At 42.2% G+C, this 144,179-nt stretch overlaps 1 protein-coding gene across 29 annotated transcripts; it reads right to left on the bottom strand.

Moving 5' to 3' along the window:
* Positions 1-32,911: 32,911 nt before the first annotated feature.
* Positions 32,912-143,330, bottom strand: TCF7L2 (transcription factor 7 like 2). 29 transcript variants are annotated; one of them, XM_053450880.1, is made up of 16 exons: positions 143,127-143,330; positions 141,927-141,993; positions 141,583-141,707; positions 109,125-109,181; positions 90,567-90,668; positions 54,026-54,158; positions 52,867-52,969; positions 51,711-51,797; positions 47,185-47,325; positions 46,801-46,960; positions 46,159-46,278; positions 41,641-41,689; positions 40,985-41,035; positions 38,010-38,082; positions 36,416-36,440; positions 35,100-35,214 (listed from the first exon to the last, which is right to left on the bottom strand). In XM_053450880.1, the coding sequence occupies exons 1-15, from the start codon at positions 143,313-143,315 to the stop codon at positions 36,434-36,436; spliced, it is 1,464 nt and encodes a 487-aa protein (XP_053306855.1). In that variant the 5' UTR covers positions 143,316-143,330; the 3' UTR covers positions 35,100-35,214; positions 36,416-36,433. The 29 variants fall into 29 exon arrangements, with proteins under 29 accessions (XP_053306834.1, XP_053306835.1, XP_053306836.1 ...); XM_053450859.1 differs by lacking the exon at positions 36,416-36,440 and having other exon boundaries at positions 32,912-35,214; XM_053450860.1 differs by lacking the exons at positions 36,416-36,440; positions 38,010-38,082 and adding an exon at positions 37,494-37,566 and having other exon boundaries at positions 32,912-35,214.
* Positions 143,331-144,179: the final 849 nt, after the last annotated feature.

Genomic DNA, 144,179 nt, shown 5'->3' with positions numbered 1-144,179 from the left:
CCGAGCAGGAAGTTGGAAGCCGCTTCCTGTTCTCTCCCCGCGTTGGTTTAGAGGACGGCGCATGAGTCTCTAGCGCTAGAGATTGTTTCCAGCCACGCAGGTCCCTCCGTAACGCTATTATCACAGATATCTCAGGGCGACGGGCGATTTATACCCCGCGACGGGGCAGCAAGGTGGGTGAAGAGAAGTTAAGTAGCTGCACGTGGCTCTGCTGCAGTAGATGGATCACAACCTGAACACGTGTCAGCATATAACTTGTAATGTTACACGGTTATCTGTTATACATGTGTTTAGGATCAGGTTGTGAACAGATGGCCTGCGTTACTTTGTTGTTTTTGTATCATTACGACCAGTAATTCTTTGCAACAAAGTTCCTTAAAACCTAGAAACTCCTCCAGGTGGAATATAACAGGAACGTTACGCTTAATAAAATAAGTTTTAGTTTTTTTGGTTTCAGTCATATTAAATATTATAGGAATTTTGTAGGAAGTCACTTTTAGTTTCCAATAATTAAGCTTTTTTTGTCCTTAACATTTCAGTAACAGAAAATCCATAGTGTTATAATTATTTTTTAAAAAAATAAGTTTTTATTTCATTCTGCCATATGCAAAAACTGAAAGGTTAGTCAGTGAGCCGGCCCTGTATAATGTATAGATAAATCAGCGACCCGGCCCCCTGTATAATGTATAGATAAATCAGTGACCGGCCCCCTGTATAATGTATAGATAAATCAGTGACCGGCCCCCTGTATAATGTATAGATAAATCAGTGACCGGCCCCCTGTATAATGTATAGATAAATCAGTGACCGGCCCCCTGTATAATGTATAGATAAATCAGCGAGCCGGCCCCCTGTATAATGTATAGATAAATCAGTGACCGGCTCCCTGTATAATGTATAGATAAATCAGTGAGCCAGCCCTGTATAATGTATAGATAAATCAGTGACCGGCCCCCTGTATAATGTATAGATAAATCAGCGAGCCGGCCCCCTGTATAATGTATAGATAAATCAGTGAGCCGGCCCTGTATAATGTATAGATAAATCAGTGACCGGCCCCTGTGTAATGTATAGATAAATCAGTGACCGGCCCCCTGTATAATGTATAGATAAATCAGTGACCGGCCCCTGTATAATGTATAGATAATTCAGCGAGCCGGCCCTGTATAATGTATAGATAAATCAGTGACCGGCCCCCTGTGTAATGTATAGATAAATCAGTGACCGGCCCCCTGTATAATGTATAGATAAATCAGTGACCGGCCCCTGTATAATGTATAGATAATTCAGCGAGCCGGCCCTGTATAATGTATAGTTAAATCAGTGAGCCGGCTCCTGTGTAATGTATAGATAAATCAGTGCCCCGGCCCCCTGTATAATGTATAGTTATATCAGTGACCGGCCCCCTGTATAATGTATAGATAAATCAGTGACCGGCCCCTGTATAATGTATAGATAAATCAGTGAGCCGGCCCCCTGTATAATATATAGATAAATCAGCGAGCCGGCCCCCTGTATAATGTATAGATAAATCAGCGAGCCGGCCCCCTGTATAATGTATAGCTAATTCGGCGAGATGCCCTGTTTAACGTACCCAATGGTGCAGGAGGCGCAGCAAATGAGCTCCAGTGCTACGGAGTTTAATAAAAGTTAAAAAGCAGTAATCCGGTTATTTTTTGTTCCCATTTTACTTGCTCATGACATCACACGACTACTTCACCCCTCGAAATTGGCAGCAGACTTCCTAGGCGAGGTCTGAACCTCCTGGCCTTAGTAGATCGGACCCCACTGGGTGTAGATCGCCTGCAGACCTCCGCTTGGATATTGCAGCACGTTGGAAGAAACGACCATGAATGAATGTTTTTTATGTTATTTTGCAAGCGATGATGTCATTGAATCATTCAGCGACTTTTTTTCAGCAAGAATACGAAGAATTCCTAGCAGGACTGAAATGTTTTCTTTTTTACCTTCTTTGGGATCAACAGAAGGGTTAAACTTGATAGACTTGTGTCTTGTTTGGGGTTTTATTTACCCCGTTTAATTTATAAATCCGTCTCCTGCTGTTTCTATACACATTATCGGGGCTTTTAAGGCTGTAGAACCCTGCGATCCCCTCATACCCAGCAAACATTCTGACCTCCTAGAAAAGAGGAAAGAAGGGCAAAGAGGAAGAAAGAGGGTCACAAGGATCTGGGGACTAAAGGGAAGCAAGATGTCACAGCCCTAGAACATCCAGAGACATCCTTGGATAAAGGTCTAAGCTCAAAATATTCACCGCAGCAACGTCATTGGAATGTTCCAGAGATTTTATGACAAAACAGGGCTGTCTCGGCCCCGCATTATATTAGATGTTTCCTTGGATCGTTGCAACCAACGTCAGTTGGATCCGATATTTTCAAAGGCAAAGAATCGTCTTAAGAGTTCCTTCCGTTCTCTTCCCCGAACATCAGCCCCCCCCCCCGCCATCCCTCCGCTAATCCGGTTTTAAGGACATTTCTTAACATCTGCTTGGAAGTCACTTTTTATAAGTTTGCGGCTCCTCTTCCCCGCTGATTCTTTGCTTCTACCGCGCCAGCCTCCAGCAGTAAAAGAAAGCAACTTCTTTCATCCCGCCGCTCCTTCCATTCAATATTTCAACTAAGAGGGTGGTATATACATGGAACAGCCTCCCGGCAGAAGTGGTAGAGGGTAATACAGCGAGGGGATTAAACATGAATGGGATAGACATACGGCTCCTGAATCTAAGACGAGACCAACGACTGATTAAGGTTTGAGTTGTTACAGCAGGAGAAACGGGAGACTAGACTGGGGCCGGATGGGGGCCGATCTGCCGGCAGGTTCTACATTTCTTCTAAAAACAAAGCAAGCCACAAGACACTCAAGATAACCTTTAATCGGGTTTCTGTGACTTGGGGTTAAATAAACACGAGGTAAACAAACCCAGTAAAGCGTTGGGGTCTGCGCTGCGGCTCCGTTCCGGGGTCTCGGGGTCAGGGGTTCTGCAGGTAACCTCGGCTGCGTTGTTTATTTATTCGAGGCGCGGTTTCCATGCCAATAATTGGGTAATTAGAATAGCGCCGTCCCTGCTCCTCGCGCGGCTTTGAAGGCTGTCACAGCGAGGAGAGATTGAAGCTGACGTGGAGCGCTGGAGGAGCGGCTGAGCGCGGCCCAGACAGTCTCTGCCTTCCTTGAAGCCCTTGAAGTGTTTCTGTGGATGTTGCAGACAGTCGGCCCCCTGGGACGACCTCTTCAGCATCAGCAACAATTCTTACCGTAGGAAGAGGGATGAGAATATTTATCGAAGCACCAAAAAAATTAAAAAAACATCAGAAATTGGAAGTTTGACACGACTGACGCAAGATCTACGTCGCCTGTCGTTAGACGTAGAAAGTAATTAACTTCATGAGCCTCGAACGTTCTAATTAACTTCAACGAGGGATCCGGATTCTCTGTAACAACTACTTCTGCTACATAATGCAACACACGGTATTCGTTCTCAGCATCTTTCCTTTCTTTTTTTTGTTTATTTTATAAATCTGCCCCAAGTTCATACATTATGTGAGGGGGGGGTGCAGATTACAGTAATATAACCCCCCAGCGCTGTATACAGTAATATAACCCCCAGCGCTGTATACAGTAATATAACCCCCCAGCGCTGTATACAGTAATATAACCCCCAGCGCTGTATACAGTAATATAACCCCCCAGCGCTGTATACAGTAATATAACCCCCCAGCGCTGTATACAGTAATATAACCCCCCAGCGCTGTATACAGTAATATAACCCCCCAGCGCTGTATACAGTAATATAACCCCCCAGCGCTGTATACAGTAATATAACCCCAGCGCTGTATACAGTAATATAACCCCCAGCGCTGTATACAGTAATATAACCCCCAACGCTGTATACAGTAATATAACCCCCCAGCGCTGTATACAGTAATATAACCCCCAGCACTGTATACAGTAATAACCCCCCAGCGCTGTATACAGTAATATAACCCCCCAGCGCTGTATACAGTAATATAACCCCCCAGCGCTGTATACAGTAATATAACCCCCCAGCGCTGTATACAGTAATATAACCCCCCAGCGCTGTATACAGTAATATAACCCCCAGCGCTGTATACAGTAATATAACCCCCAGCGCTGTATACAGTAATATAACCCCCAGCGCTGTATACAGTAATATAACCCCCAGCGCTGTATACAGTAATATAACCCCCAGCGCTGTATACAGTATATAACCCCCAGCGCTGTATACAGTAATATAACCCCCCAGCGCTGTATACAGTAATATAACCCCCAGCGCTGTATACATTAATATAACCCCCCAGCGCTGTATACAGTAATATAACCCCCAGCGCTGTATACAGTAATATAACCCCCAGCGCTGTATGCAGTAACATAACCCCCAGCGCTGTATACAGTAATATAACCCCCAGCGCTGTATACAGTAACATAACCCCCAGCGCTGTATACAGTAATATAACCCCCAGTGCTGTATACAGTAATATAACCCCCAGCACTGTATACAGTAATATAACCCCCAGCGCTGTATACAGTAATATAACCCCCAGCGCTGTATACAGTAATAACCCCCAGCGCTGTATACAGTAATATAACCCCCCAGCGCTGTATACAGTAATATAACCCCAGCACTGTATACAGTAATATAACCCCCCAGCGCTGTATACAGTAATATAACCCCCAGCGCTGTATACAGTAATATAACCCCCCAGCGCTGTATACAGTAATATAACCCCCAGCGCTGTATACAGTAATATAACCCCCAGCGCTGTATACAGTAATATAACCCCAGCGCTGTATACAGTAATATAACCCCCAGCGCTGTATACAGTAATATAACCCCCAATGCTGTATACAGTAATATAACCCCCCAGCGCTGTATACAGTAATATAACCCCCAGCGCTGTATACAGTAATATAACCCCCCAGCGCTGTATACAGTAATATAACCCCAGCGCTGTATACAGTAATATAACCCCCTGCACTGTATACAGTAATATAACCCCCAACGCTGTATACAGTAATATAACCCCCCAGCGCTGTATACAGTAATATAACCCCCAGCGCTGTATACAGTAATATAACCCCCCAGCGCTGTATACAGTAATAACCTGTTTTTATCTCATTTTTTTCCAATAAGCTCTCTTTATCTGCAGACCTGGAGCCGCCTGTGCTGTCAGTCATGTGATATTTTGGGTGACTTTCCCGACTTAATCACCACACTGAGCTGATGCTTTATGGCGATGCTAATCAAGTCCGTTCCTCCATAGACTTTCATTAGTCATGGAGTCTAGCTGTGTGATTAAGACTGAGCCATTCTATTGTTCCCCACAGGCAGTATGATAAGGAGTCGGGGTGTTTAGTAGATCGGGGGGTCAGATAATAGAGCGAGAATCATACAAACGGCTGATATGCAGCTGCCTGAAAACTTTATATTATGGGGCAAAAAAACTACAACTGGGGTAAAAAAGAAAACAGCTCAATATTTTTTAAAATTTATTTTTAATCTGATAAATAAATTGGTGGGAGATCCGTTTTAAGTCCTGTTGTGTAATTTTGATATTGTTGTGTGTTGTGTAGATAGACCCAGAATGTAGCTATTGATTGCACGATAATTATAAAGTTAATACAGGGTTAATACAGGTTCTTTCGGAGTTTGCCAGCTTTATCATACTCAGGCCTGGAACGTTCCAATGATATCTGCAATGAACAGAAGCCTTAAAACGAGTCTAGTTTCATATTTTCATTGTATTATAGGGAAGAAAACACAAAATTCAGCTCTATGACGGACGCCGCGGGAACTTCTTCTCCAGCGACTTCCAGAACCGGAGCTTAGAATGAAGCATGGACGTAGGAACCCCTAAAAATCTGGGGGGGATAGCATTTTTACTGGTAGGGTATACCTGACCATTTCACCAACAGGGACTTTTATGACATTGCATTATAAATACATAGAGATTAATATGAAGTCGGTCCCCCCTTTGGCGCTATAACGGCTTCCGCTCTTCTGGGAACGATTTCCACAAGACTTTGGAGAGTTTCTGTGGGGAATTTTTGCAACCATGCCTTTATGGACCTTGTTTTGTACACTGGGGCACAGACCTTCCCCAAAACCGTTCCCACAAAGTTAGAAGCATAGTGCTGTCCAAAAAGGTATATCACCTTCAGCTCATAAAACGTTCTACTAGATGAATGGGAGAAAATTCCCACAGAAACAGAAAAATCTTACAACCACAGATGGACCCCGCTGGACACGGCCACAGAGACTACTATGATGTATTGAAGGAACCATCTAAGACTCCTAACACGTCATGCACACAGGAACATATCCATACACTTAAACACTTGAATAACATTCACACACATGCACACACTAACATACACACACAATAATACACCCAAAAAGATTCCCACCCTAATATACCTAGACACATGCCCACCATAACACACCTGAAAACAGACTAACATACCCACAAAAACAGATGTGCACAATAACATACCCACAAACATACGCTATCACACCCAGACACGCATTCAAACACATTCACTTACTCTGCCTACCCGTAGATTTAACACGTGGCGCTTTGTATTAGTGATGCCCTAGATCAAGTAGCACCCCGCAATATTCTCTTGTGTCCAAATGCTACATACAGTGACACACACTCATTTTAACCAGAAATAGGCCTGGATTTAACCCTAGGCGCCCCTGAGTTAAACATGTGTTACAGGGAATCATTCTCTTCCCTTTAAGTACAACATGCCTGCTCATACACACACATATGCACTGCTCTTACGCATGCCTGCCCACAAAAACACATATATACGCTGCAGTTGCCTGCACATACACACTTGCCAGTACTCACACATATGCACTACCCTTTTACACGCCTGCCCAAGCATACATAAACTGCTCACACACACATGCCTCCCCATAAATATACACTGCCCTTGCACATACTTACACAGACGTATACACTATAAGACAAATACACTCCTAATATACACACATATACACTGCCCATACAGACGTACACATACACACTGCCCATACACACATACACACTGCCCATACACACGTACACACTGCCCATACAGACGTACACATACACACTGCCCATACACACATACACACTGCCCATACACACGTACACACTGCCCATACAGACGTACACATATACACTGCCCATACACACATACACATATACACTGCCCATACAGACGTACCCATATACACTGCCCATACACATATACACTGCCCATACACACGTACACATATACACTGCCCATACACACGTACACATATACACTGCCCATACACACGTACACATATACACTGCCCATACACACGTATGCACATACACTGCCCTTATATGCGCGTGCCCATACACACACATATACACACCTGCCCTATACACACACACACATATGCCTGCCCAAGTGCCCATACACATTCATAGACATTGCCCGTATACATGCCTCACCATATATATATGCACACACGCATATCTACCACCAGACCCCCCCTCGTTTTGCACATCAGCCCCCCCTCGTTTTGCACATCAGCCCCCCCTCGTTTTGCACATCAGACCCCCCCTCGTTTTGCACATCAAAACCCCCCTCGTTTTGCACATCAGACCCCCCCTGGTTTTGCACATCAGACCCCCCCTCGTTTTGCACATCAGACCCCCCCTCGTTTTGCACATCAGACCCCCCCTCGTTTTGCACATCAGACCCCCCCCCTCGTTTTGCACATCAGACCCCCCCCCTCGTTTTGCACATCAGACCCCCCCCCTCGTTTTGCACATCAGACCCCCCCCCTCGTTTTGCACATCTCTTACCTTTCTCTTCTTCCTTTCTGCTTGCTCTTCCTCCTCCCCTTCTGGTGGTTTGCAGCTCTAGTGCAGTGCTGCTGCGCACAGCTGTTTATGCTGAGCGCCGGGGCTGGGATATAAACGTCATATCCCATCGCCCGGTGCTCAGTGACAGAGATCACACCGGTAAGTGTGCCCTTAATGTTGGACTGGTTAGGGAAATCCGTGATCTCCCCAACCAGTCCTGCACGCTGCAGCAGCTGATCGGGCAGCTGTGCACCGAGGGCACTTACCTCACACAGCCCTGGGGGGGATTTCTCTATTATCGGTCCCCCCGCATGATTTCCTGGGGGGGATCTGTCCCCCCCGTCCCCCCCGGTTCCTACGCCCCTGGAATGAAGAGCTGGATTGTAATAAATTAAAAGCGAATGGCTGAGAATAAAACATTTCGGAGGAGACCCCGCGGCTTGCGTTTTATTTATCCCGCGTTAGTGTCGCCGTTACACGCTCTCGCACACTCGTGGGATTAATCCGTGGCACCAGCCGTGATCCCACCACACGTTACCTTTCCTTATTTCCCCGCATCCCACCGGCTTCCGGGCCGCATCGCTTTGTTCTGCGCGTAGTTAGGCTGCCAAATTCATACAAATTTAATGCAACAGAGAAAATATTTCTACTGATTTTTTACACAAACAAGAAAATAATAATAATAATAATAAAAATAGTAATAATAGTAAAAAATAGTAATAATTCTAATAGTAATAATAATAATAATAATAGTAATAATAATAATAGTGATAATAATAATAATAGTAATAATAATAATAATAATAGTGAGAATAATAATAATAGTAATAATAAGAATAATAATAGTAATTGTAATAATAATAGTAATAATAATAATAGTAATAATAAGAATAATAATAGTAATAGTAATAATGATAGTAATAATAATAATAGTGCATTACTGTCGGATTGGGAAATGATTGGCAACATAAAGATTTTAATATGCTTTTTGATTATTTTCTGGGTTTTTTCTATATTATTTGCATTGGCTGATTCCATTCTACACTTCTGGCACGGCAACAGTTAAATTACGCTTTAACATTAAGTTGTATTAGTATTATTAATTATTATTATCTATTGTTTTATATAGCACCATATTCTGTATCATATTCCGTAGCGCTGTACAATGGGTAGGCAGGACATAACATAACTATTGGACTTACAGAAAGTACAGGGGAGAAGGGCACGGCTCAAAGAGCTTACAATCTAGAGATAGCCCAGAGCAAACGTACAAAATAATTGCAGGGGTAAAAAATAAAGAAACCGCTTCCATCACATTTGTAAAGATTTCCATACCCCCCATACCTACCATATATATGATGGTACTACGTGTGGCCAATGATTGGACGGCTCCCTCTATGCTCTGTAGGGGATCCCTTGTAACAAAGTTGCACCAATCTCCCACCTGACCTTGACAACTCCTGGTGATCTATTACTTTATTACTATGTTACTATATTACTATGTATGTTACTACGTATGTTACTATATTACTACGTATGTTACTATGTATCTTACTATATTACTATGTAAGGTACTACATATGTTACTATGCATGTTACTACGTATGTTACTATGTATGTTACTATGCATGTTACTATGTTACTATTTTACTATATTAATTTATTACTATGTTATATTACTATGTTACAATATTACTATGTATGTTACTATATGACTATGTATGTTACAGTGTTACTATGTATGTTACTCTATTACTATGTATGTTACTATGCATGTTACTATGTTACTATTTTACTATGTTACTATATTTTACTCTATTAATTTATTACTATGTTATATTACTATGTTACCATATGACTATGTATGTTACTATGTATGTTACTATGTTACTATGTATGTTACTATACTGCTATGCATGTTACTTTGTATGTTACTATGTTAGTATGTAACTATGTAATAAATAGAATCTCATTTTCTGAAGCTCACTCGTGGTTCTCACGTTCTCTTTTTTTTCAAAACCTTGACTTGGCCGCGAGATGAGAGAAAACGTTTTTTTTCTGACTCCCGATGAATTCCGATTACTCAGCGGGTCGATATCAGGAATAGTTTTTGTTAATATTACGCTGCCGATAAATGCAGCTATTTGTTAGGTGAAAGCGTTAACCGTCCGCTCCAACACACTGTCTGCTGCGCCTTCTGCAACGAGATGAAATATGGTTCACTTGAAACAGCAGTTCCAACAATTTTATATCTTTCTAGTTATTTAGGTTGTTGAAAATGTTTTAAAAAACCATGTGCTGGATGGAGCCGTGATCTGTTTAACTAACGGTGAGAATTCTGTAACAAATTAGAACGATAAAAGCCAACAGCAAAGCCAATTATAATATCTGCAATTTAATAGCCCAACACACGGATCCCATCGCACCGGCTTGCTAACGGCAGCGGCAAAACGGCTCCAAGAGTGATCCTTATGGACTTGTCAGAGATAAAGACATGAATGAAGTCACCTGTATTCAAGCAGGGATTCCAGATGTGACAGAGCAGCAAGAAAAGCAGCAATCTGGATGCAAATACATCATTAAATCAGAGGAGAATGTGAAGACTGTGCTACCCTGGGATGTACAAGCAGGTGAAGTAGAACCATGTGTTTGCCCCATGATATGTGACTTTGGGGGAGGGGAGGGGGGGGTGTATATATTCCGGTGCTAGTTTGTGCCATAACGGGCAAAAATGTTGAACTTTCAAAAAATTTCATTAGAAACTTTTTTTCAGCCAAGAAAAAGATATTTTAATTACCTTTTCCATCTCAAAAAAACTTATGTCACTGTAAGAGAATGAAGCAGGGGATTATGAATGGAGCGTCTCGATGAGACTCGTATACGGGTTACGGAGGAACGATTTTAGTGATATTTTCCTTTTTATGTATAATTGATAAGATAACTCACTGAAGTAGATTAAAAGTGGAGTGAGATTTAACTGTCACGGGTATTCGCCATAAAATACACCTAGAAAGCTAGAATTTCGCGTAGAATTTAATAAACGTTCATAAAGATGACCCAAAACACATTTATATTATGTTATATTTATAAATATATGTGTGAATGGATATCACGGGAGCTGTCACGAGCTGCAGGCCGCTTAAATGAATGAACTTCGTGATGCCGCCATAACGTCCCTTTAAATGTTGCTCGTTTGCCTGTTCTGACGACATAATAGTGTAATAAATTTAATCAACATTTTTCATTAGAATCATTTTTTTCACATTTTTTTCCCTATTCATTTTTTCCCCGGCAGAGTATTTTTCAAAAAAAGGAAGAAATTCCCTATAAAAAAGGCTGTGTTTTCCGACATCTCCGCAGTTTCACGTTCCAGACTCCCGACTGCTACGTTCCAGGGCCGTTCCCGGACTCCATATAGTCCCCCTCTGGGGGGTGCAGACCCCAAAACCATTCAGCGTGTTTAAAAAAGTGATTCTGGTAAAAAGTTTTACAAATAGTCTCATTACCATAACAGCCAAAAAAAACTTCCATTTGGCAAGAACCATCGTTTGCTGTAATGGAACCACTTTTGAATCTATCGGCAGATCGGCCCCATCCGGCCCCCGTCCAGTCGCCCGTTTCTCCTGCTGTAAAGACTCAAACCTTAATCAGTCGTTGGTCTCGTCTTAGATTCAGGAGCCGTATGTCTATCCCACGCATGTGATTAGCATAACATACAGAGACTTTTTAAGGGGATTTAGGCCAGTCGTCATGCTTCGTTTCCCGGTGTAATTTGTAGTTTTCCGGGTGAAACCCTCTCTGGTGTAACGGCCGTCCTCTGGCCGACTCGTCTGACTGTCTCCTCCACGAAGTCTTTGCTTTTCTGCCACAAAAAGGGATTCTTCTGTTCTTCATTGACTTGGAGATAAATCTTCACCCGTTTTTGTGTCCTCGGGATGACATCGGCCTTCACTTTTTGTAAGTTTTTGGTCCCATTCTTTCTGAATAACGACCTCCACCCAGCTGAAGCCCCCCGACCCGCTCACGCGATCTGCAGGTGGTTTGCTGGAAACAATGGATCCAGGCTTGGGTTCAAAGTTCATGGCGGCTCTTTGCCAAAAAAAACCCCACCTTCAACAAACTGGGAAACATCTGGAGACAGCAAAGCCACGGAGTCCTCGCTAGGAGTCTCCAAGACAACTACGGGAAGACTTCACCCTCTGATAATTATGTTACTTTTAGATACTATCCTGAATCCAAAAATTCTGAGCCTTGTGATGTCGTTGACTAATGGACTGGTGTAATTAATAATTCACTGATTGTCTTAATAGGTACTAGACTGGTAGATAAGTGGGACAGCCTCCCGGCAGAGGTGGTAGAGGGTAATACAGTGAGGGTATTGAACATGCATGGGATAGACATACGGATCCCGAATCTAAGACGAGACCAACGATTAATGTTTGAGTCTTTACAGCCGGAGAAACGGGCGACTAGCCGGGGGCCGCCGGGGGCCGATCTGCCGGCGGGTTCTGAGTTTCTATTAGACGTGTGCATTCAATTTTTTATGAATTGCAAATATTTGGTAAATTCTGTGATTTATACAAAGCCCTGAAAATGAGGCCAGACACCCCCACGAATTGGATGAAAATGAAGCAAGAAGCTCAGAATTTTCACCCACATTCACTCTCACTCACTCTTATTCTCGTTCACTCATTCTCACACTCTCTGCCATCTAATTCCACATCTTCTTCATCTTTGATCTTCTCCCTTCTCTTCTCTCGTCTATCTTCAATTTTCCATCTTCGTCCTCTTCTCTGCAGACGTAACCCGGCTGGGAATCTCCTCCAGATCTTTCAATGAGAGTGAGTGAGAGTGAATGTGGGCACTGGGCCAAAATACTGCGTTCCCGAATTAAAAATGCCCCAGAATACTCGGCCAAACCAAATGGGCAGGGAAAGTTATTCTTTCCCAAAAAACAATGGCCAAAAACGAACCGAAAAAATTCTCCCAATAATCTTTGGCCCATTTGTCTGGTTTCCACGCCGTTTGTTAAGGTGAGTAACTCTCTCTCGGGAAGATCTCACAACTCAAGCGACCTCCTTAACGAAACCCAAAATAAAGTGATTTTGATGAATTACCGCTTCTTTTAAGGTCCGTTTTCACCGTGGAATTTGCCCCAGGCGTCTGCCCTACCTTTATAAAATGGAGGGTTGGTGCTGTCACTGAGGTTTGGCTGTTGTAATATTTTTTGCAGGAGCTTAAAAGTCTGACAAATCTACAAAAGCTCCTTTTTCTGCTTATTTCTGGTCTTATTATACATTGTTAAATTCCTTGAAATGAAGCGTTTCTGACTGCCGAGCCTGCGCTCTCCTCTGCTTTATAGAAGGAGATTCCTTGGATTTAGGAATTAAAGAGCTGCGTGACGGGACAAGGAACGGTATATCCCCCCCCCTTCCTGTGCGCCCCCCTTCCTGTGCGCCCCCCCCCCGTTAATGGTCTTTTTGGGGATCTGCCAACCACCCAAGTCTAATATCATCCAACCTGCGTATAAATCAGAAACCCCGGAATAAGACCACGGCTACCTCTCTAAACGGGTCTTAAAATTCAACGTCTGGACGTCAACTTCTTAACCGCGAAGTCAAAATCCTAAACATCGCGTTTAATTCAAACCCTCAAAGCGTAGAGTGGAGGGAAATAATGGAACTAAACGGTAATAATAATCCTATTATCCTAAAAATATATATCCCATAAGGGTCTGAGAAGCTTAATCCGCCTCTGGGTCCAAGAGCCAACAATCCGATTTTAAGCTGTTGATATATTGGAGGATGTGGTGAGAAACAAAGTAACTGCTTTCTAATTGTTCGCGTCAGCGCATTCCAGGAGATTAAATGCCCCGGCAAGTGCAATTATACTTGGCCAGAAGAGCCACTGACAACGCTGCCACCCTGCTCGTTATTAGGGTGAAATCCCTGGATTTTGGGATGGCTTTTATGAATTTATAGGCTTTAAATAGCTACATATTTTCTAACAATCTATTCTTCATTTGTCTTGTAAATAAAACGCTCCCTAAAAATATATTTATAGCCATAAAATAATCAGCATTTGCACATTCAGGAATATTGCACTTATTTGAAAAAAATGACCATGATGACTCTTTTAAAGAAATAAATCATCAATAAGGTTCTAAATCAAATGTATTTTAAAAAAAAACAATTAACAGAGCTGAAACAATGCAAAATGAAGGCATGGGCACAAATAAATTGCCTTTTTATTAAAAAGAACACAAATCAAATATGTAGATATAATAATAATTATAATTATTGCCCTTTCTTCAAAGTATGGACTGCTGAAACCTGATTTTATTGGAAACCATTTATTTATTGATAATAATAATAATAATAATAATAATTCCGGTGTAACGAACGTTGAGCTCGTCTCATTTATTCTATGGTTTCCTCCATTCTAATGGAAAACGAGGGCTTGGAATGACATTTTATCCACGAGTATTTCTAATAATCTCTCCAGCTATCAAAAATAAATATTGATCCAGTTATTGCTCTAAAGAATTTATTATTTCATTTGCTTCATGTCTCATTCTCCATATTTGCTAAATATCCCATTTCTTAAATACAATAAATGTTCTCAGCTCTCTTTTTTTTTTATAAATCAGAATTCAGCCCATTTCATGGATTTCGTGACGGGAGAAACTCTTCTCTTAAAGGAGGCAAAATAATCCAACCTCTGATAATTGGAGGGTTTGAGAGATGAGGTAATGTCTGACGTTATCAACGGCCCATCACATAAACGTCTCGGGGGGGGGGGTTATGTCTACTAATGACACCGATTCCGGTCTTCCATCTGTATTTGATTGGACCTCATTATGAACGCATTTAATGCAGCAACGTCCAGTAACTCGACCGCGGGGCTCGCCGCCTCCTTTCTTGCAGCATTCTATGTTTTTCTATATATATCGAACGTAATCAGGTGGATATACAGGCACAGGGGGCTTCGGAACAGGGGCTTTTACCCTTTTGTGCAGTTAAATTGTCGTAAAACAATCCCTTATTTGTAAAATGAAATATTTCAAAAACTAAAACACTAAAATAAGAATTTTTTATGAAACATAGAAACAATGTTACAACACAAGCCAACTTTAAGCTCACTTTAAGATGTCTCCTTTCTCCCTGCTTGGGTTGTCGTCGTTCGGCGTCGTTCCTCATCGATCACCTGCAAAAACCCAACAGATTGTTCCAAAAACGCTTTAATTTATTAATTGTTACACTTTATTTAACTTGTTTGTCATGAAATCCTTCTCTCCCGAGTTAATTAGTCTAGAACCGCAAGATGAAGAACTTGCATGAAGACCACGCTTTAGGGGAACTTATAGAGATCACACTCAACCCCACCAGAGCCATGTATAAATAATAAATTATATTATTATTATTAATGATTACGGGGTATTAAAAACTAAAACTAGCACTTATTTTTGTGGACGCGCAGGACAGACGTCACTCCATCAATTCTCTCACGAGAGAAAATAAAGTTTCTGTTTCCGAGTGTGAAGGAGAAAGTCTGAAACCTTTAGCAATTGCTTCTAGCCTGCAGGATAAACGCAGTTAGTCAACCTCCCCGTGGGTATGCCCGCGGCCGGCCCCGACAGTGACGTTCCAGAGCCGGGGCTTTGCTAACCTGCCAAGCACCTTTTGTTTAAGCGTTCCGGCTGGCGTTGATGGGGAATCTATCAAACGAATGAGTTTCTTTTTTTTTTACTTTATCAAATCTTTTTTTTAATTTGTTTTATTTGGAATCAAAGGAGGTTCCTTTTTTTTAGGTGGCGATTAACAAAATGTCCTAACCTGCCGAGAATGGCTTTTGGGTCGTTAGTAGAAAGTAGAATGGAAAGAGTTTCTCTTCTCCTTTTGTTTTTTTTTTTTTTTATTTTTTTTTTTGTATCCTTAAAGGTTATTTATGCCTTTGTTCCACCAAATAGTTTTGTAAAGTCTGGGTAAATCATTTTTTTTTTAATAATATTGTCAATAAGAGGTCTATTCGTGTCAACCAAAAAGACCGCTTTTAGTCCAAATACTTCACCTTTGGGGATGTCTAATGAACATCTCACATTGACCATTTAGAGACATTATGACCTCTATCCAGGGGTCAGAAATATTTTGGGCTCAATTCCAGACCTCTGCTTAAAATCATCTTCTCAGATATGAAATTCAGTTCCCGCAGAAAATAAATCCCAACCATGACAGCCAACCGCTTAAATCTCATAACCCCAGCGCGACGCACGCCGGTCCACTTCTGAGCCACCCCGAGTCTAACGGAATTAAAAGAAAGACTGATTGGTATTAACAGAGACAGAACCACATTGCCACAGCAGAAGCTCATTTCAACCAATGTGGTACAGACAGCAGTGTGAAGGCTTCTACGCTTGCTGAGGTCTCTTTACCCCTTTGTTACATGAATGTATTTGCCTTGCAGGCAATAATGTATCAACCAATATAGTTAATTACATTTAAGAGTTAACCACTGGGGTGGAAATATATGATTGGATATGAAACAATCCCCACGGAAGTGACCTTGAATAAATAATTATAGCATTATTGCAATATAACCAAACCACCCAGCATTCTCCCCGGGTATCCCAGCCTTTTAACCAATTTTCTTCAATTGAAAACCAAAAAATTGCCAATTCTTAACACTGCCTAGCACACAATTATTAAAGAATTATAATAAATCCAGATTTATCAGGCTGTGCAGAATATTCACTCGATTATGCAATTAATTTTATTTCCCGGCAAAAAGGGGAAATTTCTAAACGTAATTTATTTTTTTTAATTTGAAAGGTTTTTCCCCCCTTTATTGTGTTTTCAGTAAATCTATGATTGTCTAATGATCCCAACAACCAATATCTACCAAGCGTTCAAAGAGAGCGGAGCTGCAGGAAAATCAGAGCACAAAGAACTATTTGAACCCATTTTTAAGCAAATTGCAACTCCTTTTAGCGCCCAGAGTGTATATTATATGTATATATATTATATATGAATGAATAATAGAGCAATATTGAGTTCTATTTAAAATTCCCATAATAATTCCAAATATTCACAAAATAGTGACATGTGCTAATGGCTAAAATTACAAAAAAAAAGCATAAAACAAGCATTAAATATGGACTTTTTTGGTGTTTTTTTTTTTTAAGTTTTATAGGCATCAGAATGAAGCAAAGAGAATCTGAGAGAATGTTCCTTCCGAGTGCAGCGTGACCTGATTTAAACTTCTTCCTTTATTAATTTCTCTATTGAACTTTTTCTTAGTACCAAAACCAGGCAGATAAAACATTAAATTATGTTCATGGCCAGTATGACCCAACCAGTCACCATGAGATGCGCTGCTTTTATTCCAGGAGTTTTTTTTTTCTCTAATTCTTGTAGATTTTTGATACATTATTTCATTATTTAGAACTTTATAAAAATAAATGAGAAATATTACATTTCTTACAATAGGCTGGTAATAAAAACCAACACTGTAAACTTAATAAAGCTACATAAATACAAAATAAATACAAATATAAGGAAAAAAACCCTAATTCAAAACGACATAGTGACATAAGGAATGCGGGTGAATTAAATTAAAGCTTGAAGTGCTCTTGAGATGAGTAACTATTGAATAGCGAGAGATAAATTAATGTTCTAAATTCATTATTGTACTAAATAATAAAACGAGATGATGAATCTTTTTACTGAGATCAACCAAATTGCGTCCCTGGCATAAAAACGCAGAATAATAATACAGCGGGGAGAACATTCGGGGGGAAAGATCATTCCAGTCATGATTAGTACAATGCGCAAAATCATACTGCCTTGTGGGAAACAATAGAATGGCTTGGTCTAAATCACCCAGTCGGACAGTCTGACTACTGAAAGTCTATGGAGGAACAGACTTCATTAGCATCGCCATAAAGCATCGGCTCAGTGTGGTGTTTGAGCCTGTGATTGACAACAATGGCGCCTCCAGGTCTGCAGAAGGGGTTTTATTGGAACAAAATGAGATAAAACCAGGTTTTTGTCACTGACCGACATTACTATATACAGCGCTGGAGTTTATATTACTGTATACAGTGCAGGGGTTATATTACTGTATACAGCGCTGGGGGGTTGTATTACTGTATACAGCGCTGGGGTTATATTACTGTATACAGTGCTGGGGGGGTTATATTACTGTATACAGTGCTGGGGGTTATATTACTGTATACAGCGCTGGGGGTTATATTACCGTATACAGCGCTGGGGGGTTATATTACTGTATACAGCGCTGGGGGTTATATTACTGTATACAGTGCTGGGGGGTTATATTACTGTATACAGCGCTGGGGGGTTATATTACTGTATACAGCGCTGGGGGTTATTACTGTATACAGCGCTGGGTGGTTATATTACTGTATACAGTGCTGGGGGTTATATTACTGTATACAGCGCTGGGGGGTTATTACTGTATACAGCACTGGGTGGTTATTACTTTATACAGATCTGGGGGTTATATTACTGTATACAGTGCTGGGGGGTTATATTACTGTATACAGCGCTGGGGGTTATTACTGTATACAGCGCTGGGGGTTATATTACTGTATACAGCGCTGGGTGGTTATATTACTGTATACAGTGCTGGGGGTTATATTACTGTATACAGCGCTGGGGGGTTATTACTGTATACAGCACTGGGTGGTTATTACTTTATACAGATCTGGGGGTTATGCTCAGTGATTTTTTTTTGTGGGACTACCCCTTTAAATAATTTGCTGCAGACGTTCATTTCACTTAATCTCAAACATCCAAAATATTCTATCCTGCTCTCTTTTTTTTTTTTTTTTTATAACCTCAGCAAAACGACCTTTTCCTGCTCTTTCCTTGGAAAAACGAATGTTCTACGAATAAGAAACCAACGTTCTGAGAAGAATTACCGCGTTACCAATTTTTTTCTGGGATTGGAAGCATTATTCAAAAAATTATGTAAAAAAAATACATAGTTTAGAACATGAAAAAATTTGCGGAAAAGAAATAGATATTAAATATAAAATATTAAATAATAATAATTGTATCGGTTTGTCTTAGTCTGTCGGTTCTAGTTCTGTCGGACCCTTTGAACGCAGGGACTGTAAAAAAGGACATTTGCTGCAACATAAATAGTGAATAAATAAAATAAAAAAATGAATAAATAATGAATAAATAAAAAAATAATGAATAAATAAAAAATTATTAAAAAATAAAAAAATAATGAATAAATAAAAAAATAATGAATAAATAAAAAATTATAAATAAATAAAAAAATAATGAATAAATAAAAATAGATTTTAAAGAATAAAATAATAACGTTAATGTAACGGTAATTCTTCTTATTATGACTACTACTCGAAGTTCTTTCAGACCCTGTCTTCATCTCCTACCTGTCATCCTCTACTTCATCTCCAGTATTTATTATAATCAGTCTGTGGCAGCTGTCACTGCCCCGATCTCTCCTGCCTGTAAATATGACTTCCCATCGTTAGACGTTCCTTGCAGTCACCTTGGGATTTTTTACCTTGTCTTTCTCGCTCCAAAACAACTTTTGTTCAGAAGTATTAGGCTCCCACAGAGCTGTGTCAGCTCGGGGCCATTACTTGCGGAAGTGGCAGAAAACACCGGCCTGTCACTCATTAGAATCCTGCTTTTTCGGAAAATTGATGTAAGTCTGACTATGCCCCAAAACGAATCATGATTTATTTAATATATTTGCGTCTACAAGTGTCAGCTCATCAGCTTAAAATGTTTTTCTCCTTTTTTTTCGCTCTATCGAGGCCTGCACAGAAAAGCGTCCTTTGAAGGCGTTTTTTTTTTCGCTCTAAGGCTTAATAATTAAATCAGAAGCGAGTGGAGGTGCGGAGACACTGCGCCGCGGCCTTTGGATTACATCGGGAAGTACAAAGTAGTCGTATTAAAATACAAAGAGGTATCCAGCTTTCTTGGCTCATTTATCGGGAGAAATTATGTAACGGGAGGCCTTATAGGTGACTGTTGTGAGGCACGACGGCTAAGACAAAACACGAGATTTAATAAGACCGCGCTGTGATCAAAGACGCAGAGTAAAGGAACGCAGCTTCTTTCAAGAGTTGGGTTTTTTCTCTTTTCTTTTCTTTTTTTTTTTTCAAAGTGGAAGCAACCTACTTTCCAAATGACAATCTGGAGTCTTTTAGACAATGGGGAATTCGTCAGCCGCCATTTTCCGATCGAGATCGGCTGAAGGTTGAATTGCAAGCTCTTCGGGACAGCTCTGAAACAACCCGCAGACTGTTCGCTCTTTAAGAAACGGTTTATGTTACCGTTCTGTCACCATTGGCAGCGCTTCTCGACGTAACAAAGGATTGATATAATGTATCATCTTTCATTTCCTCATAGAATATTGAAGCGCGGTAATGGTGGCAGCCAAATGTCCCTAATAATGTACTTTACGGCAACCGTGCCATGTTGGGAGGTAAAGATATTCAGAACGAAGTCACCTGTATTCAAGCAGGGATTCCAGCTGTGATATAGCAGGGAGAAAAGCACCCATCTGGATGCTCAGATATCATTAAATCAGAGGAGAATATGAAGGAGTCGGCGGCAGACTGTGCGACCCTGAGAATCGGCCTATTTACTCTGAGACCCTGAGATTGGGGCAAAAATCCTGAGAATCTGCCTGGATTGGGGTTAAGAATTCTGGACTCCTGGGTTAGACATTGACCATAGAGGTCATCATCAATCACTGGCGGAAGATATTAATGTAAAACAATAATGGCGGAGGAATGAGTAGAAAGGCGATGGGATGGAGGTCCGAGAATCCACTTCCGTGTTTCTTGAGGAGCAGAAGATGACCTTCTGCCGTGGCAGCCGCCAGAGACAATATCTTTGTTTCCATCGGCTGCAACAGAGCTTCCTCTGTGAACGCAACCGGTGATGGTGGCTGCATAATATTATTTTAAGGTTATTAAAGCTCGCCTAACATTCCCAGGATAAAATGACCCGTTAATACCGGGTGTTTCCCAAGCCGTGGACCGAGACTTTCTATTTTTTTTGGGTAGTCCTCAGCCATCTGTCCAACCTAACGCTGCCTCCGAGACTCACCCACTCAGGGATAGAGTGCATGCAAAATAAAAGCCCACTCGTACTGGCGTTATTGTCAGGCGGCTGCCATAAACGCATCCGTAGGACCAACAAAGGAATTCAAAGCTTCTACAGGTAGAAACGGAGACGAACCTACGTGAAGCCCCAAGGTTAAGTGAGCAATAGGACACGGCACAAAGCCGAGGGAAAATAGAAGCCTTTCAACGCCCGGTGAAAGGAATGGGTGTTTTGCAGGTGTGCGATAAGTAGGCTTCTGTATTATTCCAAACCATGCGCTAACACTCAGCCGCCTTTGTCAGGAAGGTCTTTGATTGAGAACGCAGTTGCTTTTCGTGAAAGAGAAAAGACAGAGAGGGGTGAAATGGCGTGTAAATGGCTCTATTGGTGAATGAACGCGACGGCCTCTTAGAGGCACAGGGGGGGAAAAAGCTAAAAGGCAACGGAATTGATGTACAAACTAAGTAACACGGGAAACAATTGTAGACAATACCGTGAAAGCGCAAGGAGAGGCATCGGCGGAGAGCCAGTCCCACTTGGCAAAAGAGCATTTCAGTTCCAAAGCGATGAAAACGCGGTGAAAACCCTTTATTTAAACTTGTTGAGTTCTGAGCGCGTTTCCAAACGACGGGTTTCAAAGGTCAACAAGTGAAAGGTTAAAAAAAAAAATCTTATATATATTTTTCTTATATTTCCAGATCATGTTATTGACACAAAATCTCAAAGTGTAAGAGGGAAAAAAACGGAGGTCATCTGAGACGTTGTCTTCTGTCTTTCCGACTCTAGGCTTGGCCAGGTTGGATCGGCCCAACAGATTCAGATCGTTGCAGGCGTCCGTTCAGACGCAAGACTTTTATCATAAATAAATCATAGATTCAAACGTAGCCGCGGCAGCAGCTATGAAAAAACGAGCAAAGCGGAGATAAGTGATGCAGCGCCACTCTTTCCTACAACTTTAGTTAAAGGGATACTCCAGCCATCATGTGCTCTTTAATGCACATGATAGCAGGGGAGGCATAATCATGGGGGTACAAAGGGGCTTATGTCGCCCCAAAGTTATTTAAGCCCACTAAGCACTAAGTAATTTTGCAGTTACAGGAAAGGTCATGCGAGTTCACGTCAAACTCACATGCCCTCACCTATTACCCACAAAGTTTAAAATGGCAGGCACTCACAGGTTTGTGAATCTAAGCCAGGTCTGGTTAGTCCAGTTGACACAGACTTTTTAGTGAGTACACCCAATAATTGGGGCTTTTAGGGTTGTAGAATCCTGTGAAACCCTCATACCCAGGTCCTCCATCAGTGGAGGAGAAAGGGGAACAGTGATTTGGGGTCCAAAGAAAGATTTTCCTTCCTACCCAGACCGATACAACAATGACCTTGATTCACCCAATGGATCTGCACACGGAGCTGCTCATTTTTTTTAATCTGGTGGATTACACCGTAGCGGCAGAATTGGCCACTCTGGACACGTTCTTTTCATGGGTGATCTGGAAGAGGGATTTTTGAAACTTAATCCTGCCAGACCAAGAGAGGAAACACATTTTGGGTTCGGATTACACAGATTTATGAGAGGTGTAAAAACAGAACATATGACGGCCAAAAAGCATTTGTGCCGTAACTTTTTTTTTTTAGTTAAAAATATCTCGCGTGCCTCTGGGTACAGGGCGCCCATTGTCCAGCGAGCGCGAACAGACGCCGACATCTGGATATTTATTCCCTTTCTCTCAGGCACAGACCATTGCGCAAAGTATGAAATTTCTATCTTATCTGCAGACCACCAACAGCTGCTCGGCAAAAAGAGCGCGCATGGAAAGGAGTGAGAGAGCGGAGGGGATAGAAACATTTAAACGCATAAAGGATTTGTTTGTATTTTGTTTCACAATCTGTCACTATGTTTCACGTGGATCGAAAACTATAATAAATACAAAGGATGGGGGGGGGGTTAGTTGGTCTTGTTTTAGATTCAGGAGCCGTATGTCTATCCCGTGCATGTTTAATCCCCTCACTGTATTACCCTCTACCACCTCTGCTGGGAGGTTGTTCCACTGATCTACCACCCTCTTTTTCATTAGTCAGAGAGTCCGGCTGGGTGATTAAGACTGAGCCATTCTATTGCTCCCCACAGGCAGTATGATAAGGAGTCGGGGTGTTTAGTAGATCGGGGGTCAGATAACACAGCGAGAATCATACAAACGGCTGATATGCAGCTGCCTGAAAACTTTATATTATGGGGCAAAAACTACAACTGGGGTAGAAAAGAAAAACAGAGCGATATACACAAAAACATATTTTTCACATCCTTCAAAGTCAGCTTTTTGGTGAGAATGGCCTAAAAGAAATAGAATCCCTAAATAAACACGATATTTGCTCTGTATCTAGCTATCCTGAGATCTAATACTCTAGATTGGACCAAAATATCGGTAAGTCTTCTTTTTTTTTTCTCGTAGATGCAAAGATTCAGATGTTTTGGGGGTAAAACATGTTTTTTTTCCCCCTCAATCTCTTTCTACTAAATGATAAGTTAAATATTTGTAAGGGGAAATGACTTCTGTTCTTTTCGATGTATTATATGACGTGACGAAGTTGTATGAGTTTTACATTCAGATTTTGTAATGATAATAAAAAAATAATAATAAATACAAAAAAAATAATAAATTGGTGGGCGATCCGCTAAAGGCTTCTGTATTCGGTGATTCCCCCTCCTTGAAGACCAGAAGGAAACCCTCCTCAAACCTAATAATTCAACGGGTTTTTAACTCTTTTTAAGTAATTCTGACCCCGGCGTGATCGCTCCAGCACATTATTATTATTATTATCTTTTATTTATATAGCGCCAACAGTTTACGCAGCGCTGGTAACAATAAAAATACTCCTCGCACAGGCAGGTGCTTTGATCGCAGCCCATGGACATTTTGTCCTACCCTGGCATTAAAGACCCCCCGTCCTGCGCGCCGTTCAGATAAAAAGTTCTTATTAACACCGAGTTTGCTTATAAAAATTAAACCAGAGACGGCGGCTCGGCGAGATTTGTTTTAATCGTTTGTTCGGAGAAGAGTCCGTTTTTCCGCTCGCACGTAGCGTGGTCCTAACTTGGCGTCTCCGTGTGTTTCCGTCACAATGGCCGCTTTGTGCGCGTCTCGCTGACACGCTGGCTTCCGCGACACCTCTGGGTCTGTCTCTTTAATGTGTATTACCGTCTCGAGCCGATCCCCGCTGGCAAATTCTCCTTAAACGCGGAAATGAGGTTCTAACCTTCCCTTCGGTTTCTTTCTACTCTCTGTTACCTATAATCTTGATTTTTTACTCGCACAAAAGTGACACAGTGGGAAACCCACTCAAGAAGACTTTCACAGGGAACAATCGACAAAAAGCTACCTACGTGAGCACTAAAAGAGTGTAAAGAGAAATAAAACATTCTATTAAATTTTAAAGATGCCGCTGATGTTACCAGATAAGGTGCAGGGTTTTTATGCGGCTTGACAATGATGATCCGCCGCCGAGTCGCCGTAGAAAAGGTAAAATAAATTCTTTTATCGGCTCACCGGCGGCAAGAAATAAAAAGGACTTGTTTCTCTTGTGTTTGGAAATACTAAGGGGGGGGGGCTTCTAGAATTCTGCTATAACTCCATAAATCCTTTGTCCGGAACAATAAGTGGAAGGAGTAAAGCGGACAGGGAAGAAGAAATGGTTACAAAACCTTCCTGGGGGGGACATTAATAACCCTTTCCTTTCCGTAAGGGGTTAACACAGTAATACAATGTAACAAAGAAAGAACTGAAAGCCTCGAAGCCGTACGAGACGACGGGAAATGTGAGGTTTTCAAAGCATGAAGTAATGTTACTTTGTGAATTATCCGCTCCTCGATGCCATACGATCCGCAGGTGGAGCCTGAAGGCCCCGGGCACGGACTCTCGCTTTCTAACCAGGGGTGAGGAGGAGGAAATGTTCCTCAAGGGCCTCATCTGTCCCCGACTCTTACATTGCTGATTATTGCTAATTGATTCCGGCAGACTTTCTAAGCATGAGGGGGGCAGAAGAGAGAGAACGTCAGGGCATCGATGAAGGGAAATTACATTTCTCCAAATGGGAATATCAATAAGGTCCTTTCAATAGATTTGATTGGTGATCCTAGTTGCTCTAACACACACGCTATACACTAACGCACATTCTAACACTATACACTCCCACACACTCTAACACTATACACTAACACGCACTCTAACACCATACACTAACACACACTCTTACACTATACACTAACACACACTCTAACACTATACATTAACACACACTCTTACACTATACACTAACACACACTCTAACACCATACTCTAACACACACTCTAACACTATACACTAACACACATTCTAACACCATACACTAACACACGCTCTAACACTATACACTAACACACACTCTAACACTATACACTCCCACACACTCTTACACTACACACTAACACACACTCTAACACCATACTCTAACACACACTCTAACACTATACACTAACACACACTCTAACACTATACACTCCCACACACTCTTACACTACACACTAACACACACACTCTAACACTATACACTAACACACACTCTAACACTATACACTAACACACATTCTAACACCATACACTAACACACACTCTAACACTATACACTAACACACATTCTAACACCATACACTAACACACACTCTAACACCATACACTAACACACATTCTAACACCATACACTAACACACGCTCTAACACTATACACTAACACACACTCTAACACTATACACTCCCACACACTCTAACACTATACACTCCCACACACTCTAACACTATACACTAACACACATTCTAACACCATACACTAACACACACTCTAACACTATACACTAACACACATTCTAACACCATACACTAACACACACTCTAACACCATACACTAACACACATTCTAACACCATACACTAACACACGCTCTAACACTATACACTAACACACACTCTAACACTATACACTAACACACATTCTAACACCATACACTAACACACACTCTAACACTATACACTAACACACATTCTAACACTATACACTAACACACGCTCTAACACTATACACTAACACACACTCTAACACTATACACTAACACACACTCTAACACTATACACTCCCACACACTCTAACACTATACACTAACACACATTCTAACACTATACACTAACACACATTCTAACACCATACACTAACACACACTCTAACACCATACACTAACACACATTCTAACACCATACACTAACACACGCTCTAACACTATACACTAACACACACTCTAACACCATACACTAACGCACACTCTAACACTATACACTAACACACATTCTAACACCATACACTAACGCACACTCTAACACTATACACTTACACACACTCTAACACTATACACTAACACACACTCTAACACTATACACTAACACACACTCTAACACCATACACTAACACACACTCTAACACTATACACTAACACATATTCTAACACCATACACTAACACACACTCTAACACTATACACTCCCACACACTCTAACACCATACACTAACACACACTCTAACACTATACACTACCACACACTCTAACACCATACACTAACACACACTCTAACACTATACACTAACATACACTCTAACACTATACACTACCACACACTCTAACACCATACACTAACGCACACTCTAACACTATACACTTACACACACTCTAACACTATACACTAACACACACTCTAACACTATACACTACCACACACTCTAACACTATACACTCCCACACACTCTAACACTATACACTAACACACACTCTAACACCATACACTAACACACACTCTAACACCATACACTAACACACACTCTAACACTATACACTACCACACACTCTAACACCATACACTAACACACACTCTAACACTATACACTAACATACACTCTAACACTATACACTACCACACACTCTAACACCATACACTAACGCACACTCTAACACTATACACTAACACACACTCTAACACCATACACTAACACACACTCTAACACTATACACTAACACACACTCTAACACCATACACTAACACACACTCTAACACTATACACTAACACACATTCTAACATTATACACTAACACACACTCTAACACCATACACTAACACACGCTCTAACACTATACACTAACACACACTCTAACACCATACACTAACGCACACTCTAACACTATACACTTACACACACTCTAACACTATACACTAACACACACTCTAACACTATACACTAACACACACTCTAACACCATACACTAACACACGCTCTAACACTATACACTAACACACATTCTAACACCATACACTAACGCACACTCTAACACTATACACTTACACACACTCTAACACTATACACTAACACACACTCTAACACTATACACTAACACACACTCTAACACCATACACTAACACACACTCTAACACTATACACTAACACATATTCTAACACCATACACTAACACACACTCTAACACTATACACTCCCACACACTCTAACACCATACACTAACACACACTCTAACACCATACACTAACACACACTCTAACACTATACACTAACACACACTCTAACACTATACACTAACACACACTCTAACACCATACACTAACACACACTCTAACACTATACACTAACACATATTCTAACACCATACACTAACACACACTCTAACACTATACACTACCACACACTCTAACACCATACACTAACACACACTCTAACACTATACACTAACACACACTCTAACACTATACACTACCACACACTCTAACACCATACACTAACGCACACTCTAACACTATACACTAACACACACTCTAACACCATACACTAACACACACTCTAACACTATACACTAACACACACTCTAACACCATACACTAACACACACTCTAACACCATACACTAACACACACTCTAACACTATACACTAACACACATTCTAACATTATACACTAACACACACTCTAACACCATACACTAACACACGCTCTAACACTATACACTAACACACACTCTAACACTATACACTAACACACACTCTAACACTATACACTAACACACATTCCAACACTATACACTAACACACACTCTAACACTATACACTAACACACACTCTAACACTATACACTAACACACATTCTAACACCATACACTAACACACGCTCTAACACTATACACTAACACACACTCTAACACTATACACTCCCACACACTCTAACAATATACACTAACACACCCGTGAATCTCGGTGGCTGACAGTGCCTCTCACATGCCTTTCACACACGTGTCATCACAAAGGATGTATTTGTCAAGTGCTGTAAATGTGTATCCAGCATGCGACGAGCGCCTGGGAAACGCGGCGCCTTCAGGGGTTCCGCCACTTCATGGCGTCCATTGAGCAGCGCGAGGGATCAAAACGGTTAGAATAACGTCACAAAGTGCCCAGAAATGAACCAACATTTTACGAGAATCTTTCTCATAATTCCAACGTATTTAGAAAAATATTCACAGGTGATCCATGAAGACAAAGGGGTTAAATTGCAAAAAGAGGGGGGGTCCTAGCATCTAATTTTACCCTTATACCCTTCCTGATACCCTACGAGAAAACATACAGAATGACAACTGTAGAGTTTATGTGATCGATCCAGACTCCGAATCAGAATCAGACCCCGTGTGTCAGAGAGGGAGAGGTGGAACCAGCTTCTCCGGGGAGAAAGAAAACATTACATCACAGTACATTTATGTGTATAGCGCCAGCAGATTCTGTAGCGCTGTATAACTATTGGCAAGCCCATTGGGCACAGGAATAAAGCCCTTTCTCCACACTTACCGGGGCAGCAGCCCAGCCATTGATAATTAATTACCCCCTCCGACATCAAGCATTCTTGGTTAAAAAAAACACATAAATAAATGTAGTAGATAAGTGGAACAGCCTCCCAGCAGAAGCAGTAGAGGGTAATACAGTGAGGGTATTAAACATGCGCAGGATAGACATACGGCTCCTGAATCTAAGACAAGACCAACGACTGATTAAGGTTTGAGTCTTTACAGCAGGAGACTAGAGGGGGGCCGGATGGGGCCAATCTGCTGGCAGATTCTGGGTTTCTATGAATGTCTTCAGAAGGTTCTAGACCTGATCATACCGTGCGTATAAACACCAGTGAGCCTGCCCATAAGAAGTGCTTCTAATCCTAATCTGCACTGAAGTCGCGGCATTTTGTGAATAGTTAGTAAATGTAACAACATTCTGAATAATTAACAATCCGTTAACAAAGCAAGATCCGTTATCACAGATCTCCAGTAACCTTAATCTGCTGAATATATGTGTTATTAACGCACTAATAATGTATAATATCGTATAACGCACTAATAATGTATATTATCGTATAACGCACTAATAATGTATATCATCGTATAACGCATTAATAATGTATATTATCGTATAACGCACTAATAATGTATATTATCGTATAACGCACTAATAATGTATATTATCGTATAACGCACTAATAATGTATATCATCGTATAACGCACTAATAATGTATATTATCGTATAACGCACTAATAATGTATATTATCGTATAACGCACTAATAATGTATATCATCGTATAACGCATTAATAATGTATATCATCGTATAACGCATTAATAATGTTTATTATCGTATAACGCACTAATAATGTATATTATCGTATAACGCACTAATAATGTATATTATTGTATAACGCACTAATAATGTATATTATCGTATAACGCACTAATAATGTATATTATCATATAACGCACTAATAATGTATATTATCGTATAACGCACTAATAATGTATATTATCGTATAACGCACTAATAATGTATATCATCGTATAACGCACTAATAATGTATATTATCGTATAACACACTAATAATGTATATCATCGTATAACGCACTAATAATGTATATTATCGTATAACGCACTAATAATGTATATTATCGTATAACGCACTAATAATGTATATCATCGTATAACGCATTAATAATGTATATTATCGTATAACGCACTAATGTATATTATCGTATAACGCACTAATAATGTATATTATCGTGTAACGCACTAATAATGTATATTATCGTATAACGCACTAATAATGTATATTATCGTATAACGCATTAATAATGTATATTATCGTATAACGCACTAATAATGTATATCATCGTATAACGCATTAATAATGTATATTATCGTATAACGCATTAATAATGTATATTATCGTATAACGCACTAATAATGTATATTATCGTATAACGCACTAATAATGTATATTATCGTATAACGCACTAATAATGTATATCATCGTATAACGCACTAATAATGTATATTATCGTATAACGCACTAATAATGTATATCATCGTATAACGCATTAATAATGTATATCATCGTATAACGCATTAATAATGTTTATTATCGTATAACGCACTAATAATGTATATTATCGTATAACGCACTAATAATGTATATTATTGTATAACGCACTAATAATGTATATTATCGTATAACGCACTAATAATGTATATTATCATATAACGCACTAATAATGTATATTATCGTATAACGCACTAATAATGTATATTATCGTATAACGCACTAATAATGTATATCATCGTATAACGCACTAATAATGTATATTATCGTATAACGCACTAATAATGTATATCATCGTATAACGCACTAATAATGTATATTATCGTATAACGCACTAATAATGTATATTATCGTATAACGCACTAATAATGTATATCATCGTATAACGCATTAATAATGTATATTATCGTATAACGCACTAATGTATATTATCGTATAACGCACTAATAATGTATATTATCGTATAACGCACTAATAATGTATATTATCGTATAACGCACTAATAATGTATATTATCGTATAACGCATTAATAATGTATATCATCGTATAACGCACTAATGTATATTATCGTATAACGCACTAATAATGTATATTATCGTATAACGCACTAATAATGTATATTATCATATAACGCACTAATAATGTATATTATCGTATAACGCACTAATAATGTATATTATCGTATAACGCACTAATAATGTATATCATCGTATAACGCATTAATAATGTATATTATCGTATAACGCACTAATGTATATTATCGTATAACGCACTAATAATGTATATTATCGTATAACGCACTAATAAAGTATATTATCATATAACGCACTAATAATGTATATTATCGTATAACGCACTAATAATGTATATTATCGTATAACGCACTAATAATGTATATTATCGTATAACGCACTAATAATGTATATTATCGTATAACGCACTAATAATGTATATTATCATATAACGCACTATTAATGTATATTATCGTATAACGCACTAATAATGTATATTATCGTATAACGCACTAATAATGTATATTATCGTGTAACGCACTAATAATGTATATCATCGTATAACGCACTAATAATGTATATTACGGTATAACGCGCTAATAATGTATATTATCGTATAACGCACTAATAATGTATATTATCGTATAACGCACTAATAATGTATATCATCGTATAACGCACTAATAATGTATATTATCGTATAACGCGCTAATAATGTATATTATCGTATGTTATTAGATGTATATATTTATATTTATTGTAATATTGGCTGGAGGGGAATGCCGAGCATCAAACATTTTATAAAAAATTCCAGCCGAAGAAGGTTGTTAATAAGAAGCGGGATTATTAGTGAATTACCCCTTTCTCTGATGATCTAATGATGTGGAGCTTCGAGGTGCAGGACACAGAGGGCGAGTATTTGGCAAAACGCGGCGGATCTGGTTGGGTCGACAAACCTAAACGTAGCCGGTAATAGATGCCGGGGTCCTTGGAGAGCCGGCGTTGAAATGGGAAGAAGGACGAGGTATGGAGGGTCAGAGGAAAAGCAGATCTTCCACGATTTGGCATAAAATAATTAATTAAATCCATACAACGAGCGCAATTATCACTAAAGCACCTGAGGAGAAACCTAAGCCAAAAAATATGCGCTATTTTACCAAATTTCCACACTGACTCGGCAGCGCGTGGCCGGCGATCTCCCTGCGTTATTAGCCGCTGTGCTATCGTATTGGTTGCTACGCGGTCGTCGGCCGGAGCAGTCGCCGCTTTAGATGACGCCTCACAATGAAGCTGTTCCAGAGCTCGAAAAATCTTTCTTTTTTTGTTCTTTGATTTTGTAAATTTTGTTTTTTTTTTGTGTGTTTTTTCTGTCAATCTAACTCAATGGTTAAAATGTTTCTTCTTCATCTTGGATACATTCTAAGTAAGATATTTTTTATAAACTTAGTGAAAATGTTGCATTTGAGATGATATGCTGGGCTAGTCATCTAAGCAGTGTGCTGTCTTGGACAGTTCCCAGAGGGTCACCCTAAGATAGGGTATATGGTATACTTAACCCTTTAAAAGGCTACTTCCGGCAAATAGCTTCATGTTAGAACAAGAGGTCATAAACTCAAGTTAGAAGGTCAGAGGCTTAGAGATAATGTAAGGAAGTTTTACTTTACTGAAAGGGTGGTAGATAAGCAGATCAGCCTCCCAGCAGAAGTGGTAGAGGGTAATACAGTGAGGGGATTAAACATGCATGGGATAGGCATACGGCTCCTGAATCTAAGACGAGACCAACGACTGATTAAGGTTTGAGTCGTTACAGCAGGAGAGAGACTGGAAGTAGGACGGCATCCAGCGGTAAAGCGAATGAGCGGTCAGGGAGCACAAGAAAAAATAAATAAAAAATAATGTATATTTTCCAACCGTTAAGGGAACAGAGACACCATTCACATACTAAGTTGCTTTTATTAATTCAGAACTGCATGCTACAGATACTGTACAGCATGGACATTTAATTCATTACAAAAAAAAAATTCTATGGTTTTAAAAACCATCTTGAAATTAAATTGGAATAAGAGCATTAAACCGAACGGTAACATCACAGCTGTTAGGAAACATTCAAAGTATTCACAAAAAAATGTAATATTTTTTTTTAGTTTTTTTTTCTTTCTTTGTTTTTTTTTTATTATTATTTTTTTTTTTTAAGCATCTTAATAAACCGGAGTCAAACCAGAGACAGTTTTACGATTGCTTCATGTCAAATACAATGGCACTCAATGAACAGATGAAATGTTTTAAGTTTTTTTTTTTTTTTTTTGCAACATCAACATGCCTATTTTTATGTTTTTTTTATTAAGTTTGCTACCTACCTATATGTAGCAAATGTACATAAAAGTGGCCATTTTTTTTTCTTTAAAGTTATCTAATGTACAGAAGTCTGGCCCATGGGGGGGGTATTAAATTATTATTATTTTTTTCTTTGCATCTCAGTGTCTTTAAACGCTACCCAGTCAACCTCTTATCAAATACACCTGTTTACGGATGACAATAAAAATACACACGTACCTACCTATGTAACATCACAACATGAGGAACTTAAAATAACAGCGTCAAAAAACATGGCGGGGGAGGGGCATAGGAGTCAGCGGGTGTTTGGCACATCAGCGGGAAGAGCGTGCGCTCCTATTGGTGGAGACGGTTCCTTTTTTTTTTTTTTAAGTAAATTTACAAGGCGCTGTCCGTCCGACAGCAAGAGTTCTGTTTCCCTTGTTAATTTCAAGTCTTCTTAAAATGGCTTTTAAAGCAATTGTGGTTTTTTTTGTACAATATTGATCCTTAAATGCAGCTACAAACGTCCGTTTTGGTGGCAATCGGGTTTTTCGTACGGCAAAATAAAATAAAAAAAAAAATATATAGAATTTTTTTTATATAAACTTAAAAACCTTGTACAAATGATATATATATATATACGATGCATACGCTAACAAAAAAAACATAAAAAAAAAATTTACAAATGTTCACAAAATGGGAAACAGACTTATTTTGAACAAAAAAAGGGGGTACAGAAGACATAAGCAATTTCTAAGCAATAAATACTACTGGTCCAAAGGCTGAGATAGTAAAACCCCCCCAAACCCCCCTTCTACCCCCCCTCCCAAATTTTCCACCTAGCACCCCCTTTTACCCTTAAATGACCACCACCATGGAACAAGGGACATTAACACATTTGTTCATTTTTAACCTTGTTTTCTGTACGTTTTCGACAAGATCGACGAGAATTACAATTAAATAGGGTTTTTTTTTTTTGAGCACGGCTTTCGTTGTGCCCCAAATTTGGAAAACCGGGCGTAAAATTATTGGTTCGCAAGCTCGTATGTAATACAAATAAAAAAGAACCAACACTTTCTGCAAGGGCTGCTTCAAAATTGCTTGTTTTGTTTACATTTTTTCTTAAATAATTTTCTTATTCCTTAAAAAGTCTTTTCAGAAGTTACGTAGTAATGTTTTTTTTTTTTTTCCATAGACAGACATAATTTTGCTCCTTTTCTTCCGATGCTCGCAGCCGACGATAATTTAAAGAGATTGAGGGGGGCCGCGAGGCCTGCGGTGGTCCGAGCGCTTCGGTCGGTAAAAGCGGAGGAGAAAAAAAAAAAAAAAAAAAGGTCAAATATTGACCAATGAATTTCATAAAAATCTACTAACGTAGCCATTTGGCACAAATAATAATAATAATAAAAAAAAAAAAATTAAGAGAGAAAAAAAAAACAAAAATGTGAACCAATATTAAAAAGGAGAAAGCGCCAAGTGTTCGGCTCATACTATTCTAACGACTTGGTGACGAGCGAGAGAGGCTGAAGTTGTTGCGTCGCGGCCAAGGACCGGTGAGACGCTAGGAAGGACGTCGACGGCTGGGTTAGCGAAAGGGAACAGAGCGGCGGAGAGTGCAGCGGGCTGGGTCGGTGATTGTGGTCGGAGCCGTTCTGACAGATGGCAGCCGGCGGGGCGCTGGGTTTTCGAGACGGGCTCTCGGTCAGAGGCGACGGCGGCACGCAGAGCCGCGCCAGAGGGTCGGGTTTCAGGGTTAAGGAGAGAGGTTGCGTTTGTTCAGTCTGTAGTTTGGAGTCTCTTGTGGGGGAGTCCAACATGGCGGGAGAGGAAGGGGAGGAGTCTAGTAGGCTTCCGTCGGAAGAGGGCGGGCTGACGCAGCTGCCTTCACCTTGTATGTAACGAATGCACTTTTTTTTTCTCCTAGAAACAGGGAGAGAGTTATCTGTAAATAAAGGGCAGAGATACTGATGGAGAAGGTGACGAGAATAAGGAAAAAGACACTTAGAAATTAAAAAAACAAAAATCTACAACATGCATGAGCTTTGTTTTTTGTCATTCTGAATCGGAAACAAAAGTCGGGATTCACAAAAAATTTGCTTTAATGGAACTGTGCCGGGTGACGGCTCGGCTGCGCATGTATATAGCGGTTATCTGGTTTTAGGGCTATGACATTTTTTATGAATCATTAGAAAAAGTTAATTTTTTGTGTTAATGTTGGTTAGAATGATTAGAATATACAGTGACCTGATCCATCTGCTATTTTATATTTTAATTTAAAAAAAATCACCAAACCATTTTTTCCTATTTATTATTTTTAAGGTAACTAACGCTATTCTACATTTAGCTTACATGATAATCTTTGATTTTTTTTTTTTTATTATGCCCCTGTAGCCTTTCATTTTTTATACAATTATGCCTCTGCTTGGAGAGTCGTGTAAAATTTTTAAATTTTACACCACATTTTTGAAATGTTATATAAAATTTGGAATTATAGAGCAAAGGCCAAAAATGGAAATTCTAAGTGCGTTTCCACCACAGTAACTCATTATTTCACCGTGTCGAATTTCATTGTCATGTGACACAAAAGCAAGCGCAGATAGGCTGTTGCCATAGAAAAAGAAATGGCTTGTTAATTAAACCTTAAATGGAAAGAATAAAATTACAGATCTGCTGATGCTTATTTGTTAGTAGAGGCAACACTTTTTTTAATAGCGGTAAAGCTGGTGCCTTTATTTTTTTTTAAATGTAGAAATGTGGAAAAAATATGTTTTTCCACCTCTGGCTTCCCATAGAGATATTTCAGAATTCACAATTGTGTGATATTAAACATTCTAATCTGTACAACGGGGCTAAAAAAGGGGATTTAATCCAATGTAACAAACTTACTGTTTAGTTTTTTGATAGACATTATTATAGGTAATATATTATTATCCTGCTTTATTCCTGCATTTTATGTATGGGAATGACCCCCCCACCCCCAACCATGGAACACGCCAAGAGCACACGGATACAAAACAATAAGACAGAGAACACGTTCGTTACGATGGGTTCCGCACTATGGATTCACATGGTGACGGGTATGGAGGAAACGCACATGGGGGGGATGGAGACGTTTACCTACCATTGCTAGATTCCAAATTCAAAGACTGCTTGCATCAGAATAAAGAAATAACAGATTTAACCAAAAAGGATCAATCAGAAGAAAGGATAGCGAGAAGAACCTGTCCCTCCACCGAGTGTCGCTGCCTATAGCCTGGATCCTCCGCCTGGCATACACAGTTTCCTAATCACGGCCGCTCTGACGTTCAGGAAATCATTTTCCCCTCTCGGAATAAGTACGGGTCGTGGAAATTAAACATGGCCTCCTTGTATTTGCTACTGGAAGCCAACTTTACGCTCTATGGTTTCATTATTATTATTTATTGTTTTATATAGCGCCATCAAATTCCGTAGCGCCATACAATATTAATTACGTAGGGCTCTTCTAAATCAGAGAGTAAAAACAAAACAGGGATGGGTTGGACGTTATTTCCTCCATTAAAGAAACGGTGTTGGCCAGTTTTGCCTCCGTTCCATTTAATAATATTATGATGTCATGCTATCTACCGGTGATAATATAAACATTCGCATTCCTTTGTATTTCTAGCTGGTTTTTACCATTTCCCGAGGACCTCGTCTCTCTAGAGGGGCCAATTAAACTACCGCAGTTATATTATTGGGGGTCTCGGGAAAATACTTCTAGAATTAATTCTAGAACAGAATAAACATTTCATCGTAAGATAATTAGTACAATTAGTAACAAATTACATTATTGTCAACTGGCTGGCCTTGAAGATCCTTCTACCTTCTTCATCTAATATTAAAAGCTAACGCCCTTCAGAAAGGGTGCAAAGAGAAGAGGGCAAGGGCAATGCTTGGGTCCAGAAGCGCAGTCATTAACCTGTTCCCCATTACGCAATCACCAAATCTCCTCTGTACGAAGGGAGACGGACACCGGGACTTGTATTGTACTTCCAAGCAAAAGATTTGTATCCTTGCATCAGAGAGACAAAGTAACAAGACCAACCACCAGAGATCCCCGATTTAAAAGAGAAGAGAGGAAGGGAATTCATTTAAGAGATTGGGTTGAATCATAGAGATGATCTAAGAAGGACAGATGGGATACCATTATTTCCCAAGGGGCCTTGCTGTAAATATACCTGCATGGCTTGCACCATAAATTCTGTTGGTCAAGTCCGAACAATGCCCGACACTTCTTTGGAGCATTTGAATCTGTCAGCACAACGTAAACACACACAAGAAAACACAACACAAATGGTGGATACTGCTCATACGGACCAAGGTTCTTAGCTCTGGTTACCTATTTGTATCAACCTTTTATTTGGTAATCCCCTCTCCTTGCCATTGCTAACCCACAGAGCTCTTGGAGCCGTCAACGGAAAGGAAAGAGCAATTTTTGGGCAGGTAATAGAAACTCTGCTTTCCAGATGTGCGAATGAACTGAATTCATCAAGGCCCTAAGTAGCTCTTCAGTCAGGGTGTCGGGAAGCCGTGGGTTATAAATCGCCTCGAAGACCAAGAAGCCAACGGAGGTCATAGCGCCACAACTCCCAAGCCCTGACCACACGAGAGAGCAACGGGCAACGAGCGGGCGATTACCAAATAAACAATGGACAAACCAGCCAGGGCAAACGGGGGTAGAAAAACATACACACCTGCAGGGGCCGCACCAATTATTCTGCTGATCAAGGCCAAAGCGAGCTCTGCATTTCTTAGGAGCGCTCAGGTCTGAACGAGTTCAAGACAGAAGCCAGCAGAAAAGAAAACAAGGAAGAAGAAGAAGAAGAAAAAAGAAAGAAAGAGAGAAAAAAAATCAATGAGTTTTTTTTTTTACTAATTGTAAAAGCGAAGAACTTCATTTTTAAAGAATCACAAAGTTAACCAAAAAAAAAAAAAAAAAAAGACAAAATTGGGATTCTAATTTGCGGTGAAATAGTCCAAAAGATAGAAAGCTGCAGGATCTCCTCTATAACGGAATCCCTCCTCTATAAAGATATTTTAACCCTATAAATCATTAAAAAAATATACATCCTGTGGATGATGAACTGCAATGTACCGGACGGGTACTCTTATCGCTAAAAAGTTATGTATTTATACTCTTTATACTGCGTTCTATATGTAGGGCACCATGAGATTCCATAGAACTATATATGTGTGTATATATATAAATAAATAAATATATATATATATATATATATACACTGCTAAAAAAGCATGCAGTTAGCTCGATTGAAACTAATCTATGATAAATCTCCAAAGATTGCACGATGTTGCAGCTCATCTCCCTCGACTTTACTCCCCGCAACAAAGTAACTTCCTTCTTCCCATCAGAATAACGCCCGGAGATACTGCAGCTTTCCGAACCGATCATCACTCGTTTATTGACTGCTACAAGGGGGAGACGTAGCGACTTTAAAATAAAACGAAAGAATGAATCAGAGCGAAAAGCAGGGAAGAGAATGAATGAGCGGCTCTGGCTATGAGGCATGCCTTTGAAGCCAGGCAAGGTTTAAGCAAAGCAAACAAGCAGAAGGAGCGGCATGCTGCACGGAGCGCACTTTGAGAGAGCGGTAAAGAAAAATATTAGATTAAGGAGGTTTTTCTAAGATTTTTTTTTAACAGTCTTTTTTTTTTCTTTCCAGAAATATATATAAAAAAAGAAATACTGCATATCTCGTTGGCATAGTTAGTGTCTCTGGTAAAGGCCCAGGAGACAGACTGTTATGAAGATACAAGTTATCTGAAGACGTACAGACGAATAATTAGGATGCTTTGTATTACGTGCCGGAAAGCTGAGGCATGGAACTTTAAGAATGTTTGAAAGATGATAGGAAATAAAATACGCTCAACCCTTCCGTCTGGGGGAGGAAAGGGATCCGTGACGGACCGCGGGCTTAACCGCTCTGCAAGGGGTGACGTGATGCGCAGCGCTGTGCCGCTACCCCCTGCAAAGTGACCCGTACGAATTCACGTGTGTCTGTCCTTATAGCAATGCTCTGGCTTTAAACCTGTTCGAAAGGGACCACGGCAAGAAGATCCTAAACATGTTAGCGTCATGTGACACAAAAGCAGGCTCTGATAGGCTGTTGCCATAGAGACTAAAAAAGGACAAAAAATGGCTTAACATACTAAGGAGAGAACTGAAATGTTTTTTTCTAAGTGGAACAGCAGCTTTAACACCACAGTATTTTCCAACCACCGATCACATAACAGTAAAGACATCCCTGCATGCGCACAGATAGTCTATGTATACAGGGGCAGAAGTACCCCCCCCCGCTCTACCTATTCGGCACTGGCCCCTTGGAAATACCGATTTACATTTATTCTCATTATTTCTGTTTAATTCAAATCGTCTGTTCTTTAATAAAGTCATGATTTTTTATTTTTTTTTGTCGAAATCTTGCAGAATAATATTTATTTTTCTCAGAAATTAAGTGCTGCACCTTAAAGGGGCCTTTTCTATTAAATAATAAAAAAAAAAAGACAATTAAATGAAAACTTTCGCCTCCAGCCTAAACCAGTAACAAATTAACTAATAATAATAACTCGTAATTAAATTATTAAAAATAAATAACTAATGAAGAAGGAGGGGTTACTGAGTTTTAAGATTTATACATTTCTGCTATTATTAACCATTTATATGATACATGGGATGAAAGGCTCTCTGGAGTATACATTATAACCCTTAATTGTACAGCGCTACAGAATATGATGGTGCTTTATAAATCTGTAATAATAGTTGTACAGTAGCTATTTATTTGTCATTAAGGAATAATGTTAGAATGTAATGGGTTAGACACAGAGGGCAGATAATTACCCAATCATTTGGCCCAATTAAACTCAAATATATGTTTGAAATCCTAACAAGCATATGACACGGTGAATAACAATGTGACATCATTTGCATGAATGAGGATAATTCTACTGTGGAGTGACCAATTTATGGGAAAAAAACATATTACCAAAAAACACCAGCCAATAAAATGTTAAATAAAAAGTTTTAAACATAACAAATGCGGATAAATGGAATCCTTTAATAAAAAAGAAACTCTGTATCTCTCGATACGTTAAATAGCTGGAGGGCGTGTGGTTAGAGGCGTGGCTATTTGCATTACTGGGTGGGGCATTTAGAAGAATAATAACGGGGTTTATTTACCCCGTTTCCTGCTGTTTCTATACACATTATCGGGGGTTTTTGGGCTGTAGAACCCTAGCAAAGCTAAAATAATTATAAAAATCTAAAAAAATATTAATAAAAATAATAATAAAAAATATTACATTTGTTCAAACTGAATCGCCAAGCATCAGCACGGGGTTAACAGTTTTGTTGAGGTTATATAGATGGCATAGGAAGGGTCAGCCAGCCATGCCGTGGGGTACCCGGTAATGCCCCCCTAACAAAGTACATGTCTGCTACCCCTTTTAAGTTAACACCTACCACCAGTGAGGACGCCAAAAGCCAGAGCAGCTATAACACGACACATTGTCACGTATTTTACTTTCCTATCCTCTCTCAGAAGAAGTGGTTTATGTTAATAAAATTAAAATGGCAATAAAAAGCATTTTTAGGGGAAAAAAAAGAAAAAAATAATAATAAAATAAATAAGTCCAAAAAAAATGACTTTAGCACCTGTAATCGGAGGAAGTGAAAGGCAAGGATTTAGGTAACATTCGCTGTGTTCTGAAAAAAAAGAACAAATTACAGGAAATACTGGACACCGTCAAGGGTTAATATCAAACCGTTTATGCAGTATTTTTAATGCCGTGGAACCGCAAACCTCCTTAATTCCTTAAATATAGGGGTGGATTAGGGAATTACCACTGCAAAGCATGCGACAGAGCACCCGCAACCAAGCTCCCACTCAGCCGCACTCGCGCACGCGCACACACGCTCGCACGCACACGCGTGATTAGGAGGCCACACAATAAACACACTAATGGCTGGTTACAATTAAATACTAACATAAATACAATATATCACAGATCTCACCAAAATGGCATCTTATTTTAATGATGAACTTAATTAAACAATTTACAGAAAAAGCATATAAAAATAACAAGAAAGGCTAGAAAATAAAAAATTATAAGGGATCCCAGTAAGGAACGACAGCTTATGGGACTGTCCACGTAACCCTTCTGTTGTCATTGGTGCATGACCTCTGGCACTGAAAGGGTTGCTCCAAGGACTGGGATGCCTACCCTGGGACTATTTCTTTCACTAGCTTCAGTAGGGGTTAATTGACATGTTGGGGGGGGGTAAAGCTTGCCAGGGGGTAGAATACTTACCATTGCTCTCGCCTGGCTGCTTGTCTCTTTTCCTCTTCTTTTTTTTACCCTAAGAGAGGGGATACATCGACGAGACGTTAACAAAGAAAGAAAAACCCATAAAATATTCCAAAATCTGCAAAAAAAGGTAAACCCGGGTCATATGTACGGGACACATAACATATCACGATCACGTTACCCTGCTGGCGGGGGGAGAGGGTCTCTACGTCGCAGTGATTTGGGTTAAATGTATCAGATTTGTGCTAAGTGTATCATATTGCATCAAACTCTATATATCCTTTTTGATGGGGTTTGGGGTCTTTTATTAAGTCACAAGTTGTGGTTTTAGGTCTCAGCCACGAGCCATCCAAGACGTGGCGGGGACCGGTGATGTATTTTGGCCTGAGGTGGCAGGGACAGGGAGGGTGGAAGCCCCTCCGTCGTATAACAGGGACCCTCGGGCTCCCTGCAACTCCACTACTCGATGGGCCGGTTAAAAAGGAGATCACCCCAAGCGGTCCATTAACACCATGCCGAGTGCTCCATAGCTGCCTTCCCCACCTCGTTTCCATTAAAAGTAGGGGGGGGCCTTTTGTTTAGAAAGTCAACGCGGAGCCCAAATTTCACCAAAACACAAATTCTGTTTTAACGTTAAGACCCCCGGGGCTTTACAGCTAAAAGGATATGCTATCATTCATGAACAAATAATGATATATATATATATATTCATTTATATTCATTTTATATGTCAAGATAACCTCTATTCTGATTATTTATCAGATTCTACAGAAAAAAATATATATATCAAGAAGTGTCATCGGCACTCGAAGGGTTAAGAAAAGAGTTAAAAGCAGGCATACTAATCTAAAACAGTAGAAAGTGGAATAACATCTCCTTTTTTTCACCCCAGGTAACAGCATTAGGGTTGTGGCAGACGGCTCAGTATTATCCCGCTTTTCACATCAATATACAGCAGAAACGTCCCGGAGATTCAGGCAAAGAATATTTTCCTAAAAGAATTTGTTTTAAAAAAATTCATGGCAGGTACCTAACCTTACTGGGGACAATAACACGAGACTGTCCAATCGCAGATATTTTAAAGCGGATCTTTTATTCCTCGTACCAGATTCAAAATAATCTTTTACCCCAGTTGTAGTTTTTGCCCCATAATATAAAGTTTTCAGGCAGCTGCATCTCAGCCGTTTGTATGATTCTCGCTCTGTTATCTGACCCCCAATCTACTAACCCCCCCCGACTCCTTATCATACTGCCTGTGGGGGGCAATAGAATGGCTCAGTCTTAATCACCCAGCTGGACTCTCTGACTAATGAAAGTCTATGGAGGAACAGACTTCATTAGCATTGCCATAAAGCATCAGCTCAGTGCGGTGTTTGAGCCGGGAAAGTCACCCAAAATATCACATGACTGACAGCACCGGCGGCTCCCGGTCTGCAGATAAAGGGGGTTTATTGGGACAAAATTAGATAAAACGAGGTTTTTGTCACCGACTGACATTACTGCATACAGCTCGGGGGTTATATTACTGTATACAGCGCTGGGGGGTATATTACTGTATACAGCACTGGGGGGTATATTACTGTATACAGCGCTGGGGGTTATATTACTGTATACAGCACTGGGGGTTATATTACTGTATACAGCGCTGGGGGTTATATTACTGTATACAGCGCTGGGGGATTATATTACTGTATACAGCGATGGGGGTTATATTACTGTATATAGCGCTGGGGGGTTATATTACTGTATACAGCGCTGGGGGTTATATTACTGTATACAGCGCTGGGGGTTATATTACTGTATACAGCGCTGGGGGTTATATTACTGTATACAGTGCTGGGGGTTATATTACTGTATACAGCACTGGGGGGTATATTACTGTATACAGCGCTGGGGGTTATATTACTGTATACAGCACTGGGGGGTTATATTACTGTATACAGCACTGGGGGTTATATTACTGTATACAGCACTGGGGGTTATATTACTGTATACAGCGCTGGGGGGTATATTACTGTATACAGCGCTGGGGGTTATATTACTGTATACAGCGCTGGGGGTTATATTACTGTATACAGCGCTGGGGGTTATATTACTGTATATAGCGCTGGGGGGTTATATTACTGTATACAGCGCTGGGGGTTATATTACTGTATATAGCGCTGGGGGGTTATATTACTGTATACAGCGCTGGGGGTTATATTACTGTATACAGCGCTGGGGGTTATATTACTGTATACAGTGCTGGGGGTTATATTACTGTATACAGCACTGGGGGGTATATTACTGTATACAGCGCTGGGGGTTATATTACTGTATACAGCGCTGGGGGATTATATTACTGTATACAGCGCTGGGGGTTATATTACTGTATATAGCGCTGGGGGGTTATATTACTGTATACAGCGCTGGGGGTTATATTACTGTATACAGCGCTGGGGGTTATATTACTGTATACAGTGCTGGGGGTTATATTACTGTATACAGCACTGGGGGGTATATTACTGTATACAGCGCTGGGGGTTATATTACTGTATACAGCACTGGGGGGTTATATTACTGTATACAGCACTGGGGGTTATATTACTGCAGGGCTTGACAAATTTGTTGTGAATCTAGGCGCCAGGTAAAAAAGTTAGGAGCCAGGATTTTTTTTAAACTAACAGTTGGTCAGGAGTGATCTGATCATCATCAGCCCACTTACTAAACTCACAGCGTTTGACCTGGAAGCACCCTGGACTTTCAGGTCAGTGCTGTTTGTTTTTTTTTTAAATACATTTTTTTCATTTTTTTAACTCTTTCGATGCTGATGTTCCATTGGAGCACAGCATTGACAGATATTTAGTCCCCACAAGCTTGTGGGGACAAATGTTAACCCCTGCAATGCCACGAATGTGTCATACACAATTGTGGCATTGAAGGGGTTAACGCTGCACCGTCGCTCTCATGGAGTGATCAGGCAGCAGGGGGTGTTGGGGCTGGTCTCCACACTCATGGCAAGACCAAAGAACCCTCTCCCCCTGTCCCTGAAGCTGCCTCTGGCAGCTGGGAAGCAATTGCTGGTCTATAGACCAGCCACTGCAGGGGGGAGTCTATGATGACTGCTGTAGGCTTCTATGCCTACAGGAATCATCAAAGGGCTTGTGGGGGCTCGTTTTTTTGCTGTTGCTGGTCTGCCTGGGCTTCCAGGCAGACCACCGGCAGCAGAGCCCCTTACAAAACGGGAGTTAACCTCTAAAACGCCGCGATCGCGGCATTGAAGGGGTTAACACTGCACTGTCGCTCTCAGGGAGCGATCAGGCAGCGGGGGGGGGGGGTGTTGGGGCTGGTCTCCACACTCATGTGGAGACCGAAGAACCCTCTCCCCTGTCCCTGAAGCTGCCTCTGGCAGCTGGGACTCAATTGCTGGTCTATGGACCAGCCATTGCAGAGGGAGTCTCTTTGATGACTGCTGTAGGCTTCCATACCTACAGGAGTCATCAAAGGGCTTGTGGGGGCTCGTTTTTGCTGTTGCTGGTCTGCCTGGGCTTCCAGGCAGACCACCAGCAGCAAAGCCCCCAAAACGGGAATTAACCCCTAAATGCCGCGATCGCGGCATTGAAGGGGTTAACGCTGCGCTGTCGCTCCCATGGAGCGATCAGGCAGCTGGGGGGTGTTGGGTGAGGTCCCCAGACTTGTGTGGGGACCCAATCAACACACAAACCCCTTCCCTGAGGCTGCCTGTGGCAGCTGAAAACACGAGTGCTGCTTTTCCAGCAACCGCGTTTTCAGCCTACAGGCTCACTCCGTGGGAGTGATCTCAGGCTCGGGGGCGGGCTCGGAGTGGCTGTGCTGTCTGCCCAGACTTCTGGGCAGACAGCAACAGCGCCCCCATGTGGTGACTCAGCCTCTTACATCCACAATTTTTTCTGGATGTAAGAGGCTGACAAAACCTAGGCGCCAGGACAAAATTCTCTGTCGCCATGGCGACCTGGCGCCTGGGATTTGTCGAGCCCTGTATTACTGTATACAGCACTGGGGGTTATATTACTGTATACAGCGCTGGGGGGTATATTACTGTATACAGCGCTGGGGGTTATATTACTGTATACAGCGCTGGGGGTTATATTACTGTATACAGTGCTGGGGGGTTATTACTGTATACAGCGCTGGGGGTTATATTACTGTATACAGCGCTGGGGGTTTTATTACTGTATACAGTGCTGGGGGTTATATTACTGTATACAGCGCTGGGGGTTATATATCTGTATACAGCGCTTGGGGTTATATTACTGTATACAGCGCTGGGGGGTATATTACTGTATACAGCACTGGGGGGGTTATATTACTGTATAAAGCGCTGGGGGGTTATTACTGTATACAGCGCTGGGGGTTATATTTTTAAGTTCCTTTCTTGTTTATCTTGTCAGCCCTCAAAAAGAGATCCGAGTCTAGATACATACCATGCCATGTTTAAAGTTCTTCAAGGAAAATAAAAATCACATTCTACAATTCTATTAAGGGGGCAAAAATATCACCTACATAGGAACCTACATAGTTATCCCGTGCGGACCAGCCTGGGTAAAGCTGCATGTGCAGCTGTCGCTCCTTCCGCGCGAGCTCGTAATATTTCGCTTGCTCTTCTCTGGACAGCGCATGCCACTGGAGAAAAGAGACAACAGGCGTTATTCCGCGGCGTTTAAACACATGTAATAATCCGGAGTGATATCGCTTGTTACTTTGTATCGGCGTTCCAAATAACAAAACCTGGCAGCCAATGAGCATTAAGCAGGGAGGGGATTCTATCTCCTATTGGCTGCTCACAATCTTTCTGTGACTCTAAATCCCACATTCAGAACAATGTACATGGTTAAAATGATCAGAATATATTTAAAGATATTTCTTTTTGCTGATATATGAATACTTTATTCTTTAAATAGAAAAACGGGTCCATTTGTGGGCCATGTGACCAAAAATAGCCAGTCTAAAAAGCCCCATTCGTCTGTTTTGTAAAAACCTTAATCAGTCGTTGGTCTCGTCTTAGATTCAGGAGCCGTATGTCTATCCCATGCATGTTTAATACCCTCACTGTATCACCCTCTACCACCTCTGCTGGGAGGCTGTTTTGCTTACACACACCCAGGATCACAACCAGGATTCACTGCAGGGGTAAATGTTACTCACCCTTCGCCCGAGTATCTGATTTATGGCCGCGCTTTCTTTTAACGTGCATTCTGCTACAACCTTGGCTCTCATTTCCTTCATATACAACATAAAAGCGTTTAGAGGTTTCTTTATGTGCGGTTTTTTCTTCTCTTCATCTTTTTTTGAATCCTGATGTTTTCTGTAAAAGAGCGGAAATTTGCCATAACGCCGATGAGGACGCGTGTTTTGGAGTAAACATCCCATGCATTTAAATTCCCTTACTTTATTAGCATCTACCACTTCTGCTGAAGGGCCGTTCCCCCTATCCACCACCCATTACATTGTGAATAATAAGGGAAGCATATGGGCTGATGAACATGCACGTGTGTGTTTTTGGGAAAGCTGAATGAAGAGGGTACTCACGAGCTGTGGAGGGATCCCACGTCGCTTTGGGAAGATTCCTGTTTGACTGTCGGGGTCACTATGGCGGGGTGGGGGATTCCAGTTGTGTGTAAACTATGATGGGGCGGCACCATGTGTGGAGGGAATCTGCTGGAGAGAAAGCTGTGTAAATTGTCAGAATAAACATGAATGAAAGGGGAGGGATGTCACAGAAATAAAATTATGTTAAAAACATTAAAAAACGAAACAAAAGCAGAATATCTCATCAATGCGGCTTCATTAGCGGGGGTCGGCGATTAACGTTCGGGGGTCTCCAGCCTCATGGCTGCCATTAAATCAAACAAACGACATCAACAAACGGGATTATGTCGGAAACCGTGCAATTCTAGACTAAATGTTACATTTGGGGCCATCTGCAACAGTATTCCAACGGTTGCTATGGCAACTACACCAAAATGTAGTATCTGTTACCAGTTCTGCTTTAATAAATACAGGGTGATCGGTTTAAAATCTATAATTTATACATGAGGGAGGAGCAGAATCCCCCCAATAAACAGATTATTATTGTTATTATGTATCCAAAGATTCCGTGTTTGGGAAAATAAACACATTGTTGATAAACAAAGTTCTTTTTCGTGGAAAGGTAGATTTTTCCCACTTTCCACACTTTTTTATTGTGCGTAATTCTGCTTATTTTCACAACCCCTTCTATTTACACCTAAAACAGTTACGTTATCATCGCTATGATGCAATAGATCCAGTAATTACATATATTTTCTACGTAGATAATAATTGTAAATGTATCCAAATTTCTAGATAGTTAAATTAATTAAAATGTTGCAGCAGCGCATAAACGACGAGTTTATATGTAATCACAATTAAAATGTTTAAATTCCAAACTCTCCTAAATTGCAGAAAAATATACGTTAAGTGGTTCGGCGCCGCTGACCAATCAGAAAATGACACCGATCCAGATTCATTATTAAACTTATTCTAAAAAACTCTTTGAATTCTATTTTCAAAAGACAAAAAAACCCAAAACAGATTTATAAAGAACAGAATTACAAAAGTTCTAAATATGGAGCGATCGCTACGGCAACTAGAGGAGTATTGTGGTTGGCCGGCTAGCACAGGATACTGGAATTGCTCGGTATGAATGTCTGCGGGGACTTTGTCCGCGTATAATTGGACTGAAGCCCTGCGCTGATCCTTGGAAAGAGAAATAATGTTGCAATTTTTATAAATATATTCCCCAAAGCGGATAATATTGTAATATTTGGTAAAAACAAAAAGGGGGTTTTGGGGGGGGAAAATACAAAATGAAGAAGCCAGGTGTTTATTGTCATCCATTCTCCACCATTTTTTTTTCTTGTTTTTTTTTTTTTAGATCTGTCGGATTCTGTCAAACAGCCTACAACAAAAAAACAAAACCAGGCGACCCTCAACGCGCTCGTTAGCCGCCCCGTCCGCCTTCGCGGCTCCGAGCCAGGTTATAATGATCGGCTAAACTCATTTAACGACAGCTCTTTTTTTTTTTTCTTCCCCGGCTCTCTCGTCGTGCTGCGCAGGTATCCGCTTCTCTCAAGCACGTGTCATCTCCCAGCCTCGGTTTTATGCGCAAACAGTGGGACGCGCTGGCTTTTTATTTTTCCCCCCCCAGTCGTCCTGCTTTGAGATGGATTACATTTGTCATTATCGCCTTTCCTTTGTAACATTTCATCCATGCCTGCCTGCCGTTTTTTTTTCGGAAGCGCCGAGCGCCCACATTATGGTTTATACATGATCCTCTTGCCTTTGAAGCCAGACAGTTTCAGAGCCGGCCTCGTCAGGAGAAGTGGCTTTCACCAATTTAGCATGCTGAGGGCCCCCGAGCTCCGACGTCTCAATCGAAAGGGGGTCACAGGGTGGCACCGGCGAGTGTCAGCAAGTGCTGCTTAATTGCCAATTCTCGGCTTCTCCGCGGTTTTTAAACTATAATGACCCATCACTTAATTCTGAGAAGCTCTGGCCCGGCCGCTGAATTGAATGAATATCAAAGGCAAAGTTGGATCGGGGGGTGCGGAGCCTCCATTCCTCCGACTGTCATGTGTGTGACGGACCTGTCTTTGTGTCAGTCCCATTATCACAATAATGTGTTTCATTTGTGTATTTGCTTTCTTTTTTTTTCTCTCCCCTAGATACCTTTTTGGAAAAATCAGTCTGCAGAGCAAACATAGAATCTGCCAGCAGATCGGCCCCCATCGGCCCCCATCTAGTCTCCTGCTGTAAAGACTCAAACCTTAGTTGGTCTCGTCTTAGATTCAGGAGCCGTATGTCTATCCCATGCATGTTTAATACCCTCACTGTATTACCCTCTACCACTTCTGCTGGGAGGATGTTCCACTTATCTACCACCCCCTAAGGTTCAATGATGGTCTCTAAAAAAAAAGAGGCTTTTCTTTCTAGTCAAACTATCGGCAGCGATTCCACCCAAAGGAAAACATACAAAAAAAGCAATCTGGCTTTAAAATGCTAATAACATTCTGGTTACGAGTGATAATACCTATTAAGTACCCAAAATATTGCTCTGCAGTTGGCAAAGTGTGTCCTAAGTATACAAATATATATATCCATGACCGTTCAAAAGTTTGGGGTCATTCAGCTGATTTCATGGAAAACAAGGACATTTCTAACTTTAACATAATTACAAAAAAGGGTTTCTAACCATCAATTATCCTTTTAAACTTAATCTTGGATCAGCAAACACAACATGCCATTGGAACACAGGAGTGATGGGAGTGATAAAGGGCCATTGGAACACAGGAGTGATGGGAGTGATAAAGGGCCATTGGAACACAGGAGTGATGGGAGTGATAAAGGGCCATTGGAACACAGGAGTGATGGGAGTGATAAAGGGCCATTGGATCCCAGGAGTGATGGGAGTGATAAAGGGCCATTGGAACACAGGAGTGATGGGAGTGATAAAGGGCCATTGGAACACAGGAGTGATGGGAGTGATAAAGGGCCATTGGAACACAGGAGTGATGGGAGTGATAAAGGGCCATTGGAACACAGGAGTGATGGGAGTGATAAAGGGGCTCTGTACGCCTATGAAGAGATTCCATTAAAAATCAGCCGTTTCCAGTTACAATAGTCATTTACAGCATTAACCCCGTCTGCGCTGGATTTCTGATCCATTTCATGTTACTTTAATGGGGAAAATCTGCTTTTCTTTCAAAATCAAGGACATTTCTGAGTGACCCCAAACTTTTGAATGGTCGTGAATATAAATGGAGATGTTTAGGTTTCTCTAAATATTTCACCTGGAGAATTAAGCTATAAAGATAGAAAATATTAAAGATAAGGGGATAGAAATGAGAAGGCGTTGTTTTTTTTCTACTTGTTTGTACTTCGTTACTGAAACAATTTCCGTGGCGTCCCGAGACCCCGGGACGGTCCGGCGGGGGTAATGTCATTAGCTCTCATCATATAAATACATTATCCATTTTAACCCATCAGCAAAGACTAGACTCGCAACAATTTAATTAGCCGAGGCAGAGCAGAGCCTATAACCATCATTAGGGGTAATTAGCGAGAGCTTAAACATGGCGTGGGCAACCAGATTGTAAATAAAGCTAAAAGCCACTGGAAAATTAGCTGTTGGAGCAGAGGGGAGGAAAAATAAGCCGCCACAGAAAGAATCTGTGCTCTGAGAATCGTGATCCTTTCATGTTGATGGACATGCGTCCTCAGAGGAAACAATACTTCCCAAGTGTCCTGGACAGTCCTGTTTTTTTGGCTCTATCCTGCCACCCCTCTGTACTTTTGCAGGCAGCGGGGATCATGGGCTGGTTAGGGAGATCAGACCCGAAACACAGCTCCTACGCGACCCGTATATATACATTATATCCCGCCATTGCGCTTCAATACATTGTGGGGCGGGTGGACATGTAAGACAGGTGGATGGTTCTGCCCCAGCCCCACCTGTAAAATCACCCCTCAGGTGTCCTGGTTTGGGTTCCTGGAGCCCCCACTACCCCAGCCCCCTTCGTGGTTGATCGCAGCCAGTAACAGTAATAAATCCCCCTAAAATATGTGTACTTATTGTTACAACTGTTACAAAAGTTAGCCCTGGGGGCAGCCATCTTCCTTTTCTACGTGCCTCGTGCGAGGTAGCTCTTCCAAAACATTGCATCACATTGAAAAATTTGGCTTAAATGTAAAGGGGCTCTTACGTCACACCTGTCACATTATCTAATCAAATGGAAGGCTACCTGGACCAATCAGCAACAATCAGCAGCTTAATTATAGGAGAGAGATAACGTAGCTCCTGAGAACAGGAAGTTATGATGGCTGCTACCATTGCATTCGCAGAGGGGGGTCCTAACACATATATTGCTGGTAAACACCATTACACAGGTTTTTTTTGCGTGTATGGAACATGTAGAATTTGGGAAAAAATGACAAATCCGGAATTTGACAAATATATATATATATAAACGGCGCTGCGTAATACGCTTTATAAACAAATAATAATAACAATAATAATAATTAAAACAGGAACCCACCTTGACATGGAAGCGTTAACTGTAAGAGCTGTCGGGTAGGGGTGCCGGAAGCCCCCTGTTGTAATTGGGTAAACTGGCTGGCCCTGCCTGTAGAAGAAATAGAGAAAAAAAGGGGGGGAAAAGAGAAAAAAAAAAAAGTTAAAAATCTCACCACATTCTCATCTGATTAGGACAGAAATCTCGGGGATTGTTTTGCGGAGATCAAAGGCAAGAAGCACTAAGGCAATTCGAATGCCATAAATTTGACAGGGATGGCTAATTAAATTTTATAACCCTCAGCTTATGTCAATAAGGGCCCTTTTCCCCAGGCCGCTAGGTGTTTTGTTGTGATAATTAAAGGAGAAGCCTCGTCCGCTTTAATGGAGCCATCATACTAATTGAGTTTTACGTATGCAAAGCAAAACAATAATGAATGGAAATTTATACCAAAATACGGAGCAGAGAATCAAAGGGCTTCGGCTGCTCTGGGTCCCGTTTGCTATTTAGATCTCGGGGAGAAAACATTAAATTAACGGGACTTAATTTGTCGCCTTTTGTCAGATTAATGAGAGTTGACAACATTTACCGGGGGAAAAAAACCCCAAATCGTATTGTGGGGAACCAATAGACAGTCGCGGCTTGTTACAATAATTAATAATTACGACGCCTCGCACCGGCGGGACGGCGGGAAAAGTCGTGTCGTTTTTTTTTTTGACAGGTGTTTTCTGAATAAGCTGCCTGGTGCCAGAAAAGATGGGGAACAAAGATGGAAACCGGAACGGTTAATCCGAACCCGGCACAGATATGTTCGGTGGAACCCGGCACAGATATGTTCGGTGGAACCCGGCACAGATATGTCTGCCTGGAACCTGGCAAAGAAGATGGCTGCCCGGCACCGAGACGTCTGCCTCAAACCCAGAAGGGGCAGAACTATGGGGTGGGAATCCTTATTCTAAATATTTGGACCTTTTTGGACCTACACTTTAGTTAGAGGGACCCAGCTGGGACCTCCTATACTTTATATCCATCTGATATGGCTTAGGGGTAGGTACTGAGGCCGTTATGCATCCACCCAACACACAAACAGACTAAGGCATGCGCGCTTAGCTCTCCATTTCATGTACAAACATATAAAACATACTGGAAACATAATGGAAAGAATTCTGGAACTGCTTACTGTGGTACTAACCATCCTAGCGGATGGGGTATCTGTCCTACGGTGCCCGGCGATAAAGGGTAATAGGGCGATATATCCGGAGGGTGAGGGGGCCGTGGGATTCCTGCAGAGAAAGACAAAGACACACAGGGCCTTCGGTGAGTATACTTCCATTCGGACAGACAGAGGTGCTCAATCAGAGGTGTTGTTAAAATTCAATATTTCAATGTGATAGGAGTTGTATTCCCACAAAAGCAAAAGTTGTCAGAATGGACCTTTGCATCCAAAAAGAAATGTATATAACGCAAAAAAATCATTAAATCCATTTACAAGAAATGCTAAAAAATGGAAATTAAAAAAAAATCTGTGGTGTAGCCTTATTTTCATCAGAAACCCGCAGTTTTAGTTCCTCTTAGAACCGTTTTGGTCTTCAAAAGGTGCACATTTTAATACAAACTGTTTTATTGCTCTGAGATAACTTCATGTAGGCAGCCATTTTTTCTCTACAAGCTCCGCCCCTTGCACGCCCGGATGAAATCACCATCATCAGGCTCTACCTGGCTCGGAGATTGGAGATATTTCAAAGTAATTCATAATATCCATAATATCATCCCATGGAATGTTCCTTTTGATTGGCCCGTTAGATTTGGTCGCTACGGGCCAATCACCCCCCCCCAAAAAAAAGATTAGGGCATTTTATAGTCTAGCCGCGCAGATTTTTTAGAAATACATCCTCTGAGTATTTTTTTATTTATTAAATTCTTCTCTAACAAGCCGTTTCTCAGCCCTCGCGGTAAGAGAGCAGCCGCTCTGTCACGTAATAAATCTGAGCGCTCGCTCCTTTACTTCACATCCTAAAATTAGGGGATCAGTGATGGGCGAATGAATAATACAAAAGCAGCTGCAGGGCGCCCTCGGCGGAGGAGAGATTTGAGCAGGGGGAGAAGGAGACCGCCGGCCCGCGAGATTAATAATTAATGAAACGAATGCTTTGTTCCCCAAAAGCCAGGTGGGGCAGGTAACGCAACCGAGCTGCCGAGGCGACGGAGGGGCGTCCGGCAGAAGAATGACACAAATCCACGGTAGTTCCCGGTAAAACAGACATAACAAAAAAAAAGGAATAATAACATCATATTATTAGTAATAATGCTCTGTTTGGTGTGAATGAGGAGAACGGTACCTGTTTTGGGGTCCACGTCTGCCTGTAAGTGCGGGGGAGGGTTCCCAGGGGTAAAGTGCTCGTTGCTGTAAGTGATGAGCGGCGTGAGCGGGTGGACATGGTGAGGGTGCTGAACCACGGGCACTTTGTTAGACTGTTCAAAAAAAAAAGAGGAGAAAAGGAGAAGGTTAGAGCCACGGAGAGGTTTGTTTGCTGTTGCACCCTCATAAAACGCTGCGCTACGGAATATGATGGCGCTATATAAAACTATAAATAATAATTATAATAAAAGCAGGTGAAGTGGGATGAGGACCATTAACGTATCTAAAGCCACTGACTGCTCCGTGGAGAGCATGAACTTTCTGAGAACCTTTCCCTTCCGGTCCGTAGCAGCCCCTCATCACGACGCACTCACCAGAGACCACCGAAGACCTCCAATATCTATATGTGAAAGTAATAAAATATCCTCACTTTGCAGAAGCCCTAAATCCAGATTAAAGGGAACTTTCCCATTCCAAATTATCCCCATCCCCAATTATCACTCCATAACTACTATGCAGGAGCCGCCATCTTGCTGCCCCGTCACGGGGTATAAATCGCCCTGAGGTATCTGTGATAATAGCGTTACAGAGGGACCTGCGCGGCTGGAAACAATCTCTAGCGCTAGAGACTCACGAGCCGTCCGCTAAACCAACGCGGGGAGAGAACAGGAAGCGGCTTCCAACTTCCTGCTCGGGCTGACCAAATAATAATAAAAAAAGCGAAAGATGGTATTTGGGTCTGGATTCCATTACAATCCCTTACATACCAATATTTTGACTACATGCGAATTTACACATAAAAACACATTTCTTAGTGAGCTAAAAACACATTCTCAGCCGTTAAACTGGATGTCATACAAAGCAGGTCACATGATCCTCATTCTCACACTTTTATACAATCTTCTAACAGATACTCAACTATACACACTAGGATAATAATATGCATTCATAAATTGGCTAATAAACACAATAGGGGTGCTTTAAAGGGGCTAATACTAATCCTTGTTGTGCCCCCCCGATACCCCTCTCTACTCCCCTAATGCCCCCCCGTTGCCCCTCTTTTCTAGGAGGGCAGAATGTTTGCTGGGTATGAGGGGATCGCAGGGTTCTACAGCCCTAAAAGCCCCGATAATGTGTATAGAAACAGCAGGAAACGGCTTTATAAATTAAATGGGGGAAATAAACCCCATTATTCTTCTAATAAATGCCCCACTCAGCTAAACAAAGCACCCCGGCCCAACCACACCTCTTCCACACCCCCTAAAACAAAAATGCCCAAATATGGCAAATTAAAGGCTGGTTGGTGCATAATGGATACATTTTATCCTCCATGTTTCCTGCTGTAAAGACTCAAACCTTAATCAGTCGTTGGTCTCGTCTTAGATTCAGGAGCCGTATGTCTATCCCATGCATGTTTAATCCCCTCACTGTATTACCCTCTACCACTTCTGCTGGGAGGCTGTTCCACTTATCTACCACCCTCACAACACGATTCAAGCTGCAATGATGTAAAGAAGAGGGTTCTGTTCATTTTCTAAACGCAGGATTATAAAGATATATTTTTAATCGCACCAGGCTGTCTCTTTCCGGGGTAGACGCGTTTTTGGAGATATTCTGGGTGTTTACGCGTTAGAGACGTCTCATTTTGCGGTGGTCCCGTCTGGGGCCGTCTATTGGAGAGCTGGTGTCAGAATAAGCTGCGGGAATTGATGTTGGGTTCACCTTGATGACCCACGGTCTTTTTTTAGCTTTAATTACCGTGTAAGTATGTACCAACCGCAGGCTGACGAGGACAACAACTTGTGAGCCGCATGAAACTTTGTATTTTTAGTTCGTGGGGCAGAATCTGAGGATTTGTCTCGTATATAAAATCATTTCTCTTTTTTTTTTTACCCAAATCACACCAAGTCGCTCCCGCCTGGAGAAGGCGCCGGATCGGTAAACGATCGGCGGGGATTATTTTGTAATGAATTTCTATCCCCGTCTCGGCCGATCCCATTGACGCCGGCGCGGGAAACGTTGTAACAGCCTGAATGTATCCAGATAAGAATTCCGCCCCGAAATTCCCAGCGGAAGCTTTTAACTGAAATCTTACAAGAAAACCGTTTAACTATATGAGGTGGCCGAGCGGATAATGAGACCCTCGTACCAGCGGATGGCGGGGGATTAAAGACAGCGAGAGAGACTTCATTTCCATAAACAGCTGGAGTCAGAATCTGAGGGGCACAAAATGCCAAGAGGAGGACGGGGCAATAATTCTGCCTCTACTGCCTCTCTATAAAGAGAACGCAAACTGGCACGCCATTTAGTTATATGGCGCCAGCAGATTCCGTAGTGCTGCTACAGTGACAATAATTAGCAGACAATTTAAACATTAACACACATACTGGGACTGAAGGAGAAGAGGGTCCTGCTCCTAGGAGCTTACAATCTATTGGGTTATACCTGATCTTTAAAAATATTAACATTTTATTAGCGGCACAGTTCCGTGGCTTCTGGTTGTAAAGGTTCTATTGAGCCAATACGGAGATTTATCATCGGCTCGGCGCTTAAGAGTTTGAAGCCATTTTTTTGTATTAGACGGCAGAAGATATAACGTGGTGGATAAGGGCAGACGGTCTCCTCAGATGACGTGGCTTGCGGAGGTGGTTTTGATCTCTTTGAGATCCACAAGCGGTTGGTGATCCCTATCTCTCGAGCCGAAGTGAGGGCCGCGGGTTGCAAAGAGTTAAAGCAAAATCCATTGAGAAAGTGAAATAATCAGAAGAAAAGAAAAATCATTGTTTTCTTTTGTATCGGCATCGAGGCAGTGTACGCAGGGGGGGTTAACAAAATGCAAAATTACAACTCTAGATTGTCAGCTTGTGAGCCGAGCGCTTGTTATCTAATAATCTATATAAATAAAAATAATAATAGTAATAATAAATAATAAATAATCATAATAAAAAATAACAGTAATAATAATAATAGTAATAATAAATAATAATAATCATAATAATAATAGTGATAATAATAATAAATAGTGATAATAATAATAATAGTAATATTAATAATAATAAATAGTGATAATAATAATAAATAGTGATAATAATAATAATAGTAATATTAATAATAATAAATAGTGATAATAATAATAAATAGTGATAATAATAATAATAGTAATATTAATAATAATAAATAGTGATAATAATAATAATAGTAATATTAATAATAATAAATAGTGATAATAATAATAAATAGTGATAATAATAATAATAGTAATATTAATAATAATAAATAGTGATAATAATAATAATAGTAATATTAATAATAATAAATAGTGATAATAATAATAGGGTGAAATACACATTACACTGAATTTTAATTATTCTGCGTCTAAAAAACTTGGCCCTTTTTATGTAAATAAAGATGTCAGTTTCACCCAAAAATCATTAATGAGCTTCTAGAGATCTGATGGGAAAATAAAAGCATTTTGCAGGCGCTGTTGAGTGTGGCTGGCTCAGCATTATGGGAGTTGCAGTTCCCAGCCACCGGATCGGTGGCTTTTCTCAAAGTAAAGGATGGCGTCGAGTTTGTGAAACCTCAGGAGGTGCCGTGCCAGGGACTGCTGCTGGCAGGGCTCCGCGGGGAGGAAAAATCCATGCGCGGCCTCTGACCTTTGAAGAACACTTGGGATTCGTGTTGCGCTGAGCCCTGCGTGTGGCTCTCTGCCTTCTGATACACAAAGGGGCAGACAGGAGACGCTGGAGCTCGCTCCGTGCCCCAAACGGCCCCTCTCGAGGGCAGCTTATGGGAAGTTACCAATCACAGCAACAACAAAAAATCCCATTAATCACCAGACAGTGGAAACAAGAGGGCTTCTGCCCCCCCTCTGCCTCTTTGCCCCCCCCCTGCTCAATACCCCCCTATTGCTTCCTTTTGCTGCGGGAACGGGAGAGACTTTGAAAGGGCTTTCACGAGACGGAAGAAACAGTAAAATAAGTTCTGTAAAAGGTCTGCGGCCATCGGAGTTACTGAGACCCCCTGGAGCTGCCTTGTATGTTAGGAAGGGGGGGGGCGAGATTCGTGTCACGGGGATCCATTAAAAATAGCCCCATCATTCCTGCCCCGAGCGGCCGGCTGACACAGACAGGCGAGCGGGCAATCGCGGGAATTCCTGCAACTTTACCCGGTGCTTGCCTGACCCCCCCCCCCGACACCAGATCCCCCAGCATCCCAAACGCACCAGAGACGTTACCGGAGCGGCCCCTCCGAGCCATCTACATACACAGACACAACACTCAAACCCCAACCAGTCGCCGGTCTCGTCTTACATTCACAAGCCATATGTCTATTCCATGCATGTTTAATACCCTCACTGTATTACCCTCTACCAATTCTGCTGGGAGGCCGTTCCATCTACCTACCACCGTTTAAAGAAAAGCTTCCTTACACCACATCTAAATCTCTGACCCTCTGCACGCAGCCCCTGCCCGTCTCACAACTCCACCAAAATGCAGAATATTATCCACAGACTAATAATAACATTAATATATAATAAGTAACCCCCCCCCCCGCCTATTCTGAGCATTAAAATGATGATGAGAATCCTCCTGAATGCACAGAATCTCCTGTTTCGGGGTAAAATGTAACATTGTAACAATATCTGTGTTATTGCGTAACTTCTGCCACTGTCTGAATATCACCAGGGAGGATTACAGTCTATAGTTTATGTTATATGCGTTACAGATTATTAATAAAACGGCACCATTCTGCTGTAATAACGTTAATTAGAACAATGCGGCAAGAATACAAACAATTTAACGTAAACAAGCTTTACTTTACTGAGAGGGTGGTAGATAAGTGGAACAGCCTCCCAGGAGAAGTGGTAGAGGCTGATACAGCGAGGGGATTTAAACATGTGTGGGATAGACATTTTAAGAGGAGACCAAGGGATGATATCTTATAAATATATCAATAAAAACAAAATATTACTGGAAACACAGAGCCACCACCCAGAGGCAGAGGTTGCCAGAGCGATATGTATATAGATAGATAATAGATATATAGATAGATAGATGGATAGATAGATAGATAGATAATAGATATATAGATAGATAGATAGATGGATAGATAGATAGATGGATGGATAGATAGATGATAGATAGATGGATAGATAGATGGATAGATATAGGGACTATGTATTGAACTATAGAAGCTCCCTGGTCAGTATTACAGCCTGGCTACTAAGTCAAAGCATCAGCCCATCAAATATGATATGTGGCACTCCATTTTTAGTGGCTTAAAACTCCTATGATCCTCAGCCAGCCTCCAGCAGTTATGTCCATGTAGCTTTGCTAAAACCCGAGTAACATTTTACAAGCCGGGGTAATACTAGCCTTTAATTCTTAAAAGAAAAAAAAATGACTTTTTCTCCAATGATTGTCTTTTTTAAACCCGAGGCGATTCGGGGTTAAATGCTAAACGGAGGCGCTTGGCGCCTATTGGGGGCGTCCTGAATGCGGAAATGTCCTACAGGGTATTACTGCCCCCCACCATCCGCTAATACCCTTTCACACACACTTTCTTACCGCTTCCGTTACAGATCATTAAAAACAAAAATTTAACAAAACTTCAGAGATTCATTTGGTGAAAAATATTTATTCCACCTTTTGTGATACAAAAAGCCTCTTAATATAATTCACCCCTCGCCGGGGGCTTAAAAGCAGCATTTTTTCTCTCTATCGATAACTCTTTTTGGCACATAAAAAGGAGAACAAAGGTGCCATGTTCTAATAAAATAGTATATTTGTCCAAAAACAGCTAGAATTACAGTATTTTCTTATACCGGGATCGAAAAACGCCTCCATTCATAGATATAAACCATTTGCCCCTAAAATCTGCCCGTTTCTCCTGCTGTAAAGACTCAAACCTTAATCAGTCGTTGGTCTCGTCTTAGATTCAGGAGCCGTATGTCTATCCCATGCATGTTTAATACCCTCACTGTATTACCCTCTACCACCTCTGCTGGGAAGCTGTTCCACTTATCTACCACCCATTAAATGAGAAAAATACTTTGTAACATCACATCTAAGCCTCTGTTCTGGTTTGAATCCATGGCATTTTGCATTTCTCCTCCTACAACCTTTCTTTTAAACCTCATCGAAGAAATGCCGAACCCCAAATCCTACATTATAACCAAATGACCACTTGGAAAAAAAACTAAACCATAACAATACAAAAAAACAAAAAAAAATAAAAAAATTATTTTAAGGTGAATTCACAGCTAATCAGTAGTTTCAAGATTTTTGTTAATATAATCTACTGCTCCAGGCTGCAGCGGTTCTTGTTACTCTGCATCGATGAATGATTGTCTTTCCACACATTGTATCAAAATAGGCAAAGCAATCCAGGCCCACCAGCATTGAAGGGGTTAACATTATTTATCAATTGCCCCCAGAGTGGGGTTTTTCGGGATGATTACGGGGTTCTGGCTGTCCTGCATACAACGGATAAACGTTCAGTTAATAGAGGGGGGGGACTGAGGTTTGGGTCTGGCCGGTAAAGGGGCACGACCCCGAAACGTTGGCGCACTTACCCAGCAGTTCAGCCCCACGTGCCACCCGCCGAACTCCTGCAGCAGAGACAGTCCACAGGCCGGCACAGCCTTCCAGTCGCTCAGCCCGTCCATTCCGGCCGGAACGCCGTCGCTCGAGTACATAATCCTCACCTCTGCCGCCCCAACTGAGATTCAGAGCCGGGGGCTCGCTGGTGACCCTCTGCTTTGACTCGCCCGCCTCTGAATCCCCTTCTTACACCTGAGAGCCTCAAACCTCCCCTTCACCATGCGAGTAACCGAATTAGCAGCAAACCACCGTGCCCTCTGCTCTTCGGCCCCTCGGCCCCGCGCGGACTCCAACTTCACCGTCCCTGGTCATAGTAAATTCGGGAATTGCTCTTGCGTGTAACACCGCCGGACGCAGCCATGGTAACAACGTTTCAGCCGCTCCTTGGGTTCTAAGCATCACGTTTCAAGCCCGCTTCCGCGTTTGCCCCGTTTCTGCCCCCCTCCAGGGTTGACCGCTATCCTTGAACCGATGAGTGGGGTTAAAAAAGAAACCCTACAGGGCTCCCTGGCAGACAATCCCGATACGAGTCGAGGGGGAATCCCACTGTGTGAAGAGCTGCGGTCTCTCTGTACCAGTTACATACTGGGAATACTGTTTCTTGCGGAGTCAATGAAGGAATGCAGGGTTCCTCCGTCACGGTGTCACCAGTTGACACCGTGCGTGGCCTTTGCACAGAGATCGCCTCTCTTTCTTCCGCCGTAACCTTCGCTCGCCATTAAATACCAATTTGGTTTGAAGAAACCGGTTATCAACACAATAGAGGGGAGAGCTTTTGTTAAGCGGGGCTCCCGGCGGATAAACAAGCTTATCCCACACACGAACAACTCAATGCGGCCATTGTTAGCGGACGGCTGCCTGAATGGGAGGGATTTTTTTTTGTTTTCTTTTCTTCAAGTGTTTGGGGGGCTTTCGCTGCCCGTCCCCGACGTTCAAACACGAGCAGGGCCATCATTTCAAGTGGGACAAGACATTTAAAGACGACGGACAGCTGATCTCCCGAAACGAGACGTCCGCGCGGCACAAACCGTCCCTAAACTTTTGGCACGAGGGGGGGGGCTGTCAACCTCCAAAATGTTTCTAATTTTCTACAATCCTATAAAATCACACATTCGACCTTTTTTTAAACATTTTACCCGTGAAAACGAAAATATATATATATATATTATAATAAAAAAAAAAGCAATAGGACCTTTTACTGCAACTTTTTTTTTTACAAAAAAATTCTTATTTACTCGAAAAAAAACTAAAAAACCTGCACAGAATTCTACTTTAACCCCCTAGGGGTCGGCCAAAAAATCCTTAAGGCCCCTAATGCCAAAACAAAACCCGGTGATTTCTCTTTACAAGACACAAACAAAGGCAACGAGGCTTCCATCTGACAAGTTAAAGCCCCCCAAACAACAGGGGCGGCTAATTGCCTTCCCTCCTTCCATTCAGCCGGACCACCACACTCCAGCGACTGCCTTTTGTAGCACGTGCAATTTCTTAAGTAAACGGAGCGTTTTGCCGGCTGCTGATGGACAGCTCCCAATCGTTTAACAATAATAACCCACCAAGTGTAGCCTGTCGGACAGACGTTCCCAGCTGAGAATTCGTTATACGCCGTCCCCCCCCCCTCAAAAAAAAAATGAAGACTCAAAAAGAGGCAGGAAAGCCAAAAACACACACGAGAAAAATCTCTCCGTTCAGCGAAAACATTCCAAAGCAGATGAGCAACGAGTATCTCTCCAAGGATCTCGCAAGACAACGTGGGATCCCACGGGGAATCAGAGCTCGCAAAAACATCCACGGGAAAACAAAAACATTACAAAACAATTAGGTGAAAATGTGACAAATACTGCAAACCACCCAAATAAATACTTAAAAAAAAAGAATCCATGGAGTATTTCTAAGTTACGGGAAAAGAAAAAGAGACAGTGCAAGCAGTAAAGTGACACTTAGAAAAAGAGTGATTTTTAAACAAAATGAACGGTAAAAAAAAAGAAAAATACAAAAAATCTATTGTGTTCATTCACAGAAACAAGCGCCTGTGTTCCATATATATATACATGCAGCAGGCGATACGGGCGACTCGAAGACACGCTGCTCATGAAATTTTCATTAAAGTGATATAGTTTACAAAAAAAAAAGCTGAAAAAAAGTGGGGGAAAAACCCCCAAAAACATTGAAATGAAACAAAATGATTTTTACGGAACGGAGGCAGAAGAGAGAGAAAGCGAAAACGAGCCAATCTTACCATTTACAAGTTTAATTACGAGTGCTCCACGCTGCTTGCTTGGGATCATACCGCCGATAAGAGCCTTCCACACACCGACGGCGTGAGCAGCTCGCGCAAGCAGGACGTGTCTGCCGGCGCCACTGGAGGGCAGCACCCCACCCTAAACCATTCAGAGCCGACACTCCGCAAAGATGACTGCTTCCCACCGCAGCTCCTCCGGAAAGATGCTCAAAGTTCAGGCATCCATAGAATTATCCGGGTTTGTCGGCACTGGCATAATTATTACAATCTCCCCCAATTCAGTGACAGAACTCTTTTTTTTCTCTATACTATTTAACCCCCCCTCCTCCCCTCATCCTCCGCGCATCCTACGTTTTTTTTTTTCGTTTTTTTTTTTAGTTGTTTTGGTTGTTTTACTTTCCAACCTTCAGCGAAAAAAGAACAAAAGCAGATATTTTGCCTCCTGACTTGGCAAATATAAAAGGCAAATCCCCAGTTCTCAAAAGTTTCTAGTCTGGCGTTTCTATGAAACAGGGAAAAGAGCGGATTTTCACCAGAAACAAAGAAAGAAAACAAAAACTATATATATAACAATACATAAACACAATCCGATACAAAAAAAAATAAAAAATATATATAACCCGTCGGTCAAAACCCTCCCAAAAAAGACAACCAACGCGCCTGATCCCGGCCGACGATTGAACCCCCGTCCGCGCCCCCAGCAAATTCTGTCCCGGGTTAAGAATGATAATAAAAAAAAAAAATAAACAAAAATAAAGGGACGGCGTCTTACAGAAACTCGATATCCCCTCCGTTCTAAAAAGCGAAGGGGATCCTCGGACATATGAGACGGCCGCCGCGCCTTCGAGGAGAGGGAGGAAGGAAATGACTATTGATCTTCAAATAGCGATAATTGAAAAGATCAAAAAAGATTAAACAAAATAAAAAAAAAGAAAAGAGAAAAAAAATTGCGCTGACTTACCATGCTATGCTCTTTTTTTTTGTTGTTGTTGTTGTTGCAACTTTGTAGAAATTTTCGCTCAAAGAAGCTTCATCGGATGTGTCAAATTTTTTCGCGGGCTGTGATTGTATTATTTCCGCAGCCCTGCTTTCCGACGCTTCAGAACTTTTCCCCCTTCCCCTTTTTTTTTTTCTTTTTTTTTTTTGTTTGCGGTACCTAGCCCTCTTTTTTTTTTTGCGAAAAGACTTTAAAAGCCTTCAGCTCAGCAAACCAGCACAAATTATCTTGCCACCTTGCGCAGCTCTGAAGCTTTTGGCCGCTAACTTTGGAAGGCCCTTTACTACTGCATCAAAATTAGCATTGTCAAAGCGCTTAATGAATATTAATATTGTATTTGTCATTGGAGCCGGTCCGTTGCTGAACTCCAAGTCATCCATCAGGGACAAGATTAAGAACACAATTATTTCTGACTGACAGGGACCAAATCTGCTAGATTTTTTTTTTTTTTTTTTTTTAAACAATTCGGGGGGGAAAAAATACAATATCATCATCTTAAAGGTGTCTCCCGGGGGACCGGGGGAACAGATTAATACGCTTCTAATGAAGTAGAGATCATTATATGTGGAGTACTAAGGCATAAACGTAACTATTTTGTTATGGGGGCTTTTTGATAAGATTTTTTCTTTTTTAAATAATTTCAAGTTGGCTTTTAATTTTATTTCTATTTATTACATTAAAAAAAAAATGGGAAAAAAATCCAAAAAAATAAAGACCAAGATATAAACATCCCGTTTGGGTTAATTTTACATGTTCTCCTTTTTTTCCCCTCTTATTGTAGATAAGAAATCACAGTAAGTCATTTCTTAAACACATTTTACAAGAAAATCTTTATCTGTCTTTCTTACTTTTAGCCTCCTTTTCCCGAGAGGTTTTTATATCTCACTTGTAGGTGAACTACTTTTTTCTTGTTATTTTTTTTAAGAGAATTCTTTAAAATCTGGTCTCCTGCTTTTTACCGACATCTTCCCCAAATAAAAATATCAAAAAAATTGCATTCAATGGAGTATTTTTTTTTTTTTTGGATGGGGTGGGCAACAGAATGAAATCGAATCTGAATTAAAACATTCTACACCAAGTTCATGGAGATTCCGCCGCAAACATAAAGGGGAACCAAACATTATACAAAAAAATTACAATTAAAAAAACACTTAAAATAAAGAATAACGCCCATCGAGTACCAAGAATGTTGTGAATCGGGGGGGGGGCAAAAATTCCACTTTTTTGAACATTTAATCCAACAATTAGTTATTTATTTTTAGAAACTCTTTTCATATATTACATGTTTGTAAAGTTTATATTTTTTTTTCCTTTTTTTTTAAGGAAAACAAAGCCGTAAAAAAAAAAAAAAAAAAAAAAAAAAGCTAAATGACAGATGTGTCGGATAATCTGTCCAATGATTCGTCGGGGTAATCTGCGGCTCCCACTGTCCACCCCAATGGTCTCTAATACCATTAAGAACCCTTAGATGAACATTCTAAATTAGAGGTTTGTTCTAGAAGGGTGTGAATTTGACCCCTGGTGCCAAAAGAAAAAATACATTCTCCGAACCTCTCTATAGCACATACAGATGGTTTTAAGAAGGTGATAGAAAAACCCCAAAAACAGAATTAAAAGCTTTGCCATTATCTCGCTTTCACAGCATTGTCCGCCGCCGCATTTCCCTCTCCGCACTTTTGCCGAAATAATAAAGAAAATAAATCTATTTAGAAAGAAAGAGCGTTTCGGGGATTATCGGTAGGTGCTGGCGGAATACGGGAAACGCATCATAAGAAGCCAAACGCCGCGACCAACGCCATTCGCCGTTTATTTTAAAAAAGGCATTTGTTTTATTTCCAAAGCAAAGTTAACCTTCTGCCACTAACATGATTAAAAATATCTCGCCGATGACATCAGCGCAGATTGAGTGGGGGGGTTTTTTGTTGTTTTTTTTTTTTTTTGGCGAACGCCATTTCGCCGCCGCGGAGCTCTTTTAATGCCGGCTGCCCGTCTCGATTAGTTTATAGGAAAGGTTAACAAAGATGGCATATAAAATGCTCATTCCCGCACTTGACGGCACAACCTACTTTATGAATGAATGTTCACGGATCAGCTGATATTTGATATTATTAAAAAAAAAAAACACTGCTATTTTTAGAATCTCATTACAAATTAACCAAGTCTTCTTTTTTTAATTCAACAAAACATCGCGATATAAAAAAAGGATAATTAGAATCTAAATTACACGTCAACTAAACATATAATATACATTTTTTTATTTTATTTAACATGACCGTATAAAAAAGGCACAGATATTTTCTATTACAAAATTCCGAATCAACCAAGCCTATATATTTTTGATTTAACCAATTCTCTGTCAATTTTTATTTGTCAACCCTTTTTGTCAGTAACATAAAAAAAAAATAAAAAAAAATCAGAATTGCGTTTTGCATTATTTTAAACGATTTACTTGTTTTTCTAAGCAAAAAAGGAACTTTCCGAGACGCGAGGCGAGAAGCGCACATTTATTTCCGGCTAAACCCTTCCTCTTGTTCCATTTTAATATTACAAAGACCTTAATCCCGCAACGAGCGCTCAGGTTGGGAACTTCTAACGTCTCCGATCTTGATTTCGCAAATTACAATAACGACATTAAGTACACATCACACTCCTAGTTTTTAATAGTCTGCCTTTTCTCCTTTTTCTCTTTTTTTTCCTCCCCTGTATCCCCGGCACGAACGCATCGGCACTAGTTTCAAATTAACTCTCCGACTTTGAAAGTTATTGATCTGCTATTAAGACACCAGTGAACTTGATGAAATGAATGCTGTAGGTGCAGCGAGGACTTCAAAGCGTCGCGCGGCCGTATAAAGCAAGCGTCTTTGATCCTAACTCCGATCTGCAGAGGGTTTAAAGCCCAATTCTCCCTAAGCTGCCCTTCACTCTCATTGCGTCTGATGTTTTAGCAGTCAGAGTCTTGATACTCTTAATAAAGCAAATTTTAGCAAATGATTTTTTTTTTACAATGGCGAAAATTAATTATATAAAATGTATCCCTTTTTTTTTTTTCTAATTTGATTTTCTGAAGTTACCAAAAAGAAAAAGGAAAGAGAAAAAAAAACCTTAATTGTAGCAATTACAGATTTCAAAAGAAGCTACATGTCCAAAAAAATAAAAAAGGGAATTCTTTAGTGAATTATTTGCTCAAAATATAACATTTTATTTGTCTTGCATTAGGCTATTGCAATGGATTCGGAGAGATTTCCAGCAGGTTGATCGCATTATTTTAAGGCTTCTTTTTATTTTTAAGAATATATAGAAAAATAACTTGCTTTCCAGACCATAAGCTTCATACCTGCCAAGTGCATATATATAGATATCGAGCCCCTGTTTGCAGAAAATGCCATGAATTATGACAAATTTATGGATCACATCCGTGTTTAAATCATTTATTTGGAGATTAAAAGCTACATTCTATTAAATACTGAAATCTGGATTTTAGAACAAAAACCAAACAGGTCCAAAATAGAGCATTTATATCAATGCAAATATATATATATATATATATATATATATATATATATATATTAGCATTAATATATATATAATATATATTTATATTTATTTATTTATTATATTGGGGAATATATATTTATTTATTTATTGGGGTAAAAAATCTAAATTCAAATTATTGGGAAAAAAATTAAAAAAGGTAGAATGACATTTTTTTTGGAGGGGTATTTTAATATATATATATTTTAATTTATTTTACAAGGATTCCGAGTGCTAGCTCAGTCGACACGGACCACTTGAAAACTGCATATTATTTCTCCTCTAAAAAAAAAATAAACTAAAAATGTTTTAACAAAATAAAGTTAAAAAGTGACATTCTAAATGACTCCTCTTCTCCGTGACATTTTATTTTTTTGGATAACTCAATCACTGCAGCGTATTTTTTTTTGTTTTTTTTTCCCCTGTGTTAACCTTAATATATTTTTTAAGTAATTTCTTTTGTGTTTAATGTTGATACTTAAGCTACTTGCAATTCCAAAGAAGTCAACACTCCAATTGTGACAACGTTCAAAAGGCTTTCTCATGCCACAAGCGCAAGGAGAAAAAACTTTCTCCAATTAGTGAAGGAAAAAAGAGGGAGAAGGCATAGCGGTGGTTTCTCAAAGACCGAGGCCTCGCGGCAAAGCTGTCACGTACTGAGGATTGATCAACAGGACTGCAATTTCTAATGGCATGTTGTCATGATAACGGAGCCACGGGGAGTCACCTGCCGTACGCTTCACAGACAGCTCGAGAATACGGGGGCAACAAACCGGGGGACCGGCTCTGCCTGTCCCTTCCGCAACAAGAGGCTCCGACAGAATCTCCCACCCTACTCGATCCCAGAGACCCCACGACGGGATCTTCACTTAAATACTGAGGAGATCAAGAGCGTCTTAAAAATATTAAATAAAAACTATTAAGGCACACATATTGGACATCGGTTACCGCGTTCATAGATTATTCTATTCAAGATGAGGGGTATTTGGGTTCGGAACCGGTAACGGGCTCGGTGCCGACGCTCTAAGCGGAATGTTGAGTTACCGGTTCCGTAGCGCGGCACAGAATCCGGCGGGTGAATAAACACGTATGAAGGGAATCATGTTTCCCAATCAACACGCATCTGATTGCCGTCATAGAGGGGTATGGTTTGTGGGGTGTTTTTTTTTGGCAATTATTGTTAAAAATAAAAACTTATGGTTTCCGATTCTGATCCCGGATTATTTCTGAGATTCAAACATGTTTTATGGATGTAATACCTTACAAAATCCGTGCTATTCATAACATTTAAATATATATATATAATATATTTATACTTTATATATATTCTATATATACTTTATAGAGAGAGAGAGAGCGAGAGGAAGAAAGCGAGAGTGTGTGAGAGCGGTATGTGTAAAAAAAATAAATATATAAAAAAATCATAAAATGTATTCAAATGTCAAAAATAGATTTTGTAATAAATGTATATATATATCTATATATTATTATATATTATATATTATATATTATATATGCACACAAATATAATACATCCTATATAATAAAGTTCAGTGGCGGAAATCAGTAAACCATGCGCTATATATCTATATATATACCTCTTTACAATTCAATGCAATAATACACAAGCACACACACACACAATACACACAACACTATATGTGCTTTTATTTTATATATATGTCTTTATATTAGTCGTATTAACATGCAGCGTCGAAAGACTCGATATCCCCTCCCATACATTGAAAAAAAGTCAAATAAAAGTTAAAGAAGTTTTTTTTTTTTTTACGCTCGTAAATCCGTAGCCCGACTCGTCATGCAAATCACGTACTGTAACCTTTTATCGGCTCAGCCTCTGGACTCATCACTCGATAAAACTCCTAGCCCGCGGCAGCGGCTTAACCGAGGGACGCAGACCAATGGAAAAAAAGCCTCATCGTGTTTGCATTTCAAATGGCGAGAACGGGAAAAAGAAGCGCTAACTGATCACTGCCCGTGGAATTAATTGGATATTCTGAGAATGAGGTCTGCCTGATGATCCTTGGAGGCCAGGCGCTAGGCAAGACCGCATTTGGAGCGGTGGCTTCAAACGCGGACCGCTTGGGGGTGGCGGACATATCGGGGCTTTAGCGCTTCTCCCTGAAGGCCCAAAAAATAATCAGATGCAACGAACCGAACACAACTAATCTATTCCATAATTATACGGCCCGCAAATCCAATAAACTTCCCAATATTAGCAGAGAATTAAGCGAAAATAACAAAGTACGGACTCCCTCTCAAGTTCCTTACTCTTCTCGTCTTGAAAAGAAGAGATTACCCAAAGCGTCTTGGGTTTTTTTTTTTTCTCTTAACCCAAAAATATCAGCTTTACTATTCTTTTATTCTTTGTAAAAGATTCCATTTGGAACCCGTACCGGTTCCCTAAGCTTCGTCTCATGGATTTGCGACCCCCCCGCCCCGGGCGTATGAAATAACCCTGACCGATATCAGTCTATCTCTCCTTTCAGACACCTTCTAATCTAACCTTTTCTTTTCTTTTTTTTTTTTAAGACTCTTTGGGTCTTTCAAACCCAAAAGAGCATAAAAAATTTGCATTGTCGATGGGCGATGGGAGATTGAACTAAGACTTTGGCTCAGCCCGGACCTTAAAAAAAAAAACCCCTTCTGGATAAACAGATGCTTGCGCCACCAAACAGACCAGAGTCGGAGGGGGAAAAGGCGACGAGATTAGGATCCTTCCCCAAATGTTCCATCTTTCTATCGACTCCCGGCCTAGCGTGAGGTGTCAATTTGGACTCCAAAGAGAGCGCACGAATTCGCAGCGGTCCCATTATGCAGTCTCCTCGCTCATTGTAGATTCTGTCAACGAAGTCAATCTTATTAACTTCCGCTCTGGTTCACACATGACATTTCCTTCAATTTTCTTGCTGACATCAAAAACATCAATTAGCAGCTTGAAAATAGGAAGGAACGAATGACAGAGCCCGATAACGTCAACTATTTGAAGCCAAGGGTAAATCTATTCTCCGGTTCTGAATGCGTTCATTACAATTGCATTTTCAAAGCGGACCTCCAAATAGCAAAGAAAATTAAATTTATCATCTAGAAATGCCTAGAAATTGTTTTTTTAATCCTATGTCTATCTCTCCATCCCAGAGTGTAATACAAAGTATCGCAATTCAGTCTCACGATAACGTGCCTCAACTTTAATAGAAGTTGGAATATAATGTCTGCATTCTCCGTGCCATTACTACGAAGTTTCAGGACAATATGTACGGGTGGGTGGCTTTGGCTGGGAGTTGGCGAGAGACACAGATACTTCGAGCTATAAGAAGTCAAGGTGAAAAATGGAGGTGTCCAACTTCAGACGAGTCAGGAATGATGACGTCATAGGAAATGATGGCTCGAGATGTAAGAAGTCACGGTGAAAAATGGAGGTGTCCAACTTAAGACGGGTCAGAAATTATGATGTCATAGGAAATTATACTTCCAGATGTAAGAAGTCATGGTGAAAAATGATGGTGTCTAATTTAAGACGGGTCAGAAATGATGAGATCATAGGAAAATATACTTCGAGATGTAAGGAGTCATAGTGAAAAATGGTGGTGTCCAAATTAAGACGAGTCAGGAATTATGACATCATAGGAAATTATACTTCCAGATGTAAGAAGTCACGGTGAAAAATGATGGTGTCCAATTTAAGATAGGTCAGAAATTATGATGTCATAGGAAATTATACTTTGAGTTGTAAGGAGTCATGGTGAAAAACGGTGGTGTCCAACTTAAGACGAGTCAGGAATTATGACATCATAGGAAAATATACTTCGAGATGTCCATCTTAAGACGAGCCCAAGTCAAGTTATGACAGTACCAGATAATATATTTCAAGATGTAAGAGGTCAAGGTGAGAATTGGAGATGTCCCACTTAAGATGAGACAAAAATGATGACAATACGAGAAAATATACTACGAGCTACAAGAAATCAGGGTGAACGATGGAGATGTCCTACATGAAACCAGCCAAAAATGATGACATTATAAGAAACTGTATCACTTTATCAAAAATCCATTAGAACTCTACTTCTACGAGAGTCAATCTACAAACGAATTTAATAAATAACAAATCCAATGAAAGAACCCAGGTTAAATAATTGCTTTACTGAAACTAAATTATCAATCGTCCACCGAGATCATCCTTTTGAGCCTGGGCTGGAGCCGGCCTTCCACCTCCCGGGGAGACAAAAAAGATAAAGAGGAACTTCAGCGGCCACCAAAAGGCACTCCGACCGAACGCAAACACAATGGAGTCTCCGGAGTCTATGGACACAGATTACTTCCCGCAACCCACTGATTATCTCAGCTTTCCGACATTTATTTTGGTGTCTTCCCGTGCCACAGAAGACAAAAAGTGTTTCAACAACAGATGATAGAGACATCAATTAGCTGTCAGGTCCATGGTTTGCCCAGCTCTGGTTAAATAAAGAAGACTGTTGGAGGACCCCCCCCCAACCCCGTGTTCTACTAAAAACCTTGTGCTTTCTAATAAGACGCTACAAGTAAAAAAGGAAATACTTTCAGATTCATAAAAAATCTGGTAAATATCTTAAATCAAAAAAAATATTAGTACAAAAAGGATCATAATCAGCAATAAGATAAGCAATAGCCACGGAATACCGAAAGAAACAATATAGTAATAAATCTAAATCTAAAACGAAAACGCACAGAAATGGTGCTTCAAAGAAAAACTGCTTGCACAAAAAACTGAGAATTTTAAACGTTGCTATTTTTTTATAAAGAAAAAGAAAATGGGATATATTGTTTAGAAAATTAATTTCTCTACATATCTAAAAAGGCACTAAATATTTCTACATTTAAAAAAAATATATATTTTTTTCTTCTATAGAAACGCCGGAAGAAAGTAAAATGCAAGATTTTCTGCAACCTGTTATTCGGCGAGTACCGTAAGCACAGAATAAGACATGATGGATATATTTAGTTATAAAATTACATTTCACCCTTAGGTGAGAAGGCAAAAAAAACAAACAAACAAAAAAAGAACAAAAAAAACCTCTTTGCCTTTTCTTGGTCAGGCGTTTGAACGTTTAGAAGAAAGCACATTTTTTACAAACCTCTCCAGAAATTCTAAATAAAAATATCCAGAAGGAATCCCAAAGGCAATTTTTATTTTCGAACCATTCGTATGTTTGATTGATTTCGAAACGATTTATTTTTAACAGCGATGTATGAAATAAAAATAAACGGAAAAAAAAAATATTCCTGTTCCCATCCTGCCAAAAAATGATTTTTTTTTTAATAGAGATAATTCTGTATTTAATTTTCTTTCCCTCTGGAAACAAAAAAGCAAACGGCAAACAATAAACATCATTCCGAAGAATAAAGAATATATTTTAATATTTTAAACCAACGAAGATGAATAAAAATAAGGACCTGTTAATATATTTAAAACAAAAATAAAGAGTTAAAAAAATTAAAGATGAATATTAAAATCAGAATTTAAATCTTTAAAAAAAAAATCCCTTTTCTTTTTTATTTTCACTCATTTTATGAGCTTCAGCTTTTGTGAAAATACCTGGAACACTGCGCAGCGAAAGTGTTTGCATTACGGGTTGATTAAAAAGGGTTAATTGGGGGCTTTTATAATCTGACAAAAGTTTTTTTAGCGAGGAATTCTTTTTTTTTTTTTGTTCTTATTTATTAATTTTTTTAAATGTATTTTTTCCTAGAAAATCTACGATGCTCATTAATCGGAGGTCGCATGTACTTCCACGAAATGTGGTTCCGCCGCCGCCGCCGATGAATTATTTGCACGCATTTACCTATGTTGTTTAACCCTTTTGCTGCCAGGTAGTAGCAATGCATTTCATGATATTAATGGCCCCCGGGCTCATCAGTCTCATTCTGGAATATCTTGGAACGTAAAGCGTAAGGAAAGCAAATCCTATAATACATTTTCAGCTTTAAAAGGAAACAAACAAGGTGTTTGATACAATTGTTACATTAATAAAGGATTCTGGTCATATAAATATTATACTACGCAACAATCTTTAAAATGTCTCGGTTTATAAACCAAAATCGCAATATTTTGCCCTATTTTTAAAGCGCTTTGACTATCTCGCTACCTACAGATATCCACTGATGCCTTCAATCAAAATTAGATGATGAGATACTGATAGATCTGTAACACTTCACTGATTTTGTATATTTGAAAACCCCTCAATAAAAATTAGGAGATTGTAAATATTTAATATATATAGATATTTTTAAACTTAAATAACTGAATTTTAGATATTGTTAATTTTTTCTCAAAACAAAAAGCACTGACTCCTGAATCACACAGAACGTAAATTACTAATTCGAATCTCTGATATAATAATATCGCTGGCCACAAAAGAGGGGAAAAACCCCCATGGATCAAAGATACCCCCAACTGCAGCGGAATACCCCCACAAATCAAAGATACCCCCAACTGCAGCGGAATACCCCCACGAATCAAAGATACCCCCAACTGCAGCGGAATCCCCCCATGGATCATAGATACCCCCAACTGCAGCGGAATCCCCCCACGGATCATAGATACCCCCAACTGCAGCGGAATCCCCCCACAAATCAAAGATACCCCCAACTGCAGCGGAATCCCCCCACGGATCATAGATACCCCCAACTGCAGGGAAGAGCGCATCTGCTTAGTACGCCGTTTATAGGCACACGAGGCGTTACGCTGGCGGTTTACGTCCCGACTGTTTGTATCTCCGCTCCTTAAGACAAAAGCCGGATTCCATTCCCTTAAACATCATATAAGCCCCCCTCAAACCCCCCCCCATCAAACAGCACATAAAGTCAGGGCTCCCCCGTTTATCCCTAAACCCCTCTACAGGGCTTCCTAGAAATGCCTTTTTAGCTTCTTTTGTAGCCAAAGGAGGGAGCCAAGCGTTGCGCTACTGAAGACCATAAGCCCCCTGTCGGTGAAACGGTTAAATCCCCCGTTTGCCCGCTATTCTTATTAGAATTCATAGAATTTGGATTCTTTGGAGCTCTCGGAAATCCTTTTTATCTCCGCAGCATCTCAGCGCCGTTTGCTTATCGGGGAAAAGAAACCTAAAATTAAATGTCGCGTCCCTGCAGGTTGGTTTCTTTTTTTTGTGTGTTTTACTGAACATTAGCGACCGCCGCAAATAACGGGACGCGGGGTCGGCGACACCGAAGCTGACAATTAGTGACACCGAATCCCAAATAGAGACGTCGACGGGGTAATTAGACCGAGCGGTGGCATTAAGCCGAGCGTCCGCGGGGTTAATTTATCTCCGTTTAGAGGCTCGGGGGGTGATGGATAGTAACCATTAGAAGAGACCAAGCCGCGTTGGCAGCGAGCCGCGGGACGAGGCGATGTGATGGACGGGATCGGCGTGGTTAATGTGCTCTGACTGCGCTCGCCGCTCTCCAGCGCACATCGCTGCCCCTGCTAAAAGTGCCTTATTGTCATCGCGGAGACATCTTCATTGTCAGGGGCCGCGGGGGTCACGGGTACTGAGCATCTTGCAAATTACTCCAATTGATCTGCTTCCTAACCCTTTGTGTGCCGGGGGGGGTTGTTCTCCGCTGTTCTCAAACAGTTACAAAGTTTCTAATCATTTTCTGCACTTTACAGGAAAACTACAAAAACAATCAAAGAAAGAAAAAGTGTAAACTGCAGCAGACATTAAGGGTTAACTGAACGATATCCGAGAAACCGGTCCCCCACTAGCCAGGAGACGATAAGATAAGAGCCGCTGCGTAAAAGACATTTATTCCAACGGTCCTTGTCACATTTCATCACATACGGTGCATTTGGTTCTAAATGAATGCCCGCTTGCTTCCAAACGTGGATGTAAAAGCTTAAGGGTAGTTGGTAAGGGGAACAGCCTCCCAGCAGAGGTGGTAGAGGGTAATACAGCGAGGGTATTAAACACGCATGGGATAGACATACGGCTCCTGAATCTAAGACGAGACCAACGACTGATTAAGGTTTGAGTCGTTACAGCAGGAGAAACGGGCGACTAGACGGGGGCCGCCGGGGGCCGAATTATTACTTTTCTCAGTGATATTAATGGGATGTTATTAAAAATCGAATTGTGCAGCGTATTATTTTCTCGTTGCAGTTAATAATCTCCTCGGCGTTCCCCGGCAGCGAGTGGCGCGTCGTCTCCGTGTTATCATCCCTTCCGGCGCTAAAAACACTAGAGATGATCGTGACATCACCATGACTGTGACATCACCGCGCACCCTGATGCTAAATGTATTTCGGGCCAGCGGGACGTCCGCCATTCCTCCTTCTCCCTCGGCGATCGGGACAGAGACGTCTGTGGTCTTTCTTCTTGATGGCCGAGTCGTCTTTTGACTCAGCTCCAAGAGGCCTCAAACATAAGAGGCGCGGGGCGGCTGAAACGTGCAGCTCGACGCGGGGAGGAAAAAGTCACAAAACCAGACTACAAATACTCAGAAGACGAGTGAGTTCCGCAGCTACGGGGCTCGTAACGTCTCACCTGCTAATAGCCGGCGCTCTCATGCGAGACCGGGGGCTCTTTAAACAAATAAAAACCAGATTACGATCACCGGGAACGAAGCTTTCACTCGCCGGAGGAGCTGCGGAGAAGAAATCAATCCGGCCGGCTCTGCGCTGCTCGGGGCCGACCGCGGACTTCGCATCTGACATACGATGGATATCACGGCGGCCTCTATTAACACGCTATCCGTTACTCGAGTCTATCCATAACATCTCCAGAGCAGTCACTGGGGCGAAAAAACCCACTTCCATCATTTACATGAAACTCAGAACCCGCCAGGCGATCGACTCAAACCTTAATCAGTCGTTGGTCTCGTCTTAGATTCAGGAGCCGTGTGTCTATCCCATGCATGTTTAATCCCCTCACTGTATTACCCTCTACCTCTTCTGCTGGGAGGCTGTTCCACTTATCTACCACTCTCTCAGTAAAGTAAAACTTCCTCCCGTTCCACCTCAGTCTCTGACTCTCTGGTGTTAGATTCGGTCTCTTGTTGTAACTGAGCTTCCCCGATTTTTGCTGAATGAAAGCGGTTACCCAGAATCCCCTGCGGCGATGGAGAGCTTGGTTTCTAAGAAATTCCCTTCGTTGTCTTCTTTCCATTCTCTGCACCTCTCAGCTGTCTCGTGGCAGAGCTCCAAGTCCTTACAAAAGAGAGGCGTTGGATTACAGGAGGAGTCACCTGTCCTCGGGGGCTTTAAACTTTATAAGGGGGGGGTCGAGGACTCGAGGGGCAAAATTCGCTATTTACTCCCCTCGTCTGGTGTTTAAGAAGTGAAGGACATTGTACAGCGCTGCGGTATATGAGGGCGATACTCCTCATCTGGTTTTAATGAAGTCAGGGACGTTGTACAGCGCTGCGGTATATGAGGGCGATACTCCTCATCTGGTTTTAATGAAGTCAGGGACGTTGTACAGCGCTGCGGTATATGAGGGCGATACTCCTCATCTGGTTTTAATGAAGTCAGGGACGTTGTACAGCGCTGCGGTATAGGGCAGTGCTGCTTCCCTCGCACCGCTCATCTAGCTGCAAAGGGTTAAACGGCAGATGCGCCGTGGTGTGCTCACCCCGATAACAAGTGAAGGGTTAAAAATGAAGCCAAGTATGTGATTAAAAACAGCCTATTGCTAAATACTGAAATCCCCTTTAATCACCCCAAAAGGGAAAACGCGTTGCGATTTTGTTGCAATAAACGCGTAATTTGTTACATTCGTTGGAAACGCGTCGGTGTTTTTGCTGCCGTTGCTGGGACGACGCGATGTGATTGACGCGATACTGATGTACGTCGCCGCTGCGCAGGTCGGATTCACGCACCCCCCCCGCCCCGGCCCCCCCGGCCCCCCCGGCCCCTGAAGCCGGTTATGAATGAGATTCCTGGAAGGGAAGCGGAGCGAAGCCCGTGAATGAAACGGAATCTTCTGACAGCTGAGCGGGGAGGCGGGTTTGGCGCGTTCGCAGTAATGGCAGCCAATCGGAGGCTCTGGTTTCGGCGAGGCGTGCGGGCGGCACCTGTTGGGGAGAACATTAAACGCTCCCGGCTTTGCAGCCGGTGAAAGAGAGACTGCTGTGATTTATAACGCGGCAGCCGGAGACCCCGCAGCCTGTAACATCCGCATTATACTTTATACCCCTTATTACCCCCCCCGGTGCCAAATGTAGCAATTTAATATATTTTACCAAATGGGAAAACACGTTTATTCTATACATATTCCTGACGCAGCAACGGCTCAGCCCTGTACCGATAAAATGCTTCAAAACCATCAGCCGCCCCTGTATAATGTATAGATAAATCAGTGAGCCGGCCCCTGTATAATGTATAGATAAATCAGTGACCGGCCCCTGTATAATGTATAGATAAATCAGTGACCGGCCCCCTGTATAATGTATAGATGAATCAGTGACCGGACCCTGTATAATGTATAGATAAATCAGTGACCGGCCCCTGTATAATGTATAGATAAATCAGTGACCGGCCCCTGTATAATGTATAGATAAGTCAGTGACTGGCCCCTGTATAATGTATAGATAAGTCAGTGACCGGCCCCCTGTATAATGTATAGATAAATCAGCGAGCTGACCCCTGTATAATGTATAGATAAATCAGCGAGCCGGTCCTGTATAATGTATAGATAAATCAGTGACTGGCCCCTGTATAATGTATAGATAAATCAGTGACCGGCCCCTGTATAATGTATAGATAAATCAGCGAGCCGGTCCTGTATAATGTATAGATAAATCAGTGACCGGCCCCCGTATAATGTATAGATAAATCAGTGACCGGCCCCCGGTATAATGTATAGATAAATCAGTCACCGGCCCCCTGTATAATGTATAGATAAATCAGTGACCGGCCCCTGTATAATGTATAGATAAATCAGCGAGCCGGCCCCTGTATAATGTATAGATAAATCAGTGACCGGCCACCTGTATAATGTATAGATAAATCAGTGACCGGCCCCTGTATAATGTATAGATAAATCAGTGACCGCCCCTGTATAATGTATAGATAAATCAGTGACCGGCCCCTGTATAATGTATAGATAAATCAGCGAGCCGGTCCTGTATAATGTATAGATAAATCAGTCACCGGCCCCCTGTATAATGTATAGATAAATCAGTGACCGGCCCCTGTATAATGTATAGATAAATCAGTGACCGGCCCCTGTATAATGTATAGATAAATCAGTGACCGGCCCCTGTATAATGTATAGATAAATCAGTGACCGGCCCCTGTATAATGTATAGATAAATCAGCGAGCCGGCCCCTGTATAATGTATAGATAAATCAGTGACCGGCCACCTGTATAATGTATAGATAAATCAGTGACCGGCCCCTGTATAATGTATAGATAAATCAGTGACCGCCCCTGTATAATGTATAGATAAATCAGTGACCGGCCCCTGTATAATGTATAGATAAATCAGCGAGCCGGTCCTGTATAATGTATAGATAAATCAGTCACCGGCCCCCTGTATAATGTATAGATAAATCAGTGACCGGCCCCTGTATAATGTATAGATAAATCAGCGAGCCGGCCCCTGTATAATGTATAGATAAATCAGTGACCGGCCCCTGTATAATGTATAGATAAATCAGTGACCGGCCCCTGTATAATGTATAGATAAATCAGTGACCGGCCCCTGTATAATGTATAGATAAATCAGTGACCGGCCCCTGTATAATGTATAGATAAATCAGTGACCGGCCCCCTGTATAATGTATAGATAAATCAGTGACCGGCCCCTGTATAATGTATAGATAAATCAGTGACCCGGCCCCTGTATAATGTATAGATAATCCAGTGACCGGACCCTGTAAAGTTTGAGTCTTTACAGCAGGAGAAATGGACAGAGTAGACGGGGGCCGGTTGGGGCCGATCTGCCGGGAGGTTCTACGTTTCTCTTTGTTTCTGTTTCTCCTATTGGAGAGTCGCCGGATTCATTCACAGCCAATAAGAGGCTGCCGGGGGGGCGCCGGGCGGCTCAATGATTTTATATATTTTTTAAATCATGTTTTTTTGGCGGGAAGCGAGTATTTACTCCATGAGAGTTGGATGAAGCTTTTACTCGAACATCCCGGCTACTCGCGCGGCTCCGACTTTGATGAAATATTCTTAGTGAACGCGAGGATTTAGCAAAATGACTGAAAACCCCAGAATAAAAAAAAAAAATACAACAAAACATAAAGGAAGGTATTTTACAGGAAAAAATAAGAGAAATAAGAGAAATACACACAACGCCAAAAGCGCAGATCCTTTCATCTGATCGAGCGGCGAGATCCGCGGCGGGGAGGAAAAATTGGGTTTGTTTCTGTCTACTTTTTAAGAATAAAAAGGCTAATTCTTATTAAAAATGTATAAAACCAGACGCTGCAAAGCAAACAAAACACCTTAACGAGCCGGCGCTGGAAATGTAAGGGGCGCTCTGTGGGTTAATGGAGGCGTCTTCTGTAAAGAGGGTCCCGGTATGGAACTGGGCCGGAGCGGGGAATCCCAGTCTGGACTAAAACCACGCGAAGAACGCGCAAAAAAACCCGGAATACGTTCACAAAACCTTTTAAAGTGGTACAAAGCACCCTTCTGCCGACTGGCAATTATTGGGTTAAATATAAGACCCCGCCCCCCCCCCCCACAATATTCATAATTCAATTATTTTATTAATAATAAAACAAATAAAATTATAAATATGTATTATTATTATTATCATTTTATTTATGAGTTATCATCATTCAAGTGTCTGTTTAAACCTTACTAGGTATTACATTCCTCTACTACCACCTCAGCTGGAAGGCTGTTCCACATATGCACTACACCCACAGTAAAGCAGAAGCACATCATTCTAAGAGACGAACTTGCCACGTTTCAATGCTTTGAATGGCTGAAATGGGGCAGCTTTGTTATTAGGGTGTGGCCGGGGCTTTTTATGCGACTTTATGCCCAATTGGGGTATTATTTACCCCGTTTAATTTATAAAGCCGTTTCCCGCTGTTTCTATACACATTATCGGGGCTTTTAGGGCTGTAGAACCCTGCGATCCCCTCATACCCAGCAAACATTCTGACCTCCTAGAAAAGAGGGGCATCAGGGGAGGAGAGAGGGGCATCGGAGGAGGAGAGAGGGGCATCGGGGGAGGAAACCGTGGTAAATGGGAGGAAAGAGGGGTAAAGGGGATAGGAAGAGGAGCGCGGGGGGGGGTGAGGGGTATTGGGGGGGTATGGCGGATGGTATCGGAGGCGGGTGAAGATATCAGAGAGAGTTTGTAAAGTTTTAGCACTTTCGGGACTCCGGCACCTGCCTCACCGGCGGTTTTCTCACCTGGACGCCCCCAAGATAAAGAAATCCGGTCTCTAAAAATACTCTTTATTTCCACCAGCTGTTAATTTTAATGATTAACTGTTTAAAATCTAATAAGATCGGCTGATACTTTATTAACCCGTTAGCGGCTCGGCAGGTGATGTGAATTTTTTTTAACTTGGTGTTAAGTATCGCTTTTGGTGGTGGAAAAAAACCCTTTTTCAGACCATTTCAGTTACCGCGTTTTTCTATGTTTTCTGCTGTGCCGAGTCTCTTGAGAAGTAGATACTGGGAAAGACTTCTGGGAATTTCTGGCCGTATCAGAAGTTTTGCTACCCAAGATCCAGTTGCTTTCAGACTAACTCATATCACCCTCAGCCAGCCCTGCACGGAAACGCATCAAATCCTGTTTTATTTAATTCATATTCTGTCACTTTAAACCCATTAAGCACCTTGAGAGTAAAGGGTTAAAGGAGGATGAATTCTGCTGATACATTGTAACCATTCGGACTTTGATAGATTATTGGGGTATTTTAGGTAGAATTCACTAGTGGGAATACAAATATTAATACTAAAATGATAAAGAATGGAAATTATATCACATTTGTGGAGGCTAACGGGGCAGTAACCAGTAAATGCCCCACCCGAGGGTAAGAAGCGGCTGATAACGGCTGCTACTCTATAGCTCCATCTAATGTATGTGTGAAAAGTGGTAACTGCTGTCGACGACCAGTAGAGGGCACCGATTATGGCGCATGATTAGAGTGACGTTTTCAGGACCTCAGGGGTCCCTTCTTCAAATGTGATGGGGGGGGCAAAAGAGCAGAAGTTTGGGGGGGGCAAAAAAGGAGAAAAATAAAAATGTAATAACAACAAAATGTTAATTCTTCAAAAATCAAATTATATAAAAAAAAAAAAAAACTTTACCAAAAAGCTGTCTCGCCATTGGTCGGAGACGCGACGTAGGGGTTAAAGATGGCTGACCTGAGCGCTGTGGCCTTTCGGCTTCTAATAAAGTCAGGTTACTGTGTCAGCGGTACCTGGGGCGAGGGGATCGATGCTTGTAATTGCAGTCCTGGCTGTGATACTTTATTTCTGTTCTTTAACTCTTCGAACACCAGAGCAGTATGCACCATCACTAAATTCCCCCCCCCCGCCCTGTTAGATTTCTACTAATACCACCCAAAATTAAAAAAAAACTTTTTATTTGTAAAAAACGCCTTTTTCATGCTCTATTGGTTAATGGCACGGCTGCAACATCTTTTTTTTTTTTTTGATACTTTTATATATATATTCATTTCTTCTTGGAGCATCTCTGCTGTCTTTAAAACCTAAACATTTTTTTACTTAAAAAATGTATACAAAATAATATAGAATAGAAATTCTATTATATGGTTATCGACGTATATATATATATATATGATATATAAATTGTTAGATTTTATATTATTTTTCTATGTTTTTCTATATATATTTTGTGGGTTGGTTGTAATATTTAACATTTTTGGGGTTTTATGTAAAGTTGCAGCATTAATAAAATATTTAAATATTTAACAAACTTCCAGAAAGTAAAATTTGGTGCGTTTCAAACTTTTTACAGCTTAACAAACTACCCAAAACAGGCACGTCGGGTTTCGTCATGTTGGTGTCTGAACGTATGGAACAAAATGTCCAGGTCCCCGCGTCATGTGACCCTGAACCGAACTTTAAATAGAGCGTGTAAATAAACAGTGTATGGATCCCTTCTCGCACTCCGCGGGGTATAAGGATTAGAGGCGGCCGCGCTGGAGTTTGAATTAGGATAAAACAATTTGGGTTTTTATTTGTTGTTTTGGGCATTTATCTGGGGGGGGTGAGTCGGGGGCATTATAAGGGTAAGGGAAGGGTTAAAGGACGTGTTTGGGACTTTAGGACTAGCAGGATGCTGGAAGTGAGATAAATAAAATACAATATATGAAGTGTATAAAGAGTTAAAAAATTATATATTGGCGTTAAAAAAAAGTCCTCTTAATCCTCTTAAAGGAAAACTCCATCCATCATATGCACTTATTATAAATATTAATATAATAATAATAATTAATATTATAATAATAATATATATATAATGCATATAATAGTTGTGTGGTCCCTTTCAATTGTTTGGTGTCCCCCTTCCAATTGCATAGAGGGATTCCATGCCCGTTTCCCCCTGTGTTCATCGCTCAGGGGTCTGTTATGACTTCCGTGCCCATGCGCGATAAGAGCTCCCACTGGGTTCAATGGAAGCACTTTTCTGTTACTGACTGGCTGTTGTTAGTTATTGTTGCCGGGAACACTTAAGTGTCATGTGACACGAAATCAGGCACTGATAGGCTGTCACCATAGAAACAGAAAAACAGAGCTTTTTCATAGTCTATGATAGATCTGCTGAGGTTAACGGCAAAAAAACCAAACATTTTACGCCAAAATAAAACATTACGATTCAAATTACAAATAATAATAATGGCTTCTCCCCCATTTATTCTCACAGAGCTCAGCTTTTTAAATGAACACAATGAGTGCGTTTTGAGGGTTTTCCGGGTAATTCGGCGGGTGGCGCTGCGTTCAGATCACGGGAACGCAGGATTTTAGTTCTCGTTACATTTTATTACATCTGCCGCATACAGTGAATGAAGTCGGGCCTGGAACCCGATGGCTGGCGGCTGGAACCCCCGGCGATTGCTTCACACGCCGTGTTTGTAATCAGAAGACAACTAAATTGCGTTTATTCAAAAGGCATAGACTCGAGAATCCAGCGTTTTATCGCGCATGCGTTGAGGTTATTGCTCCGTGGAGAATCTAGTAACGGAATAAAGGAACCAACATGGCGGCTGCATAGGGGGCGCTATCACGAGATCCCTTCTTATGTAAACAAAATGCCAAACATCCCAGGGCCGGCCCTGTAGCCTTCGTTATGCTCCTGCCGTGCGCCTCCTACATCACCGCTTGGAACAGGCCAGGAAAGTTGGCTGTGTCTCCAAATCACATGCGCGACGCTCGGCCCCCTCTCTACGCAGGAGGCACCCAGTGATTTCTCTGTGACCTCGCTCTGTGCCGGAGAATTCCTCCATTATACGGAGCGAGCGAGAACTCCAGCAACGAGTTTAACCCTCTAAGAACCAGAACACTCTCAAAATAACTTTACAGGAACATTATTCAGATTCCATGATCCAAAGCGAGAGCGTCAGAGACTTAGATGTAATGTAAGGACGTTTTAGCTTATTGAGAGGGAGGTAGATACGTGGCGCAGCCTCCCAGCAGTGGTGGTAGAGGGTAATACAGCGAGGGGATTAAACATGCATGGGATAGACATACGGCTCCTGAGAGGAGTCCAATGACTGATTAAGGTTTGAGTCGTTACAGCAGGAGAAACGGGAGACCAGACGGGGGCCGGATGGGTCTAATTGGCAGGTAAATGTTTCTAGTGGGAAAAAACAACAACAAATTATCTCTGTATTTACATTCATGGATACAGAGGATCTGACACTCCGTCCGTCTGTTACAAGCGGAATCCTCAGTATGAAAATAACACGAGAACCGAGGAAACGGAAAAGGATTAAACCGAACCGATCTTCAGTGGATTATAAAAGAAAAATTCACACCAGAATGTTTATAATAATAAATAATATATAAATAATAATACTAATATATACATAATAATAATAAAAATAAATAATAATATATAAATAATAATAATTTATACATAATACTAATTATTATGATTATTATTAAATAAAAACATTCCTGAAAGTAAAAGTAAAACAAGCCTTTTGTGGGTTCAGACTCATAAAAACTACTACAGTTATCCACATAAAAGGTGATCCCCCCCCCCTAGGACGGTCAAGACCACTCAAGGCGTTTACAGGGTCTTCCGGCAGTGGGAAGGCAGATTAAAAGTCTAAATGACGGCAAACCGTGCAGGACGGCGAGTCTAAGGAAGTCAGACAGAAGCAAATATTCAGAAGTCGTGAGCTTTTCAGCACCCTTCAGCCGGCGATGTGAGCTCGCGCATGATCTTACTATTGTGTTTCCTCTCTACCGCAGTTAAAACAGCTGCAGCGGCGTCCGCGCCGTGCGAGTGTCAGCGCGCTTATTCAACTTAAACTCCTAATTTATAGCTCTGGGTCAGGACTGAAGGAAAGCTCCGTTCCGTCCGCTGCCAAAAACCTAATGGCGCTGAAAGAGGTGCCATCTGATTTATAATATTGCAACTTGGCCAAAAAGTAGCGCGAGCTCCGAGCACACAGAATTTATACGAGTTTATTTAAGGGTTCAGGCGGAGAAATCCGTAAAAGGAGCTTTCAAGAAAAACCGCGGAGAGGATTTTGGAATCTGGAGAGAAATTGGCGAAATTTCACGGTTTGAAAAAAAGCAATTTCAATTTTTTTTTATTTTAAAGGCGTTTTAATGCATAGGACAGCTGTGGGGTTCCTTTACATTTTCATGGTGTCCAGGGGGGCTTTCTGCAGAATAACTCCATATGCATTTGCCCCTTTCCCCACCCCCCATTTCTTTTCCGTGGCCGTTAATATTCATTCCCCTTTTAGAGGGGGGGTCCTGCTCAGCTAACTGCCCGTTTAATAATCGTTACATTAATCTAGTTTTTAAATACATAGATATAGATGAAATCGGGGTGACCAAGGTCGTCCGTATTTTTTATACGTGGGTGTGGCTTGTGATAGCCCCGCCTTCTTCCCGCAAACCATAACTATTTGGTCCCAGCTCCGAGGCGCCTGGGATTTACATCTAGCTGTGATTGTTATAATGTTGCAACCGCTTTATGGTCTTTCCATTGAATAAAAGTCCCTAAGGACCTATATTATGAGCAGCAGGGAAAACAAGGGTTAAACATACATCAAAAAAGGAAAAAAAAGATACAGACGGCCAAGGGTTAAGATCCAAGATGCTATATATATATATATATATTTATTTATTTATTCTTTTCTTTTCCACTTTCTCCTGGAATGGACAGACCTATATCAGCTGTATTTAACTAAAATAACTTAAAAAAAAATAAATAATGTTTAGATTTTCCCTAAAAAGACAATACAGGCCAGAAAAGAAACCCTCAAAATATTTTGTTATATAAAGTTTAATTCTTGATCTCAGACATATATATATATATATATTATAACATTTTTATATTAATGATAATATTATATTTGAATTATTATTATTATTATTATTTTTTTATAATTTTCTTTTAATGTTTTCCATGTAGCAGGGTGCATTTTTCTTATATATATGAGTTTTCTGTATACAGTTCCAGTATATGCCCTACCCTTAATATATATTATTAATCATAATTATTATTATTATTAATATTATTATCACTATTCACTACACACAAAAAAACTGATTTTCTTACTCAAAATATGAATCATTTTAAATAACAACTTCAGGGGTTAATACAAACAGGAACACTGGAAGAATTCTGTGTTCTCCACTTTCCGCTTCCCAGATTTTATAGGGGCTTTATCCTTGAATGGATAACAAAAAAAAAACAGCCGGCAGTTAATCTGCCAGTATAAATATTTAACGCCAGCGGCAATCGCTGGGACGCGGCCAGGAGCTGCTTTGGATACAGTTTTTTTTAAAGGTTTTGGTCACACGATGATGCAAGCGAATATAACCGCCATCTACGTGACGAGCGACAGCAGCCGTGTGATGTTCACAACGTGACGTATTCAGATTCAAGAAAGAATTCTTGGTTTTACATAATTGAAGGATCTCTGACACGGGGCTGCAGTCAGAATTGTGCAAAATCTGTTTTTATTAATTTCTTAAAGGAGAATGTTCAGCATTTCTGATTCCTATCACATTATGGATTTATGTCGCCTTTTATATTTATATTTTTTGACTGTTCTACTTCGAAGGAAGCTCGCTACGAGGGTGAAGTTACAATCACAGTCTCTCCGGACCAACTGTATGATTCTCGCTCTGTTATCAGATCCCCGATCTACTAAACGACCCGACTCCTTATCATACTGCCTGTGGGGAACAATAGAATGGCTCAGTCTTAATTACCCTAATCAGACTCTCTAACTAATGAAAGTCTATGGAGGAACGGACTTTATTAGCATCGCCATAAAGCATCAGCTCAGTGTGGTGTCTGAGCCGGGGAAGTCACCCAAAATATCACATGACTGACAGCAACGGCGGCTCCAGGTCTGCAGATAAAGGGGGTTTATTGGGGCAAAATGTGATAAAAAAAAGCCGATATTACTGTATACAGCGCTGGGGGTTATATTACTGAATACAGCGCTGGGGGTTATATTACTGTACACAGCGCTAGGGGTTATATTACTGTATACAGCGCTGGGGGTTATATTACTGTATACAGAGCTGGGGGTTATATTACTGTATACAGCGCTGGGGGGTTATTACTGTATACAGCGCTGAGGGTTATATTACTGTATACAGCGCTGGGGGATTATATTACTGTATACAGCGCTGGGGGTTATTACTGTATACAGCGCTGGGGGGTTATATTACTGTATACAGTGCTGGGGGGTTATATTACTGTATACAGCGCTGGGGGGTTATATTACTGTATACAGCGCTGGGGGTTATATTACTGTATACAGCGCTGGGGGGTTATAATACGGTATATAGCGCTGGGGGGTTATATTACTGTATACAGCGCTGGGGGTTATATTACTGTATACAGCGCTGGGGTTATATTACTGTATACAGTGCTGGGGGTTATATTACTGTATACAGCGCTGGGGGTTATATTACTGAATACAGCGCTGGGGGTTATATTACTGTATACAGTGCTGGGGTTATATTACTGTATACAGCGCTGGGGGTTATATTACTGAATACAGCGCTGGGGGTTATATTACTGTATACAGCGCTGGGGGGTTATATTACTGTATACAGCGCTGGGGGTTATATTACTGTATACAGCGCTGGGGGGTTATATTACTGTATACAGTGCTGGGGGTTATATTATTGTATACAACGCTGGGGGGTTATATTACTGTATACAGCGCTGGGGTTATATTACTGTATACAGCGCTGGGGGGTTATATTACTGTATACAGCGCTGGGGGTTATATTATTGTATACAGCGCTGGGGGTTATTACTGTATACAGTAAGCCTTTTTCTGCTATAATGTATATTTTAAAGGACACTACTGCCCCAAACAATATTTAATGCCCATTAGAGTCCGTTTTGGGTTGCCCCGGGTACATCGCCTTTCACGCGCATTCTTTTTTATTCGGAATACAGGAGGGCGTCAGACAAACTCCATATTCATAACGCTAAGATGATGATAAAATGTTTCACGTTAAATGTATCTTTTGTTAAAATGTTACCCTTCTGGAGCGACCCTCAGGAGGAATGTATATATATTTTTAAGCGCCTGCTTCTTAGGGCCGTGTTTAGGGCACTAACGTGAGAAAACAATCAGCTCGATGCGTGACAGCCCCCCGCACGCGCGTGATACCCAGACCCCGCCGTGTCCTCGCCAACTTCAACAACGGAAAAAGGGTTCCTTTAATAATTAGGATCTATCGCTGACCTCACACCCTAATTTGTCTCCTAACAAGGACTGCGGCCCCCTCCTCTTTCACCTTAAATATGTATGTCAACAATTAGAGTGCCTTATTGCAATTACACTCGTATCAGATGGCTGGAAATGTTGAAAAATGCCCAAAGGTTTGTGATAAAATCCTTCAAAAAAAGACCTCCTCGGGGTGAAGGTTCTGCTCTCTGCCGTGCAGCTCGGGTGAAAATGACTGGTTTTAGGCCTAATTTTAATGATCAGCTTGGCCTGCTGAGTCCTCAGCCCCCAGAGCTCGGTCATTAACGGCCACGGAATGCCCTCACCGACCATCATTACCGCTTAATTACGGATTGTGTTGGTAGCGAAGGCTGTCGCCGTTATGGGGAAACGTTTCTAACGAGCGATCTTGTGGCTGCTTTGGGCTCCGCAGCCGATCACCTGCTGTGGAGTTATTTGGCCAGAAGCAGATTTGCATCATAATGGGGTCATTCTATTCTCGGCCTCTTTTTAGGCGGCTTGGAGGACCCCGCTCTAGGTAACAAATTGAGAGGAAGGCTCCATAAAGAACAAGAGGCCATATTTAAATACAAACAAAAAAAAAGGTCTTCAACATGAGGCCACCAAAACATGTCGGGGGGGCTTCACTCGGAGACGGCAAACCCAACATAATCAACGTTTAGTCCCCCGTGACGACATCGCTTCCTGGATTTTAGTTTGTTTGGGGGGGGGGTCCTTTTTTTGTTTTTTTTTTAACATGTTCTTCCCAGACTGAAGATCTGAAAGCTGGAGTTACAAAATCAGCCGGAAAGAGGACGGAATCTTAAAAGTGACAAGAACACAATTATCGAATGTTCTAAACTGTATCAAAACCGATCGTTTCACTAAAAGAACTTCAAATTCAGTCCCATGTGTCGTGTATAAGGGATATTAATTTTTACTCCAAGGTCCTCCACCTCTGCCCTCTGTAACTAGAAGCGTCACTAGTTGGCTCGCAGCACCGGGAACTACGCTTATTAACCAACTACTTATTGGTAGTAGCAGCTCTAGGGTTAAGTTATTGGCATAAATGGAAACTCCGGAAGAAGCGCCGCTTCTCCGGGTCAACACCCATATCGTACGGGTTGAGTGAGCGGGGTCCCCACATCAGGAGGAACACTCACTAACGTTGGTGGGAACGCCTGCGACGTCAGCGAGAGCGCCCACCAACATCATCGACAATGGCCACCAGCGGCAGTGGGACCACCGGTGACCTCAGCCGGACCACCAACTCAGGTAGACCTGGCCGCATCCCACAAGGGGGGTTCCGCAGTATAATAACATTGTATTATAAGTGTTATCTCCTGTGAGGAGGGCCGAGCTGGCCTTGAGAAATAGGAAAGTGGACAGAACGATGGACAGAGACATTTTTAACTAAAATCCTGTTTTTTGTACTATAACTTTACCCAAACATCTAATTTATTTGGGACTTTTTTAATAAAGTAAAAAAAAAAAACGACGAGTTCCGGGTTTCCGACATTAATTCTTTATTCTATCCGTGGCTCTTTTTTTTTATGATGAAGCTCAATAATGTAAATCCTTAACAGTGTTTTGCTTAACGCATGTGCTGGGGCCAACCGACTCAACCGGAGAAGGTATAAACGCCAACCGTGACGGAACTGGAGTCGACTTATACGTATTTAACGAATATATATACAATGTGTCCAAAAAACACCCACTTCTACACATACAGAGTGAGATAACCAACATTCTGAATTCAATATGATAATAACGACTATTCATTTCAATGGCTATTTTTTTATATTTAATAAAGTGACCTCCTGCCATAGTAATAAATATTGGAATTCCGTAAATAAAGTTTCCCCAACATCTTAAATAGAATTCCGTTCTAAACGAATGTTTATAGAAAGACACAAAATGAATGAGATGTTCTCTAGAATTTGGCTCTGGATGCCGTCATTTTAAGAAGTATCTCAGGCCATGCGATATATTAAATTATTTGCGGGCGCAATAAAGCCCTGAGACGTTAGAGAGAGACGCGGTGTTTGGGTTTATGCGGCTTGGTGTTATTGGAGTCTCGTTCCCTACGGGATTAGAAACGAAGTTCGAGAGGGCCAGGCGTTTTTGGGGCATCCAAAGCCAAATTCTCCAGCTACGGGGGTCCACCTCGGCGCATCGAGAGACCTTTCGGCAAGCGTCTGACGGTGAGACACAAACACAAACCCAACGAGCGCTCTGATTCTCTGCGTAAAGGGTGTTACTTACGACGACGTGTCCGGGAGATGGAGACCTCGCGTCCTTCATTGCTTGTCGGCTCTGCAGGCTGCCTGCTTGCATATCGATCAGGGGCCATTTCATCTGAAGGTACTGGATGGAGAAGCACACAAAGAAATGGAGAGGAGAGGAAAGAGACAAAAAACAGGTGTTTAGAAGGCAATAAAAAAAAAGGCTAAAAAAAAAAACAACCCCAAAAATATATTTTTTTGCCCAAAAAGTTGCAATAAGGTGAGCGGAGCTTTTAAATCCCTCTGGCACGCAGATGGTTAAAACAGCACTGGGAGGCAGATTAAATAAAGCACATGCAGGGTGCAAAGGACATGTTTAAAACACGCGTGAAGGGTGTGATATGTTAAGCGTAGGGTTAGGTCACGCAGCAGAGCATCCACAGAATACAAAGTTTAACTTTTATCGGCCAACAAAGTCGTTCCTGGCATTAAAGGGTCAATTTCAACGCTTTTAGCAGAATTATTTCCCTTTATTAAAACAAGAAAATGAATCAAAACTAAAAAGTTTGTGATTTTTTTGGGCGATCGGTAGAAATATTTGGTTCATCACAGAGAAGCTGAGATGGGTGGCAGCCTGTGGCAGAGCCAGCATTATCTGATCAATTTCTGGTCTCAAGGTTCTCTCTCCGCCCACCCCTTACAAAGGCTGCCTGAACCAATCAGCAACAATTATCAATTGTTTCATCTAAACTCTTTAGCGCCAATCTGGCACTGGCAGGGTTAATCTCCGCCCGTATAGGTCCGCCGGGCCCGAGACGGTGTCCAGGAGGAGACGTTTGGCCAGAAGACGCCAGACCCGCGGCCGAGGGTGCCTATAATATAATCTACGCGAGGTAGTTAATATTTCTTACTTAACATAAAAGCCTCATTGTCTGCCAAATCCCATCACCACGGGCTGCCCCAACCGCAGATTTTTTACGAGTCTGCATTTCAACGCCGAGCGTCTCCAGCGAGCGCGATTTCCAATTACATGAGGACGGCATCGCCGGCTATATAACGTTACTGGTTTGCGGAAATGAGACTCAGACCCCACTGCCGCGCGAGCTAAACGAATCCAGATGCCCCTGAGGGCCGCACGGCGCTCGATGCCGGTCTATACATTCAAACGTCAAAAACTCCCACCCCCCGTCACTGCCGTGGCAATTCTCAAAGGTGTAACTGCCACCAACTCAACGTACCCGGTGGGTGCCAACAACCGGCTCGATACGGAGTGAATGATAATCCATAAGAATCAGGAGACAAAGTACGAGAATTTTACTGATACATTTCTGGGGGAAACCCATTAACTTTCTATAGAACTTCCACGAATCCCAACAATCAACCCCATCTACCTATCTATATCTCTATCTACTATCCATCTATCTATCCATCTATCTATCTATATACATGACTGTTCAAAAGTTTGGGGTCACTCAAGCTGATTTCATGGAAATCAAGGACATTTCTGTCTGTAACTTAATTACAAAACATTTCTAACCATCAATTATCCTTTTAAACTTAAACTTGGATCAGCGAACACAACGTGCCATTGGAACCCAGGAGTGATGGGAGTGATAAAGGGCCATTGGAACACAGGAGTGATGGGAGTGATAAAGGGCCATTGGAACCCAGGAGTGGTGGGAGTGATAAAGGGCCATTGGAACACAGGAGTGATGGGAGTGATAAAGGGCCATTGGGACACAGGAGTGATGGGAGTGATAAAGGGCCATTGGAACACAGGAGTGATGGGAGTGATAAAGGGCCATTGGAACACAGGAGTGATGGGAGTGATAAAGGGCCATTGGAACACAGGAGTGATGGGAGTGATAAAGGGCCATTGGAACACAGGAGTGATGGGAGTGATAAACTCATACTCATATGAAGAGATTCCATTAAAAATCAGCCGTTTCTAGCTACAACATTATTTACAACATTAACCCCGTCTGTGAAGGATTTATTTTAATGGACATTTGCCCCCCCCCACTAAAAAAAAGGGAATTTCTCAGTGACCCCAAACTTTTGAACGGTGGTGTATTTACTCTTATAAGCACTGCTAAAAAGTAGCAAGTATTTTAACCCAAGAAAAACACAAGATCCACCCAGCACATGAAGCAGACAGTGGCCGACCAAATGAATGGTCATACCCATCATACCCGGGCCACCCAGAGACCCTGAGAATGGATGCCCATTCATCCCAAGATCACTCCAAAATGTTTCACAATACAGCGCTACGGAAAGTGATGGCGCTATATAAATCAATAAATAATAATAATTATAAACTTTCCACTATTTGTCATAATAATAATATTATTAAAGAAAGAAAGAGAAATATTTAAAGAAATTTTATTTCGTATTTCTTTCCTTTCAATAACGTATCGTAAGATGCACAAAACTCACATGGTATAAAAATAAAAACAATAAAAGGTTTCTGGGGCAGAAGTCATTCTTCGTTATTACAACTTATACCCCGCAGCGTTAAAACGTTTAATAAGACGCACCTTTTGCTGCGGCTCAGATATCTCTCTTAGGGAAAACGCGGCTTAGAAAGTTTGTTTCCGGATCTGCCCCACACCCTGAATATTTAATTCCAGAAGGATAATGAAACCAGATGTTTAAAGAAGGGAGATTACAATATTACTTATTGTTACCAGATTTACCTTTACATGAAGATTAAAACGGGGTAAATGTCAGATAAATAGGTAGAAGGGTAAGTTTACTGAGAGGTAAGAATCATGGGGCAAGGAAACGTTTTTTTGGAGTAATGTTACTTTATTAACGAGGAACTGCTGCATTTTAATTAAAACCATAACTGAATTTGGCAGCTTCCTGGGTTTTACTATTATTTTTATGTAATTTTCTATTATTGAATGTTACAATTTTATATTTATTCTGGCCAATAAACAAATAGGGGGGCATTTAATGCGTATTGCCCTCTGTTTCCCATGATCCCTCAGTGCAGGAGGCATCGGAATCCCATTGGCCAGCCCAAGCGGGAAGTTGGAAGCCGCTTCCTGTTCTCTCCCTTCCGTCAGCCCGAGCAGGAAGTTGGAAGCCGCTTCCTGTTCTCTCCCTTCCGTCAGGCCGAGCAGGAAGTTGTAAGCCTGCTTCCTGTTCTCTCCCCGCGTTGTTTTAGCGGGCGGCGCAGGAGCCTCTAGCGCTAGAGATTGTTTCCAGCCGCGCAGGTCCCTCCATAACGCTATTATCACAGATATCTCAGGGCGACGGGCGATTTATACCCTGTGACGGGGCAGTGAGATGGTGGCTCTTGGATACAGCGCATTACAGGATAACAATGGGTATTTAATACTATCAGTTCTAATATCTGTATAAACAAATGCTTGATTTAATTTTCATTCTTTAAATTTTAGTTAATTTTAATTTTTAGAACATGAAATGTGACAGTTTTTTCCCTTGAATGTCAGGAGTCATTTTGGAGCAGATCTGCTTTAATTGAAAAGTATATTTTTTTGGCATCGGGGGAGAAGGGGGGGGCTGGGACCCAAAGAGGGACTAGCCAAACTAAACAGGGACACTCGGAAGGAACTACCAAGGAAATCCGCTAGCCTCCTTTTATTATTATGATTTATTGATTTATGTAGCGCCATCATATGCCGCGGTGCTGTACAACATACTTGTATTATTCTAATAGTGAAGCTGCGGTGTGGCTGCGCATGGGCTTCTGCCAAATCTAATAAAACAAAACCAGTTCTTCCTGCAAAGAAGTTTGGAAACGTCAATGTTTTTTCGAATGAAAGCTGATGTACTAGCGTTAGGGGGGCCGCCGTACTAGCCGTCTTGTTTCATTATAATTAAGGGATCTGCCCCCTTAACCCCAAGCCCAGAAGACGACGTATTCACTCATTTCCGGGAGCTGCTTGGGAACGATCGGGTTTCTCCGTGGAAATCGAAAAACTATCAGCCCAAAGTCAACAACTCAGAAGCGATACTTTATGACAAGCGGGGGGCGGCTTAAGTTTTTTTGTATTAAATTAATGTACTTTGGTCAGCTTCCTCTTTTCAGGGGGTTTTGCATGAGAGTCGACCTTAATTATATCCAGGAAGGGTTAATAATTAAATCATTTCCATTTGTTGAAAACATGCATTCGATTTTTTTGAACTATACATTATGCAGGGCCAGGTGCAGGAGGAACTTACCAGGGCCGGCCCTTCATTATATATCATCATAGATTGTATGAGATTAGAAACCCAGGACCTGCCGGCAGATCGGCCCCATCTGGCCCCCGTCTAGTCGCCCGTTTCTCCTGCTGTAAAGACTCAAACCTTGATCAGTCGTTGGTCTCGTCTTAGATTCAGGAGCCGTATGTCTATCCCATGCGTGTTTAATCCCCTCACTGTATTACCCTCTACCACTGCTGGGAGGCTCTTCCACTTATCTACCACCCTCTCAGTAAATTACATTTAATTCCATCTGATTTTTCAGTTAGTGATACTGATATATATTTAAAATCATTTGTTTTTTCTATAGGATAGCCGGTGCGGGTTTAAAATGAGTAAAACTCTCTGTAGTTAGCAGCAAAGACCCGGATAAGACCTGGACGGAAGCGATGAGAATTCTAGAATTACTCTGAATATAAAACTGGCCTCTTCCTCAGCAAAAGCAAAAAATGAATCAAAGTGGATATATTTCATGTCAGGTTTGCGAAGGGTTTTGGGGAAACCAAACAGTTCATCGTACGACGTCGATGATTAATGAAGCAGTTACTTTGCCGGTATTCACGCTGCTGCGGGTCACGGTGTGAGAACACGTCCATGAAAAGGTTTAGGAAGGATGATGGGGAGCGGTTTAGCCACAAAATACCACGTTTCATTCTTTTCTTTATTACATCATCATTAGGACTACATGACATAATCATTACATCACCAGGGGACCATCGAAACATCTGAACAGATCCTAATATGAAATCTTTTTTTATATTTTCTTCATGACATTACAATGATAACATTATGACATCATCATGACATCATCAGTGGATCATCAAAACATCTTAAAAGATTTTAATAATATGTAAAATAGCGTTTTTAAAACTTTGTTTTCATCTCTTCTTTATGACATCAAAATGATAACATTATGACATCATCATTACATTATCAGTGGGTCATCAAAACATCCAAAATACTGGATCCTGGCCTGGCCACCGAGCATCAAAACCCCCAAATATTAACCAGGTGAAAAAAAAAAAAACAGGTTCCAAAACGTAATGAGGAGGGGGAGGGGGGGTACAAGCAACGGTCAACCGTGAAGTGCGTGAAGTGCGCTCTTGTTGTTAAACATGGATCATCAAGGTGGTTTATTATTTGTTGTTACCAAGCAACCGGGAGCATAGCGGAATACGACGTACAAGCAGACGGATCAAGGCTGCCTTCCAGACATCTGAAGCGTTATCAATGATATTTTGTGGCCAAATCGCTCCCCGTCATCCCTCTTGAACCCCCCCCCCCGCAGCAGAAGGTGTACAATGCCGCGTTCGGACAGCTACACCTAAAGGGTTAAATCTCATCTCCCAGCTCACTGGGGCCTGGCGGGCTAATGTGCTGAATTTCGGCATTTCTTATCCCAAATAATGAGTGAGCAGGGAGGGGTCAGACTAGAGATCCGCCGGGGAGCAGACATTAAGAAGTCTGGTACTGAGGCGGCCGGGGAGATAAGAGAGATGGATAAAAAAAAGTGCCAGAAAAAGAAAAAAATACGAAATTATGACAAATGTGATTACAATTTATACTACGGATATTGAAGACGTTCAACGCGTAACCCCAGTTCACTAGAGGGGCAAACGGCTTCTGCTACAGACAGGGGGCCACAATCAGATCCAGTGTGTGTGGGGGGTCTGGGCCCCTGAACTGAAAGGGTTAATAAGGTACAAAAAATGGATGGAAAGCGTAAAATGCCAGAAGCAGGACAGTAAACCTGGGGATACGGACAGGCGTCAGGCTTCAGAGCCCCCGGGGGCCAAACCATCGTATTCACTGAGCTCTGAAACCATAGTCTGCAGCGAAGCAGCGCAGAGAAGACAGACAACCGCCGGAACTCCGGTGCGAAGTTTACTAGAAGTCAACAAAACGCAACAAAAAAGAGCAGAACGGCCAAAAACCATTTTTGATATTGATATTGGAATCGGCGCCGGACGCTCCGTGCGATCCGAGAAACTCTTTGACAGATTTGTAATAACGAGGCGTAATAACAAATTGCTTTATCACGCGTCTATCGATCTTCAGCTCCGTAGCAGAGCGAGGCGTTATATCTTTGCACATTAATAATTCAGCGCAATCGTGGATCGCGGGGAGGAGAAAAAAAAAACATTTTCTCAGAAACATACTTTCTTATTTTGAGCTTTTTTTTTTTTTTTTTTTTAAAAAAAGTATTTTGGTAATTTCAAAAAATGTTGTTTTTACCAAAAATGTAGAACACATTTTAAATTTAATGTAAAAATGCTGCCTGGTAGGAATTTCTGTGGCTTTCTGCTATACGTTAAAGGGAACCTCGCACCGATTCGGGGTTATATTCCAGGAGTAATAATTAAATATAAAATGCCCGCATTCACATCTATAACACTTCAAATAAACGAATACAAGATAAAGGAAGCCAGGTCTGGGGCCCTCGTTCTGCGGGTAATAATGTAAGTTGCCCCGGGGTAAGTTGCCCCGCGATGCGTTGGACGCTATTATGGTTTCATAATAAAGAACTGGCTGCTCTGAAGTTATTTAATGAATGAAACGGCTTCCAGAACGCGGTATTTGTGGAAAAATAGACGGTGGGAAGCATCTGAAGTCCGGAATTCTGGGTCACGTAGTTCAGGAGCTAGGAAGTGGTTTTGTGTCCCGAGAACAGAAGCGCCAAACAACCAACGCTACGTCTATACCGGAGGGTGGCACTTCTGCTGTCCGGTAGCTCGTTGGCGCTCGTTGGCGCTGGTTAACGGCGTTACCCTGAGGGTAAAGGCACTCGAGATTGGAGTAAAAGCCCTGAGATGTTGGGGCAAAAAGTTCCCAAATATGCATCTAATCTTTTAGCGCACCACTCGAGTCCGCCTGTGCCCCATCCAACCCAGTCCTGACCCTCCTTGGTTACACGTCACCCAGTTTCAAGGTCGCCCCTAGAGGTGGGTGAGATAACTGCAGTGGGCCCCCAGCCGGACCAGACCCTACGGAGATAAAGGTCATCCAAGGGCCCATTGGTTGTGGAGAAGGGTTTGAGCCATACCTTTCTGAGCTCCTTCTCCCACCCCACCATGGGTCCACGTTGACCACCAAAATTGAAATGTCTCACCCATGATGGCTCGTTCTCCCCCCAGTTTTATGCCCCCCCCTTTTCTGCACCTCCCAGGGGCAAGGAAGTCTTGGTTTCTCAAAATCTACCGCTGACACCTATATTTTTGGGGCAAATTCATATTGAATTCTCAGGGCGAATGTCTCTTTGGCTTCCAAATAACATCAAAAGGGCTTCTGAACTTTGGTGGGGCTCGACCGCAATTAGCCCTGTCGGGGTAATACTTATGGGGCAAATACCTCGGGTATCGACCGATGAAGGGCAAACGACAACACGACAATTCCGTATTTATAACCTCGTTAGCAGCCGTAACGCGAGGCCTGGTGGGATTTTCCAGCGCTGGATGTATTTATCGAGTGCCGGTAATTAAGAATACGAAGGAAAACATTATCTGAAATCTGAAGGAATATTTAATGCGGGCGACGCGAGAAAACAGAGAAAGGAAGGGAATTAAGCAACGGCGCGTTTTGCTCGAAAACGAAATGACTGTTTACTGCAGCTTCAGCAATAAGGCCGAGGCGCAGCTATTAACTTCAGCGCTCAACTTCATAGAGCTGGCTGTCTTTCCCAGCCATCCGTTTGATGTTACCTCCAAAGCGAGAGATCAAAGCCTCGGAGTGCGGTGAGGGAGAGTCCCCGGCTCTTAGCCTAGCAGCCTGTGATATGTATGCTAAAAAAAAATACTGCCCGAGAGCCAGCGGAAAGGAAATAAACTCACGCGGGAAAGGGTTAAAAAAAAAAAACCATCAAAAAAAACGAAGTCCGGGGTGTCTGACCTGCGCAGGTTGCAGACCCTTTCCTTATGCCAGGTATGGGGACTGACACTCGGGCTAGCCTTTTTTTTACGTTATTTGCATACCCTGCTGGCTTTTTAAGGGTTAACAGTGTTACGTACCATGAATACATGTGTAAGAGTTTCCTCACACCGACAGACGGAATATACGTTAAAACCCCAGTATGGTAGATCTTAGGGGCATCAAAATGAGAGGGGGAAAATAATTGCACCTGAGTCATGGATGCACGGGGGTGTGTTTAAAGCGTGGGTGTGGCCTTGGTAGCGTACAGGCGGAGCTTCAGCAGAAAGCGGTCTGGAATGGCGCATGTCTCCGAATCAGGGCTGAGGACAGGTCTCAAAGTTCTAGCCCCACCCCCGAGGAGGCTTCAGAAACAATACAGCTTCTGTCAAAAAGTGGGGGGGGATAATCATCAAGTTATTGGTTATTTCCTATTAATTCATTGATAGCCTCGTCGCCTACACAACATTTCTCTTCCATAAAAGGAGAAACTGAAATGAAAGGGCCACTCCCACCAGCGCATGCACTTTAATGCTGTGTGGCCCCTTTAAATCGTCATGTGGTTTTCCCCCAAATATAAGAATAGGGGGTTTCTGCAGAACATGCTCATGTGCGTTCCTGGGAACTCGTGGGTTTGTAGCCTGGAGACCCCCAGTGAAGACCCCTGCTCCGGGTCTCTCAGTAGTGAACACGTCTCCATGCACTTCCCGGCGGTCGGCTCCAGCGCGCTCTCTTTGTGCATGCGCGGCTGCATTGCAAGTAGACAACGAAATGACCACTTAAGAACGCGTTTTTTTTTCCCGCGCAGGAACTCGTTATCTATAAATAGTATTTGGGAGGTGAGATAAGCCGTGGCGGTGCTGAGACGGCATCTGCATTTCCTGCGTCGTCTACAAATAACCCTTTCCACTCCGGCTTCCGAGACGTTCCTCCAAGAGTTTCACTTTCCGCTCGCGCCGGGGGCTTCTCGGATACATTTCCCGGAATGTGTTTATGGAACGTTTATCTCTGTAGCTAAAGAGCGACGTTCCACATTCCGCAAAACATTCATTTCACCCTCCGATACGTCGAGCGGATGAACCTCCAGCGGATCTGAAGGTTTCATCATCAGAACACTTTAAAGAAGCCTTTTCGGTTTCTATAGCAACGGCTAATGCCGGCTTTTTGTGTCACATGACAATTAACTGTCCCCGGCAAAAATGATGAGGCCAAAACGCACGCAATTAAAGAAATGCTTCTGGGCCTTTAACTGAAACAACAAGTGGAACAGAAGCTTTAATACAGATGCAACCCGCGTCCCATCTATACAAGTAATACAGCGCTATATACAGTAATATACCCCCAGCACTGTATACAGTAATATAACCCCCAGTGCTGTATACAGTAATAACCCCCAGCACTGTATACAGTAATATAACCCCCAGCACTGTATACAGTAATATAACCCCCAGTGCTGTATACAGTAATATAACCCCCAGCACTGTATACAGTAATATAACCCCCCAGCGCTGTATACAGTAATATAACCCCAGCGCTGTATACAGTAATATAACCCCCAGCACTGTATACAGTGATATAACCCCCAGCGCTGTATACAGTAATATATCCCCCAGCGCTGTATACAGTAATATAACCCCCAGCGCTGTATACAGTAATATAACCCCCAGCGCTGTATACAGTAATGTAACCCCCAGCGCTGTATACAGTAATATAACCCCCCAGCACTGTATACAGTAATATAACCCCCAGCGGTGTATACAGTAATATAACCCCCAGCGCTGTATCCAGTAATATAACCCCCAGCTCTGTATACAGTAATATAACCCCCAGCACTGTATACAGTAATATAACCCCCCAGCGCTGTATACAGTAATATAACCCCCAGCGCTGTATACAGTAATATAACCCCCAGCGCTGTATACAGTAATATAACCCCCCAGCGCTGTATACAGTAATATAACCCCCAGCGGTGTATACAGTAATATAACCCCCAGCGGTGTATACAGTAATATAACCCCCAGCGCTGTATACAGTAATATAACCCCCAGCGCTGTATACAGTAATAACCTGCTTTTATCTCATTTTGTCCCAATAAACTTCCTTTATCTGCAGACCTGGAGGCCGACATTGTTGACCACACTGAGCTGATGCTTTATGGCGATGCTAATGAAGTCCGTTCCTCCACAGACTTTCATTAGTCAGTGAGTCTTGCTGGGTGATTAAGACCGAGCCATTCTATTGTTCCCCACAGGCAGTATGATAAGGAGTCGGGGTGTTTAGTAGATTGGGGGTCAGATAACAGAGCGAGAATCATACAAACGGCTGGGGTAAAAAAGAAAACAGCCAAATATTTTTGAAAACGCATTTTTTTATCTGATACGAGGAGTAGAGAAATGGTGGGGAATCCACTTTAACTTCCCAACTGTTTCTAAACTGCAGCTCTTACAATCCAGCAATTAAATGGCCGACTCGAGCTGTAATTTACAAGCCCGATTGGCAATCTACCCGTCGGCTATCATTGGCCCGGATAAGGATGGTTTTTAAGGCTCGGGACGGACTGTGCTTACGCCTCCTCGCCTGCCCACGATGCCCACTGCCTGCTGTGACCGGGTGAATCTCCCTAACTACAGCACGGAACCAACCGCTCGTCTGAACGCGACCCGCACCATGCGCGGACCTAACAGCTGTCATAAAACGGGGATCCTCGAACGTCGCCGTCTCCAAAGCAGACTCTCGTTACGCGGCTCGGATCTGAACGCTAATTACTCCCTCGATAATTTGTCTCGATATTTACAGAAAATCCCCGCAGCTCCAAATTCACAGCTTTTACATACAAGCCGGGGGCCAAAGACGCGCTCAGGGGCCGCAATGCAGATATTTAGCTGAATTACCCAATATAACGTCACCCCCCATTAACTCCTTCATTACCAGTCCACTGATTTAAAAAGCAGAATGAAACCTGCAGCGATTTATAGGAATCGGATTATTTATAGTAATTCGTTGCTTCTGTTGCTGGGTTTCTGACTCCAGATCCAAATGTTTGATTTTGATTTAAGATCCTGTTTAATATCTTTAACCCTTGAGGACAATGAGTTGTCCTTAAACCCACTGTGAGCCCGTACATGTACAGGCTTTGTCGTGAAGGGGTTAATTATAAGGATTGAGCCATTAAAACCAAATATCCATTATAGTAAGTGGAAACATGCATAGTTCAGAGCGATCAGGGGTTAAAAATGATTTTTTTTAATTGTATTTTTTTGTATGGGTTGAATGGTAACCGTCCTGATCCCCATAACTGGGAACACTCGGGGTTTTTGCCCCAATGTCAGGGTGAAGGGGCAGATTCTCGGGGGGTTACACAGTCTGACTCCATCCTATTCTCCCTCAGTGATCATATAAAAGACTCCCATTTGGTGTTTTTGCTCCCAGTATGTTATGATTGATACCCCTGCTTGACTAAAGGTGACTCAATTAAGTGTCTCCATTAAATAATTGTTTCCATGGCAACAGATATTACAGCCATTTGGGTAACTCATCTGATCAGTCACTGTATGGAGATCACGATGTCCGAATAAAGGGGAAACCAAACTCATCTACTAACTACAGACCATTCTATGTTTATCAGCTTTTGGAGCTGAGATAGGTGGCAGCCGGTGGCAGAACCAGCATTACATACGCAGCTGGGAAATGCATGATGTCAGGTGTCACGGATGTTACAAGTAGCAAGAAAATCCAATCCTATTCCAAAAATACTTTTCCCATTTTTAGGGCTGTATTGGGCCTGTTTGTTATTTATCGTAGAGGGTGGTAGTTAAGTGGAGCAGTCTCCCAGCATAAGTGGTAGAGGGTAATACAGCGAGGGGATTAAACATGCATGGGATAGACATACGGCCCCTGAATCAAAGACGAGACCAGCGCCTGATTAAGGTTTGAGTCGTTACAGCAGGAGAAACGGGCGACTAGACGGGGGCCGGATGGGGCCAAAACAATCAGACCTTCCTGCCTCGTTCCCCGGGAGGATCGGGTATCGCTGCCTTCGGTGAGTCTCTGAACAACAAATGACATCAGACGCCAAAGAAAGCGCAGGGAGCGCGAACTTTCCGCTAATTCCTTCCTTGGCTGCAAATAGGATACGGAGTAAGACGCTGAGCCTCTACATCCTGCGCGCGGAATTTGTCGCCGTGCCGAGGTCCCGGCCCTTTATCCCGAGACGCGCCAGGACTGTCAGCCCAGAGCCGAGGATTTAGAGTAAGCTCCCCGGCAGCGCCGACACTCGGAGAGACCGACCCCGCGAGAGAGAGAGAGAGAGAGAGAGAGAGAGCCGGCGCGGCCAGCGAGATCCTTAACTCCGCGTCTATCCGCTTCTTATCTCCTCAAACTTTTCAATTCTCTTCCTCTTCGGTTCGGTTTGCGGCCGAGGCGACTCAACTCGTTTATAAACTCAATCGATTCAGGGATAGCCTTATAGAGCGATGGCGAGAGTTACTAACATTAACCACCAGGGGGGCAATTAATACTCACCCCGATCCGACACTCGCTGCTCCATCAATAAAGAGTTCGAGACGCAGGAAGTTTCTCCTAACGATTTATACAACAATACTGTTCAAAAGTTTGGGGTCACTCGGCTGCTTTCATGGAAAATAAGGGTTTCTAACCATCAATTATCCTTTTAAACTTAAAGTTTTGATCAGTGAACACAACGTGCCATTGGAACCCAGGAGTGATGGGAGTGATAAAGGGCCATTGGAACCCAGGAGTGATGGGAGTGATAAAGGGCCATTGGAACACAGGAGTGATGGGAGTGATAAAGGGCCATTGGAACCCAGGAGTGATGGGAGTGATAAAGGGCCATTGGAACCCAGGAGTGATGGGAGTGATAAAGGGCCATTGGAACCCAGGAGTGATGGGAGTGATAAAGGGCCATTGGAACACAGGAGTGATGGGAGTGATAAAGGGCCATTGGAACACAGGAGTGATGGGAGTGATAAAGGGCCATTGGAACCCAGGAGTGATGGGAGTGATAAAGGGCCATTGGAACACAGGAGTGATGGGAGTGATAAAGGGCCATTGGAACCCAGGAGTGATGGGAGTGATAAAGGGCCATTGGAACCCAGGAGTGATGGGAGTGATAAAGGGCCATTGGAACCCAGGAGTGATGGGAGTGATAAAGGGCCATTGGAACACAGGAGTGATGGGAGTGATAAAGGGCCATTGGAACACAGGAGTGATGGGAGTGATAAAGGGCCATTGGAACCCAGGAGTGATGGGAGTGATAAAGGGCCATTGGAACACAGGAGTGATGGGAGTGATAAAGGGCCATTGGAACCCAGGAGTGATGGGAGTGATAAAGGGCCATTGGAACCCAGGAGTGATGGGAGTGATAAAGGGTCTCTGTACGCCTATGAAGAGATTCCATTAAAAATCAGCCGTTTTCCAGCTACAATAGTCATTTACAGCATTAACCCCCTCTGCGCTGGATTTCTCATCCGTTTCATGTTATTTTAATGGGGAAAATCTGCTTTTCTTTCAAAAACAAGAAAATTCTAAATGGCCCCAAACTTTTGAATGGTAGCGTGTGAGCGTGTGTATGTGTGTGTATGCGTGTGTATGCGTGTGTGTCTATAACCGGTGTGCGGGGGGGGGTATAATACTCGGTGTCTGTTGGAGTATGACAAGGAAATGTAACGGAACAAAGCAAATAAGACTGTCTGAGAGCGATTCTTTATAGTAACAGCGAACATCCATCACAGACGCCTCTCCTGTCCAGATCTCGCCAACTTTCTGTAATAAATCCCCAGCAGTCCGGCTGCTCGCCCTGGGAATCTCTCACGGTTTATTTCCTTCAATGTATGACGGTCTCAATCAGGTCACAAGGAATATAGATATACAATACCACGTTTATCATCTTTTAAGCTTTTACCCCCAGCGCTGTATACAGTAATATAACCCCCAGCACTGTATACAGTAATATAACCCCCAGCGCTGTATACAGTAATATAACCCCAGCGCTGTATACAGTAATATAACCCCCAGCACTGTATACAGTAATATAACCCCCAGCGCTGTATACAGTAATATAACCCCAGCGCTGTATACAGTAATATAACCCCCAGCGCTGTATACAGTAATATAACCCCCAGCGCTGTATACAGTAATATAACCCCCAGCGCTGTATACAGTCATATAACCCCCAGCGCTGTATACAGTAATATAACCCCCCAGCGCTGTATACAGTAATATAACCCCCCAGCGCTGTATACAGTAATATAACCCCCAGCGCTGTATACAGTAATATAACCCCCAGCGCTGTATACAGTCATATAACCCCCAGCGCTGTATACAGTAATATAACCCCCAGCGCTGTATACAGTAATATAACCCCAGCGCTGTATACAGTAATATAACCCCCCAGCGCTGTATACAATAATATAACCCCCAGCGCTGTATACAGTAATATAACCCCCAGCGCTGTATACAGTAATATAACCCCCAGCGCTATATACAGTAATATAACCCCCAGTGCTGTATACAGTAATATAACCCCCCAGTGCTGTATACAGTAATATAACCCCCAGCGCTGTATACAGTAATATAACCCCCCAGCACTGTATACAGTAATATAACCCCCAGCGCTGTATACAGTAATATAACCCCCAGCACTGTATACAGTAATATAACCCCCCAGCGCTGTATACAGTAATATAACCCCCCAGTGCTGTATACAGTAATATAACCCCCAGCACTGTATACAGTAATATAACCCCCAGCGCTGTATACAGTAATATAACCCCCAGCGCTGTATACAGTAATATAACCCCCCAGCGCTGTATACAGTAATATAACCCCCCAGCACTGTATACAGTAATATAACCCCCCAGCGATGTATACAGTAATATAACCCCCAGTGCTGTATACAGTAATATAACCCCCCAGTGCTGTATACAGTAATATAACCCCCAGCACTGTATACAGTAATATAACCCCCAGCGCTGTATACAGTAATATAACCCCCAGCGCTGTATACAGTAATATAACCCCCAGTGCTGTATACAGTAATATAACCCCCCAGTGCTGTATACAGTAATATACCTTTCTCTCTCAAACACCACACTGAACTGATGCTTTGTGGCAATGCTAATGAAGTCATGTATATATATATATAGATAGATGACATTATTATATACTGTGTTATTTTTTAAAAAATTCCCGCAAAGAGATAAAAACATCTTTGAAAGAATGAAACTATTGAGTTCATTTTTAGTGACTTTTGTTACAAAATATTCTTTGGTGTAAAAGTGAAAAACACTATTACGAGCTAATTTAGGGACAGAACAGTTTTGGGTTAAACGCACACAATGTTACGAAAACCACAAATATTTCTGATATTTATTCTTCAGAACGTTTCTAAGTCACAAAAGGCGCTGAAAGCGCCGCGCAGTGAAGAGTACAATGCTGGCTTGCAGGCAGAACGTGTGCAAACAAAGGTTTTTGGAACAAATTTGTTTCCTGGTGTCTATTTGAGGATAACAGATTTTTGCCGTTGTTACCGGAAGTAACGTTTACGGCAAAACAAATTAAAATAATATTCAGGATCTTCTGGCTGGTGATTTACTAATTAAGGAAAAATTTTGTATGGAATCTAAACTATTCCGGATCTCTCACTATAACAAAAAAGAATCGTCGGGGGTCGAATTCCGCTGACAGCCTCCCAGAACTTTCTCTCGGGTTTGTTTTTTGTTTGTTTTTAGTTTTTTTTTAACTATTTTAACTTTATAAAACAGCTAATATTCTACAGTCCTCTCCAATAACATTGTGATCTCTTTTTTACCAAGACCGAAACGAGACCGTCCATTGATGACGTATTTATACGGCGGAGGCTCCGCTGCGTTGTTAGGTTTTTGGCACTTTGGGCATTTAAAATAGAAGGATTAAAATAGTCAGTAAATAAGCGGCCAATCAGTGAAGGTGAAGCGAATCTGCCATCCACTCAATAGCGAAAACATTAAATATAAAGCAAAGTTATTGTACGCTCCGGCCATTGGGTGGCTTCCGTATCCCAGCATGCACTTCGCCTTCCCATCACTGATTGGCTGCTTATCAGACCACCCGGCAAGGACATCAATGAACCCCAAGATTGAGATCCCCGTTTTCTCCTGAGCCGCCAATAGACCTTCGCGCACATGGGCCGCCATGGGGCGAGCCGGGGGGGCCTGAGCCTGCGCAGCCGGTGACCCCCGAAACGGAGGAACCTTTTCTTTTACATCCTCAAGAAGCCAAATCATCTCCGAGCAACTGACTGATTTACTGAAGGTCAAGTGGAGATATTCTTAGTAGCGATGAGCAGGGCGCACGCAGGTTTCGCTGACCCGAGGTGACCTTGGATGTTTTACATAAATACATAAATATGGGAAAAAACATAAATAGTGTCACCCCGTGGTCACGGCTTCCATGCAGGTCAGAGAGAGCCATGCAGGTTAGAATTCCTGGTATGAATAGCGAGGGGTGAATGGGACCCCCACAGGGAAGATTTAAAGGTGCGGATATATCTTAGAGCATTTCTCTTCATGCTCGACACTTTCAGGCTCCCTCTATGTCCTCCCCGGCAATCGATTCTGTGTGGGGGGGGAGGACTGGCTTCTTTGATTTCTTTCTGCTGGTCTTGATATTTTATAATGATATATAATTTATATAATATTATAAAGCACTATATTTCTCAGCAGTTGGATCTGCCCCCTGTGAAGCAGCCAAACTGCCCCGGGGCTCTTCCTACCATCTCTTTCACAAACCGGAGAATAAACCGCCCTTAGATCCGAGGGCTTGTAGTCTGTAAATTCCGTCCGGACCCACGGAGGCCGCATAGATCCCAGCGAGCTCCGGAACGCAGCGCTCGTTAGTAACGTCCCGGCCCACTCGGGGAGACGCAGCTGTGCTGTGAGATTCCACACAAACTGATTGATGAGGACGCGGAAAATCTCAACTAAGCAGACCTGAAAGAGACCGGAGACAAGTAGCCTCCACATCCAGCACAAGACCGACACTGCAGATCGGCCCCATCCGGCCCCCGTCTAGTCGCCCGTTTCTCCTGCTGTAACGACTCAAACCTTAATCAGCCGTTGGTCTCGTCTTAGATTCAGGAGCCGTATGTCTATCCCGCGCATGTTTAATCCCCTCACTGTATTACCCTCTACCACTTCTGCTGGGAGGCTGTTCCACTTATCAACCACCCTCTCAGTAAAGTAAAAATTAATTCTTACACTTATCTCTCCGTTGAACTTTCCATTCCAACCCTATCACTATAAATGTGTATGGGAGGGTAACAACACAAATTATAACAAAGAACCTTTTGCAATCACATGACAATCGTGCGGGGCCATGAAAATCGTGTTAATAATGAAATATTATCCACAGACAGAAACGCTTTTTTTTATCATCCATGTGAACATTAAGTGTGCAGCTGCGGGTACAAAAGGAGACTCGGGGTCTGGACGCCTTCCAAATTAAAGACAAGAAAAACACACAGAATTTCTTAGAGAAAGCCAGAGGGAGTTTCAGTAAAGCCTCGCAGACAAATACGGTTAGAGCTCCAGCTTTGGGCCGATCTGCTAAGCGAGGTTAAAAAAAAAAAAAAACTGCGGCCCCCGCGGTCACCCCAACCGAGACACACGCCATTGGACGGATGTGCGTTAATAAAGCGAGCGCGGGATACATGCACAGACTGTTACATCGTAACAAAGGTCACATGACTCGCAAATTCACCTTTAAAGGGACAGCGTCTCCCGCGCCAAGACAAAAAGTTTCTTTAACTCGCCCGCTCGCTCTTACAACCTGGCTGAGGGGTCGCTAATCTTACAGCATGCATCGTATAACGCCAATAATTTATGCATCTAGAAATGTATAGGCGCTAAATCTGCTGTATTCACATCATTTAAAGAGAATTTTGGAAAGCACCATTTTTGGCGAGTATTTTAGAGACATCGATTACTTTTCTAATGCAAAATGATAATGATTCGTAATGCAAATGTATATACGGTATGTATATATATATATAAATATATATATATAGTGTGGGGCTTAATCACCCCAAAGTCACTGCATAGGTTGACTTACAATTAGATATTTAGGCTTTTTAATAATAATAAAAAGCAGTGCTAAAAAATAATGCAAAACAAAAGAATCCCGTATATTTATTTCTCTATATTACCGTTAATAAAAATAAATAATTCCAGGAATCAGATATCTGCCCCTCATTTCCTTCACAGGCTGGGTGACTTTTTCCATTAATTTATTTTATTAAATGGGGTAGAAATGGTATCGTCTTCATTTGTTTGTTTTTTTTTACAGAATAAATAAATAAACAAATGGAATAAATAAAATAATAATAATAATGCAGTGTCTAAGGGGGAGATAAAGGTTACCCACATAGCACACAACCAAGTCTATCATTCACCATAGTAACAATCCTATTTATAATATAGCCTACCTGCATCAAAGGACTGCAGCAAGAAGCTAAATGAAGGTCTAGTGGTACATTCACGCACTACAGATGAAGAAGAAACTCACATAAGCTTCCAAATACATAATAAACACAATTATTTACCGAATCTCTCATTCGCATTAAGCTAAAGCGTTAACATTAGGAAATAGAGATCAAACAGAATAATTAAACAAAAAAATAATAATAAAAATAATAATAATAATAAAATAATAATAATAATTCAGGAAAAAATTGTAGTCCTTCTGTACCTCTTTTTTTTTTCTTTTTTTAATTTTGGGATTTATCAGGAGGGTTGCAGACCCTGCCGGCGGCTGTTGGGACTATTATAACTCCCGGAAGGCACAGTTTACAGTTTCCATAGGATTTCAATTCAAATTTAAAAAGGAAGGTCAACCTGTAGGTTTTAAGACAATAAATGTGGCCCACGGAACCACGTGTAGGAATGGTGGGGGGGGGCGGTCGTGATAGAAATGTTTACCTTAAATACCATACTCAAGTTCAAAGTAAAGAATAAACAAAAATAAGTTGAGAACGTAAAAAAAAAAATAAAAAAAAATTATATTTATTTTTTTGTGATACTAAGTGAGACAACGATCCGCGAGATTTTCCTGATATAACCGGACTAATTCATTCACAAGCATTGGACATCACAAAAAAGGCCAAACGCCGACTACATTTTCATCAAAACTGCGCTAGAGATTATTTTAATAAAACAAAAAAAGAGAATCTCCTAATAATAACCATAATCCATAAGGATGACCCATTATTAAGCTTTTTTTTTTAATATATTTTTAGTTTCTTGGATGGCTGGGGACATCATTTTAGACGCACTCCCACTGGTGGTTTCCTTTTGCCTGATTCATTCACAGGAAGTCAGTCGTGCGTCAACAAACTACTTCCCCCAGATACCTAACAAGAATTCCCCCATACATAGAACCTTCCATATTCTTATACGATAATCGTTCACATAGGAGAATTGTGTATTATATATATATATATATATATATATATTGCTTCCTATATATATTTTTTTATTATTATTTTTATTTTTACCATTTTTTTTACTTTTATTGTTAATTTTTTCCACATTCTGGACCATTCCATCAATGCAGGCTATTTATTAGGCTTCATATAAATGCAATGAAAATGGTTAATAGCAGGAGGGTCCGCGTGGAAAATATTCAGATACAAAATGCCTAAATTATATGAAATTAGGACTTTCAATGTCAGATTTATCGAGCTGGCAAAATGATTTAAATATGACAGGCGAATTCCCTGCGCGTTATTCTTGATTTGTATTTGTAACATCCAAATGCTGAATAAATGTTAGACCGGCAAGTAAGGACATCGAACGATTACAGCTTTATGTTCAAAAGAACCACCATTGATTCTTTTGATAGACCTGAAATAAATTAAACTAGATGGCCCTCGCTGGAGAGTGGGCTTTAATCCCTTAGTCAGATCCCGGAGAATTCAAACCAAACCAGCTGTTAATTTAGACTTTATAGAATAAAGCCTCCAAAATCCGAGCTGATGTACCCCAGAGCTGCGGCTTAAAGCGTATCTGAGCGCAATCAGCACACGACGTGTCTCCGCTGCTAATCAGAGCGCTCAGCTGGAACGCCGTCTTTCTTGAGACTCGGCCAGGAGACCATCAAGGGGGTCGATTCGCGGACCAAAGGTTACGGATCACAAAAACTCCGATCTAACCCCATCGCCGGCTCGGAGAAAAAGAAAAAAGGCAACGCAAAGCCACCAAGACGTTCCGGACTCCGGACTCCACGGGACGGAACCAGAGGAGGTCCGTGACCAGTCGCAGACAAAGTCCAAATATTTGTTTTTAATTATTTTTGGGGGGGACGAGCCTTATAGCGACTCCGTACAGTTATCACCGACCACGGGCTGGACTGTCGGTTAAAAGCCCCCCCGGTGAGCGGTTCTCCGACATTCTTAAATACAATCGACGCGCGGAACCACCGCCTTACTCAACATCATCCGCCAGCCGTTAAAAATAAAAGAGCCTTATCATAAACGATTGTTTTCCCGAGTTTATCGCATGCCTTCTATCGCCCCGAGGACCGCACTGCAGTGACCTGTGGATGGCTGGTGGTCCGCGGACCACCGACAAGCTCTGAAATCCTAAATACAAGCAATTAAACTATAGCTGCTGAGCTCTCTATGTAACGGGCAAAAACATTTTTTTTTTGATGATTTAAGATGAATTTATATTTTATTAGATAAATATCCATATTATAATTCATATTTAAAATGTATGCGTTAAGGGTCATCGGCATACTCGGGATCGATGAGGTTTTGCCCGACTCCCAGGGTTTTTGCCCCAATCTCAGATTCTCGCGGTCACACAGTCTGACTCCTTCCTAGTATCTTATGGGTGTTATCCCTGCTTGAATGCAGGTGACTCAATTAAGTGCTTCTTTAAAAATTAAAGCCGGAAGCAAGTATAATAATAACAATGCTATATAACTGCCAACCTGGTAACACCTAATGTAAGAAAGTTTTGCCTTACTGAGTGGGTGGTAGATACAAGGAACAGCCTCCCAGCAGAAGTGGTAGAGGGTAATACAGTGAGGGGATTTAAACATGCATGGGACAGACATACGGCTCCTGAATCTAAGATGAGACCAACGACTGATTAAGGTTTGAGTCTTTAAAGCAGGAGAAACGGGCGACTAGACGGGGGCCGGATGGGGCCGATCTGCCGACGGGTTCTGGGTTTCTGCTGTCGGGCAGCAGATGTGAACCCGGTTTCGGGTGAAGAACGCAGCGCTGCACCCCACATTTCAGGCCGATAAATAATCATTTAACACAAATCCAAAGCCAGACGAAGGAGGCGGCGGATCTGCAGAGCGTTCTGCGGGACGGGAACAGAAATCCAATTTGAGGAATTATGGACCTCCGCGCCGCGCTGAAGAAAGACAGGCCCCTCGTCTCTGGCGTCTGTCCTCCGCAAACCGACTTTCGTTGTTATTTAAAAAACAGCGTACGTGAAACATGAACCAAAACCTGATTATCTGGTGTCGGAATAGCGCTGGGCAGCTCCAGAAAGAGCGTGTAATATTCAAAATTAAAAACACATGGCTCCCTCTCCGCGAGCCTCGATCTTTTTGTTTCCATGGAATAAAACAGGGTTTTTACACTCATTAACAACGTATCTATGGCTGTGCTGCGGACTACAACTCCCATCACTCAGCCAGGATTATGCTAGACGTAGCCTCGTCACGTTCTCTCTGGCATTAAACAGTTAAAGCTTATCGGATCGCTCTTTCTTATTTTTATTTTTTATTATTAATTATTATTATTTTGTTTTAAAAGCAACAAAAAAACACTTTTCAGAAGCCTTTTTCCCCCCCAATCTCTACGTCCGGCTCCCGTGTCACGTGACAAATGAAGAGTTCCCGTGAGAGTTATGGAGAACGTGAGTTATTTTTAAGAAAAGGCACAAACGTCCTGTACTACGAGGAACGATACAATGTTTCGGCGTCCGGTACAGAGAGGGTTAAACCGCGCGATGTTTATTTAATGCAAATTATTTGATGGATAAATATCCCGAAGATGAACGGCGTTTGTATTTTGATTAATATTTGCTCTTCGGTTGCCAAAAGTCATAAATTAAATATAAACTGCGAGGTTATTAAACGAACCGGATTTGTTTGAACTTCATGTTTCTCTGAAATGGAAGTCGGTTAAATTTCTATATTTAAGGACCAAAAAAATCTGGTTCAGTAAATAAGATTTCTGTCTTTTTGACCCAAAAAAGTAGTGTCCCTTTTATAAACACCGTATTGTCCCGATTATAGGCTGCTCTTTTTTCTCTCCCCTAATTTGAATATTTAAATTAGGGGTGTGGCCTACAACCACTGTTTATATATATATATCTATTCTCAATATGACTCCCCACCTCCCCCGCCGGCGGCTTCCGACGTGAATTTTCTGGCTTCTTGGAGCACTTCAGGGAAAGGGCGGAGCCACGGAGCGCACCATGTGGACAGCCTCTCCCTCACTCATTCAATCAGAAGAGAGGGTGTGTGCAGAGGCTCCGCCCTTTTGAGGAAGCGCTCCGGGAGGCCTGGTTAACGGAGCTGATATCGGGGAGAAGCCAAAAAACAAAGAAAACGGGAGAAAGAAGAACAAAAAGAGGCAAGAGAATAAGCGGAGCTGCAGAAAAGGAGACAGGGAAGAGCGATGGCCTAATGGGGAGGAATAATGATGCAGATCCTAAAAAACAGGAAGATGGCTGCCCCATTGGAGACATATCAGGGGGTTTCATATAAATATATATATATACTGTATATTATGCCATTTTCAAGAGAACCTAATATTTGGCAATTCTAGTGCAAAGTGGCAGACATGGTGTAATTGCCATAGCAACCAGCAGAAGAGTCTTTCTTAAGCACTCTTCATATAAAAAAACCCAGCAGAGTTGCTCTCACAGCGAAAAAAGCTTCGTTACCAAACTATTTATTAAAGAAAATCAATATTTGAGAGGGGACAAAAAATGTTTTTAATTAGAATTTGGAAACGACTCAAACGCGGGATGTGAAAAAAAACAAACTGAGATAATTTTAATTTCACAAAATGTTTTTAACTCCTTTCGCTCCCAAATGAGATCCTAAGAACAGCCTCTCTGTAAAAGTTACAATAAATGCAGTTACTGAAAATAAAACTATCAAGGCAACAGTTTCCCTTTAATATAAAAACGGATCTCCCACCATTTATTTGTATTCCACGAATCCGATAAAAAATAATTTTTCATAAATATTGGGCTGTTTTCTTTTTTTACCCCAGTTGTAGTTTTTCCCCCCATAATATAAAGTTTTCAGGCAGCTGCATATCAGCCGTTTGTATGATTCTCGCTCTGTTATCTGATCCCCGATCTACTAAACCCCCCGACTCCTTATCATACTGCCTGTGTGCCTGGTGCAATAGAATGACTCAGTCTTATTTACCCAGCAGGATACTCTGACTAATGAAAGTCTATGGAGAAAGGGACTTCATTAGCATCGCCATAAAGCATCAGCTCAGTGTGGTGTTTGAGCCGGGAAAGTCACCCAAAATATCACATGACTGACAGCAACGGCGGCTCCAGGTCTGCAGATTAAGGGGGTTACATTACTGTATACAGCGCTGGGGGTTATATTTGGTATACAGCGCTGGGGGTTATATTTGGTATACAGCGCTGGGGGGTTATATTACTGTATACAGTGCTGGGGGTTATATTACTGTATACAGCGCTGGGGGGTATATTACTGTATACAGCGCTGGGGGGTTATATTACTGTATACAGCGCTGGGGGTTATATTACTGTATACAGCGCTGGGGTTATATTACTGTATACAGCGCTGGGGGTTATATTACTGTATACAGTGCTGGGGGTTATATTACTGTATACAGTGCTGGGGTTATATTACTGTATACAGCGCTGGGGGTTATATTACTGTATACAGCGCTGGGGGTTATATTACTGTATACAGCGCTGGGGGTTATATTACTGTATACAGCGCTGGGGTTATATTACTGTATACAGCGCTGGGGGTTATATTACTGTATACAGCGCTGGGGGTTATATTACTGTATACAGCGCTGGGGTTATATTACTGTATACAGCGCTGGGGGTTATATTACTGTATACAGCGCTGGGGGTTATAATACTGTATACAGCGCTGGGGGTTATATTACTGTATACAGCGCTGGGGGTTATATTACTGTATACAGCGCGGGGGGGCAGTTATTACTGTATACAGCGCTGGGGGGGTTATATTACTGTATTCAGAGCTGGGGGGGTATTACTGTATACAGCGCTGGGGGTTATATTACTGTATACAGCGCTGGGGGGTTATATTACTGTATACAGCGCTGGGGGTTATATTACTGTATACAGCGCTGGGGGTTATATTACTGTATACAGCGCTGGGGGGTTATATTACTGTATACAGCGCTGGGGGGTTATATTACTGTATACAGTGCTGGGGGTTATTACTGTATACAGCGCTGGGGGGGTATTACTGTATACAGCGCTGGGGGTTATATTACTGTATACAGTGCTGGGGGTTATATTACTGTATACAGCGCTGGGGGTTATATTACTGTATACAGCGCGGGGGGGCAGTTATTACTGTATACAGCGCTGGGGGGGTATTACTGTATACAGCGCTGGGGGGGGTATTACTGTATACAGTAATGAAGGAAATATTTTTCCATGTGACTTCCCATTCAGATAAAGAGCTGTTTATATCCGAAAGTCTTTAACATTCTTCCCTGTAGTTATAAACCCGGAATAAATCTCGCTGTGAGATATAAATGGAAAGTTTGCTCTCAGCTGATTAATAAAGATTTTTCCGTGTCAGAGGCGGCACGTACTGCACATATACACGGACATTCTAGACTCAACCAATATACACGTGTGTTTTTATAGATCCACGCCAGAAAAATACACAGCGTGGAAACGCTCCTAGTGCCGGAGGGGCCGGATCTGCCGCCATATGCTAAGTTTCTGGGGTTATCTTTGACGTCGGTGTCTTGTGATGTCACAATAAATGTTGTGGCTACAAACATGTGACCCTCGCAACCCTAAGAAGATTGTAACTGTATGTAAAAAGTGTAACATATGTAACAAACAGCTATATTAGGATCTATGAAGCCGACTTAAGTTGATAATAACAGAGCGAACGCCCAAACGAGAAACCACAAACCACGTTTAAAGAGTTCAGATAAAACCATAAGCCACCCGCGGCCGATAAGACTCTCTTACTCCAAAGCCGCCAACGAGCACAATAACCACGTGAGCCTCTAAACAAAACAAGCGCTTTCTCCATATTCTGCCCCGGCGATCCCCTTTCCGCTAAACTCTTCTTATCGCAGGCGCCGGTTCCTCCCCGGAACGGATAAATCCAGCCGCAGGTCCCATTGTACGGGAACCGCAGGTGCTCGCCGTGTTTGGATTGCGTGCGACAGTTAAACCCCATGGCGGGTCTAGCAAAGGACGCGAAACCAACAAGAAAACACCAGGAAGACACGGCTCAAAGCTTCTAACCCTTAAATCAACACGGCTGCACTTGGCTCGATCCATGCGCCCGCGCGGGGTACGCCGTCTGCCTGCCTGCCTGCCCGCGTCGCTGTGCCAATGCCAGGATGGCTGCAGTAAGCCGTGCAAACAGCTCTAGCGCCGAGTGAACCGCGATCGACCTCTCTCTGCACCGCCAAAAAAATATTATAGCAAATTAAAAATAGAGGCGTCATTTATTAAAACTTTTTTTAATAAAATACAAAAAAAAATAAAAAATATATATAATAAATAATAAAATTCGCTATTCCGCGAGATACAATGTGTCAACGATGGACAACTCAGTCCGAGTCATCAATATGCGTCCGGACGGGCGAAGCTCCAACCCCTCTGGCCCACGATGTTTTTATTGGGTCATTTGCGCAGCGCCGAGCACAATAGGAGTTAGTCCATCTTTTTGTCAGTCTAACTAAGCACGTCCATTAGTGTAAGCCACCGAGCCGTCCAGCCACGCTGTCTGCTTGCGGCTACGGGAGGGTGGCCCTGGTCCTCAGACTTCATGTCCGTCGGCACTCATACATCATTCGCAAATTGGCCCAAATGAATTAAACGCGGCTCTGCTCGACATTACGAGGTTTAAATGGATTTTCTCTCTCTCCAGGTCTGCCCTATAATTGCGTTTATCCATCTTTGCAGCTGGACGGCGCACGCCGGCAAACATCTCACCCGTCCCGGCAACATTTTCTGCTCCGCTGGCAGATTTGCCATCGGATCATAACAGGTAATTCAAACAACAATTAAGCCGATGACAGACAGTATGTCAACGCGCCCCCCCCCCGCTCCACGGGGGCCGATCGCGCCCTCCCTGCTCGCCAAGACGAATTGCTTGTGCAACGTTTCAATCTTAATCGTCGGCTTCCCGTGGAAAGGGAGAAAGGGGAAGCTGCCTGACATCGACGCGTCCCGCTCATCGCTTTCATGGACGCCATTCAAAACATACAATACTTACATTTTTTTGGAATAATAAAAAAAAAACTCAGCTCACCTGAGTCAACATTTCCCAGAAATCACAAAGAAGCGCAGAAAAAGGTCAGAAGGGAAACGATAACCATTTATTCGAACAAACAGAAGAATTACAAACTAAATATACATAAAAAAAAGTATTAGCCATTTTTTATTCTTGTTTATGGTTTAATTCTGTGCATTTTTATGCGAATACCTTGCGTTTTATACACGTATTTGCAAATGCTAGGTGAAAATATTTCTTTTTTAATAATTATGAAAGTTTATAGCAATGGTAACAATGAATAAGCTAAAAATATATATATTTGCAGAAAATGACAGGAGTAAGTGATAAATGAATAAAGCAGGAGGAAATAGCCAAAAAATGGGAATATATTTGCACTGCGAGGGTTTCGTATATCCGCCATGTGCGACAGGCCCGTGCGTTCTGTGGATTAACATTCGCCCTCAGAAAATGGCATTTTATAAATAAATATATAATTAGTCTCTTTAAGTACAAAGAAACCGGCAGATCGGCCCCATTCGGCCCGTCTAGTCTGCCCATTTCTCCTGCTGTAGACTTAAAACTTAGTCGTTGGTCTCGTTTTAGCCGTATGTCTGTCCCATGCATGTTTAATCCCCTCACTGTATTACCCTCTACCACCTCTGCTGGGAGGCTGTTCCACTTATCTACCACCCTCTAAGTTTTTGTCCACTGCCAGCTGCTTATAGCCAAAATACACACAGAAAGAGACAAAAGAACCATTAAACCAGAAGGGGGAAAAAAGCACTCCCTACTCTGAAGAGCTTACAGTCTAATCTTAAGAAAATGCATATTATTCACACCGCATAAAAGCCAAGGAATTAATCTCTAAAGGTGATGTCGCAAATAATCTTTAATATTCTAAGCAAATAAACCTTAGCAGATCTGTCAATTTTATTATTTCCACTGGCGGTTTAATCACAAATAAAAAAAAAAAAACAATAACTTTTAAAGAAGTGATTTCGGTTTCCATAACAACGACCTATGAGTGCCTGCTTTTGTGTCACTTAACCGTTCCCTGAAAAATGGTGGATGAGACTAAAGTCCACAACAATTATTTTTGGGACGGATTTGAGCGTTCAGGAGCACTAAGAATTGTGTTTGTAACGTCCGATTAAGAGCAGACCAGATGGAACTGCAGCTTTAATAGAGAAACTTCGATATAAGATTTATCTTTAAAAGATACAATGTAACATTCAGGAATTATTAAGATTCCCCAGCAGGACGGGGGAAGCTGTTTTCGCTCGCGCACTTCGGTTCTTCCTGTCTTTTTTGGAACCTTGTAAGTGCCTCGAGCAACTTACGCAGCAGCAAATAGCTTCCCCCGGTCTCCGGGAAACATCTGTCTGTTGGGAAGAGGAATCCATTTTGTTCGGCTATAAATTCCGTGTAAAAGCACGAGACTTCCAACACGTTGCACGCCAGGCGGGTGACACATAATATCCCTGACGTCAGCCATATCCGACACCTGATAACTATACCTGACGTGACCCGCCCCGGGACAGCCTGACTCACGGCTGGGAAATGCAGATATGGGGCAGATATTCAGTAACGTTCCCCTCCCATGGCTTCTGCTGAACAGACGGCGAGGAGGGAAATGTCTGCACTCAGCACCTCGTGCTATCTGGGAAATAATCTGCCACCTCCTAACCTTAAACTGCCCCGCGGGACCCCTCCAATGAACAATGCATATTAAAGTACTTCTTATGTAGTATTAAGTGCGACGATTGGCTAATGGAGCTAATGGTGTTTCACATTGCAGAGTATCGCAGTCCGGTATTGTATTCTAGCTTATGTGCCACAGGAAGCAGTACAGCTGGCTGAGGCTCATGGGAGTTATATTCCACAGTTTATCTATTTTTTAAGACGTTATCTAGCCCCAGACAGACTGAAATAATCTAAAACTAGGAGGTCAGAGGCTGAGGTGGAATGGAAGGAAGCTTTACTTTACTGAGAGGGTGGTAGATAAGGGGAACAGCCTCCCAGCAGAAGTGGTAGAGGGTAATACAGTGAGGGCATTAAACATGCATGGGATAGACATACGGCTCCTGAATCTAAGACGAGGCCAACGACTGATTAAGGTTTGAGTCTTTACAGCAGGAAAAACGGGTTACTAGACGGGGGCCGAATGGGGCCGATCTGCTGGTGGGTTCTGGGTTTCTGTTTCTAATGAGCCAAAAATCTGCGCCTGAATGCAGATTTTGTCCCTTAATTATGGGGCAGTTAATAAACAAAAGGCATAACTTTTATATATATTTTTTATATTTTATCCCAATCTCAATGCTGTTAAAATAAAATTAATTAAAAAAAAAAGTTTAAAATACCGGCGTGAATCAGAAATTGTTAACTTGGTATTTCCGTAGCTTGGATTTTTCTTATTGAGGGTTTTTTCTCCTGATCACAAAGCCCGGGCCTCCTATTGTGTAACGCAGTCATCGAGAATAAAAGGACTGCATCCAAAGAATTACCAAAAAAAAAACTTAAAATAGAAAACCTCGCTTTTAGGATGTTTTCCTGAGTGAGTTTTTTCCCTTTTTTTTTTTGGAGAGCTTTTTATAAAGATGCTGAACAATAAGTGACCTGCAGACTCAAGATTTCGGTTTCACGAGAAAAGCAGAGAATTGTCTGCAGATATCGGAGAAGCGGAAGGCGCTCTTCAAAAAACACAACTTTTCTTTCGTCCTCACACGGCAGACGTGGAGGCCCAAAGTCCCGGTATTTTAGGGAAAAAATAAATATATATATTCCAGCTCCATGTGTTTTACGTGCATTATTATTATATTTATTATATTTTTTATTATTATTATTATTTAATGTTTAATGTTTTAATCATTTATATTTATATTTTTTCTCGGTTTCCCATGATTCCTCAGTGCAGGCCACATTGGAATCCCATTGGTCAGTCCAATGAAGCCGCTTGCTGTTCTCTCCCATCAGCCCAAGCAGGAAGTTGGAAGCCACTTCCTGTTCTCTCCCATCTGCCCGAGCAGGAAGTTGGAAGCCCCTTCCTGTTCTGTCCCTCCCGTCAGCCCGAGCAGGAAGTTGGAAGCTGCTTCCTGTTCTCTCCCGTCAGCCCGAGCAGGAAGTTCCTGTTCTCTCCCCGTGTTGGTTTAGCGGACGGCACATGAGCCTCTAGCGCTAGAGATTGTTTCCAGCCGCGCAGGTCCCTCCGTAACGCTATTATCACCATACGTTCTTTAATTCATTCGATGGCTGAGGGGTTCTTTTAAATTTCTGCACCTTTAAGTTTATGGTTCAGGGAAATTCACACCAATGCTGCCCACTAAACTCAGAAAATTTGGGTTTAATTACCTCTAAACCTAATTGCTAAACCAAAAATCAAGTACAGACCGGATGTCCGTCCCATTACAACTAATTTTAATTCTTATCAAAGCTTTTTAAAAAGTTGTAAAAATAGTCGAAACCGTTGTTGGGTGAAACATATAAAACATATAAATAGCCCCAAACGCTGCAAAACAATAAGGGTTAATAACGTTTAACGTGTTTTTCCAGCCGCGGTATAAAGATCTTTGGGGAAGGAGCCAAGACCCATGTTTGACCCTCTGACCTCCGCTTTCCCATTCAAGCTCGCGATTAGAAGTAGTTAGAGGCTTAGCGGCCGAATAACAAATAAATAAGAAACGGGGATTTCTGTGAAACAAACAGGAGGATTTCCAGACTTTAGGCTTTTGTGTCGTTTCTGAACAAGTAGAACAAAGTTTAAAAAAAACGAACATGTTATAAAAATGTTAACTCGTCTCCAGAGGGTCAGCGTACGGAGGTACAAGAGAACTAATACGACATCACCCTAATCCGAGAAAATTAATTAAAAATCATTTTTTTTTAAATATCGCTCTGTTTTCTTTTTTACCCCATAATATAAAGTTTTCAGGCAGCTGCATATCAGCCGTTTGTATGATTCTCGCTCTGTTATCAGATCCCCGATCTACTAACCCCCCCCCGACTCCTTATCATACTGCCTGTGGGGGGCAATAGAATGGCTCAGTCTCAATCACCTCGTCGGACTCTCTGACTGATAAAAGTCTATGGAGGAACGGACTTCATTAGCATCGCCATAAAGCAATGCGGTGCTTGAGCCTGGAAAGTCACCCAAAATATCACATGATTGGCAACAAATGATCTGCACCGGGGGTTATATTACTGTATAAAGTGCTGGGGGGTTATATTACTGTATACAGCGCTGGGGGTTATATTACTGTATACAGCGCTGGGGGTTATATTACTGTATACAGCGCTGAGGGTTATATTACTGTATACAGCGCTGGGGGTTATATTACTGTATACAGCGCTGGGGGTTATATTACTGTATACAGTGCTGGGGGTTATTACTGTATACAGTGCTGGGGGTTATATTACTGTATACAGTGCTGGGGGTTATTAATGTATACAGCGCTGAGGGGTTATATTACTGTATACAGCGCTGGGGGTTATATTACTGTATACAGCGCTGGGGGTTATATTACTGTATACAGCGCTGGGGGTTATATTACTGTATACAGCGCTGGTGGTTATATTACTGTATACAGCGCTGGGGGTTATATTACTGTATACAGCGCTGGGGGGTTATATTACTGTATACAGCGCTGGGGGTTATATTACTGTATACAGTGCTGGGGGTTATATTACTGTATACAGCGCTGGGGGTTATATTACTGTATACAGCGCTGGGGGTTATATTACTGTATACAGTGCTGGGGGTTATATTACTGTATACAGCACTGGGGGTTATATTACTGTATACAGCGCTGGGGGTTATATTACTGTATACAGTGCTGGGGTTATATTACTCTATACAGTCCTGGGGGTTATATTCCTGTATACAGCGCTGGGGGGTTATATTACTGTATACAGTGCTGGGGGTTATATTACTGTATACAGTGCTGGGGGTTATATTACTGTATACAGCGCTGGGGGTTATATTACTGCATACAGCGCTGGGGGGTTATATTACTGTATACAGCGCTGGGGGTTATATTACTGTATACAGCGCTGGGGGTTATATTACTGTATACAGCGCTGGGGGGTATATTACTGTATACAGCGCTGGGGGTTATATTACTGTATACAGCGCTGGGGGTTATATTACTGTATACAGTGCTGGGGGTTATATTACTGTATACAGCGCTGGGGGGTTATATTACTGTAAACAGCGCCTATATTACGGTTCCTCAACACCTAAAGTTGCTTCTATAGAATAAGGATACGTTGTTGGGTGGATTTTTGTAAATACCCCATGCGTTTTATGCCAGGCGTTCCTGCCCCCTAACCGGGCAGACAAAGAAGCAAAGTAACCGAGGTCTCCATGTCGGAAGCTTCACTTCTATAATCCAAGACTTTACGTCTCCATCCCTGAAGGTAGAATATCCGTTTCTAGCGTCCGCGATGTTCTGGTGACACCAGAGGCTATTTTCGGAGGCAGCTGATGAGCACCCTGGGGTGCGAGCCGAGATACGATTACTGCCTCCATACTTTTAACCGTTCCTATTCCGCCATGACCACCATGCTGCCCCGAGCTTTGTCCATCAAGCTCCCCGAGAGCCAACAATGACTTCACCCGCCTTCTGGCAAACAACAGGTTAAACTATTCGCTGCTGTAACATTCATTGTGCAAACTGCCCTAAGGTAAAGTATACAGTTTTCAGGGGCCACGTTCTGGATCGCTCTGTATGCCACATATCGGAAAGCTCAAAAGTCATTCGTTTTCTCCAAATAATCTTCGCAAACTGCGCTGAAAATAAACCTCTCATCATCTCCAACGAAAGCATCCAGAAAGCCGAGAGGCTTCACAAATGTCTGATTTTCATGATGGCGAGTGATGTTTTCATTATAAATATTGGATATTTCTGCTCCAAAAGCCATTTAAATGTTACCCATGGACCCTGCTGGAAACGGAAGAAAGATCGGGGAGCGTTGTATCGAAGTGTCTTCCACCCACTCGTTCTATTTCTATTCAATGAAAAAGAGACAACCGCGCATCCTCTGACTGCAGCAAACGGCGGTCACGTGACTCGTTCAGGGCAAGAGCGGAGCGTAAACCCCCTGCGGACCTACTTTCTAGTAAATCCGCCCGCTGTATGTGACCCCTGTGCCAAAAAATGTTATCTTTCTTCAGGACGCTGTCCCTTTAAGAGCCTTTCAATAATCACAAGCTAAAGTAGAAACAGTGCGGAGCCGGGTACAAGACTGAGGAACTCTGCGACTTCATTTATTATTTATTTATTATTCTCAGGCCGCTCAGACGTGGTCCTTAAGGGCCCAGCAGGTTTAAAAGGATCCCCTCTGGATTCAGGGGACTCCTTTTGAGGGTTCAGAACCTTATCAGTTACTTCGGTGTCCAACATTCGGCCCCCCAGGGGGTTCTACTAAGAAATCTACTTTAAAAAAAACAACAATTGGCCTTTAATTGCGTTCTGCGGCATATTAGAAAAGGAAAGCTGTTTCAGGCCCGCAATGTCCTATCAGAGCCTGCTTCCGGGTCACATGACAATTAAGTGTTCCCGGCAAAACAATATGAATAAAGAAAAAATCTTTATATTTTCAGAATTATTTCTGGGAAGAGTTTGGACATCGAGCACGACTGGGATATGCTATATTTAGTAACAAAATATATTAAACACAGTGATTGGAACAGCACCTTCAGATCTATAACCCTTCCTTTGGACCCGATTAGATTGTAAGCTCACGTGCGGGGCCCACGCAAGCCCTCAATTCCTGCCAGGAACTTTGTATGGTGCTAGATGGCAGCTCACAGACGGGGTTAACCGCTCCATATTTAAATTGTACCGCGCTCCGGAATATGTCAGCGCTTAAAAAAAGTAAAACGATCATCAAATTGGTAGAGAAAATGCTGTTTGTTTTTCTCGCTATTTTTTCCGTCTACTTGGAAAGAAAAGAGTTAAGGAAACAATGAAAGCAGAATACAGATGAACGCGTGAAAGCGAGCCCACGGGCAAACATAGATTTTAGTTACTCCGTCGCCTAAACGGTGGAATGATAAAAGCGGGTGATTGCCGTCCGACACTCGGCTTTCTCTCGGCGAAGAACAACCCATCGGTTCCCTCAAAGGGGATCGATACGGAGAGATATTCTGATTGTGCAGATCAAACGGAATACCTCTGTACCGCCACTCGGGCATCGAGTCTTTGCAAGCAGAACGTAGGGAAGAAAAATATTTATATATTTATACAATCCGAGTTTATCAAGAAAATAGATAAAAAATAAAAATAAATAAACCACGATTTTCAAGAATTCACTGCGGAATATGGGGGTGCTATACAAATCAATAAATAATCCATTAAATAAACTAAGAAAAAATATATTGATTCCACAATCCGACCTCCAGGTTTTTTTTATTCTATGTATTTTTCACCCGTGTAGTCTCCCTTAAGAAGAATGGGGAAAAAAGGCAGAAAAAAACTTAAATTTTAAGCAAATATTATTGTAAATATTTTGTCTCTTTAAGCATTTAATGTGAAATATTTTTGTTCAAAAAAATGTTTTTTACTGCACTTTTCACTACATAAAACAAGTAAAACAACAGCATAGTTTGTTAGTAGAGCGCTAACGCGGGCCGTTTCTCCTGTCCCCGCCAGGCGTGACGCCATCACCTGAGAGTCCGATACCAGCAGGCACCACGTACCGCGCATGCTCAGCGTCCTTCCTGCTCTATGGCTACCTTAATAACATAGAATTTGAAGATGCATTAAAAACAAGAACCTTTTCTTTTAACCCTTTCACTGCAACGTGTTGTCGTCTCCCAAAGAGTTAAACTATCTAACAGCCCTTTACGAACTTTGTGCGGAATGCAAGCTCTTGTGTCTTTCTCTGCAAGGAAAATAGTTTGCAGCAAAACCCTTGGAATTTTCCATAAAGGCACCGGCTTTTCCAGTCTAGCGCGGGTCAAGGGTGATCTCCAACCATCGTGGGCCTACAACTCCCATGACGCTCAGCTAGCCATACTTTCTTTTCCGGCTGAGCGGTGCGGGGGCCAGCGGCTGGCTGGTGGTCCGTATCGAGATATCGGCAGAAAATAATGTAACTTCTAAATGATGAAAGTTTTTAGCGGAGGACAAAGGCGGAGAAATGAAGACTCACAATGGAGTCGAGACAAAGGGAAGGTTCGTTCCGGGCTCGCGGTGGAGCTTTTAGTTACTTGGAGACAAAACATTATCCCCCGTTGGCATCCGCAAAGCCAAGAGCATCGGCGGCACACGACGGCCGGACCACGCTGCCGTCTAACCAGAGCACTCGCTCCTTTTGTGAAACCAACCGGAGGCTCCAACAAAAGCCCAGGGGTCAAAGGGGGTCTCCCGGCCGCGAAAGCCCCCATAATACGGCTCTGAACCGATACGTACCGGGATCCTCAGACAGCGTCATTAATAATATCAACAAGAATATTATTATTCTCAATATTATTATCATTATTATTTGTATTATTATCCTTATTATTATTAATATTCTCAATATTATTATTAATTGTTAATAATAATAAATCATATTGTTGATATTCTTATTAATACCATTTTATTATTGTTATTATTATTGAGATAATTGAGATAATAATAATAATAATAGTATTTGTATTATTATTGATTATTATCTTTTATTTATGTACCACCAACAATTCCCACAGCACTTCTTACAGTCCCTACATTCAAAGCATTCAAAGGGTCCGACAGAACAAGAACCGACAGACTAAGAAGGGCCAAAACATTAGGGACAGGAGGCTCGGCCTGCGGGCTTACAATCTAGAAGGAGCGTTATTATATATTTAGCGAATATCACGGAGGTGAGGACGCACTACCCGCTCAGTGCTGGGAAAATAATTCTACAGAAAATCAAGCTTTCATTTACTAACAAAAGGAAGCAGAAAATAGGCAAAAAAAAAGATTTGGATACAATATATCCAAATATATCAAGAAAGAAACAGATTCCGGCGCGTCGGAGGACGGAAAGAGTGAGTGGAGACTCCTTTCCTGAACCCTCGCTCCCAACAGCCGTCTTCCGAGGGGTGAGTGGAGACTCCTTTCCAGAACCCTGACTTACGGGAGGTCGTTGCCTCGCAAGGAGTGAGTGGAGGCTCCTTTAAAGGCGTAAGCTGGGTCTAGCATGGCCTCCGCCGTGCCCGTTCCGGAGCGATTATTTTAACGCACGCAGCGAGAAGCAGAGTGCTGTTCTGTTTATTTTACGACCGTCCTGTTTTCGGATTCGCACTCTCTAAAGAGACTCCCATCCTCGCGCCATCTGTTTCATATAAAGGGAAAATATACAGTTTAGGATTATTTACAAAAAAAAAAGCTACGAGTTTCACAGACCAGAGACCTTCACACTGCGTGCGCTCTGCGAAGTCCAAAACTACTCAGGGGGTCCGGCGCAGACCTGGGACCTAAAACCGGCTCCCGGGGTCCAAATAACGCAAACCTTAATCAGTCGTCGGTCTCGTCTTAGATTCAGGAGCCGTATGTCTATCCCGTGCATGTTTAATCCCCTCACTGTATTACCCTCTACCACTTCTGCTGGGAGGCTGTTCCACTTATCCACCACCCTCTCATTACGTAAAACTTCCTTACATTAAATCTCTTCAGATACGATGGATATTCTTATCTGCACTAAAAAAAATAACTTTTCACTTCTTTCCAAACATAAAACCCCCGCAGTGGGGATTCTGCCCACCCAGGGCGCGTTTCATACAGATCCAACATCGTAACAAGGCATTCCTCCCTGCGATCAGATCTGTGGATTTATTTCTTCGTGAACCCTGAACCCTGCATGGATTTACAGACAATAGGAGGAGCGCAGCACAAGGTGGAGGAGGAAGGGAAGCGGAACTCGAATTTCAGGTTTTGCGTTACGTTCAATCATTATAAACACAACTGCGAGGAAAAGACTAATGTGGCGCAACATTATCCCAAAATGCTCCCGAAAACCCCAAAAATTCAACTAACAGAATTATTCGCTATTCCGCAGGCGTAACTACATTGGACTCCATTGGCCACTGAACAAGAAGCCACGGGGCAAATATCTTCAGACTGCCCCTCCACAGGCAGCAGCGAGGTCACGGGGGTATCTCACTGGGAACCTCAAGTCTGACCCCAAAGCACAGCGTCTTTCAGGTCTGCAGGTCCTTTAACTTTATGTGGTGTCCCCATGGGGGGCTTTCTGGGAACCCCCTCCTCTATATGCATTTGCCCCTCATCCCCAAGAAACTGCATGCAGGGCTGATTTGCCATGCGCTCGGGTTGGGTGTCTAAAGAGAGCGCCCTGTGAGCATGCAGAGGAGGCAGGGAGCTGCAGCTTCCACCTAAGGCAGATGAGCTTTAAGGTAGAATACATTGTATTATGTTTGGGGCATTTAACTGTCCCTTTAAACGCCCCCCCCGTCACACGGACAGGTACCGAGTCACACGGAAACGTCAGCGAAGATCGTGGGGGGGGGCAGAGCGTCTCCTCGAGATTTCTAGGATACCAGAAGATGATTTAATGGACGTTTCTTTTCCTGTTTAGATTTTCTATTCAGGCTCCGCAGAAAACGTCCTCTTATTAATTTAAAAAAAAAAATGTGAGTTTTGGAGCATGGGGACAGTTAACCCTCGAAATGCAGACGGAAATGCATGCTTACTTCGGCGGCATACAATGGGTTAAAAGGATAAATGGGCCGCAAGGATCATTCCTCTGGGACTCAAAGGGTTAAGGGCCAATTGGGGGTTACAAGGCATTCATAAATCCCACAGCATAGAAAGAGTTAACAGGCAAGGGGGTGTTAGAGTAAAATGTGAGACAAGGCACTGATCTTTCAGTATGCGAGGGGTTAAACGCATAAAAAAAAAAAAAAAATCACATTTCTGTTTAGCGACTTTACGTTTAAATCCCACGCAGCGAATCCAGCGAATCGCCGGTAATAATTCCTCCCCAGACACTCTTGGAATTTGAACTCTCAGGTTGACGGATAACGAAACGACTTCCGATACGGAACCGATACGGCCAGGAGAGGAGAGGTTAATGCGGCCGAGGCGCCCCTAATAAAACCAAGATGTTCACTTGCGGGCTGTGGAATGACTCAAGTCTCTCGGAATAGCTGGGGAGGAAAAAAAAAAAAAGCCAGCGGGTCTGGATTGCATTACATCGCTGGCACCCTGCGCAGAACTATATATTTTTATTTGTTGCTATGGATAAGATGCAGTAATTGTGCCAAACGGACAATAAAGAGAAAGTTACGGAGCGGGTAAAGAATCCGGCGTGAGATACGATGTTTCTGGATTCCGCACCTGGGATCCAGAGCCAAGCGGGGGTCCCGACGGTACCTCCCAACTGCCCCAAAAGCCCCGGGTGGTCCCCGAGGGGGGCGTTTCACAGAATTCTGTTGACAGAAACTATGATTCTGGAACGAATCTGCTTCATGTGCTTAATATTAAAAGCTCATTCCTCCAGAACCCAAACCCAGATCCAGAATGCGCTGTCCCGAAAGCCCCGCACGCCCCCCCGATTCAGGCGAGGGGGGGTGGGGGCAGTTTGTACCTCGGACCGGGGCAGCGCACGGCAGGTGACCTCACGGCGTCGCAGGTCTAAGTGCCACAATTAGCGAAAGTTGCCCAATTTACGACGGTAATCCGGCCCTAAAGGAAATCACCGGGGTGGGGGTGGGGGGGGGCAATTCGCAAACACTTGGCCGGGAATCCAAGACTCAAAGGTTTCTTTTGCTCATGGCGATGACATCACATGCTAAAGGTCAAGCGAACGTTTCCTTTTCCAGCACTAAACGCTGATAACCGCATCAAATCGACATGCGACGGTCCAAATGTCACGAGTCCAGATCCCGGCTGTCTGGGGTTACTGGCGAGAGATACAGAGTTTCACCCAACACGACGATGGCACCGGCAGAAACAAAGTATCATTTAACAATAAAACAAAAAAAAGAGAGAGAAAAAATAATAAACAGCCACCGAATTAGCCTCTGCCACCTCTGCTGGGAGGCTGCGCCGTTTTTCTACCACTCTCTCAGTAAACTTAAAAAAAAAAGTGACTTCTGTGTTTACATTCTATATTTTTGTTGTGATTCGCGCAGCCGACAAGGTTTTATTCTCCTAAAGCTGTCTGTCTCACTCCTGAGTCCTGCAGTCGAGTCCTGTAAGGGGCAGTTACCGCGGTTACGCGCCCCACATCCTGCGACGCTCCAGATTTAGCCAGAGACACAAGCTGCGTTGTTCGCCGGCCGCCAAGCTCTGTCCATCTGTTCACCTGCTTTCATGCCCCCCCCGGGGTCAAAGTTCACCGGAAAGTTCTTCTCCGGATTTCTCTTCTCTTCGGGAGCGTCCCGTGTCGGCAATTACCGGCTCAATGGACACCTGTTGTGTTTCAGGATTCTTGACAAACACGTTCAGTGTTAAGAATAATAATAAAAAAAAACATTTCACGGGCAATTAAAAGCGGATTTCATGCCCAGGAAGGGGGAAATTCCTCATTGTGAACGAAAAGGATAATAAACGGCTGGACTGCACCCCATTTTGGCAAAAAACACCTGACCAAGACGGCGACACCGAAACATTTACTTTTAAAAGAAAACTTTGACTAGATTCAGATTTTTTTTTTTTAAATATCGCTTTGTTTTCTTTTTTACCCCAGTTGTAGTTTTTGCCCCATAATATAAAGTTTTCAGGCAGCTGCATATCAGCCGTTTGTATGATTCTCGCTCTGTTATCTGATCCCCGATCTACTAAACCCCCCGACTCCTTATCATACTGCCTGTGGGGAACAATAGAATGGCTCAGTCTTAATCACCCAGCCAGACTCTGACTAATGAAAGTCTATGAAGGAACAGTGTGGTGTTCGAGCCGGGAAAGTCACCCAAAATACAGAAAATATCACATGACAGCGCCTCCAGGTCTGCAGATAAAGCAGTGTATTACTGTATACAGCGCTGGGGGTTATATTACTGTATACAGCGCTGGGGGTTATATTACTGTATACAGTGCTGGGGGGTTATATTACTGTATACAGCGCTGGGGGGTTATATTACTGTATACAGCACTGGGGGTTATATTACTGTATACAGCGCTGGGGGTTATATAACTGTATACAGCGCTGGGGGTTATATTACTGTATACAGCGCTGGGGGTTATATTACTGTATACAGCGCTGGGGGTTAATTTACTGTATACAGCGCTGGGGGGTTATATTACTGTATACAGTGCTGGGGGTTATATTACTGTATACAGCGCTGGGGGTTATTACTGTATACAGTGCTGGGGGTTATATTACTGTATACAGTGCTGGGGGTTATATTACTGTATACAGCGCTGGGGGTTATTACTGTATACAGTGCTGGGGGTTATATTACTGTATACAGTGCTGGGGGTTATATAACTGTATACAGCGCTGGGGGTTATATTACTGTATACAGCGCTGGGGGTTATATTACTGTATACAGCGCTGGGGGTTAATTTACTGTATACAGCGCTGGGGGGTTATATTACTGTATACAGTGCTGGGGGTTATATTACTGTATACAGCGCTGGGGGTTATTACTGTATACAGCGCTGGGGGTTATATTACTGTATACAGTGCTGGGGGTTATATTACTGTATACAGCGCTGGGGGTTATATTACTGTATACAGCGCTGGGGGTTATATTACTGTATACAGCGCTGGGGGTTATATTACTGTATACAGCGCTGGGGGGTTATATTACTGTATACAGCGCTGGGGTTATATTACTGTATACAGTGCTGGGGGTTATATTACTGTATACAGTGCTGGGGGTTATATTACTGTATACAGTGCTGGGGGGTTATATTACTGTATACAGTGCTGGGGGTTATATTACTGTATACAGCGCTGGGGGTTATATTACTGTATACAGCGCTGGGGGGTTATATTACTGTATACAGCGCTGGGGGGTTATATTACTGTATACAGCGCTGGGGGTTATTACTGTATACTGTAAGACAATTGGAATTCAACACATTATTATTATATATATATATATATCACCATCAGATTCAGAGGGGGGTTCCGGCTCCCAGAGCTTTAGTTATTTTACACATTATTTTTTTTTTTTCTATTCCAATCCAGATTCTGTAAATGTGCGGCACGGAAGCAGAAAAAATTCTGGCTAAACCATTATTTGAAGGTTTTTCTGTAAATACAGGGTGACCTCTGCCTCGGCTTCACTCCATAAACTGTATTTTAGGTCATGGGGGGGTAACAGGTAACGAAATCAAATACAGATTTAGCACCGGACGGTTGGGATCGCGGAAGTGGGGAATAATAAATAAAAAACACAATTGCCTGACCGGGGGGCATTAAACACGAGTGCCGACCACAGGAGCCCATGTAATAACCCCATTAATGCAGATATCTGCCCCGGTGCTTTCCCGTGAGAGATAGCATAAACCACAACAGCGAGCTTTTGTTACGTTGTTACCATAATATTTAAGTTGTGGTTTTCTCAACTTTTTGACTTCCTTCTGTCAAATTTCGGACAATAATTTTCTATTAACCATTTCCGCCACCAAAATCACTCCTCTGGAATCCTTTTCTAGAATTAGGGACAGAGGAGGTCGCCAGCCGGCGGATACACCATCTGCCGCCTGAGAGTACTTAGAAGAGGTGAAGAGGCTATGGAGAGGGTCTCGGGTAACAGATAAAATGGATCTATTTCTTTAAATGATGTGGTTGAGTTGCTGTTATATACAGATCCAGGAAGTATAGAAGAAGTGGTAGATAAATGGAACAGCCTCCCAGCAGAAGTGGTAGAGGGCTAATACTGGGGGGAGGGGGATTTAAACATGCATGGGATAGGCAAATGGCTCCTGAATCTAAGACGAGACCAAGGACAGGTCTGCGTAGATCTGGATACATCGGTGGCTCTAAGCCCGATGTAGAAATTCCCATTGATAGGAACTCTGTGTCACCCGGTTGGATTCGTCTTCCTTTTGAGGCCATCATGGAGACTGCAGAGCAGAGGAGGATCCTGGGGGTATAATGGAGGACAGACCGCGCAGGCAGGGTAAGGTGAGCAGTAATCAGGATAACCTATAACCTATAGTGATGTATGGTGCCAGAGGTGAACGGACCCAACCGGGGTCACCAAGGTGAAAGCCACCAGACTTTACCGTTCCAATTGGCGTCACATGTTGTAGAGAAGCCCCCCGACTCCAACTCAGTTGGTTCTGGGCTCTCAAGGGCATCCCCAAGGTCATTATTGGGTGTAAAAAAAAATCAAAACGAACCAATTCTGTAAACAATGACATCAAATGATACAAAATGACATCAACCGGCTCACGGAAACAAATTATCCTCGCTGCAAGAAGACATTTTCTCTCCTCCCCATTCATATTGTCGAGAATCACGGAACAGCAGCCGGATCCAAAACCCAACCAGATCGGGTTTCTGGAAGTTCCACGAACATTCCTATAGTAACTAACACCGGGATTTACCCCCGGCAGGGGTAACTGTACGAAATCAATGAGCCTTGGCTGACATATGAAACCGATAAACCCCCAACGTATTGCGTACGGTTCAGGAGACCCCCATCTCCAGAAGGATATTCATCAGGAAAGACCGAGGGATCTCAATACGCCCGGCTTGAGGGAGAGAAGAGAGAGAGACGGAGGGGAGAGACATTTAAATTCATAAAGGGGTTAATAAAGGGCAGGAGGGAAATTTATTTCAAAGGAGGAGAAAAGTTACAACAAGAGACCGGAATCTAACACTAGAGGATCAGAGACTGAGATGGAATGGAAGGAGGTTTTACTTTACTGAGAGGGTAGTAGAAAAGTGTAACAGCCTCCCAGCAGAGGTGGTAGAGGGTAATACAGTGAGGGTATTAAACATGCATGGGATAGACATACGGCTCCTGAATCTAAGACGAGACCAACGACTGATTAAGGTTTGAGTCATTACAGCAGGAGAAACGGGCGACTAGAAGGGGGCCGAATGGGGGCCGATTTGACGGCAAGTTCTGGGTTTTTAAACTGACTTGTTTTTAAAAACCCTAAAACATTTTTAGGCTTTTCAAAAATTCCGTATCTGGAAGCTGCCCGTATAGATATTATTATTATTATATATATTATATATAGTATATCTGTCTCTTGCGCAATCCCGTGAATCACAGGTAACAATAGGCTGGCATGTTTGCTCAGTGAAACTCTGTCCACAATGTGATCATTGAGTGCGTCGCCACCAAACTGAAACCATCGTCCCTTTCTGTTTGGAAAATGGTAATTATTAACAAACACGTGCGTCGGCTGCCCGGATTCCGAGAGGTTTTCCTTATTTACGAGACAGTCACCTCTGCTAAGGCAGGTTCGAGAGAGCACTCCAGCAGCTGAGAGAGACATACAGGTGGGATCTGTCTCCGAAGCAGCATTTCAGCTGCTCTGACCAGATGTGGGTTTTACGAGCTAGTAAAAGGACTGAATTAAACATATTTGGCAAAAAATAGTTTTTCTTCATCAGAACGGTGTCCATTATATATGAAATACGCTGCAGTTATCGCAGGAGGCAATAAATCAGGATTTGGCCCAAGCGGGACTGAAGACGAAGATTCCAAATGTTATTAACAATTCCTTAAGAATCCAAGCCCCCGCCACTCCACCTTCTGTGTTCCCAGATGCTCCAAAAACAATGGCAACGTCCCCAAAAAACAACATTTTCATATTTTTTTTCCCCAAAACATGTAAAAAAACAAAAAGTCCATGAAAAGTCCCAAATCCCACCCCAGAGAACGTTCTTCTACACCCTCCTTGTACCTCTCCAGCTTCTCAGTGTATGAAGACGAGTATTACTGACGACTCTAGAAATCAAAATTGTTCTAGATTGTTCTAGATTGTTCTAGATTGGTTAAATCCTTTTCTAACGACCATTAATTCTATATTTTGTGTTTTTAACCTAATGAAGTACCCCCCCCAGAGGTATGTTGGGGGGGGTACTATTTCTTGTGCCTGATTAGAAGGGGAGGGAGAGATATTTCTGCTCCAGATATTTGTGCCGGAATTCCCGACTTTCGGCCCACGTGATGGAGGATATCATACCTCCCAAGTGTCTCGTTTCACGTTTTTAGGTATTAAGCTTAGATAGTTTTCTTGCGGGCTGAAGGGATCCATGGCCCGGTTCCGTAGATCAGGGGATCGCTCCGGCCAGTGACGGAGCACAGATCTCAAACACAGCTCCCGCTGGCCCTTTTGTGATGTATTGAAGCCGAACACCGTAAAATGATGTCATATCCCAGTGTTCTTCTTCAACAGAATGAGAGGAGGCCGGACAGGTAAGGTTACTGTTCCTGACCCCAGCGTTGTCTCGACATGTCTTGCTTCGGGCACCTGAAATGTTGGGGGGGGGCGTGTGATACTGAACCTCATCTTTAAAGGGAGACTTCAATAGATGGGAGTGCTTTCTGCGCATGTGCATGGGGGGCGTTCATTAGATCCCCCCTGGAACGTTCTCCCAGCCAGGCATGGAGCCGACTAGCAGTAAGTACATCACGTCCAAGGAGATCTGTTCGGCTAATCACATCTCCTGCGTGGAAAATACCCCAGACATCTGGGAAGGGGCAAATACGGGGATTCTTTCCAAAGGGGGGACAACATGAAAATTTAAAGGGGCCTCTCAGCTGTCACATGCATCAAAAGTGCCTACGATGGCCAAATCGTACACAATTAACACGAGTAATGACGTCACGATCAAAAGTTCCTCCGCACATTCCAGGGCTCTCGATTTACTAAAACCCAACAGACCCCCGAAGCCAGTCATTCCACGCATTCCAATAATGACCTAATACACATATGATGTCATACACATACGATGTCATACACATACAATGTCATAAATATGACCTAATACACAAATGATGTCATACACATACAATGCCATACACATGTGATGTCATACACATACAATGTCATAAATATGACCTAATACACATATGATGTCATACACATACAAGGCCATATACATATGATGTCATACACATACAATGTCATAAATATGACCTAATACACATATGATGTCATACACATACAATGTCATAATCGGCCCAGCAGTCAGAAATCTTTTTGTAAATAAGTCCGATGTCCCCCCTTTTTCCCCCCGAGTCTCCTTCCCATTCTCGGAGCAGGCGGCATCTGCAACTCATTGACCGTAGAATTTCCCACACGCAGAGAATTCTCCGCTGAATCACAAAACAAATATGTCATCAACAGAACGCCCCAAAAAAACAAAAAAACACTTTCTCTATTTGTGGCAATTCGTGGCACCCTGTGGACACCCGCAGCTCATCCTATCTTTCCTTCTACATCCCACGGCGACGATGCCCGGAACGCAGACATGCGCAGAACGTCCCGAAACTCATTGAGAACCAAGTGCCCAGATTTATCGGATCACAATTACTTCGGGATCTTTTAATCTGGTGGGTAAAAGGCGACCGACGCTTCGCTCCATCCTCGGCCCCGAATGAAATGATTATTCGAATAAGAATAAAACGTATCGTTTACCTCAAATATTTATCAGATATTCCAGTACCGGAGATATTTATCTCCAGGCAATAAAGCGTGATTTTTGGGTGGGAATAACATGAGAATAACCCCGTGTAACCAGACAAAAACATTTAATGAGTTAAAAAAATGGAAAATAGCGAAGCTTTTCCAGAAAGGAACCAATTAACTAAACGCGGTTCACGCGTGTTCTCTATTAATCTTAAGAACGCCCCACGTGTTACATTGTCTCTTTACATGCTTATCCCGTGTTTCATTGTCTATTTACATGCTTATCCCGTGTTACATTGTCTCTTTACACGCTTATCCCATGTTACATTGTCTCTTTACATGCTTATCCCGTGTTACATTGTCTCTTTACACGCTTATCCCATGTTACATTGTCTCTTTACATGCTTATCCCGTGTTACATTTTCTCTTTACACACTTAGCCCGTGTTACATTTTCTCTTTACACACTTAGCCCGTGTTACATTGTCTCTTTACACGCTTATCCCGTGTTACATTGTCTCTTTACACACTTATCCCGTGTTACATTGTCTCTTTACATGCTTAGCCCGTGTTACATTTTCTCTTTACACACTTATCCCGTGTTACATTGTCTCTTTACACGCTTATCCCGTGTTACATTACACGCTTATCCTCTGGTTTCCCGCGTGTGGGCGTTACCTCCTGCGCTAAAAACCTACATTTATTGACTTTCTCGTAGTGACTCATTCACCTTAAATGGCTTTTTATTTAACGCACAGATTCTGCTCGACAGCCAAATTCCTGAATTCTCGTTACAATAAAAAGCGGCCACAAATAATAACCGCTAAAAAACGACACGGAACCCGTCGGGGGTCAGCTGTAACTCATGACCTTGACCTTGTGTTAACCCTTGATCTTCTGTAAGTAAGACTGGAGCCTCCCATTGGACGATCCGGAAGCTGTTACTGTTACTATTCGCTATACAGGACAAAGCCGGCCCTTCCTGCTGTAGAAAAGCCTAAGTGATGGCCCTTTATAACACATACATAATGCGGTCATATGATATGTTTTACTCGCGGTTAAGTAAATAAAGCCCATAGATTCAGTTTAAAGTAGCTACGTTTGACAGCTAGTGAATTTTTACTTTACAGAGAGGGTAGTACATAAGTAGAACAGCCTCCCAGCCGAAGTGGTAGGGGGTAATACAGTGAGGGGATTAAACAGGCATGGGATAGACATACGGCTCCTGAATCTAAGACGAGACCAAAGGGGGCCGGTATGATGGCAATATTTTGCCCCTTCGTCTTGACACCCGGCACACTCTATTGTATTCGTTTTGTGTAAGAAAGTGCGTGGTTGTCGTTTCTTTGTCTCTATAATAAAAGCCTCGGTGATATTCGATTACCACAACTTAAACCACGACCGGACAGAAAATCTTTAAAATTCACTCAATTTAAGCTTATTTAAAAAAATAAATAAAACTGCTTGTAATTAGCGGAGGATACAGAACTCGTTCCGAACGCCTGGCGTAAGAGGCTGCGCGGCGTCGAATATCTAAACGTCATTAAGTGTTCCGGGCCCCCTAAATAAACCTTCAAGATTTACGATCTGCAGCAAAAAGAAAAAAAAAAAAAAAACACCCCGGCAAATGTTTTTTTTCAGCTGCCTATTAAGTCACAAGTTGTAAAATTAACCATCTCCTCTCCAAATCACACGCCTCGCCGGCAGCGAACGCTAAATAATATCATTATGAAAACCGTGAAATGTTTAACGTGCCGTCTTAACGCATGCGCTTTTAACCCTGCGTGTGCCTAGCCGAGGGAGACGGAGGCGGGGAGGGGGGGGAGGTGGAAGTTTAGGGGTTAAAACATCCATGTCATCCGATCAGCCTTTCTTTTTCTCCCATATAAAATGTGCAAGTTCCTGTATAAGAAAGCCTTTCGCTAAATCCAGGTTGTCTCATACTTAAGAGCCAATAATCCAACTTTCAAATAACTCCGAGACAGCTGGGGGGGAAAAAGCCCCCGTGCGCTTTTAGAAAGACGCATTCACGTAGAAATCCGCAGCTGTCATTTCCCCTGCGCTGGCTTTTCCCTAATCTGATTGCGAAGGCCGGTCGCAAAGGAAATTTCACAGGGGTTTTTTTTTTTTTATTCTCCATTTTTGGGTGGAGGGGAGGAGAAGGGGGGGTTCACGCCTGCTCCATAGGCTCACCCAAAAAAAAAAACCTCCACCCCACCACCACCCACCTCTCCACCCCATCTCCGGATCATAAAGTAGCAAACTCTAGAATCCTGAAATGTAAAAAAAAAAACATAAAAAAACCCCAAAAAACTCTTTCGTAACCCAAGCCGCGCAGCCCGGCCATTAGCGTAACTATTAAAATATTCCGTTTCCATGAAATATTTTACATTTTAACAAAAGTGCGATTCTGCTGCCTTCTCTGCCGTTCACCAACAGAGGTGTATTGTATTGTCTCGCGAGCTCCTTGTAACCTAAAACTTTTCCCCAACTCTCTTTTTTTTTTTTTTTTTTTTTTCTTTTAATTCTGCGCAATCGTGAAAAAAACGAGAGAGAGGCCCATCCTGCTCCAAATGAAACGATATGTCTATTACGGAGAGTTTTACCAATTCTGCCTTTTTTTAACGTTAAAATTTCGATTTTCTGAAAGATTATTTCCCTTTCAATGTAAAACCCAAAAAATGTTTATAAACAAGTCCCCGGATGAATTTTGAATTAAAAACATTTGAAATTTCGATCCAAATTAAAGTTGGCTCATTCTAATTCTAATACTGCAAAGCAAGCCGTCATTAATGTCAGCAATAAATAATAAAATATTAATAAATAATAAATAATAAAAATGAATAATAAATAATAATAATCATAATAAATAAATAATGATAAATATGTAAATGCATTATTACAAATTTGGCAATAGATGCCGTTCTACGTCACGAAGGTAACAGAATTTTCATGAAAAAAAGATAATTATCTCGTGACGATAAGAGACCGAATCTAGGCAGAATTGTCTTTGTTTGGAGGCAGTTGCCCCCCCGGTGCCCCCCTGCTTCTGACTACCTTCTCTGACGGAGGACAGGTAGAGAAGTATACACCGCGTTCGGTAATTGATTAATTCGTAATGTGCAAGGCTTTTAATGCCGGTTAATAAAAGAGACCGAGGAGACAATACACCGCCGGCACATCTCAGCCTGCCGGGATTCGGTGCGGTTACTGTACCCCGGGGGGGGGGGCAGGAGGTCGCAGGACACCTGTTCCATTGCACTCTGATAAATGTGAAATTGTCCTCTATTTAAAACATAATGATCTGTGTAATTGCCCCAGTGTTACATTGTAATGGGGTTGCGGGGGGGGGGGTTGGAGGGGCAGGAATTTCACACGGCACATTTACAAGTGTTTAAAAACCAGTAAGTAGTAAGGCCTGGGGGGTAATGGGTTAAAACTCTATCTTTCCCAGGGAGGTCTGTCTTGAAGGGGACAGGCAAAAGTTTAACCCCTGATCTGCCACCAGATCTCACACCCAGGAGTGTCCTAAAATGCAATCGTCGCAACGCCTAAAAAAAAAATTGTTTTTTAAAAATAAAAATAAAAAATAGGTTTTAAGTGGGGTCTTTAAAATCCGGCATATCTCTGCGTTAATCCATCATTCGGATGACAGGCCGCTCGCGGAATGCACAGAATTCCATAAAGAAACACAGGGAAGGTAGCTTGTATGACATAAAACAGAGATAACGCGCATCATACCTCATTACTGTAAACAGGATTTATTTACAGCCCAAAAATATGAAAATTCAAAACAGAATTCAGAGTATTGGGGGGGGGTTAAAAAAAAACTGAAATCAAGAAATTGTTCTCTCTCTGGCAACAAAAAAGAAAACAAACAAAATATCACATTCTTTATATTCCAAATCAGTTAATGATGTCATGAGTCTAAAAAATGTATATTAATGAAAAGCAGCAATATTTTCCCCCGTAAAGTTACATTTCGCAGGGTTAATCGGTCCCTACGATCCACGCGCTATGCATAATTCCCGATAAGCACCCAAAATGCTGTCTCATAATCCTCCCCATTAACTTATCCACGAGAAAAATATGAAACACCCTAAAAACATATTCAATGGACTTCGTTTTGAGTGTAAAGAACATAAGAAAGGTAACAATGTAACAAGATCTACTATTCCGCTGGAATTCCAGCACAAGCGCAGGAAACGTTATGTTTTATCCCCAAAAAGAACATAATAATTACCATAAATATACTAATATAAGGGCCCGTTTTTCCCGTATCAGGTGAAACATTTATTTAAAGGCACGAAAGCAGCCGTAAGACGCCGCTTCACAATTTTCTTTTCACACCAAATTACGAGATCATTAATCCGGCGCGTTTCCAGCTCCACCAAGAACGGTGAAAGCGGGACCAGGCGGTTACATCTCACAGGGGAATATCTAATTGAATCAATTCGGGCCGATTTCCAGACTACATCAAATGTCACAAAGAAGCAAGTTCACAAAAAAAATAATTAACAATAATAATTAGATTTCAAGTTAAATTAAAAAAAAGTCTTTTTTTTTCTGCATAAAATTGCAATTTGCTTACAAAGTACATTTTGGTATTTCATTTATTGGGGTTTTCTTTTATTTGTTTTAATGGGTTAAATAGCACTTTGTATACCGGTCCCCTGCAAAGGAGAGAGTTTGGAGCCAAATTAACCAGGCGCTGGAATGCAACGAGAAATTTGGCAGTGCCGATTCTCCGCAGCGCGCAGGCACAGGTCAATGTGACTTCAGGAATGTCACCGAGTAAAAATACATATCTAATTCCCAGGGTCACCGCATACCAGACCGACAAGCACTAGAGTTTAGCAAGTGTTAAGCAATCAGCTGCTTTTAGCAATTGTTTTCCCCCCCCCGCACGCTGAAACTTCAGCAATTTCACACTCATAATTAATGCTAAAAAAAAAAATTACAAATAAAAAAAAAAATCCATAAAAAAATCAATAAAAATGCCAAATAAATCCATATGTCCATTTCGAATCACCAAGCCATATCAATTCATAACATCTCAGATATCTGGACAACCTCAATCATCCATACACGTCGTTTATTTATTTAGTTATTTCAGTTAAAAATATATATTTTTCTATATATATTTTTATTTATTTTTTTACTTTGAACCAGAGTATGTATTTTCTAGGTAGTTTTTGGAAGCATTTAAAAAGAAATCCTCACCGCAGACAATATTAAAAATCGATCAGGGATAACTCTCACCCCCCCCCCCCGACATCCCCCCTCCATGAATAGAAAAAAAATGACACAAAATAATAAAAAAAAACAAAAAAAAAAACAGAAGGAAAACAAAACACTTGCAGCGTTAAACACCGTTAACCTTAATTGAATGTCACATTAAATGTTAATAAGGGCAAACTTAATTCCTGTGTTTGTAAACAGTCCTGCGCGGGGGGGGCTTAGCGAACGCAGGCCACGTAATACAGCGTATCGTATACATCTAACAAATAAATATATACAATGAATAGAAACTTAAAAACACTAAAAAAAAAGCTTAATATCAGCCAAACCTTCATGACGATAAAGAAAAAATAGCAAAATAATCATATAGCTCAAATGACATCATCTCTGCGAAAGGATCCATTTGGATAGATTAAAAAACACGTTTCCGTATACATAGCTGCATATATTTCTGTACACAGGCATGTATAGGGCAGGTAATATTTACGTACATTTGTCTCTGCGTGTACATATAACGGTGCCCACATACATGTAATATATATATGTAAGGTGGTTACAGGGTGAAACATTGGGAACGAGAGGGGGCTGATAGGAATTGCCCCAGGGGTGAGGATTGCCGTTTCGGGGTAACACTTACCGTACGGGCGGTGGGGGAAAGGGATCCATTGGGAAGGTACGGGCTGGTCAGATCCGGGATCATGATGAAGGGATATCCAGGGTAAGTGGGGTTTTTAAACAGGCCTCCATCTTGCCTCTTCGCAGCTAGCACGGCGGGGCAGAAAGGAATAATAAAGAAAAGTTTTAATTTCGGGTAAAATGGGGGATCGCACAACACCGACCCACCCAGACACCCATCCACATAGCTTCCAATAATCTGGCTATGGTGCTAAAGGGTTAAAAAAATAGGGTGCAAGTATTTTTGGGGATTTGGGGAGTAAATGGTTAAACCTGCCCCGTGTTCAGTCAATGCCCGGCACTCACCTTCCTCTAAGATGTCTCGGCTCTTGTCTCGGAAGGTCTCGGGTCGGGGTGCAGGCCGTCTCTCCACCTGGCATTATTAGGGAGAGGGACAGGTTAGATTTGGGGGTACAGGCGGGTCACACGCAATGTCACGGAAAGCATTCATACACGTTACATACAACATGGGTGTCAGTGACCTGTTTATATGTATTGTGTGTTTGTGCAGGTAGTACATCGCACAACGTGACAGCTTAACAATCACACTCGGGGCAACAAAACACTTCCATGCGAATATGCGTAGGGATGACACAACTTGTGCCTCCGTCAAAACAAAAGCCCTAAACACGGGGTATCATGAGCAAAGTGCCCCGGTGATAGTGGGGGTCGGTGAGTAACCCTTTAAGTTAGTAAATCCCCACCAAACTTACAAAACGCCGTCTCAAACCGGCACACATTTTACTGGCAAATCCCAGATCGTGGGAACAGCTGAGAGCCCCGAAACAACCCCAATATGCAGCCTGTAACCCCAAAAGCACCCCCAAAGTACCCCACGCTGAAGCCCAAAGCATTTGTTTGTAAACTGTGCCCTGGATCACATTGCGCCCAAACTGGATCCCGTGTCACCGACTTCCTGGACTATAACTGGAATCGCCTTCCCTCTCACTGCCCCCGAGGTCACCCATTTTCCCCCCGACTGTACCTCAAGCTGCCCCCAATAAATGTTCTCATGCATCTTCATCCTCACACGGTGCGCAATGTGCCCACCAACCCACGCTGGGTGCCGAATGCCCCCTTCACCGAGCCTGGATCCCTCTACTACCAGCTCTGCTGCCACTTCCCCCTAAACCTGCCACAAGTAGCACCACAACCCTCCGGGTCTGCAGCCAGTACCCCCAACCCTCCCCAACCTGCACCCAGTACCCCCAGACCTCCCCAACCTGCCCCCAGTACCCCCAAACCTCCCCAACCTGCACCCAGTACCCTCCAACTCCCCCAACCTGCCCTCTATACCCTACAATCTACCCTTTGTATTGCTCCCGGCCTGCCCATTGTACCCCCACCTGCTCCAGTACTACTCCCAGCCTGCCCTTGCATTGCCCCCAGCCTGCCCCCGGCTCAGTTGCCCTCCCTGCCCTCTGTATTACCCCCAGCCTGCCTGCCCGTACTTCCCTCTGTATCGCCCTCACCGGCCCCCTCCGTGTTGCCCCCTGTATTACCCACCTCGTTGTCTGAGCCGCTGTCCCGGTTGCTCTCGGTCTCGTTGACCAGCGAGGATTTGACGTCCGCCAGGTCCCCCCCGGCCGAGGAGTTCTCCGGGCTCTTGTCCTCCTGCTCCCCCTCGTCCTTGAAGGCGATCATCTCATCGGTGGCCCCGAGATCGTCCCCCCCTCCCCCGCTCAGCTGCGGCATGGTCCGGCCGGGCAACTCCGAGCAAACTGCCCCTAAAACTGCCCCAAACTGCCCCAACAGAGCCGAATCCCCCCCCTCAACAAAAAAAAAGTTTTTTCCTCCCCTTCCCCGGCGGCAGCCTCCGCGCTGAGGGCAACTGTTCGGATAGTGGGGGGTGAGGGAGGGGGAGGGGGGCAGCAGGGATCACTGGGGGTGCAGGGGGGTGGGCTGGGGTGCCAAGAGTCCACTTTGCCAGCTTCTTCTCCTCCCCCCTTTTAATTCTTCCTCCTTCCAGCAGCAAAAAGACACCAACAAAAGGGGCAAAAAAAATCCAAAAGTCCAAAATGCCCCCCCAAAAAAAGAATTGCCCCCCAAGCCAGCAGTGAGATAAAGAAAGAGCCCTATGCAGAGCCCAGCACCCGGACTGAGTGAGTGCAACTTACACTGGAAGCTTTCCAGTTCAAAGGAGGCTGTGATTGACAGCTGGAGAGGAGAGAAGGGAGGGGAGGGCAGAGAGAAGGGAGAGGGGAGAGTCTGCATCCAGGATTATTGACATGGAAAGGAACCTACACATGGAAGGGGGGGAGAGACAGGGAGAAAACTTTCATGCACAGGGGAGGGACCTGCTGACGTTGAGCTGAATAAATGTCAGGAGCCAAAAACTGTACCAGGAAAAATAATGGAGGAGGGGGGAGAGCAAGTGGGTGCTCACCATGCACTGGGGGCATTGGGGCTGGTGAAAGGAGGGAGAGAAGGGGGGATACAAGAGGGGGGAGAGAGGGGAGGGCAGCTGAGAAACAAATATTAAAACAAAAAATACTAGGAGAAAACAAAGAAGTGCACTTTAGAAAGTGCTGGAGGAAGAAGGGGAGGAGAGAAAGGCAC

The sequence above is a fragment of the Spea bombifrons genome, chromosome 11 (genome assembly GCF_027358695.1).
Source record: "Spea bombifrons isolate aSpeBom1 chromosome 11, aSpeBom1.2.pri, whole genome shotgun sequence".
In the NCBI taxonomy this organism is placed as follows: domain Eukaryota; kingdom Metazoa; phylum Chordata; class Amphibia; order Anura; family Pelobatidae; genus Spea; species Spea bombifrons.
This window is presented reverse-complemented; position numbering and strand designations above follow the sequence as displayed.

Excerpts from the sequence above, each read along its gene's own strand:
- TCF7L2 (XM_053450859.1), bottom strand. The coding sequence starts at position 143,315 with ATGCCGCAGCTGAGCGGGGGAGGGGGGGACGATCTCGGGGCCACCGAT. Across the intron at positions 90,669-109,124 it reads GCTGCAGTCCTTTGATGCAG|TACCTTCAGATGAAATGGCC; the intron begins GTAGGCTATATT and ends TTCTCCATCCAG. Across the intron at positions 52,970-54,025 it reads AGACGTGGACCCCAAAACAG|GAATCCCACGGCCCCCTCAC; the intron begins GTACCGTTCTCC and ends CTTTCTCTGCAG.